General features: G+C 38.5%; 10 protein-coding genes across 24 annotated transcripts in view; 8 read left to right on the top strand and 2 right to left on the bottom strand.

The window, feature by feature from the left end:
- The window catches only part of LOC125242631 (V-type proton ATPase 116 kDa subunit a 1), a 59,375-nt gene extending 51,423 nt beyond the window's left edge, over nt 1-7,952 (bottom strand). For 4 of the 10 annotated variants that reach the window (XR_007178893.1, XR_007178894.1, XR_007178891.1 and 1 more), the window contains exons 1-2: nt 7,696-7,951; nt 1,075-1,254 (exon numbers count right to left, since the gene is read on the bottom strand). Coding sequence is in view for 4 of the 10 variants with exons in the window: in XM_048151454.1 (XP_048007411.1) it covers nt 1,075-1,254; nt 7,696-7,812 (297 nt within the window). In the remaining 6 variants the exon portion in view is untranslated. Of the gene's footprint in view, nt 1-911; nt 1,042-1,074; nt 1,255-7,695 lie in introns of those variants that run through there. The other 6 variants (XM_048151455.1, XM_048151456.1, XR_007178890.1 and 3 more) reach the window with 5 other exon arrangements.
- Nucleotides 7,953-14,875: 6,923 nt separating this feature from the next.
- On the top strand, nt 14,876-38,313 carry LOC125242704 (transmembrane protein 161B). Of its 2 annotated transcripts, XM_048151602.1 has the most exons (10): nt 14,876-14,999; nt 15,075-15,437; nt 15,762-15,841; nt 16,504-16,719; nt 18,216-18,332; nt 19,239-19,379; nt 23,861-24,035; nt 26,115-26,336; nt 27,137-27,263; nt 38,246-38,313. In XM_048151602.1, the coding sequence occupies exons 1-9, from the start codon at nt 14,997-14,999 to the stop codon at nt 27,254-27,256; spliced, it is 1,437 nt and encodes a 478-aa protein (XP_048007559.1). In that variant the 5' UTR covers nt 14,876-14,996; the 3' UTR covers nt 27,257-27,263; nt 38,246-38,313. The 2 variants fall into 2 exon arrangements, with proteins under 2 accessions (XP_048007559.1, XP_048007558.1); XM_048151601.1 differs by lacking the exon at nt 38,246-38,313 and having other exon boundaries at nt 27,137-27,556.
- Nucleotides 35,811-44,280, top strand: LOC125242773. The gene is made up of 7 exons (XM_048151708.1): nt 35,811-36,288; nt 38,282-38,543; nt 39,180-39,276; nt 39,581-39,688; nt 40,365-40,472; nt 40,748-40,807; nt 44,239-44,280. Exons 1-7 carry the CDS (start codon nt 35,811-35,813, stop codon nt 44,278-44,280), a joined length of 1,155 nt encoding a protein of 384 aa, XP_048007665.1.
- Nucleotides 44,281-47,633: 3,353 nt separating this feature from the next.
- Nucleotides 47,634-58,440, top strand: LOC125242706. Its single transcript, XM_048151604.1, has 8 exons — nt 47,634-47,774; nt 48,008-48,104; nt 48,693-48,800; nt 49,384-49,491; nt 54,910-55,017; nt 55,630-55,737; nt 57,058-57,116; nt 58,204-58,440. Exons 1-8 carry the CDS (start codon nt 47,755-47,757, stop codon nt 58,208-58,210), a joined length of 615 nt encoding a protein of 204 aa, XP_048007561.1. The 5' UTR covers nt 47,634-47,754; the 3' UTR covers nt 58,211-58,440.
- LOC125242705 lies at nt 50,665-52,138 on the top strand. The gene is made up of 2 exons (XM_048151603.1): nt 50,665-51,310; nt 51,747-52,138. Exons 1-2 carry the CDS (start codon nt 50,824-50,826, stop codon nt 52,046-52,048), a joined length of 789 nt encoding a protein of 262 aa, XP_048007560.1. The 5' UTR covers nt 50,665-50,823; the 3' UTR covers nt 52,049-52,138.
- Nucleotides 58,441-62,374: 3,934 nt separating the features above from the next.
- Nucleotides 62,375-69,075, bottom strand: LOC125224825 (3-hydroxyisobutyryl-CoA hydrolase, mitochondrial). 2 transcript variants are annotated; one of them, XM_048128301.1, is made up of 5 exons: nt 69,004-69,075; nt 67,550-68,084; nt 66,094-66,368; nt 64,978-65,119; nt 62,375-63,456 (listed from the first exon to the last, which is right to left on the bottom strand). In XM_048128301.1, the coding sequence occupies exons 2-5, from the start codon at nt 68,082-68,084 to the stop codon at nt 63,305-63,307; spliced, it is 1,104 nt and encodes a 367-aa protein (XP_047984258.1). In that variant the 5' UTR covers nt 69,004-69,075; the 3' UTR covers nt 62,375-63,304. The 2 variants fall into 2 exon arrangements, with proteins under 2 accessions (XP_047984258.1, XP_047984257.1); XM_048128300.1 differs by lacking the exon at nt 69,004-69,075 and adding an exon at nt 68,793-68,932.
- A 658-nt stretch (nt 69,076-69,733) lies between these two features.
- On the top strand, nt 69,734-70,726 carry LOC125224781 (peptide deformylase, mitochondrial-like). The gene is made up of 3 exons (XM_048128232.1): nt 69,734-70,181; nt 70,269-70,389; nt 70,515-70,726. The coding sequence occupies exons 1-3, from the start codon at nt 69,846-69,848 to the stop codon at nt 70,706-70,708; spliced, it is 651 nt and encodes a 216-aa protein (XP_047984189.1). The 5' UTR covers nt 69,734-69,845; the 3' UTR covers nt 70,709-70,726.
- Nucleotides 70,727-71,452: 726 nt separating this feature from the next.
- LOC125242519 (neurexin-4) lies at nt 71,453-116,104 on the top strand. Of its 3 annotated transcripts, none has more exons than XM_048151264.1 (27): nt 71,453-71,594; nt 71,821-71,934; nt 74,948-75,144; nt 77,299-77,440; nt 78,519-78,722; nt 79,483-79,649; nt 80,256-80,432; nt 81,250-81,411; nt 81,969-82,188; nt 82,898-83,042; nt 83,810-83,916; nt 84,649-84,774; nt 85,960-86,054; nt 87,544-87,658; nt 92,858-93,037; nt 94,511-94,648; nt 95,102-95,238; nt 95,768-95,919; nt 97,190-97,290; nt 97,398-97,493; nt 97,574-97,714; nt 98,764-98,943; nt 99,146-99,279; nt 100,658-100,865; nt 110,141-110,275; nt 111,293-111,384; nt 112,286-116,104. In XM_048151264.1, exons 1-27 carry the CDS (start codon nt 71,528-71,530, stop codon nt 112,382-112,384), a joined length of 3,831 nt encoding a protein of 1,276 aa, XP_048007221.1. In that variant the 5' UTR covers nt 71,453-71,527; the 3' UTR covers nt 112,385-116,104. The 3 variants fall into 3 exon arrangements, with proteins under 3 accessions (XP_048007221.1, XP_048007220.1, XP_048007222.1); XM_048151263.1 differs by lacking the exon at nt 74,948-75,144 and adding an exon at nt 73,472-73,668; XM_048151265.1 differs by lacking the exons at nt 71,453-71,594; nt 71,821-71,934 and adding an exon at nt 73,539-73,668.
- Nucleotides 71,818-73,336, top strand: LOC125242521 (L-aminoadipate-semialdehyde dehydrogenase-phosphopantetheinyl transferase). Its single transcript, XM_048151269.1, has 2 exons — nt 71,818-71,934; nt 72,330-73,336. Exons 1-2 carry the CDS (start codon nt 71,920-71,922, stop codon nt 73,242-73,244), a joined length of 930 nt encoding a protein of 309 aa, XP_048007226.1. The 5' UTR covers nt 71,818-71,919; the 3' UTR covers nt 73,245-73,336.
- On the top strand, nt 103,880-109,346 carry LOC125242520. Of its 2 annotated transcripts, none has more exons than XM_048151266.1 (2): nt 103,880-108,138; nt 108,724-109,346. In XM_048151266.1, the coding sequence occupies exons 1-2, from the start codon at nt 104,685-104,687 to the stop codon at nt 109,083-109,085; spliced, it is 3,816 nt and encodes a 1,271-aa protein (XP_048007223.1). In that variant the 5' UTR covers nt 103,880-104,684; the 3' UTR covers nt 109,086-109,346. The 2 variants fall into 2 exon arrangements, with proteins under 2 accessions (XP_048007223.1, XP_048007225.1); XM_048151268.1 differs by having other exon boundaries at nt 103,880-108,274; nt 109,025-109,346.
- Nucleotides 116,105-144,179: the final 28,075 nt, after the last annotated feature.

Raw genomic sequence — 144,179 nt, 5'->3', positions numbered from 1 at the left:
ACTGAGACTAGTTGAAATAGCATGACACATTACACACAATACGATGGAAAAACACTTTGCACTACATCAGGACATGAAGAATTCGAAGCATTTTTAATAATAAAACTATCGTGAGACACTGACATATTAAACATGTAAAATCGGGTAACTCACGTAAAATTGTCGAAGGTCGCTCGACATGAGTCTGCGTCGGGATACCATCGGCATCGCGAGTGCTCAATGAAAATGCTCCTCGTTACGGAGCGAAACATGTCGAGCGACCTTCGACAATTTTACGTGAGTTACCCGATTTTACATGTTTAATTCGAAGCATCTGTACTACAAATACAATTTTCTCAAACATGCAATGAAATATTGTCTTTACGTTCCTTAAAATGGGCTGGGAAGTATCGCTTTTTGGGCGCAACAACTCGAGAGGACTGTAAAGGGATTTCATATTATTTTTTAGGCCTAGGCCTGCAAAGTAACTTTTTTTTTTAATTTCGACAACATTTTTTATTTCATTGTATGTTTGAGAAAAGCACTATACATGCCTCGGCGTGAAAACGGATTCCCGGCCTCGTATCCCTATCCCTATCCTCGTATACCCACTTGGCCGGAAATCCTCATTTTCCCGGCCTCTGATGTAATGTACTATTTCTTACCTATTATCAAATCTCATTCTCGAGGTTCAGAGCTTACACTTTATTTTGTTAGGTCAGTAAGTAACAACCCTTAAAGTATGCTTATATTAACCCGCTATAGTAACCCGTAATGCTTGTCTGGTACACTTGCCTCATACCTGGGTTGTGGAACCTCCGGGTTCCCTTTATCTTCAGGATTAGGATCAAATCACATCGGATTTCCTTCTCGAAGTAGCGGAGTTTTCGCTCCATCTCTTCACCTCTCCTCTAGTCTAGTAGTAATCTTACCTCAAGGTCGATCATCTCTCTGGGCTGTGGTGCCTCTGGGCACTCTCCTGGTATCTCCAGCATGGGGATCCCGTCTCGACAGATCTCGTTCTCAAGGTAGCGCTGTTTTCGCTCCATCTCTTCACATTTCCTCTAGTCTAGTAGTATCTAGTAGTAGTCTTACCTCCAGGTCGATCATCTCTCTGGGTTGTGGTGCCTCTGGGCACTCTCCAGGTATCTCCAGCATGGGAATCCCGTCTCGACGGATCTCCTTCTCGAGGTATCGGAGTTTTCGCTCCATCTCGTCGCAACGACGGACCTCGTTGACGAACTTGCGTTGGAAGGCATTGACGTCCGGGTTTAACTGGGGGAGAAATGAAGAAGATAAGTATTGGACTTGGAACAGTGATATATATCTTCATTACATACATATAGCTAAACGAGAACTGTCAGTACAAAATATTAAAAAACGGTAGGGAATTTGTAAGTACAGCGAAATTAAGTTTACCTATAATATTTCCCAAGTTTCTAAATTTTCTTTTCATTTTTTTTTTTCTCCTGTTACTACGAATTGGAGTCAAAAAAGCGAGTTACGATTTGCCACGCAAAGATAATACCGCATTATATAATAGTCGTCTAAAGAGACACGTACTTCGCAAGCCAAGTACCTACTTACTTATATAAAATGAATCATTACAATATACAATAATTCAATACTTCGTATTATACGAGATGTCACTTCGTTGTACGATCTAATTGGCCATTAAATAAATAAGTGGCCGTAAGCTTTATTACACCGACATAGAGATCAGTAATGGTCATCTCAATGTGTTTGTATTATACATGTCGGAAATGTGATGTGGGCGGTGAAGTGATTGAACTGAACACTATTGAAGGTCACTTAACTTGAATACAGGCAGTAATAGCGTTTGAATCAATATCAATTACTTTTAAGTGGGATTAAGAATGGACAATAGTTGCACTGAAAATATAATAGAAGGAAATTCTCAGGAACGTTACGAATTTCACGTGGTATGATAATATATGAATACGATGGCATTGATGACAATGATGACATAGATCGATGAAGTATAAATGGGTCAAATCTAACCATATACCAAGATAGACCCAAGAATTCTCGTAAATTCCACGTAGGTACGGGCATTTTCAGAATTTGGGATCCAAAATTAGCGTAAGTCGTTAACAAAAATTAACTCGCGGTCAGTTTTGTGACGACAATTAAGCATAAAATCTGTCTAAAAATTAACTTTTCTTTTTTTTCGCGTTCTGAATGTAGAATACTTTATACTTTCTTTGATATTTTATGCTTAACTATCGTCACAAAACTGACAGCGAATTTTTAACCCCCGAAGCAAAAACGACGGGCTGTTATAAGTTTGACGTGTCTGTCTGTGTGTGTGTGTGTGTCTGTGGCATCGTAGCTCCCGAACGGATGAACCGATTTGATTTAGTTTTTTTTTGTCTGAAAGCTGAGTTAGTCGGAAGTGTTCTTAGCCATGTTTCATAAAAATCGGTCTCCTATGTCGCGGTCGGGGGTGTTTTCAAAATTGTAATTTTGTGGTTAGGTTATTGTTAACGAGACACGCTAATTTTGGGTCCCAAATTCTTAAAATGCCCGTCGTACTAAGAAAATATCGTGCATTTAAGGGTTAAACAAATATTAGTAAGTATGCCAAAATAAAGATGATATCGAGACACTTGAGATTTCTCGGCATGACCCACTTTTCATTAGAATTTATTAGGAATTTAGATCCGTGTTGATAAGAGATCTCTAATCTTAAGTGCAATCTCAGGACACTTCAGCATCTTGTGAATTCTATGATATCACACCTACGTTTGTTAGTATCTCCCCATGTTCTTATAACAATGAGTTGACAACAAAACAAACGGACAAAATCATTTCTGAGAACAGCTGGTCCCGTAGCCGAATGGCATTTCTACGTCGCGAAACGAAAACGAAACGCCGCGAAAGGTAGTCTGGCTTTGTCGCGCTAATACGCAAGAGCGATAGAGATAGATATCTATGAGCGTTTCGTGAGCGTTTGGCCATTCGGCTACGCACCCTGAGCACAGAAATGCTGAAAGACCATGAAGGGGAGGTTTTCCTGCAACAACCCGTGGAATAACTTCATGCTTCTGGTTGGACAGGAAAATTTTCTGTTTTCTATTAATCTATTATTAATTATTAGTCTTTATAGTATTTGCAAAGAATCGCAAAATTCTAGAGAGTTAGTCCTGAACCTACTCCAGAGACCGTGGTAGGTACATAATTTCATAGATTTTCGAGTAACATGTTAATTTTGAGTTTATTTAATACAAACTAGTCGTTAAAAATTTTGTCCCCTCCCCTTCCCCAATAGGGGATTCCCACCGCCCCCACAGATTCATGTGCAAATAGTAATGGTTACTTTTTAGCCTTGGCCGTGACAACTGAAACAGGTCGCGTATATTAGACAATGAGTTGAACTAGTCAGCGTTACCGCCTAACGCCTATTACCATAACTGGTTTGTCAGTCTGATTTCTCGCTTCTAAATTGATAGGTTGGATTCAATTCTATAAGCGGTAATATAATAACTTTTCTCAAAAACGGACGGCTAAGTCGATGATTTGAACCACAAGTAGGTACCACAACATCTATTTCCCAGCTAATCATCACCCCATCATCATCATGCTGTTTTTAGGTCCTCCATTCCTAGGCTATATTCTCAAATACCCATCTACTATTCTTCTTCTTTAGTCCTGTTACCCTCTGCTGCGGGCGTAGCACACTAGTTCGTTAACTTTACCGTATCAGTGCGTCCCTGTCGCACTTACAAATAGTGCGAAAAGGACGGCCAGACGTTATATCGTTTATCACGCGACCATGGTTGCCTGCCTGGGGTGTAGGGCTCGAATCATATGCGCCATTCACTACATAGGAGAATGGTTGTCTTGGGTAGCTTGGGTAACCTGCTCCCACTCAATCCCTAAGTGTCCCTAACACCCTGTGCCCTTACTCCACAGAACGACACCATGTCATTTCCTTTATAAACCCATAGGTACTAATAATATAAAATGGGAAAGTGTCTGTATCTGTTTGTTAGTCCGTCTTTCACGGCACAACGAGCGACAAATTTGACGTGATTTTTTTAAATCGAAATAGTTTCTTTCTAACCCCCCACTTCCCTAAAAGGGGGGATGGAAGTTCGCATGGAGCATTCCGCAATTTTCGAATTTAATGCGAGCTAAGCCTATTGGAAGACCATACACATTTGCAGTAAGGTATACAATACAATATACATCAACTGACAAATGATGAATGACTGACTATTAGCATGTAAGTGTGAAGATTGCCTGTTAAACGCCGACATTAACAGTTTAAAGTTATGCTTTATTTACATTATAAGTATTGGTTATCGTTAAATTTTATTGGCAAACAAATTATTTTTATGACATATTGTTTTAAGAATTTAAACACACCATAGTAGATGTAAAACATAGTAAAGCTATATGATTTAATATACCTGATGCTATTTATCTTTTCTTTGCAATGAAAACTCCAATTATAATAAGAATACTGAACTAATTAAAAAATAAAATTCATGAGTTATAAGAGACTGCAAATCATCTTTGCTTTAGCTTGTGCAACATTTGTTTGCGCTTTATACATATATTTATTTTTGATTTTATTAATGGCTACAGTTCACAGAGCCAGCATCAAAGTGCTGATTGTACCATAACCAGTATAATTATTACATAGTTGCTTGAGCCCTTTGCAGTATTAAATATAACAGGCAGTAAAAGATAGGTTGCATTAAATTATTTTATGTTAATAATATTAAAAATACATCTGTCTGTCATGTGACAGGCATTCTTTTTTTTCTTCTTTTTAGGGTTTATGTAAGGCTTCTTAGCGCCTTATATATCACTGCAACCATTCCTGATCTATTGTGATTGCCACCTACTACAACTCTCGATCAAGTCCAACAAATCGTCACTACTTTGAAAAAATCTCGTATCTCACGCTGCTTCTCAAAGTTAAAACGCAGTAAGTCTATATGCATTCCATACATACTTACTACAATTTTCTTTTCATTGACAGACGAAGATACAAGTTTTTTTAAAAGTAGTGACGAAATTCGAAGGCATACAGCAGGCAGTCTAGTGTGGATCCACAGGATATTGAGCAATGTAAATCAGTTTTTCTATTAAATAAACTATTGCAATCTAAAGAAGGACAGTTGGACATTAAGAATTCCGTAGTTACTATTCTGGTCCCCAAGACAATTGTGAGAACCAAAATAAAGTACATAATTGTATCATTACATAACAATGAATATTTGTATAGTATGTTGGCAACAAGTCACATGCCTGTATGTTATCTGATATTGATTAAGCATATCATTAATTCCTTGATAAAGACGGATAAGACTTTAATAAAGATCAATCAATTATGGCTTTGCTGATTATTGATAAGGCTAGGGTAGGGCTTGGAATCCATACTAACAGAATAGTAATATTTGAAATTGCTAACAAAATCAAACTGAAAAGGGTGCCCAAGCAAAATTCAAATCATCTTCACCTCTGTATAGCACAGTGGTGGGCAAAGTACGGCCCGCAAAAGTTATTATCCGGCCCGCAAAAGTTATTATCCGGCCCGCAAAAGTTATTATCCGGCCCGCGTCCTTTAAAATAGAACTGTAGTAAAAATGAATTTTTGGTGTAAATCTGGCCCGCTTCTAAAATTCCTTCAGATTTTGGCCAGCAAGTCAAAAGTTTGCGGACCACTGGGCTAGCACATGATAGATGCGAGTTTATACGGTCTCTTTAAAGCAAGAGTGAATAGACTACTACTGAATCGGTGAGCTCCATTTTAGACTCTGTCTTCACTTTTCACCAGGTGCAACTAAGGTCAATCACCAATCAGGATCAGATAATAAAAAATGTCACAGCGAGACAGACTATCCTTGTCATTAATTGCATGCACAATTGTAGATGAGATGGATATGGAGGGTGAACAACTGAACATGAACAGTCTAGTATGTAAAAAAAAACTAATGGTACAGATAAAGTTGCTGGTAAAACCTAGTATCACATGTACTATCAATTGCAAAAATGCATGGCAAATTTATCAATAAATTAATTCATAAATTCTCCATACACTTTTCAGCTAGCACTTTTGTAGATAGTACATAGTATAACACTTTAAGTTCTCGCGCTTTGTACACATATTTAAAGCCAAGCCTTCCGCGACCACGGCCAGTGCAACCTGGCCGAAACGTTGGGAAAAAAGGTAAAAATAATGTTAATTAATCGCGTTCGACCTGTATGTGACTTTAAATATGTAGTACATAGTAGTTTATGTCCTACTCATCCATACTAATATTATACATTGGGAAAGTGTGTGTGCCTGTCTGTCCTTCATGGCAAAACAGAGCAACGGATTACCATATATTTTAAGTGGAGGTAGTTGAAGGGATGGAGAGTGACATAGGCTACTTTTTGTCTCTTTCTAACGTGAGGCGAAGCCGTGGGCAAAAGCTAGTAAGTTATAAGAAATACAAAGCGTATATTGTTCAGAGCATGATAGACTTTTTGGTAGAATAGGAGAATGGTAGACTATAGAAATTAATAGAAAATGTCAATCTTAGTAAGATAATAGTAAGTTAAGTAATGCACATAAAGATTAGATTGACAATGTACAATTTGTCAACTAGAATAGCAGACATTGTTAAATATATCTCTTTACATTCTGACACCAGTGTTATTCAAATGAGATGTAGTGAATATGGTTGAAAATGTAAGCTTGAGCATGTATTCTACTGAATATTGAAATTGTTCTTTAGTTTTGTGAGATTTTTTGGAGCTGAATTAATATTGCAGTATTTAAATTGGATTTTTGCTGATTTAAAGGTCAAATGCAATTAAAAATCACATGGGAATAGGGCTAATATTTGAAAGGGCTGAATTTCATTAAAATATGTCTAATTTTTCTATCACAGCTTGTATTGATATCCTTGTATATTATAAATAGATGGACAACATAATATATCTTTGAAGTGTTGTATATATGTACCTATTCCCATCTGACATTCATTATTCGAGTTAGGTATCACTTTAAATCCCTTTCTTACTAATTGTGATTAAAATAGTTTTAATATTAGTTATTCATTGGCAATAGACAGTTCAGTTAGTATATATATTATAGTCCTCCTCACCGATTTCAGTGACGGCAACCTCAGCAACTATGGATTACGCCTGTTATGAGCTCTAATATATTATGTATTCAGATTAAAACTTCCTTTTAAGGATTCATAATGGAAAAATCTTCACAATGATAACCATGTTTGGTATAGCCATACCATATTTTATGGCTTGCCTAAAGGGAAGTGGCTAGTACCCTTTCCATACATATTATGAATATGTGGTATTCTTCTTGACAATGTAAATTACCAATTCATTTATTGTGAATGTTTAATATATCCGAGTAGATTTTATAAATTAGATAACGTGGATCTAACTATTAATTTTTCCCTTTATGCATTCTTCTTTGCTTAAATACTCATTGCATAATGTGTTTTTCTACCCACATACATAATAAAAGTGGTATAGTACTATTTATCTACCGTATAAAATACGCATAGCGTATCCGTATCTAGAAAATACTACCAATGAGGGCATAATCGCAAACGAAAGTAGGTCAAAAGATTAGCCCTTTACACGACAACCTGTAAACCAACCGCAAAAGGGGCGTACAGTCACTCAGAAGTCTCTGAACACGGATGACAAAGATCAGACACTCACATCGCGAAATTGCACAAGTCCCAGTTCTCCCAACTCCGACACGCAGGCATACGCAGCTTCACTCTGCAGGAAGAGCTGACATAATGTCATCTCCTCACTCCTGAACAACGACCCCATATTGCACGTTTGTCACCACACACTAAACTAAATAACTACACACGGCTCCGTCGCATCAGTCGCGACTGACTTTGGCGACGAAATAAACGGAAACGAAATCAATCGATGAATCTCCAGCGCGGCACGTCATCCATGCGCGATGCGACAGCTGTTTTGGAGTGCCAGCTCAAAATAAAAAAGTCCACTATATTCACTGGGGGCCCATTTTTAGTGAATACAAAATAGAAAAAAAATTAGACACACTTTCTTCTTAGTAGTCTATGGACACATAATAGTAACATTTTACAATTACTAAATTATGAGAGAGAAGAAAATAAGGCACTTAAACAAGATTTTGGGAAGTCGACGACCGGTCTGGCTCAATCGGTAGCGACGACCCTGCCTGCTAAGCCGCGGTCCTGGGTTCGAATCCCGGTAAGGGCATTTATTTGTGTGATGAGCACAGATATTTATTCCTGAGTCATGGATGTTTTCTATGTATATAAGAATGTATTTATCTATTTAAGTATGTATATCGTCGCTTAGCATTAGCACCCATAGTACAAGCTTTGCTTAGTTTAGGGCTAAGTTGATCTGTGTAAGGTGTCCCCAATATATTTGTTTTTTTATATTTATAAGTAGCTTTAGTAGTTTCATGTGTTCTGCCTACCCCTTTATGGGATACAGGCGTGATTGTATGTATGTATGTATATTTATAAGTAAAGATCGTTATCAGCATGCTGTATTGGTGGCAAAATAAACAAATACACAAGTGTTTGAAACATTATAATATACTTAACATACATACATACAATCACGTGTTTGAAACATTATAATATACTTAAATAATGTACAAACTATGAAATATATACATATTTATAATTACTTATACTAAACTTATCCAAATTACGTTGAAAAAATAACTAAAATTTGTTCTACAGATTTGGCGGTCAGTCGTTCATGTCGATTAAAAAAAAAATTTTTAAATAACTAAATGACCTTTCTACGTTGACAGAAGTTACAAGAAGGTAACACGCAATTTTTGTTGACGCCCTTCAGCATATCCACTAGTGAATATTTATGTAAGTATTTGTTTTTTTGCCAACCATACCATTTGCCATGAAAAGTGCAACCTTGACAACGATCTTTATTTACAAGATGCCGTAGTTTCAATATGTCAAATGTTCTCATGAAAGATTTAAAATAATTACTTTAATAGTCCCTACTTCCTCGAAATACTACCCAACTTATGGGAAAAATTATTAACTGGCTACATTAAATTTTTTATCTCTTTTTTGACTGCCTTTTATACAATTTAAATCTTATTCAATTCTGTATAGATTTTTGCATATTTTTTGGAAGTTTTCTCAAACTCGGAAAGGTTATGTTTTTTAGCATAGTGATGTGATGTGTTTTATCGACCTTGCAATAATAACCTATCAATATTCATACCTTAAAAACGCCATCAATAATTATTGTTCTTTGTTATGATTGTTAGAGTAATTATTTATTAATGCCTTATTTTGATTTATCTTACTGTCATTTATGATGAAAGTATTAAAGAATATCAATTGACTAATAGTAGTCACTGGGTTTCCGCCGTGTTGGAATGTTATAAAAATGGCGGACAAGCAGTGACGGTGGCCAGTTCGAGTACAGACGAGTAGTAGTGAAGAAGTCTTGAATTATTTATTGTAAATTGGTTGTGAATATGTTTGTTATAAGTGAATAAAGTAAATGTGATGGTACAACTAATAGTTTTCATCATCAACCTGGTAATATCCTCAACAGTTCAGAAGTGGAATGAAACAAGAATCGATAAGATTTTTGCCACGCCGCACAAGTGTAAGGTTTTTTTTTGTTTAGTCAAAATAATATAACGGATTTATTTAACGAAACGTGCTTTTAAATTGCTTTGGTAAGTGAGACATGTATTATATTTATTTCTTAAAATTAAACTTCATGTTCTGAAACTGGTTTGATAATCTACCCTCATGGCAGTATAAATTGATGAGCTCTCATTATTGTTTTATTTAAAAGATGACTTACTTTTGTACCTAAAAATCTTTTTACAAAAGGTGTGTAACATTACATTGCCCATTAGTTGTTGAAACACATAAATCTGGTAACTATATGACTAGTATATTCTGGATACACAATAAGCGCCGTCATATGATACGTCATTCAGTTTGTGACAGTAAAATTTCATAAATTAATTGGCATAAGGAAATCGTGGAATTATGAGTAAAGTAAATTTGTATCTTATCAATAGAAATAAAGTTCTGATTAAACGACTGCTTTATTTAACGATGCCTCGAGTTGTTAAACACAAGCCATTTTATGTTGTTTCCGAAAAGTGGTGTAATTTATTCCAACGAGGCAATTGTCCTGCTGTTGTATTCTATTATTATAATATAATTATACATATTCGAGCTTATCAAGTTATACAGATCAGATAAACAATTAAACATTCATACTGAATGAAATACGCTGTGTAAAATATGTTATCATAAAGTACTTCAATAATTTAATCCCTCGTGTCCGGTAACACAAGATTGGTAAAAATTATGTATACTTATGAAAAGTTGATCTCAATTCAAACTGAGAATTATAATGCAGTTCTTAATTTTGATATTTAATGCTTTAAGTACGATTTTGAACAAAAACGATTCCTGTTCATTTGCAAATACATATTTAATAGTGATTTTAACATGTTATATTAACCGTTAAAATTGAAATTGTGCAATTGTGGGTAGTTTAATTCTGTTAAATACTGAATTTAAATAAACTACTTTGATAATAAGGTTGCCAACCCCTGGTATGAATAATGGAGAGTATGTTGTATCTCTAATCATCTTCAGATATTTTATGATAACTCGTTATAAAAATGTTTAGCGTTTTAAAGTTTTAAAAAGTCAACGAATTGAAATGTGTTGTTTTTCAACGTTTTATTTCACGAATTGGACTGATTGATCTCATTTTGATTGTTGACGGTATGCTACCACATTTATGAATACTATTTTATAATGGCCAGTGATGGCAGAATTATTTAATCAAAGTAACGTATAAAATAAAATGCTTCGCATTTTACCATGGTGATCATGGGTGATAATTCGATGGGAAATCGAAAAATTACATCTATGGTGTGAATAAATATCATTAAGACATGTTTCAGACTATTAACTAGTAATATCTGTTTGCTTCTCAAGAATAACGATTCAATCTTGATATGCTTATATAATATATTAAGGTGCATGTGACATGACATGGGTGATGGTCACATGTAGTCATATGTAGAGTCATATGTAGAGTCGCGAATAAAGATACGTCGGATATCGTATTTGGTTTTTCATACGACACGGTATATATATAAAAAAAAAAGAGATTATGTATATAATGTCTGATGGATGTCGCTATTCTTGACCTGTAACCTAAATAGTATATGTACAAAGAGTTTTTCTATTTCGGCATACTATTGCATCAATCTTAGCTAGCACCTAAAATAATAATAATAATAACAGGATAAAAATAATAATAGTCCTATAGTATATTGATAGTCGGATAGTCCGACGGTTCCTCTCTCTGCAGCCCTAACCACCGGCAGCTTGGGCCCTGCCCCGCTGCTGGCGGCACCCTAGGTTAGGTTTTTTATAATGTGTTTATATGTTTTATATTGTTTTGTAAGTGTTTTATTTTATTTTACTTTTATACTCATATTGTAAAAAACCTAATCTAAGAAAAGAAATAAATAAAGGAAATAATAATAATAATGAAGACCTACACCGTAGTCGTGTACTTGCGATTAGTCTTAAATGGTTGCGTAATATAATATGTTTACGTTACAAATGGTAAATATTAACTAGGCGCGATATTTTATTGACAGGTCATTTGAGTATTCAAAGATTCTGAAAATGTGTATGATATATACATCTGAAAAATCTTGAATATAATTACTCAGTATAGAGTAGATATATTAATAGGCGATGACAATAATTTAATTAATCATAACGACTGTCGATACATTATGACTTATTGAATTGATTACCGAACCATAATCGTTTTACCATAATTTCGAAGACAGTCGAAATTATGTTCCTAAAGAAAGTGTTGCAAGTTTCAGATCAAGAACCCAGGGGCGTCCAGGTGAAAGGGCCAGGGTCTGGTATTCGTTTACCACCCAGGAGTGCCCAGGTGAGAGGGTCGGGGTGTAGATTCACTTCCGACCCAGGAGTGACCAGGTGAGAGGGTCAGGGTAAAGATACCTCTGTTTCGATCGTCCACCGTGGGTCCTCATACACTGGCATGGTATGCGACCTTGCGTCTGGCGGCGCAATGTCCGGCGTCCGTGATGAGCAGCATCGGCAGCACTATCCAGGCTGACAGAGCTTGGGTGGCCCATGATGCTGTTGCAGCGGACGGGTACATCATGTTGCCGAAGCCCGTGGCGGCACGGGAATTTCATTCAATCGTGTGATGAGGTGGTGATGTCATAAAACCGTGTAAATATGTTCTTTTTGCTTGTTTCGCGAGTGAAGTGTGAAGTGAAGTGTTGCATTGTTTACTTAAATATGTTTATAACTTGTGAAATTAATTTAATTATCATAATTTAATTAGATGTAATGAATTCAATTGGATGTAATGAATTTAATTAGGTGTAATTAATTTAATTAATTTAATTGTATCGAAGTTAATGTTATTCATATATTTATTTTTCACGGGCCTATATTTCTTGATAAGATTTATGGAAATATTTAAAAATCCATTTTATAGCAAATCGTAATTATGTGGTAAAGGTATCGGTATGAAGTGAAGTGATGTTTTGTATTTCTATTGTTTAAGAATTATTTCAAATGCATATTATACTACACTTTTATAATCTTTTTCTTGTATAAACTGATATTGTCTTTCTTTTGAATTATTTCACATTAAGTTTTGGCGAAGGGTCTCGCCTCGAACAGGATGGCCGAGCTGTTAGAGTAATTATTTATTAATGCCTTATTTTGATTTATCTTACTGTCATTTATGATGAAAGTATTAAAGAATATCAATTGACTAATAGTAGTCACTGGGTTTCCGCCGTGTTGGAATGTTATAAAAATGGCGGACAAGCAGTGACGGTGGCCAGTTCGAGTACAGACGAGTAGTAGTGAAGAAGTCTTGAATTATTTATTGTAAATTGGTTGTGAATATGTTTGTTATAAGTGAATAAAGTAAATGTGATGGTACAACTAATAGTTTTCATCATCAACCTGGTAATATCCTCAACATGATTCTCTTGTTATTTAGCTATTTTACAAATTCAACTTTATATATTTCTTAGATTTCAGAAGAAGAAGACCGAAACACGAAGTTCAAGGTGCGATGCTCGCGGTTCCTTTACTCCCAAGACTCCACCAAAAAGAAGGCCAAGAAGCTGAAATGGAGCAGGCCCCCAGATGTCTCCCCAGGTGTCTACCTTTGACAATTGTACATAATCGTATTATATTAGATCAAATATCTCGGCGGTCGTCTGGCCGATTTTTAATTTAATTGTGTTTATTCCTGATAGATAGTTGATGATCCTGCTAAATTCTTATTTGTGATGTGTTCAAGTTCCTTGTGTGATTATGGCTTGTGTGATTAAGGACTGTAATTCATGTATATGGAGAAAAGAAAACTCCCAAGAACCTGCTGTGTTTCATTAGTGAATTTCGGTCAGTTATTGATACTATTATTTGTAGGATCTAAACAAAGCATAAAATACGACCTTTTCATAGTTTATATAATAACTACTACCATGTTAAATTCTGTTCTGAAGTTTCTCCAAACTGTTTTTAGGTTATGTTTTTGTACTAGTGATGTGTCATTTTTATCGACGTCCCGACATTAACTCTATTGACATTCTTGCATTGAAAAGGACATAAAAATTATTAATGATGATCAGATATCACAGACTGGGTAAATGGTAATGTAACATTTCTATTTTTTAGTTTTCCAGAAATTCTCAAACATTATTAAAAAGAAACTAAAAATAGGTGAAACTATTGAAATAATAAATTTTGGTACCTACACTGCCGTTTTGTTTTATTTTATATTTGATAGAGAAAATATTATTGAGGTAAGTATAAGTAGATTCTTGAGTGGTGGACTAGAAATTAATAGAGGGATGCTACACGAATTAAATTACTTAGGTATTTGCGTAAGGAGAAGAGAAGAATGTATTTATTTGTTTTATACTCGTATCTCCCATCTTCTATTTTTTACAAACTATTTAGGCCGATATTATACTATCATAGAAATATAGTCATAGACAACATGCCGTCCTTTTCACGTTACAGAAAAAGGGAGGCATACAGACCTATGATCAGAGATATAGGTATGATAATGTAATATTAAGACTTGGTAAGAGAAGAGAAGTGACCGTTTATGTAGGTAAGTACATAAACAAACCATTTATTTGCAATCAGTAGGTACGGTTAGCCAAGAAGGCAAGAATGTATGAATATATGACTTTCATAGCCAAAAAGCCACATAATAATCCAAATGAAATGTTTATATCAATATTGTACGTTTTCGTTACTTTTATATATATAACGTTTATATTATTTTTAAGGTGAGAACGTAAGTAAGTTCATATTTTATCGATAATTGAATCGACAAAGTAACATCCCTAGCTAACACAAAACCAGGGACCACCTACCAAAAAGAGAAATAACTCTATATCCATCCTTTTTCAATACATTATCTAAGTCATAAGGAAGTCAAGGATTTATCTTTTATCTTGTTTCTTTTTCTATCTCTTTCGCACAATTGAACCGATTCAGTTTGTGAAGACAGTTTCTAATGAAAATTATTTTTAATTTGTAATAATATTATATCTTTTGAAATTGAAAACCCATAAGAATAAATATAATCATTAAAATAATTCGTTGTTACATAAATTTATATCCAGCTATATTCGTAAACATTTTATTTTGCTCTTACCCGACTGATTTGAATAGTGTATCAACATCAAATATCATTTGTAGCTACCTCCCTTCAATGCACTTGAAATTGTATCTCGCTTGCTTTTTCTCTACCTATAGCTGTCACTTCTACTGTGTTCCATGAAATGCTCGGGTTATACTTGTGTGGGTGTAGAATATTGAGGTTATAGTGAATTGAATTAAAAATAATTTATAGAATTTTGACTATATAAATAACTGCTCAATGAAAAGCCGCCCAAAATGGTTAGTACATAAGTAAAACCATGTCAATCTCCACTGTTTAGTTCATGGTATAACAAAAGTTTTATTTATTTTTAGGCTCTGCTCGGCGCTCAACTGGTTATAACTCTGATAATGGTCTCAGTGATTCAGAAACTGGGGAATTATTCGTTCGCGAGGTGGCTATTATGTTCGACAGGGTTGATCCGGTACTTGTATCCTGATAATAATGAGTTGAAGGCTTTGGCTGGGGTGCCTAAGGATAAGCCCAAGGGGAAAAAAGGTGGGAAACATGAACAGAATGGGAAGGCCGAGACGTTCCATGTTCCTCGGAGCCTCGAGATACAGCTTGAGACAGCGCCGGTGACGGCTCTGGACGTGATACACCTGAGATATTACACAGAGTATCAGTGGATAGTAGATTTTTCACTGTACACCAGTATTGTGTACATTTTGTCAGAGGTAAAAATTCTTTTATTAAACTTTGAGAATAGTTTCTAGATAACAGTTAATATTTGTATTCTGAAAATTTTAAAAATATTAAAAGCTTACAAAAGCTGGCACAAGTATTTAAATCTATAGACATTTATTTCCAAGAAGCTATATAGAAATTTAGTAATCACACTAAAAATAAAAGATACTTTTTATAAATAATTTGTTAAATTAATTCTTTTCCCAAAGCACCCTTCATAAAATAAGCACCCTTAATTCTTTTCCCAGCAAAGTTCTTTGATTAATTATAAATATTTTTGCATCTCAAATCTAATTTTGACATTTCAATTTCAGATCTACACTTCAATATTTCCGCTGAAAGACGAGTTCAACCTGAGCATGGTGTGGTGCTTGCTGGTCGTGCTCTTTTCATTGTATCCTTTACTATTTTTAGTTAGAAATCATACGAAAGTAAATCATACTAAAAAAACATACGAAATTCCTTCCAAAATCTGCTTAACTTATAAAATGTACCTTCTTCAGTCGTTTCCTCAATGCTGAGGATCTTGACATCATGTCATTCTGTTGAAGACTAGGTGGCTCCATAAGCGTCTGTTCCTCGCCAAGAGCATTGGCCTCGTGCAGTTTTAATTGTGAGGGTGCAGTAATTTGCACCATCTAGTAGGGGGAGGAGCCTGAGGTCTCGTGCCTTCAACTTTGCTCTGTAATAATTCTCCCCAGGCTAATTGAAATGTACCTCGGAAACAATATCCATGGTTGTAGATGTAGAAGGACCAATGTTCGCTCCCGCAGTTACTTGGTTTATACTGCAAGCCTTTCTCCATAGACGTTTTGTCTTGTTGCCTTTGGCATAGGTCTCTGTCATACTTCCATAATATCGCAAAATGATTTAATGTTTTATGATTTTCAAATAGATCTTGTAGTCATTTGGACATCATAAAATGGTCTCTTTTTATGCAATAGGAGGCAAACAAGCAGATTATCAAATTAATTTCAGCCAGTCTTTGATACTGTTATATGAACCAAGTAACGAATTAAAAAAAAAATCTTAAAGACGACTTTAACTCAATCTCAGTAAAATCCTTCTCACGCTGACTAAACAGTACTTCACCAGCGAAGAGTCCATTGGGGAACGGTCCACATGCATCGTAGCATTCTGTGTGTTCCTCCTGATCGCTATGATGGTGCTGATAGTGGATGAGAGCAACCTGGAGGTCGGGGTGGACCTGGCTTATGACAGCTTCTATGAGAATGCTCATAAGTTTCTGGAGAACCAGGGACTTTCTTCTGTGTGAGTACTATTTTATTTTAAGAATAAATTATTTAACATACAGTTGCTGGTGAATTTATTATATGACTGAACTTCATTGACTGTTTAAGGAGTGCAAATAGTGCAATAATCTTACGGTAGATGTCGCTAGATAGTTTCTAAGGCGCATATCGTGAAAATATGAGGAGAACCAGGGGCTTTCTTCTGTGTGAGTTTAATTCTTAACCCTTTTCTTTTACCATTAGTCAAAACTTCATCAACAGGGCTAGCACGTGTGGTGTGATCTCTGATCTAAGTAGCGGCGAGATACTCCAGTCATGTGCTAGCCCTGCAGTAAACAGCTGTGTGAGTGTAATTTGTATATCTTCCAATCTGATGGAGTACAATTAACGGACAAGTGTGCACACATTTATAATAGGTATTTTACTCAGCGAAAACGTCTCAGAAAATGTACGCACGATCTACCAATTTGAATCCTAGGCGACTCTAGAACCCTGTCTTATTCACACAGTGTTCTATTTGACTCAGAAATCACATTGACGTTTACTGTGCAAAGGTTCTACAGTGGCCTAGAAATCAAATTGTTTGACTGTACTTTTTGGTCCTAGTACGAAACCGTCTAAGAGCCCTGCGTGCGTAGCCGAATGCACAAACGCTCACGAAACGAAACGCTCGTAGATATCTATCTCTATCGCTCTTGTGTATTGGGACGACAGAGCCAGACTAACCTTTCGCGGCGTTTCGTTTGCGTTTGGCGTCGAAGAAACGTCACTGGGTTACGGGGCCTGTTCACTTTTTCATATAATTAATATCATTAGCGAGGTGGATACTGGATAAATTTTCAAACCGTTATCACATACTGCTGCAAAACCTTTAAATTTCGTTTTCGCTCGAAAAACCGCTATTTTAAACCGATTTTTAGGGGAACGCTTTCATAAAGGTTTCGTTCGATTAACCGGTTTAGAAGAAAATAAACCGGTTTATTCCGCAAGATGATTAGGTAATACTGTTCTAACTTTCTAACTCTGAACGTAGGTTTACGCGGCGCCGGTGCGTCTCGCCGCTCGTCGAATAAACCGGTTTATTTCGGTTAAAATAAAGTTCTCATAACGTTCGCGTTCTTTAGAAAGTTTGGATTAAAATCGAAATAAACAGGTTCCGAGCCTTGATTATTAGTCGTAATTTTCTCACTTTCAAGTACCTAAGTAGATTATTAGTATTATTACATTTATTACATACATACATACAATCTCGCCTGTATCCCATAAAGGGGTAAGCAGAGCACATGAAACTACTAAAGCTTCAGTGCCACTCTTGGCAAATAAGGGGTTGAAAGAAAACGAAACTGTGACATTGCAGTGACATGACAGGTTGCCAGCCTCTCGCCTACGCCACAATTTAACCCATATCCCATAGTCGCCTTCTACGACACCCACACAGGAAGAAAAGGGGTGGTGAAATTCTTAACTCGTCACCACACAGGCAGTAGATTATTAGAAATCCTATTTTTGTTTCAGAGGGCCAGCATCGAAGTTAATCTTGAAGTTTGCGTTCGCCATCTGGGCGGCCATCATCGGGACGCTGTTCACCTTCCCGGGACTCCGAGTCGCCAGGATGCATTGGGACTCGTTAAGGTAAGCACTTTAATAGTAGATTATACACTATGCAGTCACCATCACACTTGGCCGATGACTGCGGTGTACAGTGTGCTGCAGAAGTGCATAGCAATATAATAATAAATTCATTCATAATTTCTCCATGAAATAGTTCGCTGCATGCACTGATTATAGTTCGCTGGACGATATCGGCCTGTGAATTAGAAGCAAAGACATATACCGGGTGCCAGGTAATTAATGGACAACCTTTTAACCACCAAGAGGGCACCTTATACTGGTCCAGAAAATAGACATTAAGGTTTAGTAAAAGTCGCCTGGTTTTCGAGATTTTCACACTTTTTAAAATTTTTGGTAGTATTAAATGGACCTATAGACGCCTGCAACTCAAAGAGTGTCACATGTGCGTTGCCACTCCATTAGAAACTTGTACATGAATTCTCTTTTGCTGTGTTAAGTACACAGCAAACAGGAGTGTACAAGTTCCAAGGAGGGTTCGGGACGCCGACAACTCAAAGGACAATAGACGGAACAAAGTCCTCCCGTCATCAGCATACCCTGCATACCGCACCCTCGTTGAGCTCTGGCATTCTTATAGTTCGCTGCATGCACTGATTATAGTTATACCTATTATATCGAATCGGATAATGTATAACCTAACCACAAAATTAAAATTTTGAAAAAAACCTCGAACGCGACATAATAGACCGATTTTCATGAAACATGGCTAAGAACACTCCCGACTAACTCCGCTTTCCGACAAAAAAACTAAATCTAAATCTAAATGCCACAGACAGACACACACATAGACAGACAGACAGACACGTCAAACTTGTAACACCCCGTCGGTAGTTAAAAACGGACTAAGTGTAGTAAATTTTCTATGTGTTTTAATTATGACTCTGTATCATGTTTGTTTCTTTCTAGATACTACGGCGATAATAAGCTGAAGAGCGCTCTCCTGAACGTGAACTTCGCGATGCCGTTCGTGCTGGCCCTGCTGTGGGTGCGGCCCGTCACCAGGCACTACCTCACTGTGCGCGTGTTCAGCGGCATGGAGAAACCTCTGTGAGTAGTTGAGTACCATTATACTTTTATAACTGTAAATCATTTCTCTCTAGATACTACGGACAATAGGAAACTTGACTGTAGTTAAAATAAAATATTTTATAACATGCACGAAATAAAGCATCAGATAATTTTAAGAAAAACATGGACAGAAGTTATTTTTAGATCCAATATTGCCCCTGGAGCGCCCGCACCCCTAAATTACATACGATTTATAGACACCGTGTGTCTATAGGACGCTCCACGGGTGTCAGGTAGAAATATATAAAGTAACTCAGTTGACCGTGACGTCACTCAATTCGATTTCATGTAAATTCCATATTAGCAAGTCGTTCAAATTCGTTTTGACAGTTATTAAAAAGTAGCTGATTTGACTAGGAGGCAAGTAGCCTATGGCGATCAAATATTATGAAAGAGGCGTGCCTACGTACACCGTCTAAGCGAACGCATACCGTGCTTGTATGAGTAAGATGGGCTTTTTTTTTTTTCATAGTTGTCCACCCCACTTTTTTGTAACATGGGTATTTTTTACGCGATTCATACTTAGAATCAGGTAGTCTTTCTTGACAGGCGGTAACTGTGAGGTAACCGAGAGCCGGGCGACACTTTCAGCGGGAAGCGGGATTGGCCATACTGTACGATAGTATATTGATTTAAACTAACACGATCTTCACTCATATTATTAAATTAAAACGGGACTTAATCGCGTAAAACTTACGTTTTATATTTAACCCGACGTTTCGGACATGACATTACGTCCGTGGTCACGGGTAGACTGGCTGGGAGTTGTATCAACATCTTCTAGCTGTACGAGTTTTTCGAACTACCCGCACTTGATTGTCATCAGTCACTTTTACGCTAGGGTTGCCACTCTGCCTTCATACAACACTCACGACATCCGATGGTATGGGACGGGAAGTTTTCTCACGTTTACACTTGCTAATCACTGGATTCCACGAAGATGAAATCCTTTGCCCTTCATTTTGATTGAAATTACGATGTTTCCTGATTTCAATCGCTTCACGTACTTTCCTGCTATAGTAAAGACGTTCAGTTGAAAGGACTTTGGGATTATGCAGTTCAATCCAGTGGTTCGGTCCTGACTCTAGCAAATGCTCGGCAACCGCAGACTTATTTATTTGTCGTTTTTTGACCGCCGCGATATGTTCTTTGACCCTTTCCGCTATGGTGCGTTTGGTTTCTCCAATATAAGAACTACCACAGCTACAGTCAATCTTATAAACGCCTGGCGTCTGATATGGAATAACATCCTTTGCTGACCTTAGTTGCCCCGCCACCCTCGACAACGGCATGTACACAGTCTGTATCGAATACTTCTTTAGTATGGTACCAACCTTGTCTGTCACTCCCTTGACATAGGGCATAAATGCCGGTCGTCTTGCAACATTCGGATGCTTCTTCGCAGGCTTTCGTCTCGGTTGCCGACAATCCACCCTGTACCCATTCTTCCTAAGAACCTCCTGAATGTGTGACATCTCACTCTCTAAAAATTCAGGGTCGTAAGTTTTACGCGATTAAGTTCCGTTTTAATTTAATAATATGTACGATAGTACTCTATAGACTATACTACGGCGATAATAAAACTGAAGTTTCCTCCTGAACGTGAACTTCGCGATGCCGTTCGTGCTGGCCCTGCTGTGGGTGCGGCCCGTCACCAGGCACTACCTTACTGTGCGCGTGTTTAGCGGCATGGAGAAACCTTTGTGAGCACTATTTATACTTTTCAATTAGTTAGCAGCACCATAGCATCATAGTGTTGTGTTCCTGTCGGTGAGTAAGGCTGCCAGAGCTCAACGAGGGTGCGGTGTGCTGATGACAGTAGGACTTACGGAACTAACTTGTTCCGTCTGTTGTCCTTTGAGTCGTCGGCAACCCGAACCCTCCTTAGACCTTGTACACTCCTTTTTGCTGTGTACTTAACACAGCAAAAGGGAATGTACAAGTTTCTAATCGGGTGGCAACGCGCATGTGACACTGTTTGAGTTGCAGGCGTCCATAGGTTACGGTGACCGCTTTACATCAGCGGCCGTACGCTTGGTTGCCACCGACGTAGTATAAAAAAAACCGTTTATACTTTTCGGTTAGTTACGATAAAGACGATACGATACAGGTCAATTCTCCATACAAACGCTCTCGACTATTTCCTCCCTGGTTTTTGGAGATAGAGCAATGATTTTATCAACACAGATTATCATAATTTTTTTTCTATTTTTATTTTAAAAGACCTCAAAAAAAGGTGTGATACTCAAGATCGGTAACAATTAGCCAAAGAATCTAAACGGTCCGACACAGATTATTTCGTTGTTTTCAGATTCTCAAATTTCGTTCCGTTTAAATAAGTTTTTAAGGAGGAAACAGTCGAGAGCGGAACCTGGATTTAAAAGATTTTTTCGCAATATCTTTTAACTGAGTTGTTCTTAATGGACATTTTTTTTTCGATAAATCTAGTTAATAACACTAGTATATTTAACTGAAATTCCCAAATTGAAAGGGGGACTCCTTTCCTTTTTACCCAAAGAATATAATACTCACTAGGAGAAGAACGCCAACTCCATACAAAAAAAAAACCGGCCAAGAGCGTGTCGGGCCACGCTCAGTGTAGGGTTCCATAGTTTTCCGTATTTTTCTCAAAAACTACTGAACCTATCAAGTTCAAAATAATTTTCCTAGAAAGTCTTTATAAAGTTCTACTTTTGTGATTTTTTTCATGTTTTTAAACATATGGTTCAAAAGTTAGAGGGGGGGGGGGGGGACGCACTTTTATTTCCTGTAGGAGCGATTATTTCCGAAAATATTGATACTATCAAATGACCATCTTAGTTAACCCTTATTCATTTTTAAATACCTATCCAACAATATATCACACGTTGGGGTTGGAATGAAAAAAAATATCAGCCCCCACTTTACATGTAGGGGGGGTACCCTAATAAAACATTTTTTTCCATTTTTTATTTTTGCACTTTGTTGGCGTGATTGATATACATATTGGTACCAAATTTCAGCTTTCAGCAAATTTTAACGGTTACTGAGATTATCCGCGGACGGACGGACGGACAGACAGACATGGCGAAACTATAAGGGTTCCTAGTTGACTACGGAACCCTAAAAATGCCCCCTTCCAATCACACACGTTTATACTAGTGGCAGTCTCAATCAAAGTCCAACCGACATTAATGGAACTAAAATTGACAACCGGTTTAGCGCATGCGCGGGTCGGGGGGGCTGTCATGGACCCCCCCCTCTGGGAAGCCTAGGTTGGCCATACACCACGTGACCCCTCCCTGGACACGAAGCTGGATCCGAACCTGGTTCCGCCACTAATTCTATCGATAAACATAATTTGTGGGTTACTTTAGTTTTTGCTGTAATGAAATAAAAGGCATTTTTTTTTGTCACAATACACACAGAATACACAAAAGAAATAAGTTACAAAAAAGAATTAGAATACATAATAAGCAAATTGGAAAACAGGAAATTACACAGATTTTTACCATAGCGTACTATGATACTGTGCGCGTCGCAACAAGACAAAAGGGTTACGGCTCAGTATTACGCTACGCCCTGAGGCAGCAGCACTGATATTCTGCCGGAACCGGATCAGATCACGATAACACATAATTGATTGAATAAGAAATATTGTAAAGAGATGAAATTATATACCTAAAATATCTATAAATAATTTATGTTTACATATTTTATTATTCATAAATACATGTTTTAGACATACACCGAAGCACCGGACGTTATAAATTGCCTCTTTATTTAAAGAGTATTAAGCAAAATATTTCACTAATAAACTTTTCGCAACACTACACGTTTCACACGAAAGCTTAACTACATATCCCATGGATCTTCAAATTGCTAATTTACTATTTACTTCACAGTTACAGTTCTAGCTAGATTAGCATGACACTTTTCCTCAGCGAAGCGAACCTTCAACAACCATTGACACATTGTATTGTGTAATGATGTGGAATTTACTGATTTACTGGTAAACTCCTATTATAATTTTCACATGAAAAGAAATACACAGCGATAATAATAATTTTCAATGAATTTTCATATACCTCCAACACCTCTGGTGTTTCGGGTGTCCATGGGCGGCGGTGATCGCTTACCATCAGGCGACCTGTCTGCTCGTTTGCCTCCTATCCCATAAAAAAAAAAATATCGACATTGACAAATATCAATCAAAATATCAGTGGCCAGAAAGCTAGAAATAGACCGATTACTACATGCGCATTACAAGGGGTCTTATCTTATTAAGAGAGTTAACAGGCCTTGATTTTACCATTTTCGCCGTTTATGAAGTAAAACGCCTTTACGGCAGATGCCCCCAGTTCCGCTTGGACTCAGGTGGCACCTGGTAGAGCACTGAAATAAAATCCAGATCTCAATTAGGCAATAATTTATCCACTTGAAAATTTATTCTAAGCATCAACTTTGAACTTCCTTTGCAGAATGTCCGGGGCCGCGTTCGACACCCTCCGCCTAGCCCTAGTGGCAGGGACAGTGGTCCTGCGCCTGTGTCTGATGCCGAGACAACTGCAGGCCTACCTCGACATGGCTCAGAGAAGATTGGATGCACAGAGGAAAGAAGCTGGCAGGATCACTAATGTGGACCTGCAGAAAAAGGTATAACATACATACATACAATCACGCCTGTGTCTGATGCCGAGACACCTGCAGGCCTACCTCGACATGGCTCAGAGAAGATTGGACGCACAGAGGAGGAGCTGGCAGGATCACTAATTTGGACCTGCAGAAAAAGGTATATATTCACCATCGATATACCTAACAATAGTTATATTTAACCAATCGGGTGGACAACTGGAAAATTTCGGGACACAACTGGATGAGAGCTAAGGACCAGGTGGACAAGTGGCGTATTAGAAGAGTTCTTTCGTTATATGTTCATGTCACAGTATAATAAAGAGTACTATCGCACAGAATGGCCACTCCCTCTCCCCGCTGAAAGTGCCGCCCACCTCCTCTCGGCTACCTCACAGTTACCGCCTGTCAAAAACGCAAACAGTCGACCTGTCATATTTCACTCATACAAGCACAGTACGCGTTCACCTAACAGCAATTCCCGTCAACTTTGTATAAAAATTAAGGGAAAAGTTAAATTTGTTTTTATTAATTCCTATTTTGTTACCAAGATTTTGTTGATTAATTGAGATTTTATTAAGTTTTATTTCGTCATTAAGGTTCTCTAGTATCTATATTTTCTTAATTATAACAATTATCCTGTATATATCTTACGAAAGTCGAATTATATTACTAAATGTTGGTAACAAAATAGGATCAATTAAAATTTGCTGACGTGGCATTGTACAAAGTTGACGGGAATTGCTGCTATACGAGCTTAAACTGTGTGCTGGGAACGCGCTACTTTCATATATTTGATCGCCAGTGTCCGAGGTGTGTTCATGTTCTGAAGTGGGCGATAAAGAGCTGAATTGATCATGATGATGAACTAACTGCAACTTCACACATACACATACACACATACAATCACGCCTGTATCCCATAAAGGGGTAGGCAGAGCACATGAACTACTTAAGTTTCAGTGCCACTCTTGGCAAAAAGGGGTTGAAAGAAAACGAAAATTGTGACATTGCAGTGACAGGTTGCCAGCCTCTCGCCTACGCCACAATTTAACCCGTATCCCACAGTCGACTTCTACGACACCCACGGGAAGAAAGGGGGTGGTGAAACAACACTGCAACTTCACTGATGTAGAATATCGAGATAAAATTAAACTTTTTTTTAGTTAAACCCCTGAAAAACATTCAAGAATGGATATCTTGAAAAGTTTAAGAGAGTTAGAGAGTTTAGGGTCCCATACCATCGGATGTCGTGAGTGTTGTATGTAGGCAGAGTGGCAACCCTAGCGTAAAAGTGACTAATGACCATCAAGTGCGGGTAGTTCGAAAAACTCGTACAGCTAGAAGATGTTGGTACAACTCCCAGCCAGTCTACCCGTGACCACGGACGTAATGTCATGTCCGAAACGTCGGGTTAAATATAAACGTAAGTTTTACGCGATTAAGTCCCGTTTTAATTTAATAATATAAGTTTAAGAACGATCGAGTTCACAAACATCTTTACAAGATGTCATGCCAAAAATATGTTTACACGTCTCTATAACAAATGACAATAAGGTCGTGAATACATATATTTGGAATGTTGATTTGTAAAGGTGTTTGTGAACTCCACTGTACACGATATCGGAAATGGGACGTTTAACAGTCATCATCCTCCTTGCGTTATCCACTTGGTACACGAATCGGAAATGCCACGGCTCATTATCCCGGCCAGCTCTGGGGTCCGCTCTGACAACTAAATTCCAAGATTTGGCGTAGGCACTAGTTTTACGAAAGCGACTGAAGGGACTTTTAACAGGGACTACCTCTACATTCCTAATGACGTTTGTTCGAAAATCACTTGGCCTAACTCATTTGGCCGAATTATGAAATGCCTAACGCTCTTTTGGCCTAACGATCATTTGGCATAATTTAAATTTTGCCCCAAAAATTACATTACCCAGAACCGATTCGCTGTTAGAAAGGTAGGTTTAGGTTAGGTTAGAACCGCTTTAGGAATCTAGATATACATCCCTTTTAACAGTATGTCTCTAGTATTATATGCTCTGCGTTATTTTCACTATCCTTCGTTTCGTGGTCAAGACATGTTTTTTTTTCGTTACAGGTGGCCTCAGTATTCTATTACCTCTGCGTGGTAGCTCTCCAATACATCTGCCCCATCATAATGTGCCTATACTTCGCGCTCATGTACAAAACTCTAGGCGGGTACGGCTGGGCCGACCTGTTCTATGAGAGAGAAGAAATGTGCAGTCTAGAAGACAAGAAGGTGGTTCCAGAAGACCTGGATTTAGAGCAGTATCAGATGGCCTGGGAGAATCTTAAGATGGTAAGTTTAAAAATCCAGTTTGTTGCAAACCGTTGATAGGAGCCCCTCATCGCGGGGGTTCGTCAATCGAGGTAATGATTTTTCACTATGTACGCGTTTTAGGAAATATTACGATTTGCCACCGCCTCTTATATGTATATAAGGATCAAAGATAAATTATCATGGTTATGCATATCCATCTGTCCCTACGGAATGGGCCTATACTTCGCGCTTATGTAAGTAGAAGTATAAAACGATAAGGAGGCAGCCCACCTGTTGTGCAGTTCAGAAGACAAGGTGGTTCCAGAAGATATGAATTCATGAGTCCATCGGTCGTCTGTCATTCTAGCGACGAGAATCTTAAAATGGTAAGTATTACAATGGTCCGTATGCCGCAAACCCTCAATAGAAGCTCCGCATAGCGGGGCTTCGTCCACTAGGAGTTCTATCGAATATTATGTCGTCGGCCGATTGGAAAATATACCTAATTTTAAAGTTATTGGGAAATGTTTTGACGGTAGTCACTGTGCAATAGACACTAGTATGAATGTAGGTTTTTAAGATTGATTCAGATCCAAATCGCAAATTTCGTAGCTGGCCTTGTAGCTATTATACTGCACGTATATGTAGTAGGTAGTAGGTGGCGTTTTTTGCTGCTTATCAACGCTACCTCTGTACTGAAACCCCATTTGGTTTGATATTGAATGAAGAAGCGGTCTCAAATACAGGTATATTACATGAACAGTCCTTTATTTTCAAATGATATTTCTCTGCCATTCCGATATATATAATGCTAACTGTACCTATTTCTTTCTCCACAGGTATTCACTCAAGAAGTGTACCGCGGTGTGTTCGGGTTCGCCACCTGGTGGTCGCTGTTCGCCTGGTTCGCGACCACATCGCTCGGCCTCGCCTATCAGACTTACTTCCGCATCTCGTGATACCCTGGTACCACCACAGCTACTATTAGTGACAGACGTACAGATCGATTCACGAAAGGAATGGACAAAACTTTGCTGAGCCACCATTTTATTAGTTAATCTGTGATACTGTACTAGGGAATGCAATAACCGACCAAATTTCATAACCGGTTACGGTTATGCTCGAAAAATAACGGGAGGAGGAGTGTGCTCAAGAGCTACACGAGCTTATTCCACCGTCCCCATTCTACCATCGGACTCTTAGACGCACGGCCAGTCTCCATCCTTACTTGGTAGATATTCCACGAATCCGCACGAAGCGCTTTGCTTCTTCTTTTCTTATGCGCACTGTCAAGGAGTGGAATTCCTTGCCGGCGGCTATATTTCCGAGCTCATATAACCCGGCAACCTTCAAATCAAGAGTGAACAGGCATCTTCTGGGCGAGTTCATTCCATCGTAGGCCACGTCTTTGCCTTTGGCTAGTCTGTGGCCAAGAGTAAGCCCATTTATAATTAAAAAAAAAAAAAACTGATAACCGGTTATAATATGTTACGGTCATTTTCGACAAAAAGTGGCAAATTTTTAATCAAATAATCGAAAAAATACCAAAATAAAGGTAAAAAGAACCGGCCAAAAGCGTGTCGGGCCACGCTCAGTGTAGGGTTCCGTAGTTTTCCGTATTTTTCTCAAAAACTTCTGAACTTATCAAGTTCAAAACAATTTTCCTAGAAAGTCTTTATAAAGTTCTACTTTTGTGATTTTTTTCATATTTTTTAACCTTATGGTTCAAAAGTTAGAGGGGGGGGGGGGGGGACGCACTTTTTTTCCTTTAGGAGCGATTATTTCCGAAAATATTAATATTATCAAAAAACGATCTTAGTAAACCCTTATTCATTTTTAAATATCTATCCAACGATATATCACACGTTGGGGTTGGAGTGAAAAAAAATATCAGCCCCCACTTTACATGTAGGGGGGGTACCCTAATAAAACATTTTTTCCATTTTTTATTTTTGCACTTTGTTGGCGTGATTGATATACATATTGGTACCAAATTTCAGCTTTCTAGTGCTAACAGTTACTGAGACGGTTAACGTTTTAACAGTTAACGGACGGACGGACGGACGGACGGACGGACGGACGGACAGACAGACATGGCGAAACTATAAGGGTTCCTAGTTGACTACGGAACCCTAAAAATAGGGAATGCAAGTATAAATATGCGTTTTTTAATAATAACTGCAAATTATTATATACGATATTCAATCAAAATCGTTCACAAATAATTATAATTTCGATACTAAAGTACATGAATGACAAAAATAATAGTCACAGCTATAAAAGGCAGTATTTTGAAGTCACTAAAAATCCAGTTAATCGAATTTTGGTCATTAAATAATAAACGATAGTAACTGTAACAGGTTATTCGTGTTTCTTAATAATCGGTATTGAAAATTTGTCAAATAACCGGTTATAACTGATTATTTCGGTTACGGTTATAACCGGTTTGCATTCTCTACACTGGACATTTTTAATTCACTCATTTGTTCCATTCGTGCGAGCAATTCACAGCTGCAGTTGTGAATTTACCTGTACGCTTCTGAATATTGTTGTATAGGTTTAAGGTCCAAAATAAAGTGATTTGCTGAAATATTAAAAAAAAACCGCATCTCGTGATACCCTGGTACCGACGGATTACGTTACAGTAGGCCTAGCACATGATGGCCGCGGGAGTATGTCGCCGCGAGATAGATGACACGTCTTTGTCTAATTGTATTAATGACATAAGGACAGGTAGTCTATCTCGCGGCGACATACTCTCGCGGCCATCATGTGCTAGGCCTGCAGTAGGGTTTCAAGCTTGTTTTATAGGTTTAAGATCATAAGTTACTGATTTTGTCGATACCCGAAGTGTCGATAGATTAATTTGCCAAATAAATAGAAAAAATCTGATATATTTTTGTGTAAAAATCAGTTCAATTCCTGAGGACTGAGCCGCCGAAATGAGATCTGAAAATACACTTTTCCCCTCACTTGCTTGGAAACACGTGTTTTATCCTTTAATACCAGCGGGTAAAAACGCTTTTTATCCACTAGTGGATAAAGTATTTTGACCTTGAATATAGTCAAATTTTGTGCTTTAAAATTAATAAAAGTGGGTGAATCTAGTGATGAAGATGATTTACCACCTGTGGAACTACTGGAAGCAGTGATAAACGCGTTTCTTGCGTTGTACTTTCCTCGCTATAGTGAGGGGAAAAGTTTTGTGTTACACACGGGTGCAAATGTATTTTTCCCCTCACTAGCTCGGAAACACGTGTTTTGTCCTTTAATACCAGCGGGTAAAAACGCATTTTATCCACTAGTGGGTAAAGTAATTTGATCTTGAATAAAGTCAAATTAACTGCTTTAAAATTGATAAAAGTAGGTGAATCTAGTAATAAAGATGATTTACCACCCGTGGAACTACTGGAAGCAGTGATAAACGCATTTTTTGCGTTGTAGTTTCCTCGCTATAGTGAGGGGAAAAGTTTTGTGTTACACTCAAATGTATTTTACTTCTCGTGTGTTAAAAAACTCGTTCAGGATTCTATTCTCGAACCACTCGCTTCGCTCGTGGTTCAACTATAGAATCCTTTCACTTGCTCGTTTTTCAATTCCACACTCGGCGTTAAAATACAACTTTGCCCCCTTGTATAACAAATAACTATTACTTCTCGTGTGTTGAAAAACTCACAAGTTCAGGATTCTATTCTCGAACCACTCGCTTCGCTCGTGGTTCAACTATAGAATCCTTTCTTTCGCTCGTTTTTCAATTTCACACTCTGCGTTAAAATACAACTTTGCACCCTTGTATAACAAATAACTATTAATCAACTGTTTCTCCTCGACTCTTTCGGATAGTCAGGTATCCGCGGACGGTCTGCAGCATATTTCTTTTCAGTGTACGGTCAAGTGGTTAAAAACTGTATTCTTTGACTTATGAAAACATGTAGTTTTTTTTTTTTTTTTTTAGTATGGATAGGTAGACGTTTGACCACGATCACACCTGATGGTAAGTGATGATGCGGTCTACGGTGGAGCACGCTTACCTATGAGATAAAATGCTTAGTTTAAATGCTAATCGGAGTGTTTATGATTATTTTCCCCTCACTAGCTCGGAAACACGTGTTTTGTCCTTTAATACCAGCGGGTAAAAACGCATTTTATCCACTAGTGGGTAAAGTATTTGACCTTGAATAAAGTCAAATTAACTGCTTTAAAATTGATAAAAGTAGGTGAATCTAGTAATAAAGATGATTTACCACCTGTGGAACTACTGGAAGCAGTGATAAACGCATTTTTTGCGTCATAGTTTCCTCGCTATAGTGAGGGGAAAAGTTTTGTGTTACACTCGGGTGCAAATTGTATTTTACTTCTCGTGTGTTAAAAAACTCGCAAGTTCAGGATTCTATTCTCGAACCACTCGCTTCGCTCGTGGTTCAACTATAGATTCCTTTCACTTGCTCGTTTTTCAATTCCACACTCGGCGTTAAAATACAACTTTGCCCCCTTGTATAACAAATAACTATAAAAATCACAAATTTAAACCCGTTGATCTTATGAAAGAAGAAATGCTTTTATTTTCTGCGTGAGATTGCCGAAATTTGAATTGTGTTGTGGTCTATCAGTGCTTGTCTGGATTGAAAGTATGAGAACTATAAAAGCTCTAAGTACTAATTTTAATTTTTTACATACATATCTTTTACCTATAGGTATATAGTTTTCTTGTTTTGTTTGGCTAAAAAACTTTGGCTGTTGGGTTGATATTTTATATTATGTATTGTGTTTAGTAACTTCGGATTGTTTCCAAAGTTACCAAAGATCTAAATGGAAAATCTATCGATTTTTCTCACTTTATATGGCTTTCTAAATTTGCCAGTTCTTTTTTTATACTACGTCGGTGGCAAACAAGCATACGGTCCGCCTGATGGAAAGCGGTCACTGTAACAAGTTGGGGAGGGTTCGGGTTGCCGACGACTCAAATGACAATAGACGGAACAAATTAGTTCCGTAGGTCCTTCCGTCACTAGCACACCGCAAAAAAAAAAATCAAAAATCAAAATAATTTATTCAGCTAATAGGCCACAGGGGCACTTTTACACGTCACATGTACATATTTAGAAAATATTTAAAATTGAATTGAAATTACAATTGATACTATTATATACTAATTCTAAGTGCACCCTCGTTGAGCTCTGGCAGCCTTACTCACCGGCAGGAACACACGTGAAAGTTACTTTAATTTGCCAAGTAATATCTGAGTACTATAACTAATATTGTCATTGGTTACCGCGATAGTTACTCATGAAATGAAACTATGAAAACACACGTTCATTATACGCGTTATCGTTTATTCATAGTTTAGTATATAGTAACCGTTTAAAAATTTTCTTGTAGTTTAAGTTGTAGTTTCAAGACTGTGTTTGTATATTTCTCCACCGGTATATGTATAATTGAAATCGATTATATTGCCGATGTAGCCAATTTTGCATTTGATTGTAAATTTAGAAAATTGTGTCAAAAATTTATTTATTAATGCTTCTAGTCTAGTCATATTGTCCAGTATGTATTATATTTTCTTCGTAAGAAAATCTAAATTTTATGCACAATCATTTTACTACTTTTGTCTTTAGTGTAGATAATGTATATAGATATGTTGACTATATTTCTGTATTATTAAATTAAAACGGGACTTAATCGCGTAAAACTTACGTTTTATATTTAACCCGACGTTTCGGACATGACATTACGTCAACCCTAGCGTAAAAGTGACTGATGACAATCAAGTGCGGGTAGTTCGAAAAACTCGTACAGCTAGAAGATGTTGATACAACTCCCAGCCAGTCTACCCGTGACCACGGACGTAATGTCATGTCCGAAACGTCGGGTTAAATATAAAACGTAAGTTTTACGCGATTAAGTCCCGTTTTAATTTAATAATGTAATTGAAGATCGTGTTAGTTTAAATCAATATATATTTCTGTAGGCAATGTCGATCGCTCATTTTTAGGGTTCCGTAGTCAACTAGGAACCCTTATAGTTTCGCCATGTCTGTCTGTCCGTCCGTCCGTCCGTCCGTCCGTCCGTCCGTCCGTCCGTCCGTCCGTCCGTCCGCGGATAATCTCAGTAACCGTAAGCACTAGAAAGCTGAAATTTGGTACCAATATGTATATCAATCACGCCAACAAAGTGCAAAAATAAAAAATAGAAAAAAATGTTTTATTAGGGTACCCCCCCTACATGTAAAGTGGGGGCTGATATTTTTTTTCATTCCAACCCCAACGTGTGATATATTGTTGGATAGGTATTTAAAAATGAATAAGGGTTTACTAAGATCGTTTTTTGATAGTATTAATATTTTCGGAAATAATCGCTCCTAAAGGAGAAAAAAGTGCGTCCCCCCCCCCTCTAACTTTTGAACCATATGTTTAAAAAATATGAAAAAAATCACAAAAGTAGAACTATATAAAGACTTTCTAGGAAAATTGTTTTGAACTTGATAGGTTCAGTAGTTTTTGAGAAAAATACGGAAAACTACGGAACCCTACACTGAGCGTGGCCCGACACGCTCTTGGCCGGTTTTTATTAAATTATTATTGCTACAGATAAAAATAACTACGCTACGACGAACTACGATTCGTTATGGAGTATGGACGATTGGCATCTTGTCTATACATACCTACAGCCGAAATGAAAAAGTGGCAGCATCGTATTGTCGTCCCGTTTTCTCACACATATTGATTTGAATTTGGGATGACAGTACAATGTTGCCACTTTTTAATTTCTACTCTTTTTGATCATAATACAGACGGTCAAACAAATCTTGACACTTGACAAAAATGTAGTTAACCACCCAAATGTCTTCATAAAACGCCTGCCTTCCTAAACCTTGCCGTTAGCAGAATCATCGACGAGCCATAACACTTTAAAAAATATTGAAAATTTCGCGCCATTTTTAATGCAAAGATTTGGTTGACCGTCTATAGTTGCCTGCATTGCAAACGGGACTTCATCGCGTATTATTATGTTTTTAACATTGACCTCCGACGTTTCAAGGACGACATTGTCCCTGCGGTCTCGGAGCAGACTGGCTTAAGTTGATATCTTCTCTCTTCTAGCTGTACAAGTTTTTCGAAGTACAAAACGTTCAAGTGGGTAGTCAGCACCAAGTGTGGGTAGTTTGAAAAACTCGTACAGAAGATAGATGTCAACTTAAGCCAGTCTGATCCGAGACCACTGGGACAATGCCGTCCTTGAAACGTCGGAGGTCAGTTTTAAGAACATAATAATACGCGATTAAGTCCCGTTTGCTATTTTAAATATGTGTAAAAATCGTGTAAGTTTAAATCGGTGTATAGTTGCCTGGCCCCGTAGCCGAATGGCATTTCTCCGACGCGAAACTAAAACGAAACGCCGCGAAAGGTAGTCTGGCTCTGTTGCGCCAATACGCAAGAGCGATAGAGATAGATATCTACTAGCGTTTCGTTTCGTGAGCGTTTGTGCCATTCGGCTACGCACCCTGATCTACTAGCATGACTATATGGCGTTGATGTCGCGCGCAACAACGCAAGTTGTGTTAGCTGTTCAGTTATTAGTTCTAACATGACACGTATCTTGTAGATGTAAGCATTTGTATTTATTAATTTATATTGGACTGTTTTGAATAAATATCTGAGTTTTTATTACATATTTTACCTTTGTCTATTTACCCTTTCGATTATTAAATGGTATGATTGAATGGATAGTGATTAGATAAATGATTATTAAATATTTACAACATTAGGCCGACAACACACACTTAAAATTCATGATCTGAAGAAATCATAAACTTATAAAAATCAGTTTAGTGTTATAAAAAATCAGATCGAGTGCACGGAGTTCCATATACATAATTTCGCAACTATCCACACACACTCTTATTTTTTAAGATTATGATTTTTGAAACTGTGTGTGGTCTCCCTTATTACTGTTATTAGCCATACTGTGGTGTTAGTTACATATAAGCAATTAAGCAGAGACTACATCTTTATCCTAATGTTTTTAGGGTTCCGTAGTCAACTAGGAACCCTTATACTTTCGCCATGTCTGTCTGTCTGTCCGTCCGTCCGTCCGTCCGTCCGCGGATAATCTCAGTGACCGTTAGCACTAGAAAGCTGAAATTTGGTACCAATGTGTAAATCAATCACGCCGACAAAGTGCAAAAATAAAAAGTGGAAAAAAATATTTTATTAGGGTACCCCCCCTACACGCAAAGTGGGGAGTGTTTTTTTTTTTTCATTTTAACCCTAACGTGTGATATATTGTTGGATAGGTATTTAAAAATGAATATGGGTTTACTAAAACCATTTTTTGATAATGCTCATATTTTCGGAAATAATCGCTCCTAAAGTAAAAAAAAATGTGTCCCCCCCCTCTAACTTTTGAACCATAAGTTTAAAAATTATGAAAAAAATCACAAAAGTAGAACTTTATAAACATTTTCTAGGAAAATTGTTTTGAACTTGATAGGTTCAGTAGTTTTTGAGAAAAATACGGAAAACTACGGAACCCTACACTGAGCGTGGCCCGACACGCTCTTGGCCGGTTTTTTTATCACAGCAACACTTAACAGTTCTGTCAACATTTTTGCCACGTGCAAAACGATTTACATAAACGATGGCGCCCCTATTATTATCCTCCTTTTTCCCAGGCGTTAAATAAATAAATTAACGTTCTTACCGATATTTGAACCCAAGACCATCGGCTTCACAGGCTTTCACTCTAATGGCCAGACAATACATACCAAAACCACACCTCGGACACTAGCGATCAAATATATGAAAGAGGCGCGTTCCCAAACACACAGTCTAAGCTCGTGTAGGTGAACGCGTATCGTGCTTGTATGAGTGAGATATGACAGGTCAACTGATCGCGTTTTTGACGGGCGGTAACTGTGAGGTAACCTAGAGCGGGTGGGGGGCACTTTCAGTGGGGAACGGGAGTGGCCATACTGTACGATAGTACTCTTTATTATATTGTGCCAAAGCACAGATTTCCGTGAATCTATAGGAATAATAGGAATCCTAGTGTACGAAATTCACATTTAAGTAATAAGGCCCATTTACACGGCGCACGAACTCATATAAGGTACAGCGGGGCGATTACGACTGGGGGGGCAATTTTCAACTACTCGATTTTTTTTCCATGTTTTACATTTTTGCATTATTATTCCACTGGTATGGCATTCGTGTTCTGTGGATACATATATTATGTAGAACTCAAGTTAATAGTGAAAAAGTTCGATCAGTTGAAAATTGCCTTCCAGAAAATCGTATGCTAGGACTCTCACCATGTAGATGGATTCTAATAAATTCCAACTGCGTAAAATAGGCCACGCTTTTCATTATGCCATCAATTTTAATCGCTATTACTTATACGGAAGTGATTTGTATAAATTAAATGCATAATTGCCTGTTGTATGGCGTGGTTTAGTCAAATCATTGTAACTAACGTCGTATACCAGCAAAAACGCAACGTATGTCTACGGAAACCATGAGGCTTACAAGGAACCGAACACTTGATCTTTTCCACAAAATCTGTAAAATTATCTATCTCAGCTGCGCTACCAATTTCTGGTTTGAAGACATGAAATATCCCGCAAAGTTCATGAGAATCTACGACGCCATATCTTTTATCTTAGAAATGATTGTAGCATCGTTCATCATTTCTAGTTGGGGTGCTTTTTTCACTCAACCAAATTTGACGGAAAAGCAGAGCGCTGATAGGTCTTTATTTGCGCTGTCACATGCAACTCTCTACGCTGTTTACAGCAGCACGGTTTATTACAAAGAGAAGGTTCGAGAACTGGTGAAGACGCTAGCTCTGAGTTTGAAGGCAGTGTGTGATGATGAGGAGATTGAGACGATGATGATTAGAACGACGTTTGGGTATCTCATGGCGTTGGTTTTCATGTGTTCGTCCACTTTGTTTTCTTATGGGGTTGAAAATGGAATCCAAGCCCTTACAACAAGTAAGTACCTATTCAACTTAGGAGCAATTCCCGTTAAGTTTGTACATTTGGATCACGTCTCCGATTTTGATAAAAATTGGTAGGCTGATAGAGTCCATGATGCTGAGCAAGATCCACTAGGTTTCCCAAAATGTCCTAGGTTGATTGTATGAAACTTGCCTTTTTTTAAAGAAATCTGGTAACAAAAAAGTTACCGAAAATATAAAGAAATCTGGTAACAAAAACTTTATTGCGAAGGTTTCATACAAACTACATAGGACATTTTGGGAAACCTACAGTGGGTCTTGCTCAGCATCATGGACTCTATCAGCCTACCAATTTTTATCAAAATCGGAGACGTGATCCAAATGTACAAACTTAACGGGAATTGCTCTTAGATTGTGTCAGATGCCAAAGAATGAAAGCCTGGCCAGAAATATACACCGTGTTTCACTTAACACTAAAAACCTGAAAACTGTTTGTTCAGAATCGAGAGTAGAATCGATTGACCTATATCTTGATGGGGGTAATATTTTTTGTTTTAATTTGTATTATTAGTTATTGTTTACGTGCCCATTCTACAAATTTGTAATACAACATTGTGCATATCATATTGTTAGAGGTTGTATACCTTTTTCAGTATTTAAGGGTATTAATACTGGCTGGTTACTTGGACGATTATTTTTTCCGCTACGAGATAGACGTTGTGCGTCAGTTTAATTTTAAAGTTTATCATAAGTCATAACAAATTGACTCGTACCTAATTACAACCTTGTCATTTTGAATTTTAGGTTTAAATTTGCTTACTGAGTCACCTGTCCAATTTGAAGTTTACTGTGACACAGGTTAAAGTGCTTTACATTGACATAGCTGTCTATTGGTAAACCTTATGTCGTTGCAGTAACGTACACAATTAAACAGTTTGAAGGTTTATGATGGTAGCTAGCAATTATTTTATTGAGTGTAGAGTTAAAAGCCGAGTAGAGCTGCACAGAAAATTTAAAACTCAATTTAAAAAAATATTAATCATCAGATTAAAAAATGAACATTCTAGATACGTTTAAAAAAATAAAAATCAGTTGGGGTGTAAACACCGTATAACTATTGTCAAGAGGGCGCTGTTATTCTGATGTATGGGGTGACAGTTCAGTATAGTATGAAGAAAATAGTTCTAATGAAATTCCGCAAGATGGCGCGTGACATATATTTCTGGTCAGGCTTTACGTAGCTACGAAACAAGCGTGCTATCGCTGATATGTCGCAGCGGCTCACTTATGTGCGTGAGTTGAAAGTTCGTAGGTAATCCTATCGAATTTGAAACGTGCTCCTTTTTAGGGTTCCGTAGTCAACTAGGAACCCTTATAGTCTCGCCATGTCCGTCCGTCCGTCCGCGGATAATCTCAGTGACCGTTACCACTAAAAAGCTGAAATTTGGTACCTACCAATATATATATGAATCACGCCGACAAAGTGGCAAAATAAAAAGTGGAAAAAAATGATTTGTTAGGCTACATGAAAAGTAGGGACAGATTTTTTTTCATTCCAACCCCAACGTGTGATATATTGTTGGATAGATATTTAAAAATGAATAAGGGTTTACTTTAATCGTTTTTTGATAATATTAATATTTTCGGAAATAATCGCTCCTAAAGAAAAAAAAGTGTGTATGTATAAAAAATATGAAAAAAATCACAAAAGTAGAACTTTATAAAGACTTTCTAGGAAAATGATTTTGAACATGATAGGTTTAGTATAGTTTTTGGGAAAAATACGGAACCCTACACTGAGCGTGGCCCGACACGCACTTGGCCGGTTTTTTTATACTACGTCGGTGGCAAACAAGCATACGGCCCGCCTGATGTAAAGCGGTCACCGTAACCTATGGACGCCTGCAACTCAAACAGTGTCACATGCGCGTTTCCACCCTATTAGAAAGTGACAAGATTTGGTTGACCGCCTACTTACATTAATGTTCCAGATGTGACCTTCACAACCGTCATCCCGGTATGGCCAGACGTCGAAAACCGAACACAGATCGCTGGAGCCACTCGCATAATATTCTACATAGTCTGGTGGATTTTCGCGATCAGAGTCGTTTCCGTCTACCTCATCATCCTCACTAGTACTATCGCAATCGCACACAACTTTAAAAACCTGTGCAAATACTTTGAAGACCTGAACACCATTTTTGAGGTTAGCGGCAGTCAGGAAGAGAAGGAGAGGAGATATGAAGATGGATTTAAAGTCGGGATTCAAATGCATTCTCTTACGTTATGGTGAGACAATAAGTAATACAGTTCTAGCATCTCTTATGACCGATGTACTCTTCACTGGCGTCAAATATAAAGTCATCGCGATTAAATAGATTAGACAGAATTAAAAGCATCAAAATATTTCAAGGTCAGGAAATTTTTCGGGGTTATTAGCAACTGGTTTAAAACGCAAAATGTCCACAACATTTTTTCCGATTATCTTAACTTTAAAGCGCTCCTATTTTGTGTTGTTTGGTCTTCGGCCATTTGAAGATACCTAACGAAGCTAAACCTATCTATACCTGAACGTTTTGCGTTTTAGACCTGTTGCGACTATACGACTTTTTCTTTGTAAGGTACAGCGGGGCAAATCTCGACTGCGGGGCATTTGTAACTAATCCATTTTTTCCATTATTACACTATGATGTTGAGTTCTACATCTATCCACTGAACACGCCTACCATAAAATAGTTTTATTTTAATTTCTTTAATTACCTAGCTACAATCATGTCATTGGAAAACTTACAAATAATAACAAGATCAATTCAGTCACTTTGTTTGGAAGTTTAGCACACAATTTCTATTAGATTCCAGTTAAATGTCTGTACCTTACTTATATGACTTTTATTTCAATGTTATAATAGCATTGCTTGTCTGTAGGTGCATTCAGCAGACGCAGCAGGTAGGCGGAGTGGCGTTCAGCGCGCAGTTGATCATGAATGTTTGGGTACTGATAATGCTCATGATTCAGATGATGGTTAGTATTTTCTTACGAGGGAAACAATTTTTTTGTTATAAATTAAAATTAGCATTATAAATTAAAATTTTTGCAAAAAAAATATCATAAGTGTCACAGGTCCGCGTCGTACAGCTGCGTTCGTGACCAACAAAATGGTCCCGACGGAAGACCAGCGCTGACCCTCGGGTTAGCATTTTATGCTAAGTCGGGACCATTTCGTGGTAACTTATATGTTTAATTTATTTTATTTGTTGTTCCTGTTTTCTTACTTGTGTATTTTGTAGTTATCACGAATAAATAATTGATTTGATTGATTGATAAGTTCACAGAGCGGACTCTGATGGCAGTGATGCCGATAGCCTTCATGGCTGCGGCGGTTCTGGTGGGCACTGCTGTGTTTGTCTGGAATGCTGGCAACGTCACTATTGAGGTAAGACATAGATCCAGTCCTATGAGGGCTCTGGCATACATAGTGGCTTGCACACCTGGCATGCCAGCCACTTACAAATTACTTGAATGCAATTTGTCAGTCATTTTGTACGCGGCTGGCATGCCAGTGTTGTGCAGGCTACCAAATATAGGTATTTGTCAAAAGTAAGCAGCTTAGTTACTAGTGTTACTACTACATAATATTTAAGGTTTCCCTTGTAACGTACAGTATGATTAACATCAATAAACGATTCGGGTTTTATATCTATCTTGCTCGCACTTATGCGATCCCGATAAGAGCCAAATCCGAAGGTTAAAAGCCGAATCGTTAACGCACTGTATGTAATGTAATTTTTCTCAAACATGCAATGAAATATTGTCTTTACGTTCCTTAAAATGGGCTGGGAAGTATCGCTTTTTTTGCGCAACAACTCGAGAGGACTGTAAAGGGATTTCATATTATTTTTTAGGCCTAGGCCTGCAAAGTAACTTTTTTTTATAAAATATTGTCCTTTAGAGCATTTTTTTTTATTTCATTGTATGTTTGAGAAAAGCACTATACATGCCTCGGCGTGAAAACGGATTCCCGGCCTCGTATCCCTATCCCACCCTATATACCCACTTGGCCGGAAATCCTCATTTTCCCGGCCTCTGATGTAATGTACTATTATTTTAAGGCATCGCGTCTGCCAACCGCCATGTTTCACTCGGGTTGGCACAACTGCACGAGAAAGTCCTCGGTGCGGATCCGGAAAGTGGTCACCATTGCCATCGCACAAGCTCAGGTACCTACCTACTGTGTAACAAGGCCTGAGTGGCCGCTAGGAGCGGAGCGTTCGGATTTCTGTCTGTGTGTCTGTCTGTGTGTGTGTCTGTCTGTGGCATCGTAGCTCCCGAACGGATGAACCGATTTAGATTTAGTTTTTTTTTGTCTGAAAGCTGAGTTAGTCGGGAGTGTTCTTAGCCAATTAGCCATGTTTCATGAAAATCGATCCACTTTGTCGGAGTTTTTTTCAAAATTTTAATACCAAAACCATTGATTTGATAATTTTACTTGCAGAAACGAGTTTTGATAAAAGGACTTGGGTTCATCGAGCTGTCATATGAATCATACGTAAAGGTAAATTTAATATTGTTTTAATTACAGATATGTAAGTATAGTTGCTTACCTCTCTACTGTCTAGCTAAGTACTACCACACCTCGGACAACGGCAATCAAATACATGAAAGAAGCGCGTTCCAACACACACAGTCTTAAGCTCGTGTAGATGTACGCGTACCATATTTGTATGAGGGAGATATGACAGCAGGGTTAGCACATGATGGCCGCGAGAGTATGTCGCCGCGAGATAGACTACCCATCCTTATGTCATTAATACAGGTAGAAGAAGACGTGTGATCTATCTCGCAGCGACATATACCTTTTACTCGCGGCAATCATGTGCTAAGCCTACTGTTCGACTGATCGCGTTGACAGATGAGAACTGTGAGGTAACCGAGAGCGGGGGGCGGCACTTAGAGTGGGGAGCGGGAGTGGCCATTAGGCTTGTGTCGTTCACGAACTATGAACTGTTAGGAATAAAATCCCATCAATGACCGAAATGAACTGAATCTTTTTGTGCTTTGAGAATCGGTCTTTGCTCATTTAGTTCAGTATAGGATCGGCGAGCGCGAGCGGTTTCGATCAAGAACGAGTGTATGACTGCGCCGATCGAGAGCGAGAGCTACTTAGCAGAGCAACACAAAAACATCAAGGTTTCATATTAAACTTCGGTTACTTATTTACAACCTTTCGACCCGGAATGTTACTATCTGTGGACTATTCGTATCATTTTGACACTATTCGGTCCCATTCGTTCTGATCTTTCCGACCGCAGTGGTCGCTGGTCTGGCTGAACTAAATGAGCAAAAGACCTAAAAGAGCGAACTAGTTCGTGGGAGCGATTGAACGAGATCGGAGCGCTCCGATCAACGAACGAAACGGCACAAGCCTAGTGGCCATAGTGTACGATAGTACTCTTTATTATACTGTGTTTTTGGTACGTAATCTTTTTAAGGTTATGGCCTACAACCAATTTTTTTTTCCCTCACTAGCTCGGAAACACGTGTTTTGTCCTTTAATACCAGCAGGTAAAAACGCATTTTATCCACTAGTGGGTAAAGTAATTTGACTTTGAATAAAGTCAAATTAACTGCTTTAAAATTGATAAAAGTAGGTGAATCTAGTAATTAAGATAATTTACCACCTGTGGAACTACTGGAAGCAGTGTTAAATGCATTTTCACCACACCAACTAGTAAAGGCTTAGGTACTTTGCTATTCGAAAACAGATAGCAAAATTGCATTTTATCGACAAGAGTGCAAAGTGATTTCATATATATTTTACCTTGATGTCTTATGTTGACTGGTAGAATTAACCACCAGGACCGAACCACTGGATTGAACTGCATAATCCCAAAGTCCTTTCAACTGAACGTCTTTACTATAGCAGGAAAGTACGTGAAGCGATTGAAATCAGGAAACATCGTAATTTCAATCAAAATGAAGGGCAAGGGATTTCATCTTCGTGGAATCCAGTGATTAGCAAGTGTAAACGTGAAAAAACTTCCCGTCTCATACCATCGGATGTCGTGAGTGTTGTATGTAGGCAGAGTGGCAACTCTAGCGTAAAAGTGACTGATGACAATCAAGTGCGGGTAGTTCGAAAAACTCGTACAGCTAGAAGATGTTGATACAACTCCCAGCCAGTCTACCCGTGACCACGGACGTAATGTCATGTCCGAAACGTCGGGTTAAATATAAAACGTAAGTTTTACGCGATTAAGTCCCGTTTTAATTTAATAATATGAGTGAAGATCGTGTTAGTTTAAATCAATATATGGTAGAATTAACCCATAAATGATGTTTTTGAATCATAAATATTGAACAGATTCACGGTGGGCTGGTGGATGGCTCGAAAAGAGGACATTCGCACTTTTTTCAGAAAATCATTTTTTGAAAAATGCTATCCGATAGAGAATTATATAGGGAACAATAAATGTGGTATACCTACATTTTTTCGAAATAAGGCATATTGACAGCAGAAAAAATAAAGTCTGTTTTTTTGTATGGGACCCAAAAATAGGTATCTTGTTTCTCAGAAACTATTAGAGGTCCCGTCTTCTACCTCTCAAGACCTCTTGTGTAGAGTAGGAAACGAAAGAGATTTTTTATACATTGTTTATCTACTTTCGTGTATTCCACAATATTTTTCGATAGTTTCAGATTTCAAAAGAAACGATAAACATAAAAAGCAGATTTTTGTATACAGGTTATGCTGTATTTTTAAATAATTAGTCATTATACGAGTCAAAATTTATTTTAATTTTTTTTTTTTTTATCCACACGTTTCAGATTTTTTTGCGTTTATGACTTTTTTTGGGATTCCACAATATTTTTAAGTTTGCGATAGTTTAATTTAATAAAAGGTAGATCAAGGTATAATAATAATAAAAAGTTACAGATGCGACCTTTTTTGTCATTTTTTTTTTTGGAAAGAGTTGATTTTGGTTCAAATTTGTTGTTAGTTATTTACAACTCAATCATTTTATGGAAGATGAAATAGTAAGTATTATTTTATCTTGAAACAATTATTGTTCGCAAAAACAAAATGAATCATAAAATGTTAATAATATTTTACAATTTTTATTTTATTTTTTATTTTTTAGTTGTATGAAAAATGTAAAAAATATACTTAGGATTTTTTTCTAACTTAATAAACGTTACATCCATTATGTGTTGTTATCATTTTAACTTTTAACTATCGAAATATAATGTAAAAACCCAAAAAAAGTCATAAACGAAAAAATCGAAAATGTGTCGACTTTTGACTGGACTAAAAAAAAAACAGCACCTGTATAAAAAATCTGCTTATCGTTTCCTACTCTATACAAGTAGATAAACAATGTCTTGAGAGGTAGAAGGCGGGACCTCTAATAGTTTCTGAGAAACAAGATACCTATTTTTGGGTCCCATACAAAAAAAAAACAGACTTTATTTTTTTCTGCTGTCAATATGCCTTATTTCGAAAAAATGTATACCACATTTATTGTTCCCTATATAATTCTCTATCGGATAGCATTTTTCAAAAAATGATTTTTTGAAAAAAGTGCGAATGTCCACTTTTCGAGCCATCCAGCCCACCGTGAGATTGGTGGATTGGATTTCATTTAGTTTGACGTTTTATAGTCATTATTCTGTTCGTGTTGGTGTGGTGAAAAATTTTGTGTTTTACAAGGGGGCTTAGGGTGCAAAGTTGTTGTTTAACCGCACGTGCCAATATTACTATATATCATTATATATCAAGGCACGAAGGTTAAATAACTATTTTTGCGTTGTAGTTACCTCACTATAGTGAGGGGAAAAATTTTGCGCTTCGCTCGTGGTTCAACAATAGAATCCTTTCACTTGCTCGTTTTTCAATTCCACACTCGGCGTTAAAATACAACTTTGCCCCCTTGTATAACAAATAACTATTATTTATTGTTCAGATTTTTTAAAATTTCGTTTCAGATTGTCAAGACATCATACTCTCTATTTTCCGTAATATACTGAAGGACAAAGGTTATGAGCCCGTGGGTTCAAACGTACGTCGTGACGTATGTGGGGCAAGATAGGCAGGATTCGTATACCGGAATTATAGGCTACTTTGCTCCTAGTCAAATCAGCTTCTTTTTAAGAACTGTCAAAACGATTTTGAACGACTTGCTAGTATGGAATTAATATGAAATCGAATTGAGTAATGTCACGGTCAACTGATTTACTTTATATTATTTCTATCTGATTTATAAAATATAAATTGTAGTTAAAAATAACTTCTGGCCCTGCTTTTCTTATAATTATCTGATGCTTTATTTCGTGCATGGTATAAAATATTTTATTTTAAGTAAAGTTAAGTTGCCTATTCTTACAACACGATTAAGGGCTTTCATGTGCAAACATGTCCAAAAAAAGAATGATAGAAGTGGTCGACTGTTCCAAAACGGTCAATATGTATTTTTATACTCGCAATTTTTGGTTCTTTTTTGAAAGCACTTGTATTCAGTAATTTCTAATAATAATCGAACCAGAAAAGTAATCTGTACGTTTAGTTTAAGTATAAGCATATAAGAAAACACATATTTAATGAACACACATCACCGTGCCCAGAACGTGAACTATACAGGAAACTTTACTGATTCATACTTATTTTAGTTTGGATTGCAATAAATGATTTATTTTATTAAATTTAGTTCGTCTATTTCCTTGATGTTGTACCCAAAACGTAAACCAACTAAATAAATTCGTTAACATTTTTGGTAGCGGTTTCGAAAACAAACGCCTTAAATTTCATAATAATTGATTTAATATTTTTTAACGATAGCGTTTTATAATTTTTATATTTTTGTGTAAAATGCTACTTTACCCTTATTGCATTTTCACATATCTGATCCGATATCGGATGTGGGATCGATATCCCATACATTACAGGCGCCATCTTGGATTTTTTCCATTGAAATCCTTCCGACATCCGATATCGGATTGGATAATGTGAAAACGGATTTAGGTACTTAATAGATCTGTTGGGGTCACATCGTTCATATATTGGACCACATTGTACCTATTGCCTTTATGCTGGTTCATCTATTGGGGTGCACTTTGTTCAAGTACTGTACTGGGAAATTGGTAAATTTTAAATATAATCGTTTTTATAATCTTAATTGTAATACGACGCTCGAGTATAGCTTATTCTAAACTCAATATAAAAAAAATTGTTATATAAATTATGTCATGTAGAAAAATAATGTCGAAGTTAGTAAAGTCGTTTCACTGTTCATCTTTTGGCGATTTCACCCTTTATTGCGAGTCGTATTTATTTTAAGTCTTTGTACTTAAAATGAATATGTGCATGCATGTAGGATTTAAGTAGGTATATTATTTATTATTAGTAAATAAATAATAATAATAGGTACACTACACATACTATTACGACAAGTGCCAATTAAGGTCGTATTATAGAAAAAATGTGTAGGTTGCCTATAATATATATAACTATTTATTTGTATGTCTTTCCCATCACGGAACAATGGTATTCCGGACCTTTGGGAGGCGTGCGCGGGGCCGAAGCCAACACGTAGAGGCCCTTTCGACACTTTAATGAAATGTAAGGGGTACACCGAGCGGATGTTGCCCTTGCCCGTATCATGGGACACACGCAGGGCAACACCCGCCAGGGTGTAAGGACTATTTGTGAGTTAATGGAATCTAAAATGAACTGGTCTATTTTGATGAAAGTGATGGACTAAATACTGGGCTATGGATAAAAAACCGGACGCCTGCCTAATAAAACGGTATCCAATTTTATTTCCGGCAGACGGTGACTCGTCCCCACAAGATGGGCCCCCACAAAAAGCGACATCCAAGATGGCTCAAGGGCAACACCGGTGTGAGAACTCAAGGGTGTCGATATACCTATACCTATATACCTATTATTATTACCATAAGTGATGAAGAATATTCACTAACCCTATAATAACTCAATTATCAAGGTGTAAGATTTTCCACACATTAAAACGGTTTCGCTTCACGATTTTGAATTATTAAATACGGTTGGCACTTATTTAATTACCTTTCACACTCCAAGATTTTCGCAAAATGGTTTATTTGCACTAAGACTTTTTAGCCGCTAAGATGGCACGAATCAAAAATTCTAATATCATGATACCCATAAAAAATCACCAAGAAAATCGCACGTTCGGCCTTTTCCACACCATCTGCAAAATCATATACTTGAGCTGTGGTACCAACTTCTGGTTCCAAGACCTGAATTATCCGGCAAAGCGCATGAGAATCTACAATGCCATATCACGGGGCCTTGAAGGCACTGTAGCTGTATTTATTGTGTCCGACTGGGGCGCATTTTGGACTCAGAAAAATTTATCGGAAAAGCAGACTAATGATAGATTATTATTCGGCTTTTCTCATGTCGTTGTCTATTCGGTTTATCTCAGCGTTGTTTATTATAAGCGAGAAACTAGGAAGTTGGTTATGATACTAGCTGTGAAGTTGAAGGAGGTTTGTAACGATGGGGCAATCGAGAAGATGATGCTTAGAACAACGTTTCGGTATCTATCAGCACTGGTTTTTGTGTGCAGTTCAACGTTGTTTTCTTTCGGGATTGGGAGTGGGGTTCAGGCGCTTACTACAAGTGAGTACATTTTGTTTAGAACATATTAATGATGCATATTTCTATTAAACATCTACAATCGGGTAACTCACGTAAAATTGTCGAAGGTCGCTCGACATGTTTCGCTCCGTAACGAGGAGCATTTTCATTGAGCACGCGCGATATATGCAGATGGTATCCCGACGCAGACAAAATTTACGGGAAAATTTATTTATTTATTTAATCTTTATTGTACACAAAGAAAGAAAAACTTATAGTACAAAAGGCGGACTTAATGCCAGACAGCATTCTCTACCAGTCAACCTTTAGGCAAAGCAGAGATATTGTGGGCGGTAATATACCTAAAACTTTACTTAGTTACTTACCTACATAAGAAGTTACATAATAAATATACATAAACCAAATAGTAAAAATAATAAATTTTACGTGAGTTACCCTATTGTACATGTTTAATATGTCAGCGTCTCACGGTAGTTTTTTTATTCAAAATGCATATTTCTTATTCGTCCGATTTTCGAGTACAGCTGAAAACAGTGAGTACAGTGAGTACTTATTAAAAAATAAAATTGACTTTCACATTTCCAGACGCGACTTTCACCACCGTAATCCCTGTTTGGCCAGACGTAGAAGACCGCAGTCTTATCGCCGGAGCCGCTCGTATAGTCCACTACATCGTCTGGTGGATCTTCGTGGTCCGCGTCATCTCAGTCTATTTCATAATTCTTACTAGCACCATTGGTATTGCTCACCAGTTTAAGAATCTGTGCAAATATTTTGAAGATCTGGAGAATATTTTTGAAGGCAGCGGAAGTCAGGAGGAGAAGGAGCGGAGATATGAAAATGCTTTTAAAGTTGGGATTAAGATGCATTCTATGACATTGTGGTGAGTATGGCATATTTATTAAGTACCATACGTTCATGTATTGCAAATTGGAATGCCACAGATTTAACGTTTTTAGGTTTTCCATTCTGTAGTTAGTTAAACCAAAAATTTTCAGAGACCTCTGTTATATTCCTTTGGAATTCAAATCTTCATTTTGACTTATATCAAAATCGCATTAGTTTTGGCAAAGTTCGGCGTCTCGGCGACTAGATGATAAAGAATATGTCATACAGGTGCACACGGCAAACGCAAGTAGCAGGTGGCGTGGCGTTCAGCGGGCAAGTCATCATCAATGTCAGCGTACTTGTTCTACTCATGATCCAGATGATGGTTCGTTTGCTCTTACTTTGCAGATATAAGAAAATGTAGGTATACTAAGTATTATTAGTATACCTACATTTTCTTATATCTGATATAAGAAAATGTAGGTATACTAATAAGTACTTGTCTCGTTATTTTTATTTTCCCCTCACTAGCTCGGAAACACGTGTTTTGTCCTTTAATAGCAGCGGGTAAAAACGCATTTTATCCACTAGTGAGTAAAGTGATTTGACCTTTAAAGTCAAATTAACTGCTTTAAAATTGATAAAAGTAGGTGAATCTAGTAATAGAGATGATTTACCACCTGTGGAACTTACTGGAAGCAGTGATAAACGCATTTTTTGCGTTGTAGTTTCCTCGCTATAGTGAGGGCCCGGGAAAAGTTTTGTGTTACACTCGGGTGCAAATTTATTTTAATTCTCGTGTGTTGAAAAACTCGCAAGTTCAGGATTCTATTCTCGAACCACTCGCTTCGCTCGTGGTTCAACTAAAGAATCCTTTCACTTGCTCGTTTTTCAATTCCACACTCGGCGTTAAAATATAACTTGCCCCCTTGTATGTATAACAAATAACTATTACCTATTCTCTCTGCTGTAGTTTACAGAGCGGACGCTGTTCGCAGTGATGCCGATCGTATTCATGGCGTTGTCGGTCCTGGTCGGCACTGGCGTCTTCTTGTGGAACGCTGGAGATGTCACCATTGAGGTATGATGCAACCCGAACCCTCCTTAGAACTTGTACACTCCTTTTTGCTGTGTACTTAACACAGCAAAAGGGAATGTACAACTTTTTAATGGGGTGGCAACGCGCATGTGACACTGTTTGAGTTGCAGGCGTCCATAGGTTACGGTGACCGCTTTACATCAGGCGGGCCGTATGCTTGTTTGCCACCGACGTAGTATATAAAAAAAAATGATGATGCGACAAGAAATAGAAATAAATAATTAGGTATTGGATATATTTACACTAGGTATTTGACGAACGATGACAACCAGAAAAGAGAAACAGGTGCATAATTTACACTGCAGTGCATTTGGTATTTTGCCCTCTTAGGAACCCTAAGAAATGAAGTCCTAAAGTAAATGTTCTTAGTCTCTTAGCCATAGGACAATTAGGACAAAATTATGTAAATAGTTTATTAGCGTTTTTAAGATGATCGTAAAATAATAAATTAGTAAATAGATACAATAAAATTTAACAATAATGATCGATAAGAGCTGGTAAAGTATTGCCTAGGTATTGAAGTAATGTAAATTCAGAAAATAACATTTTGTTGATATTATCACAGGCGTCTCGCCTGCCAGCAGCCATGTTCCATTCGGGCTGGCACAACTGCACGAAACAGTCATCGGTGCGCGTGCGCAAACTAGTCACCATCGCCATTGCGCAAGCACAGGTAACTAAAAACATGGCTAAGAACACTCCAGACTAATTCAGCTTTCAAACAAAAAAAACAATCTGAATCGGTTCATCCGTTCGGGAGCTACGATTGATGCCATAGACAGACACAAACACTGACAGACCGACAGACACACAGACATACACACATTTACAAGTTTAACATGTTCAACTTGCATAACATATTTTTACTAATAAATAAATAAATGCCATTTATTAACATACATAAATATGATAAATAAACATGTTTATACATTAGCTCATTTCAGTGATATAATAGCAAATTTTTAAATCTGCTTACTTATTTTGATTTCAGAAACGAGTTTTGATAAAAGGGCTTGGATTCATCGAATTATCATATGAATCTTACGTTACGGTAATAACAAGCATTTTTTTCCAGTCTAGTTTTTTGCCAAAACATTTCACACGTAATTGTTGTTTTTTTTTTTTTTTCAGATTGTAAAGTCATCTTACTCTCTGTTTTCAGTAATATATTAGAAATTGTCTTAAAACGCAACCGTTCAACTACTGGGGTCGTTCAAATTCTGGCACTAGTAACAACTTAAAATAATGCACAATATGAACTATCTACAAATTCAATTATTTTATGTTAATTTAATACGTTTTAAAAGTAGCATATTATCTGTAACGGGACTAATGAAATAATAAATATGTACGTAGGCACTAATGGAAAACGTTTTTTTTTAACGGATATCATAAATAACTAGGTGAATATTAGGTACAGTCACCGGTATAAGTAAATGACGATTTCTGTACCTTGTGACATTAACATCTTGTTTGAAATGTCATACGAGGTTGTCAATTTATTAAAAAGCGACAAGGCACAGCAATAATCACTTGTTTTTGTCGGTGACTGTAGGTACCTACAAAAAATATTCGCTTAAGGGAAAGGGCTGAATTTGGCATTCCAACCAAGTTCTGAGTCTTATACTTATTACGTTTTTTCCTAAAACGTACCTGCTTTTATAAAGTGGCAATCAGCTTTCGCAATTATACACAATTTGCCTCTTCCACCCGGTTAAGTAACGTTTACTTTGCGTCGTCAATTAGTCCCCTTAATAATGACCAGTCACCGATGACGGGTATCATCATTAGGTACACTTGCGATCGTGGAACCTACCACCTGACAGCAATTATTAGTTATTACAGTTATTATGACTATTATGTCATCATAACCCTTGCCGCTGAAATCTCACTAATTCTAATTCAATTGAGCAATTAAAGCAATAATCCCTAGAATTAAAACGAACGTTTAATTATCACGCAAATACCAACCAAACCGGCAATTTACGACTTACCGTCAGAAGAAATGGATTTCCGAAGTTATAAAAGAAATAAAACTACACAGTTTTTCCACAAGCTGGATAAAGTTATCTTTATTTGCAGCAGCATGAACTTCTGGGTAGACGATAACGGTATAGCAGAGACAGTCGTGAAAACGTATAAAAATGTATCGAAAGTAGTAAATGTAGCGCTCATTCTCTTCATGGCAGCGGAGTTTGGGTCATTCTTCACTCAAAACAATTTGACGGAGAAGCAGAAATCTGACCGCGTTCTTATGACGTTTTCGCACATGGTCCTCTACTCTTTCACACTCACTCTGAGCTACCATAAGAAGACTGTGACAGAAATATTGTTTGCGTTAGGGGTTTATTTGAAGAAGGATTTCAACGATGAGGCGACGGAGAGACTGATGCTGAAACGCACCAGAATCTATACTTTTGCGCTTGTGATGCTGTGCTTTAACGCGCTTGTATTTTACGGTGTAGAAGGATTAGCTCAGGTATTATTCTCAGGTAAGGAAATACACAACTAGGTATTTATTTATTTCCCAGCATGAAAGTGACTTTTAGTTCAAAATATTTATTACAAGAATAATGGAGAAAGTCCCAGAAAAGACGACGAAGAAGAAGTTGTAGTTATGATGCTTATTTACTTATTGAGTTTTGATTGCTGTATCCATGAGGCCACCGTATCGTAAAATCTTCATGGGATGGGTAGATCATTAAAGAATAAGTATATGTAAGTACCTATCATTAATGATATAAAGCCATCTCAAATTATTAAATTAAATTTTGTACGCAATAGTCGGCATCGCACTAACTAATACGAAAGTGAAAGAGTTGCGTATCGTTCGCAGCGACTGGATATCTTGTTAGGCCACGACATTCATAGGGTTTTTTCCCCATTGTGTTGGGAGTTTAGAGTGACTCACACAGGTTAATGCTGCAGGTGGAAACTTCGTAACAATGATCACAATCTGGCCCGAGGTCCACGACCGCTCACTCCTCGCCGGCGTCGGCCGCGTCATCATCTACATCACCTGGTGGCTCTGGATGCTGCGCGTCACCATGGCCTACCTCCTAGTCCTGACTGTAACCATCTCGCTCAGCCATCAGTACACCAACCTGCAGGTGTACTTCAGGAGTATAGCCGGGATATTTGAGGAGACGATCAGTCAGAGGGAGAAAGAGGAAAAATTTGAGAGGGCTCTGAAGCTTGGGATTAAGTTGCATTCTACAACCATTTGGTAAGGACTCGAAAAATATACTTTGCATAGGTATCTATCTATCTATAGCAGCCAATAGCAGCCTTTAAAGCGTCCGTTTTACGACACAGCCTTGCTCTCCATTCCTGCACGCCAGTCGGTCCATTGCCATCTGTATTCAGTTCACGCCAGCCTGTTGGCGGATTTCAAACGTTTCAAATTATTCCGATCACAAAAAGTCCCGTCACAAAACTCCATGTTTGCCTCGTCATCATGATTTTCAAAATGTCCCACGGTCTATCTCCTGGTCCTGACAGTGACCATCTCGCTCAGCCATCAACCTGCAGGTGTACTTCAGGAGTATAGCCGGGATATTTGAGGAGAGGATCAGTCAGGGGAGAAAAGGTGAAGTTTGAGAGGGCCTTGAAGCTTGGGATTAGGTTGCATTCTACAACCATTTGGTAAGGACTCGAAAAATATACTTTGCAGGTATCTATCTATCTGTAGCAGCCTTTAAAGCGCCTGTTTTAGGACACAGATCTGCTCTCCATTCCTGCACGCCAGTCGGTCCATTGCCATCTGTATCCAGTTCACGCCCGCCTGTTGGCGGATTTCAAACGTTTCAAATTATTCCGATCACAAAAAGTCCCGTCACAAAACCCCATGTTTGCCTCGTCATCATGCAACCTGCAGGTGTCATTCAGGAGTATAGCCGGAGTATTTGAGGAGAGGATCAGTCAGGGGGAGAAAAGGTGAAGTTTGAGAGGGCCTTGAAGCTTGGGATTAAGTTGCATTCTACCACTATTTGGTAAGTCGAAAAATATACTTACGAAAAAGGTACTTAGTTTAAACCCGCTTCTGATATTTTTTTTATAAAGTGTCTAGATAAATAAAGATGCATATTGATCAACCTACTCGTACCTATATCTCTGTCATATTAGTAAAACGTCCCAAACTGTTCCCTGTCCCAAACTGTTTTTCAAAATGGTACATTTCGAAAAACAATCCGCATTTTCTATGTTCAGTGAAATGTTACCCGGGCCGTATCAAAGTCGCATCATTCTCCACACACTCGCACATTCATCATCCTCCTTGCGTTATCCCGGAATTTGACACGGCTCATTGCCCGGAGTCCGCTTTGACAACTAATTTTTAGTTTTTACGAAAGAGACTGCCATCTGACCTTGCAACCCGAAGGGTAAACTAGACCTTATTGGAATTAGTCCGGTTTCCTCACGTTTTCCTTCACCGAAAAACGATATCGAATCGAAGTCGCATCATAACATAACATGCAAAATTTTGAACGAATTTTGAAATCGAAATCAGTCGTCTAATTGTATTGTATTTGCAGGTGCGCACAGCAAGTGCAGCGAACTTGCGGATACGTATTCAGCGGACACATCATCGTCAATATCGGGGTGCTTGTGCTCCTCATGTCACAGTTTAAGGTAGGAACCATACTCTGTCCTCATTATCATTCGCCTGCCCTTATCTCATTCATTTGGGGTCGGCGCAGCATGTCTTCCGCTTCCATACCTCCCTATCATCCGTCATCTCATCAGTCACTTGCTTTCGCTTCATCTCTCACACAATCCATCCACCTTTTCCTCGGTTTTCCTCTCCCGTTACTTCCTTCCACACTCATTCGCAATGCCTTTCTCGTCACATGACTTTCATCCCTTCGCATCACATGCCCATACCATAGTCTGTCCTCAACAACTTCACAAAAGTCAACAAATAAGTTGTAGGTACATAAGTGCATACAAACAAATTGTAATCACGCATCACGCCTGTATCCCATGAAGGGGTAGGCAGAGCACATGAACTACTATGTTTCAGTGCTACTCTTGACAAGAAGGGGTTGAAAGAAATCTAAATTGTGACATTGCAGTGACAGGTTGCCAGCCTCGCGCCTCGCCTACGCCACAAATTAACCGATATCCCACAGTCGACTTCTACGACACCCACGGGAAGAAAGGAATAATTTGATTTGATTTGGAATAATTTGTACTTTCAAATTGCTCTAAAATTTTTAATGGACTCTATTATCAAGTAAAATAAAGGTGACAGCTGGTAACTACAGCTACCAAAAGCAACTGAGTGGTCTGAGTGCCTAAATATACGGATGTACGGTCACGGACTTTAATTTTGATTGTTGATCCACTTGTTTTTATATTTACTGGATACAATAGATTAACTATGAAATAACAAATTTATTGTGGCCTCTATGGCTCAACAATTAAAGTCCTCGAGTGTACTCCCGTTAAGATGTCGTAACTGGCGACATATTTTGAGTCGTATGGAGACCCGTCATCAGGCATGAGTGTTCGCGGCGGCTAGACTCCGCGCCGCTCGCCCTCGGCCCGTTGCGTGCGCGCTTAACGTCTATAATGTGTACATTGTCGGTTAGTTACAGCATTTGTACATTTACCGCCTTATTCATAAACGTTCACTAAAGTTATCAAGCTGATAAACTTTGTTTGTCCCTTTCTATCGCACCAATACTTCAGACAAGGACAAACGAACTTCATCGGCTTGATAACTTTAATGAACGTTTATGAATAAGGGGGTTAATCTTCTTATTTAGTCGTTTATTGTTTTCATTTTCATTTTAAAACGACGGGGTGTTATAAGTTTGACGTATCTTTCTGTCTGTGTGTGTGGCATCGTAGCATTCGTAGCTCCCAAACGGGTGAACCGATTTAGATTTAGTTTTTTTTGTTTGAAAGCTGAATTAGTGGGAAGTTGGTGGGAAGTGAACGAAAATCGGTCTACTATGTTGCGATCGGGGTTTTTTTCAAAATTTTGATTCTGTGGTTAGGTTATATCAAAATTTAATCTTGGATAAAATGGCGGGCCTTGGGGAGGTTACAAAAAAGGGAGAAATGATAATTAAACATATTTCAGAATACCGACCGAACTCTAACCCACCTGCTGGCTACAGCGGCTACATTTGTCAGCATGATGTTCAGCACTGGAGTCATCATGTGGAATGCTGGAGACATTACGGTTGAGGTAACTACATGCCTTGCCTGGTTGTAGGTTAGGAGCCATACCGGGAAAATGGCCATTTGCCGCACGAAGACATTGTTCCGTGACACTCCTAGGTCTATAGGTTTACAACTACCTAGTAAAAATGGACTAAGTATCTGTACAAAGAGGATTGAGTATTATAGAGAGTTACTGTCAAAGTAGAATGTGTAAGGTAATCACAGTGCCATAGACTGCCATCAGGCTTAAAATTTTTAAACCTCAGTTTTGACAATTTGGCCCATATTCTTAGCTTGATATGTGTTAGAATGCCAAACATTAATATTAGTGCCATCTAGCCGAGCGTCCCCCAAGGTGTAACGTCATCTAGGCCACCGTACCTTTTTTTTTTATTAATTGCATACTGTATTTTAAACAAATTCTCTTGGTTAATAAAATATTTTTAATTTTTTTTTCTGTATGGTTTTGAGGTACGTTTTTTTTTCTTAGACTTTATCTGTCTTTACGGATTTACATACTTATGTCTTTGGTATATCGTACAAGCTTTGGTTAGTTTGGGGCTAAGGTTGATCTGTGTATGGTGTCCAATATTTATATTATTTATTTATTTATAAAATGACAAGTTTTTGTTCACAGGCAGGAAATTTACCGACGGCGATATTTCTGTCAGGATGGCAGAATTGCACGAATATGTCTTCATACCGAATTCGAAGACTGGTGTTGATTGCTATAGCCCAAAGTCAGGTAGCATTTTGATTTTTCTTTATTTTTATTTTTTTATTTATTCATGGGATAACAAACAACTGTACAAGGGGTATTACAACAACTGTTACAGTAGGTATTTTAGTCTCAGTTATATTATTTAGGTACTAGCTTTTGCCCGCGGCTTCGCTCGCGGTAAATTCAAAGATTGTGTAATGCTCCATACAAACTTTCACCCCTATATTTTACGGAAGTGGGGGCTTAGAAAGAGACAAAAAGAAGTAGTCTATGTCACTCCGTCCCTTCAATTATCTCCAGTCAATTCGTCGCTCCGTTTCACACACAAACTTTCCCATTTATGATATTACTTAGTATGGATAGCAAATACAATATACACCGTGTTTCACTTAACACTAAAAACCTGAAAACCGTTTGTTCAGAATCGAGAGTAGAATTAATTGAGCTATATCTTGATGAGGGTAATATTAAAAAATAATGTATTATATATATTGTATTATTAGTTATTTTTTACATGCCCATTCTACAAATTCTTAATACAACATTGTGCATATCGCATTGCTAGAGGTTGTATACCTTTTTCAGTATTTAGGGGTATTAATAATGGCTGGTTACTTGGAGGATTCTTTTTTTCCGCTACGAGTTTGACGTTGTTTGTCAGTTTAATTTTAATGTTTCTTATGTCATAACAAATTGAACTTGTACCTAATTTCAACCTTGTCATTTTAAATGTTGGGTCTAAATTTGCTAACTGCGATTACCTGTCCAATTTGAAGTTTACTGTGACAAAGTTCTTTACAGTGACATAGCTGTCTATTGGTAAACCTTATGTCGTTGCAGTGACGTACACAAATAAATAGTTTTAAGGTTTATGATGGTAGGTAGCAATTTAGAGTGTAGAGTTAAAAGTCGAGTAGAGCTGTATAAAAATTAAAAATTCAAAAAATAAATAAACATCAGATCAAAAAATTAATACTCTAGATACGTACGTTTAAAAAATAAAAATCAGTTGGGGTGTCTGAGGGTTTTGAGTGATACAGGAAACACGGTGTAGAGCATGAATACCTAATAGTATGTATGTATTAGCAAGGTGCACGACTGGTGCTGCCCCCATTTTGTAGGCTTTTCTTATGGAGTCAAATTAGGTCCAACGGTCGCTGGCCAAGCTACACGAACTTGGGATCCGAGTAAGTTGAAGTCCCGGGTTCGATTCCCGGCCCGACCGCCGGTGGACTTGTGGTTGGTCACCTTTTTTTTTTGAGTGCGAGCTTTTCTTTAGATATTTATTTCAGTTTTATATAATGACGCTAGTTTTTTTATTGGATAAATAAATCGTTGTTTTAGAAACCCGTCATCATCAAGTGCTGTGGATTCATGGACTCTCTTATCAATCGTATTTATCGGTAAGTTTTATATCTAAAATTGTGAGTTTTCCATAAGAATGTTTGTACAGTCAGCAGCAGAAGTTGCGTAGCGGGCAAGGTGTTCACAATGATCCTAACACGCTCTTGTCTTAAAAATAAGATCGTGTCAAGTTCATTTTCATCAACACCTTGCCCGCTACGCAACTTCTGCTGCTGACTGTACCCCAATATACCTTATATCAAGGACGATATATACCGAGATTGACAAAACCCATACAAAAAAGTGTACCCCTGAAATGTATAGGCCTTTTAGGAATAAAACTAGATGGCGCTGTTTTGCAGCCTGGAATTGACAAAAATCATATTTTCCCCAGATATGTTTGCATGTTTTAAATTTTTTATGAGAACAAATGACATATTTATTTATTTTAATATCATGATATCACGTTATTAACACATTTTGAAAAAATAAATTTGTAGGCATCATCAGTGTAGTTATGATGGTATTTAATAGGTGGCGCTAAAAAAATGAGGTACGATTCTTAGTATGAGGATTGTCAATCCTATACAATAAATTAGAGATGGGCCGAATATGGACTTTGCCGAATACGAATATTCGGCCGAACATTCGGTTCAGCTCTTACCGAACCGAACATTCGGCCGAATATTCGGTTACACCATATTTTTTAAGGGGATCGATTAAAACTATTAAATGATTGATAATCGTTACATAAGTTACTTAATACTACAACTATGTTTTTATGATTTAGTGGATAACTAAAATTTAGTTAAAACAACTCTGATTTTTAATTAATTAATTAAGGTGTTTTTAACTTTATTAAAAACAATTATAAATTTATATTTCGACGCATAGGCTTCTCTTTTTTTAGCAGTTCCTTAAAAAACTACTGTAATAGGAGCTTATTATCCAATGGAATACGTAAGATCTTCATTAATTATTTACTTTGTTTATTCGGTAAATATTCGGCAATGCAACCGAATAATTCGGCCAAATACGAACAATTAAAAACTTGCAGAATATGCCGAATACCGAATATTTACCGAATATTCGGCCCATCTCTACAATAAATTGTCATGGCTTATGTTTTATTTTTCCTATTTTCAGATTGTGAAAACTTCGTACTCTATATTCTCCGTTTTATATTAGTAAATTAAACTAAATTGGCTCAGATGTAATAGGCGTAATAGCACCTCTGGTCTAGAAGGAGTCCATATGCTACGGAGACGGCTTACATCAAGCGGGTCATATGTTTATAACAAATAAAATTTTAAAATTTCCTTCAATCAGTTCAAATAGGTATTTATATTTAGTAATGTAATGTACAATACTCTTTATTGCACACCTCACATAGTTTACAAGTAATGCACAAGAAACAAAATAGTATTTTATGCAACAGGCGTTTAAAGGAGGTCAAAAAAGACGAGTGGCGTGGGTAACAATTTGAGGCGAAGCCGAAAATTGTTATTGAGACGACACGAGTATTTTTTGACCCAGTTAAACACCGTTGCATACAATACTTTTTCTACGACCATGCACTTAGTTTTTAATAGTTTTCTTGAATAACTTTCGTGAAATTCACACCGCTTCCTGTATTTTGACGCAAAGGTTTGCACTGTCAGCTCAGCTGCCCAAAGCCTTTCTGCGCACTCGCGCAGTGTCGTTATAAGGCGTTGCCATGGTTACAGAGCCAAACAATGCGTTTTCAGTTTTTTCGATACTGCGCGCATGCGCGGAAAGCCGGCGGACACTGGCTTTGGGGAATAGACCTTTATGTAGGGTTTTAAAGATCTATGCACGACCGTGTAAATGACGTATAACAGTTCGGGAGTAGAAAAACAAATTAAACAGAGGTAACAACAGGGGCCCATTTCTCGAAAGTTATTAGTCTAATAATATTAGTGTGTTGTCATGGCAACCCATACGATTTGACGGTACGTGGACTAATAATATTAGTCTAATATCGTTCGAGAAATGGGCCCCAGACGGTCTTTATCACTTAAGAGCGATCTCTTCCAGACAACCTTTGGGTACTGGAGTTAATATAATCAGAATATATGGTAGGTGGCTATGGATGGTAATAAAAATATAGATGTTTTAGTGATTTATTTCACAATAATAACACATATTTATATAAACGCGAATACAAAACTTTACAAGAAAACTAAGTACCTATAGGATACTACAAAACTCTAAAATAAATGCTTTTTAGTCTGCAATGACAGTTTGGAATATATATTGGAATTATGTTAATAATCAACACGTGTGGCTTTCCATTAGAAAATGGTCCGCAGGTTTCCTTCATACGCATAGCCGCTATCAACAATATCGGAGCAGCTATAGCTCGCACAGCCTCTATATATTGTCAAGACTAGAGATGGGCCGAATATGGACTTTGCCGAATACGAATATTCGGCCGAACATTCGGTTCAGATTAGAGATGGGCCGAATATTCGGTAAATATTCGGCATATTCGGCAAGATTTTAATTTTTCGTATTCGGCCGAATTATTCGGTTGCATTGCCGAATATTTACCGAATAAACAAAGTAAATAACTAATGAAGATCTTACGTATTCCAGTGCATAATAAGCTCCTTTTTTAGTAGCTTTTTAAGGAACTGCTAAAAAAAGAGAAACATATGCGTCAAAATATAAATACAATTGTTTAAAAAAAAGTAAAAAACCGTAGTTCAAGAGTTGAGAAGAAAGAGTTGTTTTAACTAAGTTTTAGTTATCCACTAAATCATAAAAACATAGTTGTAGTAACGATTATCAATCATTTAATAGTTTTCATGAATTCCCTTAAAAAATATGGCGTAACGTAACCGAATATTCGGCCGAATGTTCGGTTTGGTAAGAGCTGAACCGAATGTTCGGCCGAATATTCGTATTCGGAAAAGACCATATTCGGCCCATCTCTAGTTCAGATCTTACCGAACCGAACATTCGCCATTTATTTTTAAAAGTGATGTAGAGTTTAAACTTTTAAACGAATGGTAATGAAATTACATAATTTTACTTGTGTTACTACGGCGCCTACTGTTCTTATCAATAGATGGATACTTAAAATTTGGTTTTTTCTTGACTTACATTTTTGTTATAAAATATAAATTGTTATTGATATTTGTAAGCAAGCATATACTCTATTTTATCTAAGCATAAGCTCTATTTTTGTAGTTCCTTGGAATGCTGAAATACGATGGCATTATCCGATGAATTACGAAACAACTTACGTTATTAACACTTTGTTTATTCGGTAAATATTCGGCAATGTAACCGAACCATTCGGCCGAATACCATCCTATGTAAAATGAACATGGTTGCAATAAAGAATGATATGATATGAAAAGAATACGAACATTGACAAAGTTACCGAATTTGCCGAATGCCGAATGTTTACCGAATATTCGGCCCATCTCTAGTCAAGACGTTAGTGCGTTTTCAAATTATCCGATCAGATATCGGATATAGGACCGATATCCTAGGGCACACCTCGGACACTGGCGATCAAATATACATATGAAAGAGGCGCGTTCCTAGCACACAGTCTAAGCTCGTGTAGGTGAACGCGTACTATGCTTGTACGAGTGAAATATGACAGGCCGACTGTTCGCGTTTTTGACAGGCGGGAACTGTGAGGTAACCGAGAGCGGGTGGACGGCACTTTCAGCGGGGAGCGGGAGTGGCCATACTGTACGATAGTACTCTTTATATTATACTGTGCCTAGGGCCTTATCACACATGCGATTGCCGGCGATGAGAAAGCGAAACGTACGCGCAGCGAGATCGCCGCGAGTGCGCAGCGTGTTCGCCGCGAGTGCGTAGCGAGTTCGCCGCGTCTAGAGTTGAGATGTCATAGTCAGAAAACTTAATTTCTATCCACATTAGTTGAAGTCGATATTTGTAGTACTTTATTATCTACGAATGTGGGCAGATGGACAAGCAATAATAATGGCACCGTCGGAAGATTCAAGCACAGTGACGCACTCGCGGCGAACTCGCCCGCAAATCGCAAGCCGTCTTTGACGACCACAACCGATATCGGATCGGATAATGTGAAAACGCACTAAGAGCGTTATCCGATATCGAATGTCGGAAGTATTTTAAAGGCAAAAATCAAATATGGCGGCTTAATAGTAGTAGTATTAGTACTAGTAGTAATAGTAATCACTTTATGGCACAGAACAAATTACAAGTACAGTGAACAATTATAATGGTTATGTACAAAGGCGAGCTTATCCCTTTAAGGGATCTCTTCCAACTCTTAAATGTATGGGATATCAGTCCTACATCGATATCGGATTGGATAATGTGAAAACGCTCTTAGAGTGCATGTTCCGATATTTGTGAGAACTTTGGCAGCTCCGATATTTCTAATGTACCTGTGACTGTACCCTTTTCTAATCGAAAGACACAATTATTTCTATAGGTTTTTTCTTAAAACTAATAAGTGGCACTTGATTTCTACATGATTGCTTCTTATTGCACTAAATTTACATTTTAGTCGTTGTGCATAAATTCATGGAACCCTGTTTTGTAGTTTAAATTCAAATTAAGTAGGCATTATTAACTATAAGGGCGGTTCCGCGTTACGTCCGACCGATCCGAACGGCTACTTCGGACCATATTTTCACCAGTGACCGACCGAAGTTCGGTTTCGGCTTCGGCTAAAAAACGGCCGAATCTTTCGGCCGGGCCGAAACTTACAAAATTGTACTTTAGGGTCGCGTTGGGATCACTTTTCCAGGATTTGAAGTTTCTGATAAGGTGATATTGGAGTTCAAAAAGGTGATATTGGAGTTCAAAAAATAACAAATGACAAATAGTCAACTCAAAAAAAATACTTAAATAATACAGAGTGGGGCCTGTAACAAAGGCGAAGAAATGAACTCTAGGCTATTCTCCTTATACTGATCAACATTTGTTCGGCGACTTTTAAAAATAACTTGTATTTTGATTTTTATCACCCTTAAAAGTTTTTTCTAAGAAGTAATGTATTGCGAATTCTGTTAAGTCTAAAGTGTGACAGACAACGTCAATGACAACAATAATGGCGTACATTGAAGCTAATATTTATTTTGTATGAAAAATTAAATATTTAAAGACTTCATAATTTTTAAAAGTCACTGAACAAATGTTGATCAGTATAAGGAGAATAGCCTACAGTTCAATTCTTCGCCTTTGTTACAGGCCCCACTCTGTATACAATACATACAATAAATGGTTTATTAATTTTTTGGCGATTTCAACATATCTTCTTTTTTTCGAAACTAGCCAAGGCCGAACCTTCGTCAGTTTCGCCAGAAAACATGTTTCGGTCGGACACTAATTTTCACGCGTTCGGGTCGAACGTAGTTCGAAACTCGTCATTTTTAACTGTATTCATTCATACAAAAAAATAAATTTTTCGAAATGTTCCTGTTAAAATTTGTTTTATTTTATTTGACTAGACCAAAACAAATGTTATGGAGAAAATTATTTTGTACCGGAATAATCAGTTGTATAGTCATACTAAGCTAGGTTACCAGCGATTTTGACAACTCCGGTGCAAATGTTATTGTAAACATCAAGGTTACAGGAAAATGAACCGTTTAAATCATGACCAGAAATATATGACTATGGTAGTCATTGACTACCATGTAACTGAACTGTTATCCCATACATCAGAATAATAGCGCCCATCTGACTAATCATATATTTTTGGTCAGGCCCCGTAGCCGAATGACATTTCCGCGATGCGAAACGAAATCGAAACCGCAGAAAGGTAGTCTGGCTCTGTCGCGTCAATACGCAACATCGATAGAGATAGATAGCTACGAAAGAGATATTATTGTGAGCGTTTGTGCATCCGGCTTAACCTTTCTTATGCAAGACTCAAAATCGTTGCAAATTAGTGTAACAAATCGTTGAATCTTAGCTAGGTATGAATTTGGTTGTATGGGATTTGAAATTATAAAGATTACGTAAGTAATGCTATCTGTTATCTTTTACATTTCTCCTTACTTTATACCGAATGAACCAAACTCTGAGAGGTGATGTACTAATTTACATTACGATACAAGTGCGGAAAAGAGACAATTCGAAACGAGTGACGATAAATTAAAACACGAACGACAGGAGTGTTTTAAATCGACACGAATTACGATTCCCCTTTTCGCGAGTGTATCGCACCTCCCAGGGTTTGCAAGAGGTATTGCATACCAGGTAGTTAGAGTTTAGACTCAAAGTCGAAGAACTTGAGTTCCCTATCTTCTGGAAGCTTCTTGAAAAACTCTTCCACATAGTCGTCGGTCACTTCCGCGAGGGTGGCCGGTTTCCATTTAGGACTGTTGTCTTTGTCAATTAGGAGGGCGCGGACACCTGGGAAAAATAAAATAGTATATTATTGTCGATGAAGGAAAACATACGTATTTATACGTGAGTGACCAGCACGGGTAGCATGGTCGCGCGATAGACGATAAAACATCAGGCCGTCCCTATCGCACTATAGTAAGTGCGATAGGGACGGCCAGATGTTTTATCATTTATATGTCAGGTTTTATATGTTTAATATTCCAGTGTCTTGCGTTAGTTTTGTATTGTCTAAGAAGGAAAACCGGATACATGTGATCTGCGAAGAAATTCAAATGTGAAGTTCCCGATCCGCATTTGGCTAGCGTAGGGACTATAAGCCCGATCCTTTTCAAAGATAGGAGGTCTGTGCCCAGCAGTGGGACGTATAACTATGGCTGAAATATCATTATAGGTACCACTGTCGAGACTATGCAAGCTACTCAGTACTTCCATCTTGGCGCCTCAGATACCCAACCTATTCAAGACAGTATCCTATTAGCCAGATCCACACAGAGCGAGGCACGTCACGCTACTACACGTCAATGTGCTCTATAAAGTTGTAAGTTTTGTAAGTTTCTCGGTCAAACAAAATGCGCGCATGTCTACAAGGTACGTATGGGCATTTTCAGAATTTGGGACCACCCCAATTAGCGTAAGTTGTTAACAAAAATTAACTCGCTGTCAGTTTTGTGACAACAATTAAGCATAAAATCTGTCTAAAAAATTTAGTTTTATTACATTCTGATCTGAATGTAGATTACCTATAGCTTAAAGTTTATTGACAAGAACATTTTTATTGAAATTTCATGCTTAATTATCGTCACAAAACTGAAAGCGAGTTAATTTTTGTTAACGACTGACGCTATTTAGGGGGGATCAAAGTTCTGCAAATGCCCGTTATTAGACGCGTGAGGCTACTTCTCGGTGTGGACTAGGGTTGCAAATAGAAAAAAAAACAAATGTTTTTTTTCAGAATTATGAAAAAACATGCAAAAAAACCAAGTACCATGTTTTTTTTTTATGTTTTTTTTTTCTGATGAACAAATAATTAGAATTTCTCGTAAATAATAACGTAGATAAACATGTATGCAAACGTTTATTGGGGAATCTTCGATGTGGCGTGGAGCGCGGAGAGGCGGTGGTGTTGCCAACAGTTGTACTATTATATATTCTGTGCCAACAGTAAATAGCGACAACAGAACTACTAACAATATTAGTTTTATAAAATCAGAAATTAAAGTTATTAAATTAAATTCGTTTAATAGCTACATAACTCAAAGTCTAACAAACCGTATAAAATATTTACCTAACTGTTTCGCAAAATTTTGAGATTTCGTCCTTTAGAAAAAAAACATACTCCAGAAAAAAAAACTGTTTTGTTAACGGTTTTTTTTATCATGTTTTTTTTTCAGAAAAAAAAAAAAACCGTTTTTTTTGCAACCCTAGTATGGATACTAGGGTTGCAAAAAAAAAACGGTTTTTCTGAAGAAAAAAAAACATGAATTCTAAGGTCCACCCTGCTATTGAAATAAGGATGAAAGTCTATACCTTCAGGAAAGTCGTGGCTCTCGGTGCTGCGGCAGGCCACTCGGTACTCCATCTTGAGGCACTGCCCCAGGTGTAGCTGCGCCCCGCGCTGCAGCGCACGCAGGGTGATCTTGAGCGAGCCGGGGCACACGGAGTGAAGCGTCTGTGAAAAATAGGAGCCATCAATTTAAAAAATGCTCTAGTGGACTACAAAACAATACAAATACTCTTTATTACACATTTCTATACAGGAAAGTGGAAACAACATAGTATGTATAAATAACAACTTAATAAGAGGTAAAACAAGAGGCGGTCTTATCGCTAAAGAGCGATCTCTTCCAAACAACTTAGGTAGTGGAGAATAATAAATTATCTAGATGTTTAAACTTTCTGAACAAAACCGTCAAGGTCCTGAATTTAAGCAAACCAATGTAAATATTACCACAGAATATATAATAGTACAAGTACAGAAGGCTCACTCCTTTGATGTTCACAAAATGCCGCCATTCTAAATTCTTACCTACATTAACAAACGGACCGCACGCGAGTAGCCAACATTGAATTTTATTGCGCCGCGCGAAGGTCGTCGCCAATGAATGGGCCGCTAACATGTACTTGTAGCGCGGCGATAGAATCGCGGAGTGAGCCGCCCCTTAGGTTCCATTGACGGCATAGTGCATATGCATCATGCCGTTGAAGGCACGATTAGATAGATATGACCCCTTTAGTTTATATATTCTTGACATTCAAAAAGCTCAACAAATATACTTATTCTTGGAACAAATTAAATTATTCTCATTTGAAAATATTTTAATTTGTATTTTTTAAGTAACACTACTATTATACTATAAACATTAAATAAATGTCATATACAAAGAAAATAGAACACTTGGAGGCCTTGGTCACGTTTTCTTTGCATTTATTTAATGGTTAAAATATACTTATTGTTTGATATTCTCAAGCAAAAGAACATTATTGTTTACAACGTCAATTTCCATCCATCAGGCAAGCGATAATTTTACATGTGTCTACCGATACCAGAGAAAAAACCATGCTTAGTCATTTTTGACGTGTATGACAATTCACTGGACAGAAATTGAAGCAAGTGGCAGTAACCAGATTATAAAGCTAAATTACCTTCAATGTTTTATTAGACCAGTCATTATTAACTTTTTGCAGCCTCTCAATAATCTCCTCGACGCTGCCAGCAGCGAAGCAATAATTAATATGCTTAATATTCTCCGCTAGAGAGAACTCCTCAGCCGGCTCATGGAACTTGGTCAGCAGCGCTTGTATCTCATTCTCGTTGGAGCAGCGGGAGAGAAGAGTCTCTAGCTCGTAGAGACGGGAGGATGGGACGAAGTGGGTGGCTATGCCGGCTTTGACAATGTCTTTGCCTTTTAATCTGTCACCTGGAAATATAATGATGTTATGTTATGTGTTTAGAACACTAAGATTACTATTAAATAAATAAATATTATAGGACATTCTTACACAGACTGACTGAGTCCCACCGTAAGCTCAAGAAGGCTTGTGTTGCAGGTACTCAGACAACAATATATATGATATACAAATACTTATATACGTAGAAAACATCCATGACTCAGGAACAAATATCTGTGCTCATCACACAAATAAATGCCCTTACCGGGATTCGAGCCCGGGACCGCGGAGCAGGCAGGGTCAATACGCGCTAGGGCCAGGTCGGTCGTTAAACTATTAATCTTTATAGTTTCCATATTAGGTGCGACTAACGGCGCTCTAGTGTGCGAGCGAGACATCAGTATGTGCTGACTACTACTACTAGATTGATTGGAATCACTATGATTATTGGTTAAAAAATTAGTTTTATAATTTTAGCCGAAAATTTATAACTTTGTAATATGAAGTTTCTTTGTTATTGTAGATACTTAAATAGCAATATCTGGGCAACCGAGCTTCGCTCGGTTCTGTTTCGTATCCTTGGCATGTGTCGCCATCTAGTTCAAAAATGAATAGTACCTACATCGAGCGAAAGAATTCTCAGCCTTAACAATACAACTACTCCACACGAGATGGCGCGCATTTCGCCACAAAAACTCAAATAGTGTATTATTCTATTCGTTTTAGCCTTGACCTGTGTCGCCATCTAGTGTTTGCAATAAATAGTACTTACATCAACCGAAAGAATTCTGTCTTAACAGTACAACTACTGCACACGAGATGGCGCGCGAAGAAAAACGCATGAAAACTCGAAAATTCGCGTTTTCCGGGACCTAAGGATAAGTTAGACCGATTTTTCACCCCCAAAAACCCCCACATAACAAATTTCTGCGAAATCGTTAGAGCGGTTTCCGAGATCGTCAGTGTAAATAAATATATATATAAATAAATAAATAAATAAATATACAAGAATTGCTCGTTTAAAAGTATAAGATTATACCATTGAAAAATAATTGATGGAAAGAATACTGCATGCACAAAAAAAAAAACCTAATGTTGTATTAACATATTTTACATCTCTTATCAGTAAAGCACTGCCTAGTGCTTCCCTAAACGTTTCTTGTTCTTTTGTTAAAATGTTTTATTTATTTATTCAAGACAAGGTTCTCACCTGTTAATCCTAAATACAATCCTAAATTGACCTGCAACCTCGGCAAGAAATATGATCCACCGACATCTGGGAACAATCCAATCTTTGTCTCCGGCATAGCTATGAGAGTCTTCTCTGTTGCTACCCTGTACCGTCCATGCACTGACAAACCTAAACCACCTCCCATGGTGATTCCATTGATTATCGCTATGTAAGGAATCTTATACTTTCCAATAAGATAGTTTACATTATATTCTGTATGGAAGAAGATCGGTCCTTCTACCTTATCTATAGCCGCTTTAACATCTCCGCCTGCACAGAAAGCTTTGTCCCCCGCTCCTTTCACTATGACACAGGTTTTAGTGTTTTCCCATTCTTGAAGCTGCGGTAATAGTTTTGTTACCATAGACGTGTTAAGAGAATTTAGGGCTTTGGGACGATTTAGTGTGATAATGCCTGCATTGTTTAGGGTTTCAAATAGGACATCTGATTCTTGAGTTGACATCATGCGCTTGAGGGCTAGAGCATTCGATAGTTTGAGCCGTAACTTGAACATCTGGAACAGAAGAAAAATATTTCTTTGTTTTGCATTTCTACTATTTTGTACTATGGTGTAACTGCTTTAACTAAGAAGTCTCCTTTTCTGATACCAACTTTCCTGTAGGTCTTACAAAATGAACAAGGCTTCAAAGAAGTAAGATTTCAACATTCTTATAACATTCTAGCAGGAAAATAAAGAAATAATAGAGTATTGGTGTATGCTTAAACTGAACCATAAGATTTGTAAGTCACAAGAAGAATATACAAGGCTTAATATAAACAATAGCTATGTTGCATTTTGATTTCTTGTGTGTTTACTAGCAAGACTTTTAATTTTGCTACTTTCACAAAAACCAAACGAAGATGCATTGTAAGATCTGAATATGTCTGTTCCGTCTGAATAGGTTGAGGTAGGTCTGAGTCTGATCTGACAACGCGGGGACGACATCGTCTTCAAAACGTTTCTGTGATATTGAATTTTAATTATTCGAATATTCTGAATAGGTCGTTTATTACAGTGCAGACAATCTGCAAACATTTGCATCTGATAATGAGATATGCTTATATTTATAGGTTGTGAAAACACGCCCAAAAATAAAAACAAATATGGTTAAAAATCTAAGTAACTAACATCAAGTTCTTTTTAATTTCTTTGCCATACAAGGTATGTGTAAAACAAGCAGCTATTATTCAATAATACGTAAGTAATTACATAAGAACTTGCCTTGAACCCCGCGAAAGATGTTATCAATAAGTTAACACAAATTCAAAACTTATCGGTAAGGCGAGGCTGACTAGTACTAGTATTAAAGTTCAACACACAATTCACCATACAACTATATATTTACATAAGCGAGCTAAACGTCCCGATGTCGGCGAAGTGGTTTTAGATAAGCATTAATTATGAATACTTAACAAAATGCTGTAATATTGACCTTTGAATGTTATTTTGTGGCACAGTAGATTCGGCAAATCGGCATGGAAATGACGTTTAATTACATTACGTTCCAGATTTCATGCCAAAATCTAAAGTAGGTGTCATTATGGATTATGAGGACGAGTGAAACGGAATGTTAACGCAGTGTTGTCACATCTACCTATTTATAGGTAGATCTACCTATTTTGCCTCCCGTCTACCTGTCTACCTATTTCGGTCCTAAATCTACCTATTTTCTAAAATATTACTATTGTAGAAAATTCTCCATGCGTGTTACGAAATTAAGTTTTACCTGTCTTATAATTACAGCATTTTACTTAAATCGGAACGTGTTTAGTGAATAATCTGTGGCTGTCAGCTTGAAAGTCTTGATGTTTGACAGTTTTGACACTGACAGCTTGGTAGTGACAGTGACAGTGTCATTTGACAATGACATGACACTGACACTTCTGACACCCTGACAGTGGCAGCTCTCGGAGACGCTAGCTTGTGTTTAAAATATTTTAACAAAAACATGTATAAACACCATAAAGAACTCACCAAGTAAACCAATAAATATATTTTTAATAGTTTAGAAGCATTTTTAATCATTAAAACTGGACTTACCTTAGATGGTATTAAAACAGGTAGATCTACCTATTTTTCGTTTCTAATTCTACCAGTTTCTACCTATTTTTTCACCCTGGTCTACCATTTTGTTCAAATTGTATGTGACAACACTGTGTTAACGTCAACTATTGACAGTTCTCGTTGCGAATTTGAGGTTATGTTATTAACCTGTATATTTATTTTGAAAAAACTTTAATAAATCAACATTATTTACTGTGACTGAGCTGAACAATGACTGTGACTAGAAAGGTGCTCAACTGGTACGCTAGGCTGTCTCCGAGCCGCGGCCATGTCACTCCTCCTTATAGTCACGTCGTACAAATTGGGGATCCCAGGTTACGTAAAGTTTCTGAGCCGGTGCCACCTGAATCAATCAAAACTGAGCAAATCCAGAATATAATTAAGAAGCTAGAAGTAGTAATTAACAGATACGGCAGTCTGGGGATGTCAGCGCCTCAAATCGGAGTGAATAAGAGGATATTTGCCATGCAGTTAACAGCACTAGAAATTAAGACTACGAGTCCAGATATTGTCAAATCCCGTGGTATGACCGTTGTACCATACACTGTGAGTAAGTAAACAATGTGAGCCAGCTAGGATTTATCAATAAAATAAAAGTATCCATGAAGTTTAATATAAAATCTCTGTTTATAGGTTTTCATCAATCCCTCATTGAAAATAGTTGACTATCGCAAAATCTCCTATGCTGAGGGTTGTGAAAGTGTTAGAGGATTCTCCGCAGAAGTTCCTAGATACAAAGAGGTCGAAATTTCAGGTAAACATTACATGTTTGGAGTGGCCTTGCTGAGGACTTTGGTCTATCATATTTTGCGAGTATACTCCTACTTTTTAACTGATATTGAAATGTAAAATAATATCTAAAATTATTTAAAATTTTAGGTCTTGGTCCAGAAGGTGAGCCAAAAACAGAAAAGTTTAAAGACTGGGCGGCCAGAATAGCACAGCACGAGTTGGACCACCTAGATGGCAAACTGTACACGGACATCATGGACAGGAAGACACTCTGCTGCTCATGCTGGGAGGAAGTTAACCTGTCGCAGGGAAAACTAGCGATACCATTTACACCAGAATAAAGTTATGCAAATCATTGTTGAAGATCTTTTATTTCAAGTCCCTGTCCTCCTGGCTATACAGCATCTTCTGGGCGACCTCACTCCATCATAGGCCAGGTCTTTGCCTTCAACTACTCTGTGGCCAAGAGTAAGCCCGTTTATATATAAGGTTAAGTTATGTATTTCAAACATTAATTTTTAATTTATAAATTTTATAATACACTCATTTGAAATAAGTTCATAGACTGAGACTAGATGGCAGTACTGACTGGCGTGATTGACAGTTGACAGTAGTTGTCAGATACTTGTCGTTCCAATATCAGATCCTTGATAGCAAAGCGTTAACAGTTTACAGAAATTTGTTTCAATATTGTATGTGTGTATCTCAAATTAAAATTTTGAATATAAAACCTCATAAGTTTTTGCCCAATCGTTTTTCATATTTTTTCAAAATACATAATTTTCTTTGATTATTTCAATATGCTTCCTGTATCGATATTTAAGTTTTTGAACGGTCTTGTATTGTCTGTGTTTTCAATGGCCGATTGGAACGTGTAGCATTTTTATATCTGTACAGCTATTGGCCGAATATTTTATGTCAGAAAATTATGCCGTGATTGACCAATTACAAAAGTAATTTACTTAAAGAGATTAACCAACGCGTGTCTGTCTGCATATAAAACCAACTTAAATCAAGGGTGTTGTCCATCCGGCTTGATTTGATGATCATGACAACGGTAGCGTAATGATCAAACAACTTTATCCACTTTTCTGACTAATAGTTAGCACGAAAATAGTCGATATTTGTTCCAATTACGAATTTAATCCCAGTATGAAATTATGATGAGTAATTTTGTATATTATTTCGTTGTGTTGCTTTGCTATAGCATTACGAAGTCGGAAGCAGGTATGTTTACACGCCCAACGGATTTTTACTCATTATGTTTCTTTTCCAGTAATTATTCTCGCCCTAGCCTCTTAAGTGAAGTTTATTTAATCAATATTTACAATGATTTGTATTTAAAAGTAAAGAAACCAGTTAGAATATGCATTCTTATTAGCGGTATTTTATGAATAAATTATTACATTTAATGATATATTTTTGGTAAACAATATAATTTTTCCTGTTTCAGAATATGCTAGATATTACTTTGATTATGAATGTAATGAGCCATTGCTAGCTAATGCCAAACTCACCGCCACATCAAGCTTGAGAGAGAGGGGACCTGACAATGCTAAATTATATGGTAAGTCCATGCAATGTAACTATAGTAAAGAACTTAATTTGAATACAATCGTATTTTAGATTACATTAATTTGGTTCCTTCAATTATTTTATACCTATGTTCATAGTTATTTTTGTAATTTAGTTGTTTACTAAAGTATAAAAACTCAGAACCCAAACAGTTTTATTTTTTCCCAAAAATAGACTGAATGCAGCTTTAAGTGTGTTTGTTAGTCAGTCTTTATTTTGGCTAAAACTTTTGTAGCATGTGTTGTAACCTCATTTTTGTGTGGCTAAAAATAGATGTTTATTTTATTGGCTGAAAAAATGTCTTAGTAAAAAAGTTAAAAAAAAAGAAAAAGAAAAAGTGAATTTGGGAGGAAAAAATATGGAAGTAATAGGATTCTTCATCTGCAGGTCCACAAATTAACTAAAAACAATTTAAGGACCACATTGAATTTTGCACAGAGACATTACATTACTTACAAGCCAAAGATGGCAGACTATAATGTAAGATGGGCATTTAATATAATAACTTGGAAACCTACTTATGAAGAAATATTATCAGCTTCAAGTTACATACAACTGGAAGAGAAAGAGAGGTTAGACAGATTTGTGTATCAAGATGATGTAAAATCGTCACTTATTGGACGGCTGATGATGCGAAAATTCATCCACATATCAACTGGCATTCCTTATAACGAACTTACATTTGCTAGGGATGAGCGTGGAAAGCCATACTTAGTTGGGGCAGGAGATGTTCCTATTAACTTCAATGTTTCTCATCAAGGAGACTATTCCGTCCTAGCTGGACATAAGGAAAGAAATATCGGGATAGATGTAATGAAGGTAGAGCCTCCAGTAAACAAGAATGTTCCGGAATTCTTTAGACTCATGACAAAACAGTTTTCTGCTCATGAGTGGAGGACTATTAAAGGCTATCGGACAGAGAAGGAACAGTTGAAATGTTTCTACCGTCACTGGTGTTTGAAAGAAGCTTACGTTAAGAACATCGGTGTGGGATTGACAATAGCTCTGAACAAAATCACATTTGTGATCAACACCTTTGACATGTCAGTTGGAGATATTGTGACGGACACACAGTTGTATGTTAATGATGTTCTGAAACGTGATTGGAAGATTGAAGAGACACTTTTAGATGAGAAACATGGTGTGGCCGTTGCTATACAGGTTCCTAAAGACTATGTCACAGAACCTGTGTCTTACTCATACTTGAATTTTGAAGAATTGGTTAAAGAAGCGCAACCATTAAATCCTCCGGATCAAACTTTTGCAAATAGTTTTCTAAAGAAATCAATGAAACCTTTTTAGATTTAAGTTTATCTATTTAGCTTAGAGTGTGCTTTCTGTAGTGTTTTATTTTATTGTTATGAGGTGTTAGGGTTTAATAAAATCAAAACATATTCATTGCAATTTAATTTAACATAACATCCCAAAAACACTAACAATCATAATCAGCAACTCGTTCAAAATTCGAATGCTAAAAGTTCCAAATTCGAATGCAAAAAAAAAAAAAACGCTTGCATATCATTGTAAAGGTCTCAACGCATGGACGGCTTCGGAAAATGATTTCGACCAGCAACTGGTGATCAATCTGGGGACCGTGAAGAACATAACGCGAGTGGCGACGCAGGGCAGGCAGCACTCCAGGGAATATGTGCAGGAGTACCACATCAGCTATGGGACCAACGGGCTGGACTATGTGCGGTATAAAGCCGCGGGGGGCGAAGTTAAGGTAATTATGGGATGGGATACTAACGGCTACATTCTTACTAACAAATACACATTCTAAATCGAATTTTTGAGGATTCTGTCAGAGCTCATAATATTCGTCGTTTTACTAATTTTTTTAATTTTTACTCATGTATATACGAACGTGTCATGCTATTTCAATCAGTCTCAGTATAAGATATACTGACATTGACTGAATTAACATGACAAATACGAACGTTTCCGAAGGAAACCCTTTTCGCACTACATTGGTCATTCATCACTACTACTACTACTATCAGACTATCATTTTTTCGGTCAATTGAGAAGGTCACAATAAGTCAAACCATACAAACACATATATCTATCAGTAATGTAAATATTTCGTCAAACAAGCTTTAACTTCCGACTTTGTTTGGCTAAAAGGTAAAAAAAATCCCTTGGGTTTGAAATCGGGAAGAAGGATCTTAACCATATTTTGAAAAAATTATATTCTTTATGAGTCAGACAAATTTTTGATATAAAAGTTATTTCAATCTGTTGGGTAATTTTGGATTGATGTACTTACCCCAAACGCAACAGGAAACGGATATGCGTTACTAGTACTATTCTTCGTAGTTTTGGTTTTGCATGACGGTATTTGGCTTGCATGGTTGTTTTCTGCACTTCCTTATTTTTATTTACTCCCTTTTGTATTGGTTTTGGGTTCTAACTCCTCTAAATAAGTTTAATCTATTTTATTATGGTATTTGGTGAACTGTAAATTAGTCTTTAATATGGCCCGAAATCTGTAAAGGGATCGAAACCACTTACGTATTATTATTATTATTATTTTTTGGCTATAAAATGTTATTAGATGAGTTTTTAAAACGTTAGATATAATTTAATAATAAGAGTATTAAGGGCACTCGTACAGTAAGTGATTTCGTTGCCCAACATTTAAAATACTCGTATTAAGCTCAGTTAACAACAGGAGTAGCAAAACGATGTGTTTAATTTGTTTTTCAAGTCATAACTGCCATAACTCATGACAGTCATAACGAAACACCGACATAACAAATCTGTGAAGTCTATTCTTCCTCCAAGATTCAAAATTAAATTCCTCGAATTTTCCATGGATCATGCGACTTTCTTGTAAGATATCTTGTATGTTTTTGAAATTTTATTCTAGAGTTTAAAATTTAAAACTAATTTTCTTTCTTTCGAGATTGTGTACATCAGCATTTTGTTTAACTCCTGCTGCTAACTATTTAAAATATATATTTCCACTGAGTTTTGGCTAACACTAACCGACTAACATGAAGGCACCAGCGCGTGGACACCAACAGAGAGCTCCTACTACCAACGCTTGACCATCAACCTACGCTCAAGGAAGGAGCTTCGCGCCATCGCCACCAGGGGGCGCTTCGCTACTGACGAATATGTCTCCGAGTACACGTTACAGTACTCGGACGATGGAGAGGGATGGAGAATGGTTAACTCTGCTGACGCGTATTCACAGGTAATCCATACTATAATATCGTCACTAGTTTTAAAAAAACCTTGTATCTTCGTCTGTCAATAAAAAGAAAATTTTAGTAAGTATGTATGGAATGCATATAGACTTACTGCGTTTTAACTTTGAGGAACAGCGTGAGATACGAGATTTTTTAAAAGTAGTGACGATATTATAAATGGGAAAGCGTGTGTGTCTGTTTGTTTGTCTTTCACGGCAAAACGGAGCGATGAATTGACGTGATTTTTTTAAGTGGCGATAGTTGAAGGAATGGAGAGTGACATAGGCTACTTTTTGTCTCTTTCTAACGCGAGCGATGCCGCGGGCAAAAGCTAGTTTTTTTATAAAATTGCAAGATGTTGCGTGATTTTGGCGATAGGGCGTTTCGTAGGTTAAGCGCCATCTAGTGCACAAACAGCAAGTTCATACTACCAACGCTTGGTCATCAAATTTATCAATGTAGAAACTTCAATCCATCGATAGGGTGGTTGCTCTAATTGCCATTATCCTCCTTGCGTTATTCTGGCATTCGTCACGGCCCGTAAGAGCCTGGGGTCCGCTTTGACAACTAATCCCAAGATTTGGCGTAAATACTAGTTTTACGGAAGCGACTGCCATCGTGCCATCTAACCTTCCAACCCGAAGGATAACTAGGCCTTGTTGAGATTAGTCCGGTTTCCTCACGATGTTTTCATTCACCAGTTGATCTTATTATTCTTATTGCCATAGTTCTATAAGGTACAGCGGGGCAAATCGCGACTTGGGGGTAAATGTAACTGGTCCATTTTTTCCATGTTTTGCAATGTTTGCATTATTAAATAGAGTGTCCACCGGTTGTATATGGTAGGCGTGTTCAGCGGATACATGTAGAACTTAACATCATAGTGTAATAATGGAAAAAATGGATTAGTTACAATTGCCCCCTAGTCGAGATTTGCCCCGCTGTACCTTATTCTGGAGAACAAGGCTGGTTGTTGCTGTTGAGATAACCATTGTCATAGGTAAAACAATTATCATTGTATTTAAACATGCCAAGAAAGTGGACATTTTTGGAGTACTTTTAAAGCGTGACCAGAAATATATGACTACGCGCTTCATACTACACCGTGTTTTTTTGTTTTCCGTTAAATTCGAGACGTCGTTAGGTTCATTATTAGGAACCACCCTGCATATCACTTTTAGTTAAATTCACAAAAAAAAATTTTTCATAGTTTTCATACATAATAAATGAATTTATTAGTGTGAGAGACCCTTAAGAATTACATTCAAGTTAGTGTCAAGTGATTGACGGCACATGTCAAAACAAATAACATTAGGAATTGGTAAAGGATGTGACACACGTGTTCAGCAATTATCTTTATTTTTTTAATAACTCGATAACCGCAAGAGTTAAGGCGCTAGTTTCTTAGAGAAATTAATCGTATTTCATGTAATGAATCTTCCCTTAAAGTTAACGGAATTCAATAAAAACAGGGTGTATACTGAACTGGCCCCTGAACCCCATACATCATAATAACAGCGCCCTCTTGGCAATAGTCATATATTTCTGGTCGAGCTTTATGTTAATGATTGAGTGGTTGGAGATAAATTCAGAGGTACGTATTTTTTTATTTCTTTGGATTGCAATCTGAACACAACTGGTGGAGGTGCATCTACTGTTTCTAGATCTAAATTTTTAATACTAACCAAAATGTTCTATTCTCTTCCTCAATGACTGTACTGTAGTTTTTGATATAAATTAGTTAGTAATTATTTACTGTGCACCACATAATAAAAACATGCACCTACTTACTCACAGATAATAACCAGAGGTACATCGGATGGTACAGTCCAGTTAATAAATATGTGTACATTTTTTCACCTTATTGCAACGAATTAAGGTGAACAAATGTACACATATTTATGAACTCGACTGTATATCTCTAAACAACGAGTAGATACCTGAATTTAATGATTAAATTGAAAACACATTATTTTAAAACATGTACGACTCATAATCATGACGACCGGTCGGGCGTAGTCGGTAATGACCATGGCTGCTAAGCCGCAGTCCTGGGTTCGAATCCTGGTAAGGGCATTTATTTGTGTGATGCCATAAAATCGTGACTCATTTTACTCTTGCCGCTGATTGACCTTTATCTAATTGTATGACTTTTGTAGACTTTCGACGGCAACCATGACGGCAACACAGTCAAGAAGAACGAATTCGAAGTGCCCATCATAGCGCAGTTCATTCGCATCAACCCCATGCGATGGAGGGACAAGATCTCTATGAGAGTCGAGCTGTACGGCTGCGATTACGGTACGTATACTTACGTTATAACACAGTATATAATAGTACAGGTACAGAAAGCTCACTGCTTTGATGTACACAAAATGCCGCCTTTCGTAACTCTTACCTACATTAACAAACGGAACGCATGCGAGTGCGAGCAGCCGACATTGAGTACTATTGGAGTAGTACGGAGGTCGTCAGTCGTCACCACTGAATGGGCCGAGAGTGCGCGGCTGCCGACATGTACTTGTAGCTTGGCGAAAGAATCGCGGAGTGAGCCGCCGCTAGTAATAAGGTTGCCTTGAATAATGATAATCTAACCACAAAATTAAAATTTTGATAAAACTCCCGATCGCGACATAGTAGACCGATTTTCATGAAACAAGACTAAGAGCACTCCCTACTAATTCAGCTTTCAAACAAAAAAAAAAACGGAATCTAAATCGGTTCATCCATTCGAGAGCTACGATGCCACAGACAGACACACACACAAACAGACACACAGACACGTCAAACTTCGTCGTTTATGCGTCGGGGGTTAAAAATGAATGACAATTTTAATCCAGTCATTTAGATTAATTCTATATGAATATAACCATGTCTATCAACCTCTGCGTAGCCCCACAACGGAAGGCCATATCTGAGATTTGACACTACGTATCCATGATAGCGACTTTTATCTGTCTGTGGTACAGTAATATCAACATCATTGGCCACGCCATCTTAGCAGATGATTGTTGCAGTGATTTTATTGCGTGGTGCCGGTACATCGTCTTTGGTGGCTTAGTTTAGTAGTCCGATGGCCTACAGTAACACAAGCCTACAGTAATTTCAAGTCTTTTATTACATACATACATACATACATACAATCACGCCTGTATCCCATAAAGGGGTAGACAGAACACATGCAACTACTAAAGCTTCAGTGCCACTATTGGCAAATAAGGGGTTGAAAGGAAACGAAACTGTGAAAGTCTTTTATTATGTGAAAATAATATTAAATCTATAAAATATTACGAAATGTCATATCCTTACTTAGGTCTTTCTTTATGTTATGGTTCAATATCGTATTAAAACCATTTTGCATTGTTTTTTTTTTCTTCAGAGGCAAACACGATGTCCTTCAACGGCTCATCTCTGATCAACATGGACTTGCTCCGCGACCCGATATCCGCTTCCCGGGAGACCATTCGCTTCCGGTTCAAGACCAGTACTGCTTCCGGTGCCCTGCTGTACTCCAGAGGGACTCAGGGGGACTACATAGCGTTGCAATTGAGGGATAATAGGCTGGTCTATAATATTGACCTAGGTAAGACCACCATGCATGCATGCATGATGTTAATTATATTTAAGATGTAATGTTTTGAAAAGAAGTGGCCTGCCGAGTTTCTTGCCGGTCGCATAGTGGATACCCCCCTCCTACCTGAGGGGGGACTGAAATCTTCTCGAGGCTGAGGCGTAGGGTTAGAGCCGGCGTAGCTTTATTTGACGTTCATATGCGCAGTGTAATATGCCTACTTGAAAAATAGATATTTCATTTTTTTTTCAAAACATTCGTGTGACTTAGAAATAGTAGTATTAAGATTAGATATCATGCCGCGCACAAAATTGAAAATTATCTAATTTTGAAGACTCACTAGAGTTTCTTTTGTGTCGAAAAGAAATAAAGACTATTCGCGATAGACCATTTGAAAAAGCTGAATTGTATCCTAAATAAATTAGCCAGCGGTTCCTTTTGTGTAAGAATTGCCTCTGAAAACAGTTACATTTCTTTTGTAATAAGAGAACACTCTTTGTTACAAAAGAAATGTAACAAAAATCTAACACTTTATATGAATAAGGTGGTTATAAGGTAGAAGATTTATAGTTAAAGTAAGTTTTTGCTTTGCTTAACACGATTTGCTTAACCTTTTGAACATCACACGGGTCAACGACGCTACACCTAAACCTTGTCGGAATGCACAAAGGTTGACACTAGGCTGTAGCCGCGTGCGTCAGTTGACGTCTTTGGCGGTCAAAGGGTTAACCCTTTTTAAAAAAAAAATGGTAACCCTCCACTCTCTCCTCAGGTTCCGGCACAGCAACCTCCCTATCCGTCGGCAGTCTCCTAGACGACAATATGTGGCACGACGTGCTTATTTCTCGCACGAGGCGTGACGTCATCTTTTCCGTCGATCGAGTAGTCGTTGCCGGACGAGTCAAGGGCGAGTTCTCCAGGCTCAATCTTAATAGACAGGTAAGACTTTTATAGTAGCTCATCATCTCGTTGCAAATTGCCGCGCCGTGGGGTCCGCAGGATAATTTTGGCGTAGGCACTAGTTTCATTTGACCTTCAGTTTAGGTCATTGTAGAATTAGTCCGCTTCTTTTCGAAAAGCGACTCAAATAATCAAGACATTTCGCAGTTATTCTAAAGTATTAGTATGAAACCCGCGACCTCCAGATTGAAAGTCGCATATTAGTTTACCAGCGCTTCAGTATTTACTGACCATCAGCATGGAAATCTTAAAGTACACTAAAGAACATGACGTGCTTATCTCGCGTATCGCATATCTTCTCAGTCGATTGAGTTGTCGTTGCTGGACGAGTCAAGGGTGAGTACCCAGAATATTTGTTAGGCTCCAGACTCATTTTGCCTTAATAACATAAGGTATATTTTGTCTTTATAAATCAAATTTTTTTTGTTTCTTTTACTTTTTCTTGTATGTAGGTTTTTTAACTTTAGGCATTGTACTCCAGACTACAAACGCTGTAAAAAGTTCAAAACGTTGAGTTGTATGTATAAATTCATTATACGCGATATAATCCGTTTTCATAGTTTTATAACGTTTCTTTTGTTACAGCTATACATCGGCGGTGTACCCAACTTCCAAGAAGGCCTAGTAGTGAACCAGAACTTCACCGGCTGCATAGAGAACCTATACTTGAACGCGACCAATGTCATCTACGAGCTGAAACAAGGATATGAGACTGGCGAGTCGTTCAAGTACCAGAAAGTGAACACGCTCTATGATTGTCCAGTAAGTAAAGAATTAGAAATATACAAAGAATTAACAAAACTTTGCGGCTTTTATGGAGTTAGTTATTTTTGATTTATACTTAATTCAGCTTTCATTTTTGGCTTTAGATTCTGGCCGTAAGCGCGTAAGGCTTTCCCCAAACCTATATAGCCGACCAAAAATCGTTCGTAAGTATGAAGACGCCTACGTGTCTTCGTCGCTGAACGCACGCGTACGCATGATCACGCTAACCAGCGACTTTTGGTCGGCGAAAGCCGATTCCTCGTCGATATATTTACTAAAACGACATGACTTGATATTTGGGCCAAATGGGCCATTGTTTTCAAAGTTGTCCACCCCACTTTTTTTTTGGATTTGGAATCTTTTATGTGTTTTCCACTTAAAATCGCGAGCTCTTTCAATCCTAATAGGAGAAAAAAGTGTCTCAAGGTTTTCTTCCCATTCCGTTACCATTTTTTCATACATTTTGTATGGCGGTAACGAAATGGAAGGTTCGAAAAAATTTATGGAAATCTTGGGACATTTTTTTTCTCCTATCAGGATCGAAAGAGCTCTCGATTCTGAGTATGAATCACGTAATAAATACCCATGTTACAAAAAAAGTGGGGTGAACAAATTTGAAAAAAAAGACCCATTTCTATTACATTGTAACTGGTTATCACATCACATTCACAGGTTTCTGTGTATTTAATAACCACATAAAAAGCTTCCGCATCTGTCAACATCATAGCGTTATCATATTAAATACAAATTTTGGTATTAACTTGCAAGAAAGCGATTGAACTAGCTGTTTTAAAACGTCCATTTTTGCTTGCAGGAACCGGAAATAGTCCCCATAACGTTCCTAAAGGAAGGCTCGTACGCGAAACTGCGCGGATATTCAGGAGGCCAGCAACTAAACATATCGTTCGACTTCCGCACCTATGAGACACATGGCCTGCTCATATACCACAAGTTCAAATCCGAGGGATATGTTAAGGTAAAGTTTATTATTAAGTATTTAAGAAAACACGGGTTTATAACGGTCAAAAGTATAGAGATAGAGAGTTCAGGTCTCCCCCAACTCAAGGGGGACATGTTCCACTTTTAAATTTATTCAAAGCATGGTGAAAAGAATACTTAATTTCCACATTCTTCCACATTCCTTACCGTCCTCCCTCTAGATATGTACCGCCAAATATATCAATATTACAGTTTACAAGAAACCTTATTTGTAATTCAAGAAGAAGAAACTAAATAGGGTAGAAAGATTTTTATCATTGCAGAAATGTCTGCGAGCGATATTACATATTTTAAATTATAGGAAAAATTTAAAAATTCACACCGCCCCAGTTGGGAGCATGGCTGGCTCTGGCAAAACCAGAGGTCGCAGGTTCGAGTCCTGCCGAGGTGTGAATTTTTCCATTTTTCCTATAATTTAAAAATATGTAGGGTAGAAACACTTCTCATTTTTGTAAAAAAAAAAACACTCATTGGAATTGTTTTACATAAATTGGTAAAGCAGGGATAAAATTAAACCTAGCATTTTAATTTTAGGTCTACCTTGATGAAGGAAAAGTGAAAGTAGAACTTTTCACCGAATTCTCTCCCAAAGTGAGACTCGACAACTACCCCGACGAGATGTTCAACGATGGCCGCTGGCATGCTCTCATGTTGACCATGGCTACGGACAGCCTGACTTTAGCTGTGGACTATAGACCGGTCAAGACTACCAAGAAGTTGAGGTTCTTTACTGGAAGCTCATACTATATCGCTGGTAAGTATACACTTTACCAATCAAGTACTATATGGATAACTCTTGATACTATGAGACAACTACCTGAGATGTTTAATGGTGGAAGGTGGCATGCTCTCATGTTGACCATGGCTACAGATAGCCTGACTTTAGTTGTGGACTATAGACCGGTCAAAACTACCAAGAAGTTAAGGTTCTTTACTGGAAGCTCATACTATATTGCTGGTAAGTATACACTACCAGTCAAGTACTATTACAACTGTAGGGTATTAGTTTTGTACGTTACTAAATTATCGGGTAGTGACCCCACCTGCTAAGCCCAAAAACACACGCCTTCTTGAGCTTACCGTCATACCTTGGGACTTGGTGAATCTGTGAGAGAATCCATACTAATATTATAAATGGGAAAGTGTGTGTGTCTGTTTGTTTATCCGTCCTTCACGGCAAAACGGAGCGACGAATTGTCGTGATTTTTTAAGTGGAGATAGTTGAAGAGAGTGACATAGGCTACTCTTTGTCTCTTTCTAACGCGAGCGAAGCCGCGGACAAAAGCTAGTTATCCTATAAACAACCTATAATATTGATTAAAAGACTAAGACTAAGATAAATTGCAATCCTCTAAGACTTTTGTGGATTTAGATACATTATTCTTTATAAATTAAGCAGTTTGGGGATTTGATTGAGTGTCATCTATAACTTATTTATTTCTAATTAAAATGTTCTTCATTAGGTGGTAAAGGCCCTCCGCGCGGGTTCGTAGGCTGCATGCGCCGCATAGCAGTGGACGGGAACTACCAGCGACCCACCGACTGGAAGAAAGAAGACTATTGCTGCCCGAATGACGTGGTTTTCGACGCCTGTCAGATGATTGACAGGTCGGTAATCATTTTATGTCACTCCCATTTTTTTTTTCTGGCTTTTGTTACATTAGCCAACGACAAGTGAAAGAGTTAAAGTTAGGGAAACTAGGAATTAGGAAATACGGATATTACGGTAATTTGGAAATTTATTTCCATGAATTAAAATATGAACAATAGGCTAGTTTCCTACTAGTCAAATCAGCTTCTTTTTAAGAACTGTCAAAACGATTTGCTAATATGGAATTACTATGAAATACTGAGGAGTGACGTCACAGTCAATACATTTACTTTATATCTTTCTCTTTGACTTATTAAATATAAATTATGCTTAAACATAACTACTGTCTATATTTTTCTTCTAATTATGTGGTGCTTTATTTCATGCACTGCATAAAATATTTTATTTTAAGTATAGGAAACTAGCCTATTCTCAAAGAGTTTCACACATGTCATCACATCTGCAATATTGATAAAAATTGGTAGGCCTACATGATGCTAAGCAAGAACCACCAGTTTCCCAAAATGTCCCAGGAAACTTTCCTTTTTGGTTATCAAAACTAGAAATCTGGTTAAAAAGTAATGCAGTATCTGCATTATATTGTATTCTATATTATATCATTGGTTTGTCTTTGCAAGTTGCTGTTTTATTTTAGCATATCTGAAGAACGGGTCTTTAATTTATGATCTGTGATCATATAAAAGTGCCGGCCTTTTCTCTGCCATATTGGACACATTTTGAGCGGGCAAACCTGTATGAAATGTATAACCTTTTCCCGATACAGATGTAACCCGAACCCTTGCGAGCACGGCGGAGAATGCACGCAGACTGCCGACGAGTTCAACTGTAACTGCCAGGGCACGGGCTACGCTGGCGCCGTCTGCCATTCATGTAGGTCAATAACATATCGTCACTACTTTTGAAAAAAACTTGTATCTTCGTCTGTCAATGAAAAAAAATGTAGTAAGTATGTATGGAATGCGTATAGACTTACTGCGTTTTAACTTTGAGGAACAGCGTGAGATACGAGATTTTTTAAAAGTAGTGATGATATTACCCTCTTCTTGATAAACTGTTATTAATGTTGATAGTGGAAGGAAAAAAAGAGGCGGCCTCAGTTGGCCGCGCTGGACCGCGAAGAATGGACATCCCTTCTGAGAGCCCTATGGCCTTGATGAGGGAAAACAGGATATCATCATCATCATCATCATCAATGTTAATACTAGGGAATTCAATAACCGACCAATTTCATAACCAGTCATGATTTCGGTTTTGTCCGAAAAATAACCGATAACCGATACCCGACCCGATAGGTTATTTTCGACGCAAATGATATGTGGGTGAATCAACGTTTTCTTGTCTGTTATTGCCATGGTTACGGTCCCCTCAGTCACGCTGGTTTTATGCAAAATTATGCTACTGAAAGAAACTATGAAAATTAATAAATTATCACTATTTGTAATCAAATAATGATGTTTGGCTTGGTATAATCAAATGTCCAAACAATTCGTGTGAAACTGTGAAATAATACACCTCTTTGTACTCCTTCCGTGTTACGAAGGCTATTCAAATCAATGTAAATAAATAATAAAATTGTATACAATAGACATATTCCTCTTACAGCGGTGCACCCGCTGTCCTGCCAAGCCTACAAGAACGTGCAAGCAGTGGCTCGCTCCGCCGCCATCAGTATAGACGTGGACGGATCCGGCCCCTTAGCTGCCTTCCCAGTCACGTGCCAGTTTTATTGTAAGTAATACTCAGTAAATGGCGCTGCCGCTCTAAATCTACTTGGTGTCGTCCGGTGAAGCAAGAGTTTAGGGTTTTAGGAATGGGTTGTGAGGAAGTTACACAAACTAAGGCACGAGTCAATGTAGTAGACAGGAGTCAATGACTAGATCTAGCAGAGGGTAGTATAAGAGCAAATCTCGAAAAGTTTGTACTTTTGGATCATGTCTCCGATTTTGATAAAAATTGGTAGGCTGATAGAGTCCATGGTGCTGAGCAAGATCCGCTCACAATCAAGACCGAAAATGTATAGAAATCTGGTAACAAAAAAGGAAGGTTTCATACAAACTACCTAGGGCATTTTGGGAAACCTAGTGGATCTTTCTCAGCATCATGGACTCTATCAACCTACCAATTTTTATCAAAATCGGAGACGTGATCCAAATGTACAAATTTGTCGAGAATAGCCATAATAGGATTGAAATAAAAGAAGAATAAGAGATGGCGCTGTACAGTGCGCGACGGTTTCTACAACGCGCTGACGATATTTTTACGGCAATCGCATTTGTCCGCTAGTGCGGTCTGGCTTTTATCCGTAATTATATACAGGTGTATTTTGATAGCGGATCAGAGAGGGCAGCTACCAGATCCCGTTAGGCTTGTGCCGTTTCGTTCGTTGATCGGAGCGCTCCGATCTCGTTCAGTCGCTCCCACGAACTAGTTCGCTCTTTCAGGTCTTTTGCTCATTTAGTTCAGTCAGACCAGCGACCACTGCGGTCGGAAAGATCAGAACGAATGGGACCGAATAGTGTCTAAATGATACGAATAGTCCACAGATAGTAACATTCCGGGTCGAAAATATCAAGGTTTATATTAAACTTCAGCTACTTACAACCGTAGGTAACTGAAGTTTAATATAAACCTTGATATTTTTGTGTTGCTCTGCTAAGTAGCTCTCGGTCGGCGCAGTCACACACTCGTTCTGGATCCAAACCGCTCGCGCTCGCCGATTCTATAGTGAACTAAATGAGAAAGATTCTCAGAGCACGGAAAGATTCAGTTAATACCGGTCATTAATGGGATTTTATTCCTAACAGTTCATAGTTCGTGAAAGACACAAGCCTAGATCCCGTGTTGCTACGCGAAAACTGTCTTATGAGACTTTTGAAACGTATGCGAAGCGTGAAACTATGAAATTATTTGCAGCTGACGGACGCGTGCTGACAACGGTGCAACACTCGTCGTCCATTTCCCAGAGCACCGTCGTGGACGGCTACCAGGAGCCCGGGAGCTTCAAACAGGTACTTTTGATAAATTTATTTATTTATTTCAAAAATAGCATGACAGTATTAAATACTAAATCACTGGTTCAAACAACAAGCTAAAATCGGCAAGTACAAAACATTAAAAAACAACCTATACATGATAAACTACGTTTGAAAGACGTACATCCATCCTCTTGCAGAATTCATAATAATTCATCTTAGTGTACAGCACTCCATCTGCCAGCAATTAAATCGCACTCAGGTGCTGATGCTCGATAAATTAGTTTTCTCAAACTTGCAATGAAATGTTGTCGTGACGTACTTCAAATTATGTCGGGAACTACTATGTATATAGTATGTTTTCGGTGCGCTGAGTTAGGATGATATGTAAAGGAACTTCATAGTATATTTCACACCTAAGCCTGTAAAGCACCCTTAATTTTTAATCATTAATCAGAAAAAATATATTAGACTAATGCACCTGAATGTCACCATTAGAAGGTTACCTCAAACTAATTAAAAAAAAAGTTTGACGCGGAATTAGAAAAGTTTTCTTTTTGCCCGGTTTTTAACCCCCGAAGCAAAAACGACAGGGTGTTATAAGTTTGACGTGTCTGTCTGTCTGTATGTCTGTTTGTCTGTCTGTCTGTGCGTGTGTCTGTCTGTGGCATCGTAGCTCCCGAACGGATGAGCCGATTTAAAATTAGTCTTTTTTGTCTGAAAGCTGAGATTAGTCGGGAGTGTTCTTAGCCATCCATAACTAATATTATAAATGGGAAAGTGTGTGTCTGTTTGTTTGTCCTTCTTTCACGACAAAACGGACCGACGAATTGACGTGATTTTTTAGGTGGAAATAGTTGAAGGGATCGAGAGTGACATAGGCTACTTTTTGTCTCTTTCTAACGCGAGCGAAGCCGCGGGCAAAAGCTAGTGTTTCATAAAAATCGGTCTACTAGGTCGCGGTCGGGGGTTTTTCAAAATTTTAATTTTGTGGTTAGGTTCAATCAATCAATCAATCAAAATATTTATTCGTAATAAACTACACATTATGCATAAAATGGCTAAGAACTACAAAAGTATAAGGGATGGACAAGTTTATCACGAAATGGTCCCGTCTCAGCATAATGCCGACCCGGAGGACAGCGCTGATCTTCCGACGAGACCATTTGCGAGACACGAACGCAGCCGCGCGGTACGGCCCTACCGCAAGTTGAACGCGTCCTTACTGAAGGCGCCATTTTGTCTATTGTCTATTCTAGAGGTATAAATTGACATTTGCACAGACTAATAAGTTTGCATTACTTACAGGTTGTATCAAAACTATCAAGAGCTATGATTTTTCATTTCATTGCAAGTTTGAGGCTTACAGGTTTCCTTATTGCTTTACCTACACAGCCTGTAACTCTTCTTTCCCGGCATCTGATGTAATGTGTTCAAATTCACTGTGTTTCGAACACCCAAGTACCGTTGCAGGAATAATTGCCTTTCTTCTCTGGGTTCACAATATATTATTATTCTATTACAGGACATAACTTACGACGCGTCGCGCGCTCAGTTGGAGGCGTTACTGAACAGATCGAGTTCTTGCTCGCAACGACTCGAGTATATGTGCCGACACTCGCGACTTCTCAACTCGCCAAGTAAGCATTTCATTTTTAATAGTCATATATACGAGTATTACTTTAATCACGATATTTTACTCAGTTACTTGGCTTATGCCAGTAATGCATGTTATCTTATAAGTTAGTCTCTATGTCTAAACAAATTGAAACTTGAAACTCATCATCATTCTCCTTGCGTTATCCCGGCATTTGCCTCGGCTCATGGGAGCCTGGGGTCCGCTTTGACAACTAATCCCAAGATTTGGCGTAGGCACTAGTTTTTGTGAAAGCGACTGCCATCTGACCTTTCAACCCAAAAGGGTAAACTAGACCTTATTGGAATTATTCCGGTTTCCTCACGATGTTTTCCTTCACCGAAAAGCGACTGGTAAATATCAAATGACATTAGTTTAGTTTAGTTTATTTATTCATGAACAATTTGACATCGTGTTTGAATGTGTATGTCTAATATATACAGTAAAATAATACAAACAAAAACATATTATACAATAAAAACCCCCAATAAAAATGTCTGCTATTATACTTATTAAATAAAACAATGATAAAAATAATGATTAAAAAAAAAAAAAAAAAATTAAAATTAATGAAAGAACATAATAACTAATAATAATAATACGCACTACATGTCAGCAAAAATAAATAATAATAATACCTACTTAGAACTAAAAATCATTAATGTCATAGCAGCATTTTTCTAATAAATACAATTTTAACTTATCTCTAAAGGTTACAGAGCATCTTATAACTTTAAACTCTATAGGCATCCTGTTAAATAATTTAACCGCTTGTACTTTGGCACTATGCTCTACAACCTCTAGCCGCGGTGCTACTTTTGGTGTTAAGTTCTTAGTCCTAGAGGCTTCCCGCAACACCATTTCTGAATCACTTTCAAAACGATTGCGATGCTTGATGACATCAGTCAACAGGACAAGAATGTAGAGGCTGGGTACTGTAAGTATTTGTAGACTCATGAAGTGTTCTCTACAACTCTCCCATGGAGGAATTCTAGCTATAGCACGTATAGCATCTTTTTGGGCAACGAAAGCTCGGTTTATATTGTATTTATAGCTGTTGCCCCACAGTTTTATGCTATAGCGGAGTTTTGACTCTACAAGGGCAAAATAAACCATTTTGAGTTGCTCAACGGTCAATTCATCCCTGAGGCTGCGAATGGCATAACAAGCAGAACTAATTGACTTTTCTAAATTATTTAATTCATCCTTCCAGTTTAACAGTGAATCTAGGTGAATACCCAACATTTTTGCGCTATCTACAGGTCTAATGATGTCGCCATTAATATGTACACATAGGGATTCATTATTTCTTGCTGTTGTTTTAAATAACATAGCGTAAGTCTTTGAGCTATTTAAAATCAAACTATTTGCACGAAGCCATGCCTGACATACTTCTAGTGCTAAATTGACCTTATTATTTAGACCAGTAAGAGTTGGGCTTGACAAGACTGCGCTCGTATCGTCTGCAAATGTCACTAGCTTTATATCTGGAATTGCCCTACAAATATAAGAAATAAAGTCGTTAAAATATAAAACAAAAAATATGGGTCCTAACACAGATCCTTGAGGAACCCCTCGTGTTATGTTAACACATTTTGACCTATAGGTGACCTCAATAGCACTTTCATTAACCTCTGTAACTTCTACAAACTGTTTTCGGTTCCGCAAATACGACCTACATAAGTTTAATACCTTTCCCCTGATACCATAGAATTCTAGTTTATGCAATAAGATGTCATGATCAATAGTGTCAAAAGCGGATTTTAAATCAAGAAAGATACCAGCCACCCTTAACTTTTCATTTAAATTATTAGTAATGTCTTCTATAATTGTGTCTATTGCCTCGGAGGTACCGATACCTTTTTGGTAGGCGAATTGTCTTATATTAATAATATTATTATTGAAAAGGTGAGTGTTGAGTCTTTTCTTAATTACCTTTTCAAAAATTTTTGACAAGGTGGGTAATAAGGAAATGGGTCTATAATTCTTTGGATCAGTCCGTGAACCCTTTTTATGTAAAGGAACAATTTTTGCAATTTTCAGCTGGTCGGGAAAGATACCCTGATCTATACAATTATTATAAAAACATGAGAGTGGTTGAGCTAATTGTTCAATATTATCTTTGATAATAGTTATGGGTATGTCGTCATAACCACTAGATTTTTTATTTTTCATAGCTTTGACAATTGATTTTATCTCAAATGATGAAGTTAGCCTAAAAACCATACTATTTTGTACTCTTTCGGAATTCGATTCCAGTAAGGAATAAGCTATTGCAGGGTCACCCTTTATTTGAAAATTTGCGGAATCGAAATTGCTGGAAAAAATTTCAGCTATTTCTGCACCATTATGTACTAATGATTGATCAGTTTTGAGTACCAGTTTGCTATTACTAACTACCTTGTTCTTATTTGTACGCTTGTTTACCACTTCCCAGATACTTTTAGCAGAGTTATTTGCCTGCGCAATTTGGTTTTGTACCGTTAACATCCTAGCCTTCTTAAGAACTTTTTTGAATATTTTTATATACGCTTTGCGATAGTTAATTAAACTTTGATCGTTGTGAGCAGTATCTATGGATAACAGCACACGTTTCATTTTGCTCGCTACCTTGATTCCTTTGGTTATCCACTTAACACGGTTAGTTCTTTGTAAAATAATTTTTTTCTTTACCTTTTTAAAGCTATTTTGAAACAGAGTATTAAATGTTTTAAGGAAACTATTAATGCCTAAAACACACAAGTTTTCTCTATTTATACAATCTTTGAATACTTCGTGATTCCTTTTACTGAAAACTCTGCGGTTCACAAAAATAGCTTTCTCCTTCCGTTTTTCATGCTGATTATAATTATTCACTATAAAGCCGGTTTCTATACCCGCATGCCCATCTGACAGACCATTATGATCTACTAAAGTCCACAACACGCATTCTTCAGGTAAATTCGTCAAAATATTGTCTATGCACGATTCAGATTCATTGCGCTTAAACGTCGCTTTGTTGTGAACAAGATATCTAAAGTTATAAGATCTCAAAAGTTTAACAAACATACTTTTCTTCTTATCATCGTTTAACATGTTAACATTAAAATCACCACAGATTATACACTTTTTGTCAAGAAAATATTGTAGTAGCAATTCTAACTTTTCCATAAAAATATCAAATTTTTTGTCATTTTGGTAACAGCAACATATACATACATTAGTGTCCAAATCCCTAACCGCACAAATTTCAAAACACTCTACTCTAGCCATCTTTTTACATTCCAATAAGGTTTCAGTCTTCCTACCCTTTTCAGCTAGTATTAATGTACCACCCCTTTTTTTACTGGTTCTGGAAAACATACAGACCTTTTCGTAATTATTAAAAACAACACAATCCGCTGAATTATCATTTAAAAAATGTTCACAAAGACATACAAAATGTGGTTTATTTTCCATACTATCTAAATACAACTCTACCAAATCTTGTTTTGATTTTATGCCACATACGTTTTGTAAAAATACATTTAAAGAGGTTGTTTGTTGTGCTGATAAATGACTAGTGGGATAAGAATTTATTCCTTCAATTTCGCACATTGTAATGGCATATTAGCCACTTTCAGTGTTTAGCAGTAACACTATGGTTTACTGCGACATAAATGCATATTGCTTGTATCAGCGATAAACCTATATGTATAAATAGGCATGTTTCTATTAAAATAAAGGTATTCATTCAGACTGATAACATTACTCTTTTACTCGGCTACTCTCCAGCCTTCCAGATTCATCTTCTAATATTACAACATAAATTCCGATAAACTCATTGGTGCGAGCCGGGGTTCGAACCCGCGACCTCCGGAACGAAAGTCGCACGTACTTGCCGCTAGGCCACCAGCGCTCATAATCTAGTTATATGCATAATCATTTCTGCGGGCGTAGCACACCAGTTGGATAAAGTTTATCGCATCGGGGCCTATCGCACTTACAAATAGTGCGAAAAGGACGGCCTGACGTTATATCGTTTATTTAAACTTTCACGATTATTAAACATAATTATTTTTAAAAACCGGGACATTTGTTAGAGTCAGGGCCAAACCACTGGATCGAACTACATGACCCTAAAGTCCTTTCCACGGAACGCCATTTCTACAGTAGAAAAGTGCGTGAAGCCATTGAAATCAAAAAACATCGCAATTTCAATCGGGACGAAGGTTTTAGGATCTCATCCACATGGAATCCTGTCGTTAATAAGTGTAAGCCGAAAATAATATCGACAGTCGTTAAATCGAATATCGTCAGTGTTGTATGTCGACAGAGTAACATCCCTAGTGCGCAAACAGTTCAGGTTGATAATCAAAACCAAGTGCGGGTAGTTCGAAAAACTCGCGCGGCTGTCAGAAGGTGTTGATGTCATTTCAAGCCAGTCTTCTCCGAGACCACGGGGACAACGCCGTCCTTGAATGGTTTCTAAATTGCAAAACGTGTACAGATGTACTGCGAAAATATTTGCCTTCGTATTGTTACGGAAACGTACGAACGTGTCATGCTATTTCAGTCAGTGTCAGTACAAGAAGTGCCTTAAGGCATTAAGTTCTTTTTTTTGTGCAATAAAGTTTAAATAAATAAATAATACAAGATGTACTGACATTGACTGAACTAGCATGACAAATACGAACGTTTCGAAGGAAACCCTTTTCGCACTATATCTGTATTTTATAGCAGATTCAAACTGCATTTGTAAATGTTACCTTAATACACCGCAGTGTGGCGTCCATATCTAGATATGTTTATACAAAATCCAACGTATTAAATAGCAGTGGCGGCTGGTGAAAATTTCTGCTAGGCGACACTGAGCAAAAAGAAACCCGAACCGATACCGAAACATTAGGTACTTTACTAGTAAATCGATTTTAGGCAAGCCGGTGGGAATCGGCTTGTATAGACCAGCCGCTGCTGCTAAATAGTGATGTTTTGGCGATAGATTTTAAGGCGACTCACTTTTTGGAAAAGTGCAATGTAATTTGTACCCTCAATTTTTAAAGTATAAATCGCGTCGATACGTATGTAGGCGACGAAACGTACGTACTATGCCTGGAATAGGTCTAAGCGAGACCATGTGTGGGTAGTTCGAAAAATTCGCGCGGCTAGAAAGCATCGCTCTCAAATTGGTAGCTATGTTTTGTAAAAAAACCTGCAATGTACTATGTTTTGTTCTGTGTTATAGGCGAGGAGTCTTCCTTCCACCCGTTCGCGTGGTGGGTGTCGCGCTCCGGGCAGCGCATGGACTACTGGGCCGGCGCGCAGCCCGGCTCGCGCATGTGCGCGTGCGGCGTGCTGGGCGCCTGCCTCGACCCCACCAAGTGGTGCAACTGTGACGCCGAGTACTCGCAGCTGAAGGCTCAAGGTGAGCCGTACTTGCTTCATTTGTCTCTTTCTATCACACCTATACGTCGGAAAGGGACAATAGTACATTGTGCAACAAGGAAAGGAAGTTTTTTTTAATTTTATTTATTTATTATAAAAGACGCACCAACAGTACATAAACAATTCAAACAATATAATGTGACAATAGAGGACACCCATAATATTTATGCACCAATAACAGGCGTGCAGCAACACTCAAACAGTTCGAGGCTTTTACACTACTACCTAGTTAAAATATATTACAAACTATAATTATCTCATACCTAATAATTACAATTTAGCAAGTGACTTACATGCAATAAAAAATAAGAAGTTGAATATTGCTAACGAGAGTAAGTTAAATCGCGACGGCTTGCCTATATTCGTACTCCCCGAGTTACACGCAATGTTTTTCATCACACTCGCAATGTAGAAAATATGTAAATAGATGTAAAAAAGTTAAGTATGGTACAAGAAATTTCATTATTCCCTTGGGAGAACGTTTTTTCTATGACTCACGCTCCGCCTGCGTGCAATAGCACATTTAAAGTGAATTGTGATGAAAACGAAATTTATCTGCTTGATAATTTTAGTGTTTGTTAAAGTTAGTTTGACGACCGGTCTGGCGCAGTCGGTAGTGACCCTGCCTGCTGCGCCGCGGTCCCGGGTTCGGATCCCGGTAAGGGCATTTATTTGTGTGATGAGCACAGATATTTGTTCCTGAGTTATGGATGTTTTCTATGTATATATGTATTTGTATATTATATATATCGTTGTCTGAGTACCCACAGCACAAGCCTTCTTGAGCTTACCGTGGGCCTCAGTCAATCTGTGTAAGAATGTCCTATAACATTTATTTATTTTATAACATTTAGTGTACGTTTATGAATAAGGGGGTTTAGTATTTAAATATTTCATGTCTAATAAAACTAGGCTAAAGGCTACGCTCGCGTTAAATTAGACAATTGCAGTATGCTCCATACAAACTTCCACCCCCCGTTTTAGGAAAGTGGGGTGTTAGAAAGAGACAAAAATGGCCTATGTCACTCTTCAACTATCTCCACTTAATCTTAAAATCACGTCAATTTGTCGCTCCGTTTTGCTCTTTTATAATATCGTCACTACTTTGAAAAAATCTCGTATCTCACGCTGCTCCTCAAAGTTAAAACGGAGTAAGTCTATATGCATTCCATACATACTTACTACAATTTTCTTTTCATTGACAGACGAAGATACAAGTTTTTTTTAAAGTAGTGATGATATTAGTATGGAAGCAGATTTCATGCTTTAAATCATTCTCTGCCAGTCAATCCTACCTTAGGAAATAAACTAATTCTTAGTTTGTTTGACTCTGATTGACTAGAACAAAATTAGTGAGTAAAATTATCTATAACAGTAAATATAAAATAGTCACACAATAAAACTCTTCATTTTATCCATATTTCCTTGAAAAGTTATAGCAATATTGTTTCAGAATTCCAAACTGACGGCGGGGATATAACCGAAAAGGAGTACTTACCAGTAAAAGCTCTACATTTTGGAGACACCGGCAGCCATCTCGACGAAAAAGAGGGACGCTACACGCTCGGCCCGCTGCTGTGCGAGGGAGACGGTAATATTATTGTCATTCATTTCTACTGCAAAGTTGCATGGCGAACTAATCAATGAAATTTCGCAACTCACTGTACAAAAGGCATTAATTTAAAGTGTTAGATCACCGATTAGTAGCACAAATGCTGGGGAAATTCCAGAGGAGCAAGTCCGAGGCTCATCTGCGCCTGCAACCGTTCACTTTCTATTTTTCTTTATATATATTTGGTAGTGTTAATTGCTGCATCGTGTTGTAGTAGTTGGGCCCACACAGAGCGAGGCAAATGCGAGGCAAAGTGCTCACGCGGCAAACGCCCAAGGTAGGTTGCTCGGCCGAACAAAACGTCCTCATTGCCTCGGACGAGGCACGCCTATATAGCACGATTGCCGCGCTTGGAAATTGCCTCCGCTGTGTGGACCCAGCTAATTATTTATTTCATCTATTTAAGTTTATATAAAAACATTTTATCCACAGATCTATTCGGCAACGCAGTGACGTTCCGTATAGCGGATGCGTACATCGCCCTGCCTACCTTTGATCTCGGCCATAGTGGCGACATTTACTTCGAGTTCCGAACTACTAAAGAGAACGCCGTACTGTTACACTCTAAGGTAATTGTGTCCTTGATCTCCATCTTTACGTGTAAGATGGTTTTTTCGTTTTACTTCAGTGACATTCGATGTTACATTGCTCTGTCCTTCGATCTCACATAATTATGTTACCATTCAGTTACTATAACGCCGTACTGTTATACTAAAAATATATGCACGTGTGTCGGTTTTTTTGTAAAAACTGCGATAGGATGTATAATTCAACGACATTGCTAGAAAGCGGCGGCCATAATTGACGGGATAAATACAAGTCGCTAATGGAAAGAGAGTGTAAAAGAGAAAGAAAGAACCTGCCCTGAACTTTGTCTAAAGAAAAGAATTTAAACAGGCGAGCGCGTATGAGGAATGTTATGAAAGTGAAAGAGGTATGTCAAGATCGTAGCGTAGTGGTAATCCGTGGCCTTTGCCAACCTCTCTGGGAAACATATGAGACTATTTGTGAGTCAAGAGTAAGAGAAGAAAAATCCCCTGAATGGACAAAGGCATTAACAAAGTTAACAGCAAAATCTAATATTTAAATGTATTTCAGGGCCCTCAAGATTACATCAAGCTGTCAATTATCGGAGGAGATCAACTTCAGTTCCAGTTCCAAGTGGGAGACACACCGTTGGGCGTTATGGTGGAGACTAGCAACCGCCTAGCTGATAATAAGTGGCACTCGGTTGCCATTGAACGGAATAGGTAAGTTTTTCTACTAATATGTTGTAACTATAGACGGTCACCCAAATCTTGGCACTACAAAAGGCGCGTAATTCAAATTTTCTATGGAAATTAAACCTTTGCCTCTACATTTTCAATCAATTCTTAAGTATTATGGGTCGTCGATGATTTCGCCAATGTGAAGGTTTAGCTAGGCACTCGTTTTATGAATAATATTTGGGCGACCGAGCTTCGCTTGGTTCTATTTTATTTTTCTTTAGATAAAAAAAAACTCTTATAAATAAAAAAAAAAACTTTCTTTTGGCTGGGATTCCAAACCCTGACACCTGCGATGTGTTTGCGAATAAATGATTTTATATTTTGTATTTTGAAAGTAAAACGCATGAAAACTCGAAAATTCACGTTTTTCGGGATGTAAGGCTAAGCTAGATCGATTTTTCACCCCCGAAAACCCCCACATAACAAATTTCAGCGAAATCGTTAGAGCGGTTTCCGAGATCGTCGGTATATAATTATATGTATAAATAAATAAATAAAGAAATATACTAGAATTGCTCGTTTAAAGGTACAATCTGGGCAACCGAGCTTCGCTCGGTTCTGTTTCGTATCCTTGACATGTGTCGCCATCTAGTTCAAAAATGAATAGTACCTACATCGAGCGAAAGAATTCTCAGCCTTAACAACACAACTACTCCACACGAGATGGCGCGCATTTCGCCACAAAAACTCAAATAGTGTATTTTCTATTCGTTTTAGCCTTGACCTGTGTCGCCATCTAGTGTTTGCAATAAATAGTACTTACATCGACCGAAAGAATTCTGTCTTAACAGTACAACTACTGCACACGAGATGGCGCGCGAAGAAAAACGCATGAAAACTCGAAAATTCGCGTTTTCCGGGACCTAAGGATAAGTTAGACCGATTTTTCACCCCCAAAAACCCCCACATAACAAATTTCTGCGAAATCGTTAGAGCGGTTTCCGAGATCGTCAGTGTAAATAAATATATATATAAATAAATAAATAAATAAATAAATAAATATACAAGAATTGCTCATTTAAAAGTATAAGATATAAGATAATTGGTCGCGGAGACCTACATTTGAAATTGCAGCCTTTTTTAGTGCCAAAATTTCGTTGACCGTCTATAATTAGATAATCGCCATCTTTATATTCAGAATGTGTATAAAACTTCGGTACAGGCCTAATAATGTACATCTGCTGTTTTTGACAGTTTTTTGTGCCAAATAAAGATCTTAAATTAGGTTTAAAATATTTCGTTTTGTGAACAGGAAAGAGGCCAGAGTGGTAGTGGACGGAGCTCTGAAGAATGAAATCCGCACAGCCAAGGAACCCGTGCGTGCTCTCCAGCTGTCTTCTCCTCTTATCATAGGTATACTCTTATGCTCGTGTATTTTTTAATGTTACTGAATTGAAATTAGTCACAATTAAAATGTCATTGTGAACGTATTAATATTTTTCCATTTTGTTATTAAATAGGAGCCGCTATTGATCGCAAGGACGGATTCGTCGGATGCATCAGAGCATTGCTTCTGAACGGACGACCAGTCGACTTACTGTCGTATGCTAGACGAGGTAAGTACCACTAAAAGTAGCCTATAGTCGGTACATCACTAAGTATTAGTACCGCCATGAATGATTATGATTGTGTACAGGTCTGTACGGCGTGGCGGCGGGCTGTGTGGGCAAGTGCGAGTCGTCACCCTGCCTCAACAACGGCACCTGTCTCGAAGGATATGATTCTTACTCCTGCGACTGTCGCTGGACCGCCTTCAAGGGACCCATCTGTGCTGACGGTAAGTGCTCAATAGGCTAGTGTCTAGTGTCTAGGCTTTCTTCCGTAACTGCCTTCAGTTTCTAAAGTAGCAGCATTGTGTACTCAAACACGTGAACAGTCGACCTGTCATATTTCAGTCATACAAGCATAGTACGTGTTCACCTACACGAACTTAGACTGTGTGCTAGGAACGCGCCTTTTTCATATATTTGATCACCAGTGTCCGAGGTGTGGCATCATACAGATGTAGTGATAAAATAATTTCTTTTTTATTTTGACGGAAGCTTACGAATATGTCATGCTATTTACGGTCAGTCTCAGTACAGTACATGTGTGAACAAACATGACAAATACGAACGTTTCCGTAAAAATACGACGGAAAAGCTTTTCGCACTACTTCTGTAAAGCACTATTACTAGATGCTAAAGGATTCTTGTCTCATGCGGAGCGTTACTGTCTCGAGTGTGTAACAAACACGTATACATGCGTATAAGCTCGTTAACATCAAATTTAAGTAAATTCGACGTGCGTCTGTCCAAATCTATCGACGCCGCGCCGAATCGGCTCTAACGGACCAAAAGTCGCGTTAGTATGAAGACGCTTACGCGTAGTCGTCGTTGAACGCAAGCGTACGCTTGTTCATACTAACGAGCGATTAGCTAGATTAGATTTGGTCGGCGAAAGCCAATCCTACGTCGATAGGTTTGGGAAACTCTACCTATACTCCTAAGTCCAAAAGCTTGGCCTCGCACTAAAGCAGGCTGCGATTAGCCTTTGGCTTCGCTTTTAAACATACTATTTAGGGTACATATTCTTTACCAAGCTAAATTCTTTGAAATACTGAAGCCTGTTCACTAGATGTCCCACGCAAACCATTGCGGCTACTTCCCTGGCAGGCAAGCATGGTCCCGCGATAAATGCCGTCCCTTTCGCACTATTTGTAAGTGCGATAGGGACGGCCTGATGTTTTATCGTTTGTCGCGCGACAATGATATCGATGCTGATATAATTCACCTGGATACAAAATTTGAAAATAACTAATTAAATATATGTCCTTGTTTATCCCAGAAATCGGTGTCAACCTTCGCGCCAACTCGATGGTGAAGTACGATTTCTTCGGCTCCTGGCGATCAACCATCGCAGAGAGCATCCGCGTGGGGTTCACCACCACCAACCCCAAGGGATTCGTGCTCGGCTTCTCTTCCAACATCTCTTCGGAGTACCTCACCCTCATGTTGACTAACTCTGGTACGTATAGTTACAGAATAATAAATACTATCGTACAGTGTGGGCACTTCCCGCTGAAAGTGCCGCCCACCCGCTCTCGGTTACCTCACAGTTACCGCCTGTCAAGAACGCGACAAGTCGACCTGTCTTATCTCACTCACTGTATGGTGCTAGGTATGCAACATATATATTTATTTTATGAATTATTTTATTTTTTTCTCAGGTCACTTACGGGTGGTATTCGACTTCGGGTTCGAACGGCAAGAGATCATCTTCCAAGGCAAGCATTTCGCGTTAGGCCAGTACCACGACGTCCGGTTATCTAGAAAAAACAGTGGCGCCACCATGGTTCTACAGGTAAATATATCCTTCCTTTGAAAACTCTAGTAAATAAGTAGTCATTTTAGATCTAACAATCCCATGTAACAATCGAAGTATGCAAGCTTAAATTAATCGAAGATGAGATGGATTCCTTGATGATGTGATGGACACTAGACATTTTGACGCTTTAGTTATCATAGTTATTCATTTGATATTTGCCAGTGGCTTTTCGGTAAAGGATCGTGAGGAAACCGGACTAATTCCAATAAGGCCTAGTTACCCTTTGGGTTGGAATTGGAAGGTCAGATGGCAGTCGCTTTCGTAAAACTAGCGCCTAGGCCAAATCTTGGATGAGTTGTCAAAGCTGACCCCAGGCTCCCGTGAGTCGCGCCGAATGCCGGGATAACGCAAGGATGATGATGATTAGAGATGGGCCGAATATTCGGTAAATATTCGGTATTCGGCATATTCGGCAAGTTTTTCAATATATTGATTTAGACTAACACGATTTGCACTCATAATTTTAGAACAAAACGGGACTTAATCGCGTAAACACTTACATTTATATTAGGCCCGACGTTTCGAACATCACATTATGTTCGTGGTCACGGGTAGACTGGCGAGGAATTGCATCAACATCTTCTAGCCGCGCGAGTTTCTCGAACTACCCGCACTTGTTCTTGATTATTCACTTTTGCGCTAGGGTTGTCACTTTGCCTACACACAACACTCACGACATCAGCCGGTGTGTCCCTCGGTGTTTTTTCACGCTTACATTTGCTAATCACTGGATTCCACGAAGAAGAAATTCCCTGTCCCTCATTTTAGTTGATTTTGGTCCGTTTTGTTCTAAAATTATAAGTTTTTCAATGTTCGTATTCGGCCGAATTATTCGGTTGCATTGCCGAATATTTACCGAATAAACAAAGTAAATAACTAATGAAGATTTTACGTATTCCATGGGATACGAAGCTCCTATTTTAGTAGCTTTCTAAGGAACTACTAACAAGAGCATATATTACCTATGCGTCAAATAATAAATACAATCGTTTTGTAAAAAAGTTAAAAAAACCGTAGTTTGAGAATTGAAAAGAGTTCAGAGTTGTTTTAACTAAGTTTTAGTTATTCACTAAATCATAAGAACATAGTTGTAGTAACATAATTTAAGTATTGACCATTATCAATCATTTACTAGTTTCAATCTTAACATCCGCCTTAAAAATATGGCGTAACCGAATATTCGGCCGAATGTTCGGTTCGGTAAGAGCTGAACCGAATATTCGTATTCGGCAAAGTCCATATTCGGCCCATCTCTAATGATGATGATGAACTATCGATGTCCGTGTGAAGTTATGTGACAGCGAAAACTTGTGTTTACTAAAAGTTCAAAACATTATTCTTATTTTCTTTACAGGTGGATAATTACGAAGTCCAAGAATACAACTTCAACATAAAGGCTTCCGCCGATGCGCAATTCAACAACATCCAGTACATGTACATAGGGCGGAACGAGTCCATGCACGAGGGCTTCGTAGGCTGCGTCAGCCGCGTAGAGTTCGACGACATATACCCGCTGAAGCTCATGTTCCAACAGGATCCTCCGCCTAATGTTAGGAGTTTAGGTAAGTCTAGAATTATGCTGGTTTTGTTTATGGTAATTGGCTTGAAGGAGAAAAGCTGGCTAAGAATCACTTTATAAAGTTCACGATAAAATTACAACATAAACAAGCAGATATCCTGGCCACGGCACCAAATTGTAACGCTCTCGACTCAAACAAATCTATTCCAAAACCTTTTTATTTCATTACATACAATCATCGAGCAATAGATTCGAACTCGAAACTTCGTTCGTCAACATAAAAGCCTCGGCAGACGCGCAGTTCAACATCCAGTACATGTACAGTCAACCAATTCGACTCCTAGGCCACTATAGAACCTTTTCAATATGTAAGTGTCAAAGTGAATAAAGCATGCTGTCAATGCGACAGGGTTCTAGAGTGGTCTAGCATTAAATTTGGTTGATGGTACATAGCCGGGCGGAACGAGTCTATGCACGAGGGCTTCGTAGGCTGCGTCAGCCGCGTAGAGTTCGACGATAGCTCATGTTCTAGCAGGATCCTCCGCCTAATGTTAGGAGTTTAGGTAAGTCTGGCAGGCAATCATGGTCGCGCGATATTAAGCATATTAAGCATGGTGACGCGATCAATGATAAAACATCAGGCCATCCCTATCGCACTAGGTATTTGTAAGTGCGATAGAGAAGACCTCATGTTTTGTCATTTATCGCGCTACCATGCTTAATATGCTTAAAATACGCCTGGAGTAACGTGGTTCTACGTCGAATCTTATTTACTTATTTTATTTTGAATCTATTTAAAAGCTCAGTAAGAAACTCATCATTTTTCCGAAACAGAAAAACACAAGCACCAGATATCCTGGTCATGGCACCAAATTGTAACCTTACCTTTCAATTCATTACATACAATTATCTAGCAATTGTTTCGAACTCAAAGCTTCGGTTTTTAATGTATTTTAACCTTTTCGTTCACACGTAATGTGAAAATTAAAACATGTCGTTTCATTCACGTATTGCGAAGAACATTTAGAGTAATAAGGTAGTCAAAAATTCGTCCAATATAAATTAACATAAAAATTAACATAATTAAAATTGCAAACGGGACTTAGCCTGTCAAGACCAGCCCCCTCCTCCTCCTCAAGGAGCCAGCTTAAAAATTTAAATGACACCTTAGTTAATTTTGGCATAATTCAAAATAGAGTGAATTCTATTTTGACGTATGGTTCTCGAAAGGTTAATCGCGAAAGGAGACCACGGGGACCATACCGTCCTTGAAACGTTTTAAAACGCACATACGTGATTAATTCCAGTTTGCAATTTTAATTATGTTTAAAAATCGTGAAAGTTTAAATCAATGTTTCTATAAAAATTATTTCTGTAGGACCTTAATAACTGTACACATACTAGTATTTTCCAACATATTACGTCAAAAGTCAACGGTAGCGCGCACCGAATTAAACGTATTTCCTGTAAACACATAAGTCAGCGGCCCAACGTTCATATCTGGAGGCGACGGCAGGAGAATAATATTTTCAGTACACAAGTGTTTTAAAATTAGAACGCACGTACGATTGTAAGCGTTTAACATACGTGAGTGTTTATTTTTGTTGTGTCCTTAAATTTTTTTAATATATATGGATATAGTATTTTATATTTAAATAGTACTTATAATATCTACCTCCCAGTGTTGAAATGTCCTACATTTTACCTTCGCAGGTAAAGTTTGCGTAACTAGGTGAACTATTTTTGCGCGACCCATTTTTGAGCACTAAAAGAACTGAAGTGTTTAGTCGCTAGTTCAATGGGTCGCTATAATCACTATCAATTTCAGTTCCACTAGTATCAGTATTAGATACTGTCTGATACATACATACATACACTCAGTTTCCCAGAGGGGTAGACAGAGATCACCGATTTCTATTCTCCTGACAAATCACTTTCGCTTTACGCACTTTCGTAATGTTCCTCATACATGCTTGTCGGTTTCAAGTATTGACCTGACGTTTTTACAATACATGTTGATGGATGGAGAGGGAGGGGTAAACCCAAACAACGATGGATGGATTGTGTGAAAGAGGACATGAGAAAGAAAGATGTGACTGTTGAGATGACGAGAGATAGGGGAGAATGGAAGAGGAAGACATGTTGTTCCGACCCCACATAACGTGGTTTAAGGGTAGGGGAGAATGGAAGAGGAAGACATGTTGTACCGACCCCACATAACGTGGTTTAAGGGTAGGAGGAAGAGGGTACTTCCCCGGTTTGGTCGAGAGAAGTTCGCTTAGGTTTTCCACTTTCAACTGACCCTTCTACCCTTTTATTTACTTCCTGATAATTAAAAAGTCATCCATACTAATATTATTGTTAAGGATTGTAGCTTTAAAAATATATTAAAAATAATTTCGCCTGGCAACATTATGCAAAAAAGTAAAAAAAAATATATAACCGTCGATTCTTCCTCTTTTTCCCGTGTCGTCTCGAGGAGCATGTCGCGCTAACCTTTTCGAAATTAAAGTAAAATATAATATACTCGTGAAAAATCGTGTGTGAGTTTGTGGAAGGCTGATCGATTGAAGAAGCACGTCGCCTGTTCCATTTTCGGTGTCTGAGCTGGTTAAGGTAACTCGGATTCAAGGTAAGTCTGGACGAGCCGAGATTCGAGGAGCCTGGCCAGCCACCGCCGACTGCTGCATCGTCGCCTACAGCCGAACAAGGTGAGTGCTTCCCACAATTGACCCAGCCTATCTTAAATTCCCTAATTTCTTGTCGTGTCGTTCGTGTCGTTAAGCTATAAAATTAATCGAATACAGTCCACATATATAATTTAAAGATATCGAAGTAAAATAATCCCCTACATTTTTTGTTCCCTCGACCGGATAATTGTAAAGTGACCGTGGTTAATTTTCGATTTAAAACCCTTTCATTATTAGTTAAATTGTTCGTTGTGAAATCATAAAAACATTGGAGGGTAAGATTAGAAACACTTGGCTTGGGCGTTTTTCCATTAGTTAAGAAAGTGCGTGTTCATACTGTGCATAGACTAAAATTTGTTTCGAGTTTCAATTTAGTGAATTTCTGAACGCAACCATAACTGTCATCGCTGTTGTGTCAAAGTGAAAAGTAAACATAACCTCAATTGATTCCTTACATAAATTAAATTTATATTAAATAGTTTACTAGAGTAACATGGCAACGGAAAGTTTTGATAAAAACCGTGTAGGGCGGGATTACGCCTTTGTGCGGATGGAGTTTATTCATAGCAGTTGCGACTTAAAAGGTTATTGTTTGAGTGACGTGATCAGGCTGGAAGAGGAATTTCACGCCTTTCAAGTTGATTTGTTGACGGCGACTGCAGCTGGTGACCGTAAAAGCGAGCTGGAAATATCGGCGCAGTTCGAAAAAATGGTAAAATCTATAAAAATACGTTTATCGGAAACAGGACCCACCGTGTTAAAGACCAATGAAAATACGACTTCAAGTGCTAAATTGCCTAAAATAACTATAGTTCCCTTTGACTCTAAAATTGAAAATTGGGTATCGTTTATTCAGATTTTCGACTCACTAGTTCATAGGAAAAGTATACCTGCAGTTGAAAAGCTTCACTATTTGTTATCAAGTGTGACCGGGTATGCCTTCGATTTGATAAAAAATTACCCATTGTGTGACGAAAATTACATGATCGCGTACAACACACTTAAGGAGCATTTTGATAAAAAAAAGAATAATTGCTAGTCTGTTTTATGAAAAAATATTAAACTGTGAGGTGGCAAGATCTAAAAGTCCTTCTGAATTAGTGAGAATTTGTCGAACTTTTAAAGAAAATATTGAAATTTTGTCAAAGTATAAATTACCCGACAGGAATTTTATGCTATTCCATTCATTGTGGTCTAAATTGGACGCTAGTACAAAAGAAGCCTTTGAGCTTCAACTTCATTCAACCACGGAAATTCCTAGTTATGAAGAATTAATGTTGTTTATCGAAAAGCGGAGCCAAGCATTAGAGAACAGTATTGGTAAGTCGTTAACAGTTAGTAGTAAACCGGTGTCGAGCAAGCCAGTGCTTAATAAAGTTAAATCTTCATTTCTTGTTCCTCCAGTAAATAATGTGAGTGATTGTGTTATGTGCTCCGCACCAGGGCACACATTTGAGCATTGTCCAAAATTTTTGGAATTGCGGCCAATGGATAGGTTTGCCCAAGTTAAGGAAAAGAAACTTTGTATAATGTGTTGTAGGCCATCCCATTCAGTTAAGAATTGCAAGTCCTCGGTGTCTTGTGGCGTTTGTAAACATAGACACCATACATTATTGCACTTTGATAAGGAGTTGGAACCGTCCACTCGGCAAACTCAAGTGACATTGACTGTCCATAATGCAAATGCACCAAGCCTGTTCTCGACGGCTATTGTAATGATAAAAAATAAATATAACCATTTAGTACCAATTCGTATGCTATTGGATAATGCTTCCGCATGTAATTTTGTTACATTAGAGTGCGCTCGAAAACTAGGAATACCAATTAAAGTTAATTCACCATCGGTGAACGGTGTCGGTCTAGCGTCAACGGACACTTTTGGAATTGTCGATTGTGAGATAGTCCCGGCAAATGGGGACTCATCTTGCATATTTTCGTTTGAAGCGTATGTGCTTCCTAAGATCTGCCCTGATATGCCACTGGAGCCACTTAATGTGTCGTCCTGGATGCATCTAAAGGATTTAGATCTCGCTGATCCATATTTTCATAAGTCTGGACCAATAGACATGTTGGTTAGTGTCAACCTTTTTGCTGCGGCATTACAGTCTGGTGTTGTCAAGGGCAACCCAGATGAGCCCATAGCCGTCCGCACGGTGTTTGGCTGGTTGGTGATGGGTGAGTGCCCTAGAGACATTAACACTTCTCGTTCTCGTTGTTCTAAGGGGTCCGGAGGTGATACGGAGAGGTGTTTTCTCGTGTCGAGTCTTTCATTAGACAACAGCATCAAACGCTTCTGGGAGTTGGAAGGCTTTGATCTGCCTAAAAATATCGTTTTGTCGAAATCGGAATTGTCGTGTGAAAACCAAATGGAAAATTCATATTGTCGCAGTCCCGAGGGAAGGATGGTAGTACCATTAACTTATGTCGACCCTCAGGACAAACCAAGGTTTTCAAATTCTCGTGAGATAGCTCTCAAGCGTCTCTTAAATTTAGAGAGGAAATTTAAATTAAATCCTCAATTTCGGACAGCTTATGTCAATTTCATGGACGACTACTTAAGTTGTGGTCACATGGAAGAGGTTGGTCCTCCAGTGGCGTCTGAGGGTCAGTTCTATTACATACCCCACCATGGAATTTTGCGGCCAGACTCCGTCACTACGCCTCTGCGTTGCGTTTTTGACGCTAGCGCCCGAGACTCTTCGGGGCAGTCTTTGAATAGTGCGCTGCTGCCAGGCCCAAAATTGCAAAATAATATATTTGATTTGCTGGTTCGTTTTCGATGGCATGCAGTAGTGTTTACCGGGGACATCAAGCAGATGTACCGGCAGTTTCTTGTCGCTTTACAGGACTGCGACTATCAACGCATTTTATGGCGTCCATCATCTGATGAGCCTGTGAAAGATTATCGTTTGCTCACAGTGACCTATGGCGTGTCCTGTGCTCCCTATCAGGCGCTTTGGTGTATATCCAAGCTAGCAAAGGAGTTTTCGTCTCGCTCTCCCCAAGGTGCTGCAGTATTGGCTAGGGATGCATATGTCGATGACATTGTCTCAGGTGCAGACTCTGTTGAGGATGCGTTAGTGCTACGCCAACAGTTGGTGGAAATATTATCGTCTGCGCAACTTCATTTGCGCAAATGGACATCAAATAACCCCGAGTTTCTAAAAGGTTTACCTGGTTCAGAACTATATTCGGAACAACTTCACAACTTTGAAAACGTTCATGATCTGTCGCTAAAAATTCTCGGCCTGTCATGGCTTCCCAAGGAAGATACCTTCACATTCAAGACCTCCTTGAATGATTGTCGTTGTACAAAGCGATCGATCCTTTCGGATATCGCCCGTATTTTTGACCCTCTGGGCCTATTGTCGCCTGTCGTATTTTTCGCAAAATATTTAATTCAACTCCTATGGGTTTCTGGTGTCGATTGGGACAACGAGGTTCCTACTGACATCGCCCAAGAGTGGCGTAAATTTAAGTCACAATTGGTGAAGATGAATTCGTTATTCATTCCCCGTAGAATGGTTGAATCTTTCGTATCGTTGCAGCTTCACGGGTACTGTGACGCCTCGGAGAAGGGGTACTGTGCTGTCATTTATTGTCGTGTCGTTCAAAATGACGGAACTATTGTCGTGCGCCTTTGTTGCGCTAAAACCAAGGTGGCTCCACTTCGTAAATGTTCCATTCCGAGGTGCGAACTGCTAGCTGCTGTTTTATTGTCGGATTTAGTCGTCTCGTTTACAGACGCTTTAAAGGATGTTCATACTTTCGATGACATCTATGCTTGGTCAGACTCGACTGTTGCGCTGACTTGGATTCGTTCGTGTTCATCCAAGTGGAAAACCTTTGTAGCCAATAGGGTTGCGCACATACAAGAGAATATTTCTCCTGAAAAGTGGCACCATGTTTCTGGTTTGGATAATCCTGCGGACTGCGGCTCCCGCGGCTTGTTACCTGCTGACTTAATCGAGCATACGCTATGGTGGGCGGGGCCTACCTGGCTTTCCAAACCTCAAGAATCTTGGCCACAATCTGAGATCTTTCCAGATCAAGCCGCTTCGAACGAGCAAAAGATTTATAGTTTGCTCACGGCGTCTAATATGTCTATAATCGATGACATATTAAATCGATTTTCGTCCCTACAACGCATATTGCGCATTTTTGCCTATTGTTTTCGGTTCATGCATAATTTGCAAATGTCATCTTCGAAATATACAGATTTGAATCTGTCACCAGAAGAAATTTCTAAGGTTCTTCTTTTTCTAGTAAAGCATGTTCAGGAGCAAGCCTTTGCTTCGGAATTGCGTTGTTTATCGAAAGATAAAGCCACTCACTCCCTATCGAAACCCATGCGGAAATTGGCGCCGTTTCTGGACGACCGTGAATTGCTAAGGGTGGGCGGTCGCCTTTCTAAAGGAGACCTGTCGTTCGATGTGAAGCATCCACTACTATTGCCTCGCGATCATAGGTTGACCACGCTGATCATAGAGGATTATCATCACCGTTTTATGCACCCTGGATTGCAAACATTGCAAAACTTATTAGCCCAAGAATTCTGGGTTCTATCGGCAAAAAGGGCTATAAACTCTGTTGTTTCATCCTGCATGAAATGTTTTCGGGCTCGTCCTAAAGCGGCATCCGCTCCAATAATGGGAAATTTACCCGCGTTTCGGATTAATCAAATCAAACCATTTTCGTCAGCGGCAGTAGATTACGCAGGTCCTTTTGATACTAGTTTGGCCCGGGGCCGCGGTTTACGCACATTTAAATCATACATTTGCGTTTTCGTATGCACTGCTACCAAGGCAGTACACCTTGAGCTTGCCTCCGAGCTCACGACAGAGGCTTATCTTGCAGCTCTGCGCCGTTTTATTTCCCGCAGGGGCCGGTGTTCCAGGCTGATCTCAGACCAGGGCCGAAACTTTGTTGGCGCATCTAACATGCTTCAAGACTTCATGGCTAAAGCTTCACGTGCCGAACAAATAAAATTTGTTTTCAACCCACCTGGCAGTCCACATTTCTCTGGGTTAGCTGAAGCCAGTGTAAAGTCAGTAAAGACTCACCTCTCTCGAGTAGTAGGATCACAACGCCTCACATTCGAAGAGTTTTACACAATATTGACTCAAATCGAGGCAATGTTGAACTCGAGGCCATTGTCGCCCATTAGCTCCGATCCCAACGATCTGTCGGTTTTGACCCCCGGACATTTCCTTACTTTGGAACCGCTCACCATATTACCTGAAAGCAATATGGTTGATGCAAAATTAGGTCCACTTCAGAGATGGAAATTGCTCCAAAAGATCCATCAAGATTTCTGGCGCAAGTGGCACGTCGAATACCTGCACACCTTGCAGCAACGCCACAAGTGGTTCGATGACCAGAAAAACATCATCGTCGGGACGCTCGTGCTCATTGTCAATGAGCACTGTAGCCCCATGAAGTGGAAGATTGGCCGGGTGGTACAACTCCATCCAGGGAGCGATGGGATCTGTCGAGTAGTCACGGTCCGCACAGAATCGGGCGAACTTAAACGCCCAGTAGTTAAACTGTGTCCACTGCCTCTACAAAATTAAATTATCTAATAATTCACTATCGTATCGTATCATTGTAAGCACTAACTTTATCGTAGATTTAGATTAAATTTCATATTTAAACGTATGTAAACTTAAACTAGGGAATTAACCCAAGCCATATTGTTCCTTTTTTTCTTATCCTTAGCATACAGTACTTGTGGAAAATACGTTGCATTTTGGCGGGCGGAAAATGTTAAGGATTGTAGCTTTAAAAATATATTAAAAATAATTTCGCCTGGCAACATTATGCAAAAAAGTAAAAAAAAATATATAACCGTCGATTCTTCCTCTTTTTCCCGTGTCGTCTCGAGGAGCATGTCGCGCTAACCTTTTCGAAATTAAAGTAAAATATAATATACTCGTGAAAAATCGTGTGTGAGTTTGTGGAAGGCTGATCGATTGAAGAAGCACGTCGCCTGTTCCATTTTCGGTGTCTGAGCTGGTTAAGGTAACTCGGATTCAAGGTAAGTCTGGACGAGCCGAGATTCGAGGAGCCTGGCCAGCCACCGCCGACTGCTGCATCGTCGCCTACAGCCGAACAAGGTGAGTGCTTCCCACAATTGACCCAGCCTATCTTAAATTCCCTAATTTCTTGTCGTGTCGTTCGTGTCGTTAAGCTATAAAATTAATCGAATACAGTCCACATATATAATTTAAAGATATCGAAGTAAAATAATCCCCTACAATTATAAATGGGAAAGTGTTTATCTGTTGGCTTGTCCGTCTTTCACGGTAAAACGGAGCGACGAATTGTGTCGCTTAACTTCAAACCTGGGTAAATCCATTCTGCTTGAATATATAAAAAAATATGATAATGATCTGAAAGATAATCAACCTTATAGCAGAATGGATTTACCCAGTTTTGAAGTTAAGCGACACAATTGACGTTTTAGGTGGAGATAGTTGAAGGGATGGAAAGTGACATAGGCTACTTTTTGTCTCTTTGTGATGCGAGCGAAGCCGCGGGTAAAAGCTAGTTCATAATAAATAAAACGCTTTAAAACCATAAACGAGGTTGGCGAAGATAAAGGTTAATAAAATATGTTTTTGTGCAGGTGGGGTTCTTAACGAAGATTTCTGCGGCGTGGAGCCTGTCACCCACCCCCCAGAGCCTATCGAGACTAGGCCGCCTCCGCCGAGGGACCCTGCCGACACAGACATGCATACCACTGACGAAGCCATTCTTGGAAGTATGTTAATCAACTTCTATTCTAAATCTAATTTGGATACAAGAAACAACAAGTACCTTTTCTCAAACATGCAATGAAATATTGTCTTTACGTTCCTTAAAATGGGCTGGGAAGTATCGCTTTTTGGGCGCAACAGCTCGAGAGGACTGTAAAGGGATTTCATATTATTTTTTAGGCCTAGGCCTGCAAAGTAACTTTTTTTTATAAAATATTGTCCTTTAGAGCATTTTTTTTTATTTCATTGTATGTTTGAGAAAAGCACTATACATGCCTCGGTGTGAAAACCGATTCCCGGCCTCGTATCCCTATTCGGTATATACCCACTTGGCCGGAAATCCTCATTTTCCCGGCCTCTGATGTAATTTACTATTATGCCATCAACATGCTTGGTGTGCAAAATCAATATTATTTTGTAAATTCAACTGTTATGATATTTATATTATAAAATATCTGGGCAACCGAGCTTCGCTCGGTTCTGTTTCGTATCCTTGACATGTGTCGCCATCTAGTTCAAAAATGAATAGTACCTACATCGAGCGAAAGAATTCTCAGCCTTAACAACACAACTACTCCACACGAGATGGCGCGCATTTCGCCACAAAAACTCAAATAGTGTATTTTTCTATTCGTTTTAGCCTTGACCTGTGTCGCCATCTAGTGTTTGCAATAAATAGTACTTACATCGACCGAAAGAATTCTGTCTTAACAGTACAACTACTGCACACGAGATGGCGCGCGAAGAAAAACGCATGAAAACTCGAAAAATCGCGTTTTCCGGGACCTAAGGATAAGTTAGACCGATTTTTCACCCCCAAAAACCCCCACATAACAAATTTCTGCGAAATCGTTAGAGCGGTTTCCGAGATCGTCAGTGTAAATAAATATATATATAAATAAATAAATAAATAAATAAATATACAAGAATTGCTCGTTTAAAAGTATAAGATACAAAACTTGAAGAGATTATTATTAGTACTGGAGGTTATATTTTAATAACTTTTCTGTATTTTTTTCCAGCGGTGCTAGCTTTTATATTCCTAATGCTTATCATCGTTGCGGTCGTGTTGGTCCGAGCACTGTCGCGGCATAAGGGAGAATATCTCACGCAGGTACGTCACTTATCAATACCATAATAAGCTAGTTCCCTATACTTAAAATAAAATATTTTATGCAGTGCATGAAATAAAGCACCATATGGACCAAAAAAATATGGACAGTAGTTATTTTTAAACATATTTCCATTTAATAAGTCAAAGAGAAAGATCGTAATTCGTAACTCCTCGGTAATTTCTTATTAGCAAATCGTTTTGACAGTTCTTAAAAAGAAGGTGATTTGATTAGTAGGAAACTAGCCTATAGTCAATATTCTTATTTGTATAAAATTTTGGGTTTTATAGATAGCTCGTGTGTTGTCATTTGATGATTATTACCTGGGCGACCGCGCTTAGCTTCTTTTTTATTATATATTATTGTATAGAAGAAAAAAGCACGAAAACACTAAAATTTTCGTTTTCCGAGACCTAAGGCTAAGTTGGATCGATTTTTCATCCCCGAAAACCCCCATAACAAATTTCAGCGAACGCGTTAGAGTCGCGCCGGTATAAACATATACATAATTGCTAGTTTAAAGGGATCAAGATTTGCAACGAGGCGTCGATCGAGTCGGGGTACTTTTTCGTGAAGTCTCGTTCGAGCCCGGGTTTGTTACGCAAAAACGACAGGGTGTTTATAAGTTTGACGTGTCTGTTTGTCTGTATGTCTATCTGTCTGTCTGTTTGTTTGTCTGTCTGTCTGTCTATCTGTGGCATCGTAGCGCCCGAACCGATTTTAGTTTTTTTTTGTCTGAAAGCTGAGTTAGTCGGGAGTGTTCTTAGCCATGTTTCACGAAAATCAGTTTACTATCTCGCGGTCGGGGGTTTTTTCAAAATATAAATTTTTTGGTTAGGTTATCTTATGTATAAAGGCAGTTTGATATGAGTATCGTATATGAAAGCCGTGTTCCGCGCGCAGGAGGAGCGCGGCGCCGACGGCGCGGCGGACCCGGACCAGGCCGCGCTGCACGCCGCCACGGGGCCCAAGGTCACCAAGCGCAGAGAGTTCTTCATCTAGCCTGCCCTGCACATCTAACACAACACGCCGCAGGACTACATCACTTAACTAGTACCTGTCTTCATATAGACACTACGAGATAAGGAATACTCTAAGGATTACCGTTACCGGACTACACTCCATACCTGTTACATATAATGTTAAAACTTAGACTATGAGTCATGATACAATGACAGTCCATCTAGATACAACTAGGGGTACGCATCGAACCGTTCGTTACCTAATTTAGCATTTTAATATAGGAATTTCCATAGATTCCTGAACTGTAAATGATGTGACTAGCCCTAAATGTGTCATAGCTCACGCTTCGTCGCTTACCATAACCTTATTATACTGTCGTGCAACTTTCCATAATTTGAGCGACCGGTACCTATAAACAAATGCAAGTATTGCATTCCTACAAAAATTACGATAATAAATCACATGAATTGCTCATCTCTCTCTATCCTACTTTCTGGTATCAAATAGTAAATAAATAACATTGCATTCAGTATCATCATATAGTGAATTGCAAATTCTGAATGCAATTCAGTATCCATTCTCCATCCACTAAAACTATAATACGTACTAAATACTTATCATTATTTAGATCACAACTGACATTGTTTAGACTTCGTCGAAGAAAAACCCATGTAGGTAATATTTCCAGATTAAAGTCAGTCTTCCTTTAGGAATCAAAAGTATTATTGTACTTTCAATTACCATTATTTACATACATATTACCTTACGATTATTTGAAAGGCCTACTATATGTAAGCCTCACGCGTATCATCTGAATATATGTATGTATAAATCTCAATTATTTTTAACTATGTATTTTACGAATATGTGCTATAATGGCAGCCTATTTAAGTGATCTTGCACTGCTGACTATACACCAAAAATGCGCTAACAACGTCTATTAAGTATATACACACATCACAAAAACGTATTTTCATATAAACTTCGCTTATCGAAGGAAAACAGTCTTAATATATCAATATGTAACTTTATATTAAGTAACAAAACTATCATAAACTTAAAATCTGAAATATGTACCATCTATAATGGTAACTGTCATTTTTGAACCTCATTGTAAAGATATTAAGGTTCACGTATGGTCAGACAGTTTTTAACTTTTTAGTACTGTAATGTCAATCGCACTTAAAGACAACTTAGTCGCGTCTAACCTCACTGCCTTGTAGTACAAACTTGTCTCTCTTCTATCATAGACTAAGTATGTAAGTCGTCTTACGGCGGTCCAGGATCTTTGGCCAATGTGTATCACATTTTGTTTCAAAACTACTCTTTTTACAACATCCGCATGGGTAATTAAATTGAAAGTTAAAATCTGAAAGTTTACTACTACAAGTGGAAAACTTCCTTTAGATCTGCCCCTTTAGCACAACTTGCCTTGTCGCGCGCGAGTCCATACATCAAGCACGACTTCAAGTATGGGCTCGCGCGCGACAAGGCAAGTTGTGCTAAAGGGTCCTATTTCTCGAAGCTTTAAGTTAGGTACAAATTTACAAGTGGTTCAAATGTCTAATATGACAAGTTGGAAAGAGGCTTCACTTGTAACTTTCAGTTTTGAGAAATAGGCCCCTGAACACATTGGTCGGTCATGAGACCTATTTTATTTGTACTCTATCATGTATGTAATAGTCCTAGTTGTCTATGGCCTGCTCATAACATTCTAAACTTTCTCTCCCGTCGTGCCATTTGGCTTTTATATCATTTTATACTTTATAGTGAACATTAAAATATCAACATACCATGGGAAAAGCGTCTTTAAATGCCTATATTAAAGGGGCTTCTAAACGGGAAATATTTTTACTGCAATATGTGGCCGGCAGCTATTGGTAACAATGTCTTTCTCTAATATGCCAGTATGAAAGGAGATATCAATAGTTGCCGGCCACATATTTCAGTGAGAATACGTAGTGAAAGTAAAACTTAGGGGCAAAAAGTTACATATTGCCTAGAACGTCTAGTTCAAGCATTTCTGTAGGCCTAGCACATAACTGCCGTGGGAGTATGTCGCCGCGAGATAAATGACACGGCTTCTTCTAATTGTATTAATGACATAAGCACGGGTAGTCTATCACGCGGCGACATACTCTCGCGGCAATCATATGCTAACCCTGCTGATGTTATAAAAGTGCCAGTGAAATGCTCCGAAGTCGAGTGCGCGATATAATTTTGTGAAGTCCATAAAATAATACTAATAATCTCGCTTGTGCTAAATCTGAGCCTACATTTTTAGCAAAGGTAAACAAGACTAGGTTTTATTGGCAACAGCATGTTAATGCGTTTATGATTCTCACTTAATTTTATATAAAGATTTTAAATTGTGACAAAAATACAAATTAGTGTAAGTTTTAGTTTATAAGTTGTCAGGTATCTCTTTATGAATATATTATTTTGGTAGAATTTGTATTTAGTTGTAGTTTTTTGTTTTCCGTCCAAAATGAATTTACGTTGAGTGATGTATTTTACTTACTATGAACTTAGGCACTGGTACCATTAAAAGGGCGTAGACGCCATGATAGCGCGAGCGAGTTAAGGTACAGCAGGGCAAATCTCGACTGGGGGGCAAATGTAACTGGTCCATGTTTTCCATGTTTTACAATGTTTGCATTATTAAATAGTGTCCACCGGTTATATTGGTAGGAGTGTTCAGTGGATACATGTAGAACTCAACATTATAGTGTAATAATGGAAAAAAGTGATTAGTTACGATTGTCCCCCAGTCGAGATTTGCCTCGCTGTACCTACCTTATATTATAGTCCGTCGCCGAGCGATAGAACTATAAATATAAATCGCTCTCTCTCTCTCTCTTCTTTTATTTACACAGGAGCGACTATCTTTTGTTCTTTTCTATCGCCGACAGCTCATAACTCCTCGCTTCTGTTGGGACCAGTGCCTTAATTGTGTGTTTTTATAATTTTAGTGATATTATATACATTTTTAGGTGTTTATTTTCAGACTTATAGATTTTACAAAAAAAACTGTTTGCTTTTGAAACTGCAAAAGTACGAGCCATTACAATTATCTTGTAAGCGTATGTACCTTGAAGATATTTTCTACGTAATATAAAGCGAAGTTTTGTATCATGTATCATAAAATTCATACTTTTTGTATATCGTAGTTATATAATTGAGTTTGAGGAGGCACTTCTATACGTATCAAAATCCATAGTTTTTAAAGTAGTTCACGACATAGTCTGACAAAAAAAGTAGAAAAATTTGTAACAAGGTAGATCCTTTCAAATGAATGTACCTAGTAAAAAAACGAAAAGACACTACGGTGTTGCCACTTTTAAAGTTTTTGCCAGGTTGTATTTAGAAATGTGACAGATTGTCATTATTACACACAATAAGGGCTCTTTTTGTACCTTAAAATCTCAGATACCTAATTGAAGTACTAAGGTTGAGAAATAGTCATCCAAAAGTTCTCAACAACTTAAGCGGTGAAGGATTCCCCAAACCTATCTACTTGGAAACGGCTAAGAATCGCTCTACAGTTTCAAGAGACGCGTCTTCGTCGCTGAACCGTCACTGATTTTTGGTTAACGAAATACGATTCCGCGTCGATAGATTTGGGGAGACCCTAAGTGTGGAAGTGCCTCTTTGACTCGGCAGGTGTCGTGCCTTCGCCACAGGCGCCTAGAGTAACACGTCACGTAGACTTGTAGAGTTTTTATTTTAATACTTCACAATAAATTCTCCACGAATTAATATATTGTTTTATTTAAAGTACATACAGTACATACATATTCATATTCATATTCATTTATTCATAAAATTAACAATTTTACATGTCAAAGTTAAAGTTAAATTATCATAATTAATTGATTATTAATTATCATTATATCTCCTTTGTAGTTTATAATTGGAATAACTTATCCGAGCAATACCGAAATCACGAATTAAAATTTGCCTTGAAGTTAACACTGTTTGACCAAATATTTGAAACTACTAGTACTTATAAGCGTATTTGAATTTTAGTCAGTCAATATTTTCCATTTAAGAAATGTCAGCATTTTTGACACTTTGGAACCTGGTTCGCTTTGACAACTAATCCCAAGATTTGGCGTTAGACAGTTTAGACACTAGTTTTACGAAAGCGACTGCCATCTGACCTTCCAATCCGAAGGGTAACTAGGCCTTATTCCCTCACGTTTTTCTTCACCGAAAAGCGACTGGGAAATATCGAATCGCACAGAAGTTCCGAAAAACTCATTGGTGCGAGCTGGGGCTCGAACCCGCAACCTTCGGATTGAAAGGATTCGATCCGTAATATCGTATCAGAAACAGACCTCATAGCTGAAATTCGAATAAGCCTGTTACATTTTGTGCACGATTTCTGGATTGCCCCCAGTAAAACTAGCTAAAACCATTTAAAATTATCCAGCAAGTCAGTCCTACTGGTCATAAAAACTTACAGTGCTCGTAAAACATGTGTTGTCTATGAGAAATGTATCACACACTAACCTTGGCCCGAGCGATACTTGACGTCAGGTGGGCCGCTTAACCCGTATGCGAATCGCTGACGGCAGCCCTAGAGGTGAGAGCTTCGATACACTAGGGGTGGGACACGACTATCGATATATTATGGAATGTATCACACACTAACCTTGGCCCGAGCGATACTTGACGTCAGGTGCGCCGCTTAACCCGTATGCGAATCGCTGACGGCAGCCCTAGAGGTGAGAGCTTCGATACACTAGGGGTGGGACACGACTATCGATATATTATGGAATGTATCGCACACTAGCCTTGGCCCGAGCGATACTTGACGTCAGGTGCGTCGCTTAGCCCGTATGCGAATCGCTGACGGCAGCCCTAGAGGTGAGAGCTTCGATACACTACGGGTGTGACACGACTATCGATATATTATGGAATGTATCGCACACTAGCCTTGGCCCGAGCGATACTTGACGTCAGGTGCGTCGCTTAGCCCGTATGCGAATCGCTGACGGCAGCCCTAGAGGTGAGAGCTTCGATACACTAGGGGTGGGACACGACTATCGATATATTATGGAATGTATCACACACTAACCTTGGCCCGAGCGATACTTGACGTCAGGTGCGTCGCTTAGCCCGTATGCGAATCGCTGACGGCAGCCCTAGAGGTGAGAGCTTCGATACACTAGGGGTGGGACACGACTATCGATATATTATGGAATGTATCACACACTAACCTTGGCCCGAGCGATACTTGACGTCAGGTGCGCCGCTTAACCCGAGGTGAGAGCTTCGATACACTAGGGATTGAGACTAACCATTGTCGATAAGTTATAAAAATGTATCGCACACGCTAAACGACAGGGGGAATTTGCCTCCAGGACCACCAAGTTGAATTCCTAAAATGTTGAAATCCCGAAATGTTGACTTTCCCAGAATGTTGATTTTTTTCAGTTTCGCAAAATGTTGAATTCTTATAACGTTAAAATATTAAAAAGTTGAATTCTCAAAATGTATACTTTCAACATTTCGGGATTTCAACATTTTAGGAAGTCAAGTTTATATTCCTGGAATCTTTTTTTAACATGGGTACTTTTTTTGGTCCTAATAGGAGAAAAAATTGTCCCAAGATTTCCAGACATTTTTGGGATTGTCCATCCCATTACCGATATAGCTATGAAAAAATGGTAAACGGAATGGAAAACAAATCTTGGGACAGTTCCTTTCTCCTATCAGGCTATCAGGATTAAAAGAGTCCGCGATTCTTTGAAGAAATCACATAAAAATTACCAAATAAACCAAATACCGTTTAACACTAAAGACCTACTTAATCTTTCTGGTATAGCCCATTGGTTGACTGGTAGAGAATGTCTCAAAGCATTAAGTTCGCCACATATACTTCTGTATTGTGCAATAAAGTTTAAATAAATAAATAAAAAAGTTAAAATATGCCCTGAAACTATATAGCATGTAACAAAAGTCAATAAAATAATAAAAAAAAATAAAAAAATCATTTATTTCAGAAGACAGGTTCCATAATATGGTTAGTAGCTCTAAAACTTAATAACTATGTTAGACTAATTTAGTACAAATAGGGTTCATTGAGATAATTTCGACATACAGAAATGCTCGGGTAATTTCGAAAGGGGAATCTTGATATGATGGAAATAATGGTGATTTTTATGTGACTTTCGAAATTAGACGACGTTCGAAATTACCCCAATGCACCCTACTTCAACAGCCGACAAGGTCAATTACCCTGATTGCTATTTAAGCGGAAAAAATCGAAACTCATTTTTTTCGAACTACGAAATTTTTTCATTTGTATCGCACTTAAGGGTCTTTAGTAACCCTATCAGCTGTTAAAGTATAACTCGGGACCTTTGCTACACCCTGTAGGTACCTACCGCAAATTCAATCTTATGGAAATTCAACATTAGGGTTCATCATACCGCAAAATCAACTTTCTGCAAATTCAACATTTTAGGATTCAACAAGCTGCAAATTCAACTTTATGCAATTTGGACATAAAAAGAACTCAACAGAATGAAAATTCAACATTTTAGTAACATTCAACATCCTGCAAATTCAACTTTTTGCAAATCCAACATATTAGGAATTCAACTTGGTGGTCCTGGAGGGGAATTTGCACCACGTCCGTAGGAATAACACACCAATGCATGTGACCTCTGGATGGTGTTATTATTCGTCGTGTGTGTGTGTCGTCATGGTGTAAAACCGTCTTCTGATCTCACGATTTTAATTAGGTACATGCCATTACTATTTTTTGACTATACATATACCATTTTTCACATCGATTCGATAGTTCGATACAATCTACTTTCATCGACATTGACATCTTTGTGCCAACACTTGGGAGTCCTATCGTAACGTTTGATTGAAGATTACTTATCTTCATTAGGTAATAAATTCTTTATTTACATGAACATATTTACATAATTATATAAGAAACTAAGACTAAACTTAAAAGCTAGCTAATGTCTAAAATAGGCCCTTGAGGCATTGTACCAAGGACACTGGCGACATTTCCTCGCTTATCTTCATTAGGTTAACTGGAAGAGGTCCCTATCAGGGATAAGTTCGCCTTTGTACTTCCTCCTTCTTTCTTTTACATTTGTTGTATTGTATGTTTTTTCTGGTAGGACAATAAAGTAAAGAGTTTACTTAATTACCTACTTGCTTAAAATTACGACAATAGGCTACTTGACCCTTTTTCAAAGTATGTCTTATATTATTAATTACTGTCTAATTAAACGAAAAAAAAAATAGTACCATATTTTATTACGACTTAAAAACCCGCAAAAAAATTATTTAAAGTTTACTTTTACGTGATCAGGCAAAAACAACATCAGCCATATTAATCTATAGAATATCTATGACATGACGTCAGTATAATTAGAAAAAATATTTCACATTGTCACACCCGTCAAGAACTATGAATTTTAATACAAGTAGGTAATGCTTCTATGGAGATCAGATTACTACCTCTAATTTCCATAGTTGATCTGAATTATGTGAAGTCACTTCATTGGCCAACACCGTTTTCGGAGTCCATAATTTAAAAAAAACATACACACATCTTTAATTAAAAATACGCAGTCATCACGCACTTTTAATGCCCGCAAGCTATAAATATTGATTTCTTAAGTCAAATACTACAGAAAACAATAACTTGATGTGCTAAATTCGATACGAGTCTAGTAGAGCCTATAAGCTATTAGGTAAGTTTTCGTTCTTAGCTGGAATTAAGTAAAAGTAAGGGGTTAATCTAAAGATACCGAGGAGTGTAGGGATAACTCTAATTGAAAAGAAGTAAAACAACCGACCAATTTAAAATAGCGACGAAAAATTTACTCTATGCTGCAGTTTTCATTCGATTTCATTTTTATCGATATCGATAGCCATGTCCCGACACAGGCCGTAGAGTGCCGTTTGACCTAAAACTGCGGCATCGGCCATCGAGCACGCGCGGTTAGTGGATCAGGTGCCTAATGGCTGTCGAGAGTGTAATAGGTAGTCTCCTTTATGTAGTGCAGTGGAATTTTGTAGGCGATCATTTCGGTGTGCTGAAAATAGTTACCCCCTTAGACCTGATTTAGACGGCGTGCGAACTCGCATGCGATTTTACAATAGTTACATTGCGGGCTGTTGAGGTTACATACAATTTTGCACAGCCATCAAATACCGCAATGTAATAAAACTCCTATGCAAGTTCTCGTATCGTCTAAATGGGCCCTTATTCATAAAATTGCACTAAGGTTATCAAGCCGATAAAGTTCGTTTGTCCCTTTCTATCACACCAATACGTCGGAAAGGGACAAACGAACTTTATCGGCTTGATAACTTTAGTGTACTTTTATGAATAAGGGTGTTAGTAAGTAATTTTTTAGGTAGGATTGCCATAAGATGTACTTATTTATGCGGAAGGAAGTCTAAAAAAATCTCACGTCATCGTCTCTCCGAAGAAGGGATGGAGGAGTAAAAAAACCTTGTAGTTTCAATCAACGCTTTTGACCGACTCACATCTGTCCGCAGATCTTAAACTTCGATGTAAAATTACACCATTCAATACTTAATGAATTTTTCAGTACAGATGGTGTTTTTTTTACGCACTAGTGCGAGAAGTGGTTCATTATATGCCAGGTCGAAACTTCGGAGGCTCATCTGTACTGAAAAACGTCGTACGATACACGTGCGAAAAGGAAATTCGTAACTCGTGTCAATTTAAAACACTCCCTTCGGTCGTGTTTTAATTTATCGCCACTCGTTTCGGACTTCCTGTTTTTCGCACTTGTATTGAAATGTACTACTGCAATATATTACACAAATCTATCTAGATAAGTTTTAATGAATAACCAAAAAGAAACCGAAAGTTAAATAAAGCGCACAATAAATTAATTTGGTACATGTCGAATAGATCTCTCTCATCTTGACGGTTTCCCGGTTGCATCCTCAGCGCGGGCGCTTCGGAGCCCGGGGTCCGCTTTCCGGCTTTTTCTCCTCCACTTCGCACGGTCTTCTGCATCCCTTTTAGTGAGACCATTAACACGCATATCAACCCCAACGACATCAAGCCAACATTTCTTGGGTGCTCCCCTTCGTCCGGGGCCAGGCGGAGGTGCCATGGCAAGACATTTGTTCCCTATGTAACTTGCCGGTTTACGTAAGACATGGCCGTACCATCGTAGGCGGCTTTCTTGGAGCTTGTCTGCTATGTCACGGACATGAAGACTGCCGCGAATGCGGGAGTTTCTCACGCGGTCTCTCCGCGAAACTCCACACATCCAACGGAGCATGTTCATCTCCGTGACGCGCAGCAACTGCTTGTGCCGCTCAAGCACAGGCCACGCTTCGCTTCCATATAGGAGGACAGGTCTAATGATGGATTTATAGACCTGTCCCTTCAGTTTAACCGGCATTTTTGGGTCGCAAATGACACCAGTCACCTCACGCCACTTTGCCCACGCAGCCGTTATGCGAGTCTTGATGTCGTTGTCGATGTCCCCGGACGCATGAAGTACGGATCCCAGGTACTTAAATTGGTCAGTACAGTCGACAACTTTATCGCCTATGCGTACTGGCGCGGGGTCCTTAATATTGCAGGCCATGTACTCCGTCTTCGCCACATTTAGTTTGAGACCGCCGTTCTCAAGCGACTCCTTCCACGTAGTCGCACGTCGCACCAGTCTCCCTCTGTCCGCATCTGCCAGTGCGATATCGTCAGCATACATGAGAAGCCACGGGGTTGTTCATGTGTATTTCTGATGCTGTTTGAAACTTCATCTAATATCGCACTGAACAAGAAGGGACTGAGAACCGAGCCTTGGTGGACTCCGACTGAGATAGGGAAGGGCTTGGTGTCACCAACAGCAGTTCTAACCATTGATTCGGAATCACGGTACATGTCACGGATCATGCCAACATAGATCTCGGGAACCCCTTTGGCCCTCATTGCCCACCAGATCATCTCTCGGGGAACACAGTCGAAGGCCTTCTCCATATCCAGAAAGAGGAAATGGAGAGGCGTTTTCTTTCTTCTGTATTTCTCCATGACGATCCTTAGGGCAAAAATAGGGTCCATGGTCCCTAGTCCTGGTCGGAATCCATATTGGCACTCCGAGACAGAACACTCCTGTCGGATCCGGGAGTCCACAATCCGCTCAAGGAGCTTCATAGTGTGGGACATCACCTTTATACCGCGGTAATTGCAACACTCTTGCACAGATCCCTTTCCCTTGAAGACTGGTGTAATAATACTCAGTCTCCACTGGTCGGGGATTTCACTGGTGAAAAGTGCGCGGTTAAAAAGGTCAGTTAAAGTGCCCACACCACGAGGGCCCATCGCCTTCCAGGCTTCGATGGGGACTCCGTCGGCTCCGACAGCTTTCCGATTCTGCATGCGGCGAAGAGCTGAGTGGACTTCTTCCGGCGTTATGGGTGGCACTAGTCCCTGATTTGGAGGGAGGTCTGGCGGCTGAACCTCTTTGTGCTGCTGGTTCAGCAGCTTGTGGAAATATGAGCGCCATCTCTCCTTTACTGCGAGTTCCTCGCACAATAGGTTGCCATTTGGGTCTTTAACACAGCGACACTTGGTGATATCTTGTGCCGCTTTAGCCCTAGAACGTGCCAGCTTATAGATAAGCTTTTGCCCCTCAGACGTTTCTAACTTGTCGTACAATGGTTGTACGTAGTCATGTCTGGCCCTGGCTACAGCTTTCTTAGCGGCTCGTTTGGCAGCCTTATACGCGTCGCGGTCTTCAGGAGATTTGGAGGCTTGCCACGTTTTAAAGAGGTCTTTTTTCCGCCGTATCTCCCCCTGGACTGTATCGTTCCACCACCAAGTCTCCTTGTCACATTTGTGTCCACTCTTAGACATGCCAAGTACATGTCGAATAGATGCTTCCGTATAAAAATAAAATAAACCGCACACCTTCGCTATTACATTGAAGCCCTCTCATCTTCCCATTCCTTTGCAGAGGCAATCGTTCCATCGGTTCACTACCCCTGACTTACACAACACGGCCATCAAAAATCAAACATTATGAACAACCTTTTAAGGTTTCGGTTCGAAAACCAACAGCGGTAGTTACGATTTTGCTAAAATTATTTCAATTACTTTAGATAAAAGGTCCTAAGCGCCGCATATTTCAAACCTTTTTACTCCGTTTTATAACGCGCGGTAGTATTGTCCATCGGTGCGCAACCTTTCCCTTTTAAAACTGGATGACACTCAAGAGAGCTGTGCAGGTGCAGGCGTCGTAAACAGGCAATCAGGTTTACTACCCCTGAACGCGGAACAGAGTATTTAAATGTTTATTAACTGTTGTTTTGATACGGTGGTTACTTTGAAAATCGCGATTTAAGTTTTTTTTTTAAATTACTGTTTACATTATGAAAGTTGCGGAAAATTCTAGAAATTCCCATAAATTAGAGGAACATTTTGGAAATAAGTACCTAGTTCATTTAAAAAAGTTCCCGTCAAATCAAATCATCAGTCATCACACTTGTAAAAATATGAAGGTAAAAAAAATGGGGTCCAATACATTCCAAGACTCTTGACTTTCCGAACAGACTCTAGAACTACCAAACTATGATCGACGTCGCTTGGGCCAACCTGTTCACAGTTTGTCTGCTGTCGTTTTTAGTCGTCATGTTATCCTAATTTTACTATAATTTGCCAAAACACAGTACTTAGTACCTACCTATTTAGTTCCATCGATCGCGCCAATAACGATGAATGCACTCAACAAACACCAATCACCAAACCCCTTTGCAACCCCCTGTGTAATAATAAAGCTACCTACGCTTATAATGAACAGTAATGTAATTATAGTGACACTTGATTGCTGATCACAGGGCTACAATAGACCGAGAGCTCAGCCCATGAAAATCCCGCAAAGTAGGTATTAACAGATGTTTATCAAAAACTGTACTTCAAGTAGCTGTTAAGTCTCTAAAAATTTTACGCTAAACATCTATTCATGGGAACTTTAAAACGAATTCATTGCTACATTATTTTTTAAAATTCACCTATTTTCAACTTTCTAAACCGATTTTTTTTGTAACGATTCATTCGTGTGTCACACGTAAAAAAAAAACAATAAGTATTATAATGCCGCATGTGTTCTTCACACATATTATGTAAGGTCACAACTTAACACCTCTGTCGACTGGACAGGATGCATACATGGATTACTCTAGGCCCCGTAGTCGAATGGCATTTCTGCGACGCGAAATGCCACCGAAACGCCGCAGAAATGTAGTCTGGCTCTGTCGCGCCAATACGCAAGAGCGATAGAGATAGATAGCTACGAAAGAGATATTATCGTGAGCATTTCGTGAGCGTTTGTGCATTCGGCTACGCACACTGAAAGCGAATCTCTCTCCCATCACGGAACAACAATGTTCCGAAGATTTAGGAGGCATGCGCGGAGCCGAAGACAAAGCGTAGAGACCCCTTTGTCACAAAGTGAATCTTATTGTTACAAGTTTTTTTTTCAGAGCTAGCTCTTAGTCTAAACAATTTTGTGACACCTTGTCATTTCGCATTATTTGCTTGTATTATGCTTTTGATAAGTTAAATTTGAGTCCCTTCATGGATTTAATGAAGGATGACCTTTGGTTGGGGTGTGGTTGGGGTTAAACAAGCTTTCGGAACCTAATCGTTAATTTGATATTGACTTATGGTTTAATAACAGAGTTCTCTCTTCTAATTATCAATTGTTTTCTTTTCAATATTATACTGTATCTCTCAGTCTCTCAGTCCTAAAATGTATTTTTTCGTTGGAGATGATAATATTTAAAGGAGTGTTCATTGTAAGATTGGTTTATGTCTATAACGTCGAATTTATGAACGAACTAAAGTAATCATAATCCTCCTTGCGTTATTCCGGCATTCGCCAAGGCTCATGAGAGCCTAGGGGCCGCTTTGACAACGAATCCCAAGGAATGGCATAAACACTAGTTTTACGAAAGCGACTGCCATGTGACCTTCCTACCGAAGGGTATCTAACTTGGTCAGTTTTTAGGACCTGGGGGGCTACCATGAAGTGCTAAAGCCGTTCAGTTTAGGTTGAGAGAGAGGGACGGAGCTATGGAACTGCTATAGCTTCGTCCCTTTCTCTCAACCTAAACTGAACGGCTTTAGCACTTCATGGTAACCCCCCTGATAAACGAACTAAACAGTAAATTTAATCGCTACCATAGAGGAATAAGTATCGGAAGAGTTGTAACTCCGTACATCAGTAAATAAGATAAGATAAAGATAATTTATTCCAAAAATTGGATACCGTTTTATTAGGCAGGCGTCCGGTTTTTTATCCATCGCCCAGTATTTAGTCCATCACTTTCATCAAAATAGACCAGTTCATTTTAGATTCCATTAACTCTCAAATAGTCCTTACACCCTGGCGGGTGTTGCCTCTGCGTGTGTCCCATGATACGGGCAAGGGCAACATCCGCTCGGTGTACCCCTTACATTTCATTAAAGTGTCGAAAGGGCCTCTACGCGTTGGCTTCGGCCCCGCGCACGCCTCCCAAAGGTCCGGAATACCATTGTTCCGTGATGGGAAAGACATTTATTCCATAGAAAAATGTCTAAAATTAAAACAATCACAATTCTCCTAAATAATGCTTAAAAACTATAAATATAGGTACAAACATGGTTTTAATGCGGGTTATTTGTATAGTAGGCATAGTTAAGTGAAATCTAGCGACAATCACGCGTCAAATAGCGTGAATTATCAGTACCACTACTCGATACTAGGTGGCAACTGTGTCTCGTCTGCCAAAAAATTAATATTAGAACAGTTTACAACTTATATTACAAGCAGAAGGAATTTAAAACAGAATACTGATTAATGTTTCTGTTAACTCTTCTATTGTTTCTGTTAACATGTTTCATGTGCTGTTGGTTTTCCAATAAATAAATAATAAATAATAATAAATACTATTGTAATATTAGCTAAAAATTGGTGAGCATTAGACTTTTCATCTGACATCTATTGACAAGTAGCAGTACTGATAATTAACGCTAGTTGACGCGTGATTGTCGCTAGATGTCACTTAACAATGCCTATACAAATAACTCAATTATATACTGATGTATAAAAAAACATAAAAAAGAACTTAAACTACTAAACTTAATTTAACACAGAATAAATATATGTACAAAAAAAATACAAATAGAAAACAGGAGCAAGCTCGGCGCCGGATGGTAGGGTGCCCAGAAGGCTGGAAGGCTGGCTGGATCGCGATGCTTATTCGCTGCGCAAGAAATTAACCAGCCCTCAGAACCAAACAGAGTGTGCTCCGGGTCCCCAGGGTCCAAGGGTCTCCACCCCAAACGGCTCAAACTACATGGAACATGATGTATGGAGTGCCAACTCTTCCATTACTGATTCCTCTACGTCGCTACCCAACTTCCTCGCAATTACGAACTCCAATCCGCTTTAACTCTTAAGCGTCCAAATGAGTCCAGAATTAAAACTCGTCCACCTGTCTACCCTGAGCCGATTATCCCCGCCCTCCCCAAAATTTCCACGCAAATACTTACAACTTCCAAACCTCTGTACTCGAAGCGTCAACATGGCGTGTAAATTTTATTTTTAAAGGGTTAAGGTAGTATTTCAATATGCAAAGTGAAAGAGATAGGAGGTTGTGTGAGTTGTGAGTTGATTTTGTTTTGTTCGGCTTCCTGAATTTTGGCAATTTGTAGCGAGGACGCGCTGGAAATTAGTTGATAGAATTAAGTTGGCAGAGGTAGGTTTTATGGAGATGCAATAGACGTGGAAATTGTGACGAAAATTATGTTTTGGATTTGATCTAATATTTAAAAAAAAGGCTTGCCAGTGGTTGCGACGGGGACCATAGAATAATACCTATTAAGTAAGTATTGTTCGCTACGAGCCTAAACGACTAGCATACAGCCTATTAAAACTTATTTAAAGATTTGAGATATATATCGTTGTCTGAGTACCTACAACATAACCCTTCTGACTTTACACAGTCAATCTGTATAAGAATGTCCTATAATATTTATTAATTATATTTATCTTTGTCTTTAATCATTTATCAATCACCTCAAACACATAAATCCACATTAAATCACCGGCAAATCTAAAACAGGGCTTAATTCTAAAACAAAGTGTCTAATTGAAGGTAATCAATCTAACGCGTGTAATCCCGATCGATCTCCATCAACGTCTAATCTAATAACTCTACATTAAACCATTTAAACAACCTGTTGTTATTGTCATTGCTTTACGAATCATCGCCTCATTTTTTTTCCGAACTCTTTGTCATACTTTAATAAAATTTTGTTAGATAGGTACCACCACCACCGGCACCAAATAATACAAGAACATATTTGTAGTGGCATTCCCTACAGGTGAATAAGGTTACCAGAGCTCAGTGAGGGCCGAAAAACTGGCTAGCCGTTGGGTGACTTTAGCAACATTTCGGACATATGAAATTATCATCCTCCTTGCGTTATCCCGGCATTATCCAGGGTTCATGGGAGCCTGGGGTCCGCTTTGACAACTAATCCCAATATTTGGCGTAGGCTTTAGTTTTACGAAAGCGACTGCCATCTGACCTTCCAACCCGAAGGGTAACTAGGCCATAATGGAATTAGTCCGGTTTCCTAACCATGTTTTCCTTCACCGAAAATCCTTTATAAAATATGAATATCCAACATAATTATAACGGGTTTTTGCTTGAATTGCAATAAACTCCTATCGATCAGAAATTTGATGGGCACCTTTGCACCCGGTACAGCTCGCGGAAGTCTTTTTGATTAGTTTATATATTTTAATTTTGTTTTATTTAAAAAAACTTTAGTTTTAATTTGTATATTTTATTTGTTTAAGATTTTACATACTAGTCTTAACTTTTTATTGATTGAATAAATTTCTATTTACATTCCAATAGAAATCCTTTTAAATCTTAGACCAACTTGATCTGACCGAGCAACCCTTGAGTTACAGATATGAGTACAGTACAAACGGGCCGAAATAAATATGCGATTAGTTTTGGCACAAAGTTTCGCTAAACAACATTAAACAAAAATATCGCGTAGCGCTTGAATTTACACCCCATACATTTATAACCTAGGCTTACCTATAAGTGGCCTAGCGGTAAGAGCGTGCGACCTTCGGAGGTCGCGGGTTCGAACCCCGGCTCGTTCCAATGAGTTTTTCCACTCGGTTTTCTTCGGTGAAGGAAAACATCGTGAGGAAACCGGACTAAATCCAATAAAGCCTAGTTTACCCTTCGGGTTGGAAGGTCAGATGGCAATCGCTTTCGTAAAACTAGTGCCTACGCCAAATCTTGAGATTAGTTGTCAAAGCGGACCCCAGGCTCCTATGAGCCGTGGCAAATGCCGGGATAACGCAAGGAGGATGATGGATGACATTATAACCCGGGCTTATAAGATCACAAATGCATAGCAAAGCGATCCTCAAAGAGTCAGCCCCCTGCGTTTTAAGTTTGTAGTCTCTATAACAATAGTTATTTGTTATACAAGGGGGCAAAGTTGTATTTTAACGCCGAGTGTGAAATTGAAAAACGAGCAAGTGAAAGGATTCTATAGTTGAACCACGAGCGAAACGAGTGGTTCGAAAATAGAATCCTGAACTTGCGAGTTTTTTGACACACGAGAAGTAAAATACATTTGCACCCGAGTGTAACACAAAACTTTTCCCCTCACTACAGCGAGGAAACTACAACGCAAAAAATGCGTTTTTCACTGCTTCCAGTAGTTTCACAGGTGGTAAATCATCTTTATTATTAGATTCACCTACTTTTATCAATTTTAAAGCAGTTAATTTGACTTTATTCAAGGTCAAATTACTTTACCCACTAGTGGATAAAATGCGTTTTTACCCGCTGGTATTAAAGGACAAAACTCGTGTTTCCGAGCTAGTGAGGGGAAAACGTTTATAATCGCTAACTATGCATGCTTATGTCTCAGAGTTCACGATCACCTGTATCGGTCCAGCAAGAGCCTAGCAAATGGAATAACACTCAGACCTGAGCCTATAATAATAAATCTAATCTAACCCGCTCAATATTGCACCTCTTCACACCAATCAAGGAAATTACAACCTTTACCCTTTCAAATAAGGTCTCCACATATACATATTTAGTTATGTAATAACGGCCGAAATACAATTTAACGAATACAGTTAGGATTCGTAATTTTAAACCTTAAATTTTAAGCTATAAGGCGTCTATAAGTGGTTGTCTTAGTTTGTAATGGACCTCAAAATGCAACATTTTTGGATTGAAACGTCGTGAAGTATATGAGTTTAAAGGGCGCTTAAGACGTTTTAGAGTTGATAAGAGATGGATTAAACACGGCAGATAGTAGATATTAATCCGTCAGATCGTGATTACATTCAGAGGCACGGAGCTAGGTAATATATTCTCTAAGGTGTCGGGTAGGGCGGGGATAGGTCGCAGTAATTAATCGATATCGATAAACAAAACTATCTTACAAACAATAGATACTAAAGAAATTATTGACCCATCGCGTAGATCTCCATTTTGGAAAAAGTCTTCTTTATTTCTATATTTCATACAGGGATTATTTTTCGACCAATTTCCTAATGTACAAATAAAATATGTATAGACATATTTTGTTCATGGACATCTTTATGAACGATTGATACTATTCCAGTTTAACAATGACGACCTACGCAAGAAAGAAAAGTTGGAGAGAAGAAGACATTGTTGAGTACTATTAAAAACAAGACACCATACAAAGGACACAAATAAAATCTAGCTTCTCTCACTTCCGCAGATAATCGACAATCGAATACAAATTATAACAGGATATCCCCCACTGTTTTTGTCGAAAACTACGGAGCGAATTTCTTGCTCTACTAATCTAGGTACATACAATCTACAATATATTTATATAATTATATAAGAAACTAAGACTAAACTTAAAAGCTAGCTAATGTCTAAAATAGGCCATTGAGGCATTGTACCAAGGATACTGGCGGCATTTCCTCGCTGTATCGCAATGCTGATATATTTATCTACAATATTTTTAAAACTATCGATAAGAACTAGTAACATCACTACCAGTGGCCGTCGATAAAGCGCGCGTGCCTCGGCAAGCGACGCGCGTCTTACCGCGCACCTCCGATATCGATAACTTAGGTGTTGTTCTAACGTGGTGACCGGTTTCAAATCTTGGGGGAAATGGTTTGAGCGTAGTAAGTTTCATAATTTATCTTTCATAAGCTTCTAAATGTAGAAAGAAACAGGGAAAACACCAATCAAAGTATATTTCAAGTTGGCTTGGTAGAAAAACATGTTTTCTCAAATATGGTATGAAATATTGATGTTATGTGCCTTATAATTGGCAGCGAAGTATGAGTTATGAAGAGAAGTTGCAGGTGCGGCTAGGACGATTGATAGATAATGGAATTTCATACAAACCTTGCAGGCCAAGGCCGGCAAAGTCCTCTTTTTAGGGTTCCGTAGTCAACTAGGAACCCTTATAGTTTCGCCATGTCTGTCTGTCCGTCCGTCCGTCCGTCCGTCCGTCCGTCCGTCCGTCCGTCCGTCCGTCCGTCCGTCCGCGGATAATCTCAATAACCGTAAGCACTAGAAAGCTGAAATTTGGTACCAATATGTATATCAATCACGCCAACAAAGTGCAAAAATAAAAAATTGAAAAAAATGTTTTATTAGGGTACCCCCCTACATGTAAAGTGGGGGCTGATATTTTTTTTCATTCCAACCCCAACGTGTGATATATTGTTGGATAGGTATTTAAAAATGAATAAGGGTTTACTAAGATCGTTTTTTGATAATATTAATATTTTCGGAAATAATCGCTCGTAAAGGAAAAAAAGTGCGTCCCCCCTCTAACTTTTGAACCATATGTTTAAAAAATATGAAAAAAATCACAAAAGTAGAACTTTATAAAGACTTTCTAGGAAAATTGTTTTGAACTTGATAGGTTCAGTAGTTTTTGAGAAAAATACGGAAAACTACGGAACCCTACACTGAGCGTGGCCCGACACGCTCTTGGCCGGTTTTTAATTTCCAAACACAGATAATTGTGACATAACATCCAGGTATTTAGCCAATTAAAAAAAAAACTATAAGGGGCTTTATAGACGTGCCGACTGCAACTGGTACGGGCCCTAGACAATATTTGATTTTGGGTGCGTTTTCATACAAAAAAAATTTTTTTTTGTTTTTTTTTTATTTTTTTTTTAACTTTTTGTTTTTTTATAAGCGTATACCGGGTATCAAAGGGAACGAAAATTCGATTATTTTTGCGCTACGACGCACCGTTTAGGAGATACAGCCATCCAAAGTTACTATTTTCAGTAGACTTTATTTATTTCATACCATGTTTGAGAAAAGCACTATATGTACATACCTCGGCGGGAAATGGGGTTGCCCGCCTCAGACCTATCTATATGTCTTCGGCCGGCAACCCCCTTTGTCCCGGCCTCTGTAGTAATGTACTAATTTTAATATTTTAGTATTTGTAGCGGCGTTTAATTGGTGAGGCTACTTACATTTGTCCAGAGGCGCTTGTGGGGCCACGTGGAAACACTTTGGGAAAATCCTCACACTAAAACGATTGTCACATATAAACGGAAGCTTAGGTCACTGGTCGGAATATCACTTAAAATGTCAATTTTCACGTTTGTGTCGCGCCGGTGCACCGATAACTATTTTTAATTCGTAATAACGGGAGCGCAGATCATGGCGCTCGCACGGTCGAAGAGAGAGTTTTTTCTATATATCCACCAGGTGGCGTGGCAGGCGCACCGGAAAGTCGCTTTGGGACTTCTGTAATTGCCAGTTCCAAAAAACTGTGCTACATATACATGGAAAAAAGTATTCTTTCAAAATTGTGTTGCCTTGTATGTATGAAAATGAAATAACTATTTTAACTATATCAAGAAAAGAAATTAAAACTAAAAATCTCTGTTCCTCGACGGAACATGCCGCTCACCTTAAAAGACACGAAGTGACTTTTAAAAGAAATAAAAAAAAAGAAACTATACGAAAGTATACCAAAATATTTTATGAAACTTATATTTAACTTAACATTAAGAGTCGTAACGATTGTATAAGTTTATTCTAAAGGTAAGGGACAGACCTTCACAACAGGTCGTTTGAACAACGTGTTCCCGCTTTTCAATGTTACGACGCGAATAACTTGATCGCTGCCCGGATGGACAGCATGAACGCGCGCGAGTTTCCACTGCAGCGGCGGCAGGTGGTCGTCGCATACCACAACAACAGTACCTTCACGAACGGCGGGACCGCGGTCTTGAAGCCACTTTGTACTTTGTTGCAGTTGATGGAGATATTCACGACTCCATCGACGCCAGAAATGCTGGACAGCTTGCTGTATCCAGCGCCAACGTGTAAGACGATTAGGGTTCTCGTCTATCAGAGAAACGTCCGGTAGGGCCGTTAAGGGCTCACCGATTAAGAAATGGGCCGGCGTAAGAGGTAAAGGATCCGCGGAGTCCGAACTCAGAACGCAGAGCGGACGACTGTTTAATACAGCTTCGATTTGACACGTCAAAGTGTGCATACAATCATATGTTTGCGTTTGTGTACCTATTACGCGATGTAAATGAGTTTTGAAACTCTTAACAGCCGCTTCAAATAATCCACCGAAATGACTAGCATAAGGTGGTTGAAAATGCCAAGTTAATCCTTGTTTTAAAGTTTGTTGATTAAGGGCACTCATGACCGAATCATTACGTAAAAAAGTATATAACTCTTGAAGGTAATTATTACAACCAACAAAGTTACGTCCGCAATCGGTATATATATCCGTACAATATCCTCGACGGGACGTGAAACGTCGCAACGCGGCTAAAAAACCTTCCGTGGAAAGTTCGGAAACTAACTCAAGATGTACAGCTTTAACGCTCATACATACGAAAACTGCAACGTAACATTTTATTATTTTTGCATTACGAACCTTATTAGCGCGTACGTAGAATGGCCCACAAAAGTCACAAGACGTTTTACTAAACACACGTGCGGGGCGTAGCCGAACCGAGGGTAACATTCCTATGCGCGGCTGGCAGCGAGTCGGTCGAGCGCGGAAGCATTTGATACAACGATGTACGCGGAGGCGAACAATATCACGACCAGAGATAATCCAGTATCGCTGTAAGAGCGAGTTTTGCACGCACTGCGAACCGGCATGTAGTTCCTTTATATGCGCATCGTCAATGATAAGATTTGTAAGAGGATGTCTTTTAGGTAAAATCAATTGATGTTTTGATTCAAAAGGTAAAAGTGATTTGTGAATACGTCCGCCGACGCGTAACAAACCATCCCTATCTATAATGGGCGTGAGACGCCGCAAACGAATTGACGGAAGTTTATTTGACGAAATCCTCTTAATGTCGTCTTCGAACACTTTTTGTTGTGTAATCAATATTAGTCGATTTAATGCAAAATTGTACTCTGGTACGGTGACGTACTTTGGGAATGTTTGTTTATGTTTCCTGCATTTATTGTAGAAACGAAATATGACTGCCGTGACGCGAACTAATTTACCTAGCGACGAAAATCGCGTTATAAGAGTGTCGTCGTCCGGGGAAGGAGGCAATGTGGACACACATGCATAACTAAGACTTGCCGAGTCATGTGTATTGCGTTTTTCCTCGTTCGTGTTTACCACCGGTTTTGGTATAGGCCAGGAGTCGCGACTTTGTTGGAGCCATGTAGGACCATGGAACCACAAGTCATTTTGTACGAGCGCGGCGGGGAGCAGACCGCGAGACGCCGGGTCAGCGCTGTTATCAGCTGACGGGACGTGACGCCAACAGCGCGCCGGGACACGGGACAAAATCTCACTAGTGCGGTTCGAGACAAACGTTTTCCATTCGTGCGGGGGTGACTGAAGCCACGCGAGCACGACGGAACTGTCAGACCATGCGTACACTTGATCGGGGTGAATGTGACCACCGTAAAGATGCATAACTCTTTCAATTAATTTTGATAGGATTACACAACCCATCAATTCCATTCTAGGTATAGTAAGGCATACCCGAAGAGGTGCAACGCGACTTTTAGCCATGACTAAATAGGTTTGAACTCGCCCGGTGTTGTCCGTCAGACGTATATAAACACATGCTGCGTATGCAATTTTGCTTGCGTCGGCAAATCCGTGAATTTCGATTGAATCGAAGTCGTCAGTATTGAAAATATGACGAGGAAAAGAAATTTGCGATAGGAGCGGTAGCTCGTTAATAAAACTCGTCCATGAGTTAATAATATCGATAGGGGTTCTGAGTCCCAGGAAATTTTGGCTAACCATAGCAATTGAATTAAATGTTTGGCAAACAATGTCACCGGAGATAATAACCCGAGGGGGTCGTAAATTTTTGCAATTTCGGAAAGAATCGCCCGCTTTGTACAGGCCTGCGAAGAACTTTGAACTTTGAAACTAAATGCGTCAGATCTTGGATTCCATTGAAGTCCAAGGACCTTGACCCCTTTGTCATTTTCCATTTCGGCAAAATGAACATTTTCGCGCCGCTCACCATGAAACTCTGTCGGTCGCGTGGCAGCGAGAATGGCTGGCGAGTTACTTTGCCACTTTCGCAATTCGAACCCGGCCGTGGCACAAATACCTATCAGCTCCTGCTGCAGATTGAGGGCTTCGGCTAAGGTATCTGCGCCGGTCACCACATCGTCGACGAACACGTCATTTAGGAGGACTGGCGAGGCGAGCGGGAAACGCTCGGCTTCGTCATGCGCGAGCTGTTTAATTGTGCGCAAGGCGAGATAAGGGGAACTACTGATACCAAAAGTAACGGTACGCAGCCTATAATCGCGCAGAGGTTCCTCTGGCGACTGGCGCCACAGGATGCGCTGAAAGTCCCTATCACTCTCACGTACAAGAATATTCCGATACATTTGTTTAATATCAGAACAAAATGCAACTTTATGTACTCGAAATTTTAGAAGTACATCTACTATGTCTAAGTGTAACTTAGGCCCTTTTAGCAACGCATCATTGAGCGCGTAGCCACTTGTTGTGCGACAACCAGCATCATAGACAACACGAGTTCGGGTAGTGTCGGAAATCTTCGACACCGAGTGGTGCGGGATGTAATAACTCGCGCCAGCGGGGGGGTTATCGTCCGCGAGCTCCATGTGGTTAAGATCCACATACTCCTGGAGGCACGCGTGATACTCCGCCTTCAGCTGGGGGTTTCGTTCTAGACGGTATTCCAGTTTGTGGAAACGTGCTAGAGCAATTTGCCGAGACTCGCCGAGGGGCGGTGCATCGGGCTTGAATGGCAGAGCAACTATGTATCGCCCTGTCTCATCGCGCGTATGCGTCTTTTGGAAAAAGGATTCGCATAGCTTTTCTTCGGGAGTGTAACTCCGCATCTCTGGAACTGACTCCAGCTCCCAAAACTTCTCGAGATTGTCGTTGTCGAACGACGTAAAACAAGTATGGCGTGGAGTCGAAATGTTAGAAGTAAAGTTGACTTTACCCCTAGTAAATAACCAAATACACTATTGATTGCGGTGGGTGTGCCAGGTTTACCCCTGACTATACCCTCGCGAATGACATCCATGAAAATGTCCTCGCCAAGTATCATGTCAACCGGCTGAGGTTTATGAAATTCAGGGTCGGCTAGAGCGAGCCCTTGCAAATGAGGCCATTCCCCGTACGGTGCTAGTGGTACACTAGGCATTTGACGGGTTAATTTTGACAAAATAGTAGCCTCCAAAGGAATACTTGGACTTTGTTTGCCCTTGGGCGAAATTGAGCACACGAAGGTACCCCTGGGGTTGAGCAGTAAATCACCGACACCTACCAACGGCTCGCTGACATTTCGTCGCGGTAAATTTAATCGTTGCATACACGATTCAGTAATAAGAGCTGCTTGTGAGCCCCCGTCTAACATACAACGAATTGTAGCAATTTTATTACCTTCGTAATAAAGGTCAACCAACGCAGTTGACAGTAACACCGTATGAGGCTCAATACCTAAACCTAGATTATTTTGATTCACGCCGTGAACAGCTGATGGGCTCGGGACAGCGCCCGCGCCGGGCTGCGACTGCTCCGTTAGAGCGAGCGAGACGGCAACTAGTTCCGCGGCTTCATTGTTCGCCGGGAAGGGTCGCGTACGCGTAAGGTCCGAATCTAAATGAATTAAGGTGTGGTGCTTCTTATTGCACTTACGACACTTAAAACTTGATTTACAATTACGTAAGTCATGTCCGGAACATAAACAATTATAACAAATGTTATTTGTTTGAACAAATGTGAATCTATCTTTAGTAGACAAATTTAAAAACTCCAAACATTTGTGAAGGGCATGCGAGCCTTTGCACTTCACGCAAGATCGAACCTTATTCGTATCGACATACGGTCGAGTTTGGTCTGACGTATTCGTAATTAAAACCCGTTTAGGTGTAATTTGATTTGAAATTAAATTATTTTTATTTGTTGTACTTAAGGAATTATTTTTTGTGGACTGTATATGGGAAACTGTAATCATCTGTTCCGCCGTAAGTTCGCGCTCTAAGAATGTTATTAAGGTTTGGACTTTAGGTATTTCACTTGGGTTGGTTAAAGAACGTTCATATTCTTTTCGCGTATTAACGGGAATTTTACGTAATAATAAATTTAACAGAACGAAGTCCCATTCTTTAACCGGAAACTCCAAAACTTCAAGTGCTTTAATATTTTCGTGGTAAACATTAAGCAAATTTCGCATAGCAACAACTGATGAGCGCGCGGAACAAGAATCGATATCGAATAATTTATCTAGATGTTGTGACGCAATAATGCGTTTGTTGTCATAACGGGATTTTAGAACATCGATCGCAATTGAATAATTACTTTCCGTTATGGGAATTGATTTAATTAAATTAAATGGTTCGTTTTTAACCGAAAGTAGTAAATACCTAAACTTTTCCGCGTCAGTGTAGGCATTGTTGTTGTGGACCAACGATTGAAATAAGTCGAAAAAGGCGGGCCAGCCCGTAGGTTCACCGTGAAATTCAGGAAGCGACAATTTAGGCAAGTTTCGACGGTCGTTCATAAACGTGTCGTGTTGGCTAGGCACAGGAATGCGGCTCGCTCGCCGCTTTTCTACATCTACCTCCTTTAGGTTATTTAAATGCGTAACTATCGCGTAATATAAATCGTTGAAATCATTTCGAATCTCAATGTTGGCTTCTTTGTTGAAGCTATTAGACTTAATTAATGCCTTTTCGATCTTAGTTTGAATTTTGGTAAACTTTCGCTGGTGCGCTGTTAAATCGGAAGTTCTTGAACGAAATTGTTCTATATTCGTTGCTGCGAACTGTAATGTTCGTTTTAATTCGTCGAGAATTAGATCTCGCTCGAATAAATCTTGTGTCATACACGATGTGTCGGTTTCGACACCGTCTGTAGGATTCGGTACCATTTTGCCGTGAGCAAAGATGGCGGAAATTACAATGAAAAATTGAACTACAAACGTATGTAATTGGAATGATGGGTACGTAATACCGCAAAATACACGGGCAACACAACGTGAGAAAGAAAAATCCGGATCGAACGGATCAAAAAACTATATGTAGCGGCGTTTAATTGGTGAGGCTACTTACATTTGTCCAGAGGCGCTTGTGGGGCCACGTGGAAACACTTTGGGAAAATCCTCACACTAAAACGATTGTCACATATAAACGGAAGCTTAGGTCACTGGTCGGAATATCACTTAAAATGTCAATTTTCACGTTTGTGTCGCGCCGGTGCACCGATAACTATTTTTAATTCGTAATAACGGGAGCGCAGATCATGGCGCTCGCACGGTCGAAGAGAGAGTTTTTTCTATATATCCACCAGGTGGCGTGGCAGGCGCACCGGAAAGTCGCTTTGGGACTTCTGTAATTGCCAGTTCCAAAAAACTGTGCTACATATACATGGAAAAAAGTATTCTTTCAAAATTGTGTTGCCTTGTATGTATGAAAATGAAATAACTATTTTAACTATATCAAGAAAAGAAATTAAAACTAAAAATCTCTGTTCCTCGACGGAACAGTATTTGATTTCTGTTATGTACTTAAGTTGCAATACCTAAGTATAATATACCTAAGGTATAACGGGACAATTTCGACTGGGGGGCAATTGCAACAGACCTGTTTTTTCCATGTATTATAAAGTTTGTATTATTAATTAGTGTCCACTGGTGATATATTGCACGCGTGTTCAGTGGATACATGTGGAACTAAACTTAATAGTGTAATAATAGAAAAATGGATTAGTTACAATGACCCCCAGTCGAGATTTGCCCCATTGTACCTTACCTAAGTATGCAATTGTGATATGTTTAGGTATAATATACCGGGTGCCCGGTAATTAATGGACAACCTTTTAACCACCAAGAGGGGCACCTTATACTGGTCCAGAAAATCGACTTTAAGGTTTAGTAAAAGTCGCCTGGTTTTCGAGATTTTCACACTTTTTAAAATTTTAATACTACCTAAAAATTTTTTTTAAAACCAGGCGACTTTTACTAAACCTAAAGTCGATTTTCTGGACCAGTATAAGGTGCCCTCTTGGTGGTTAAAAGGTTGTCCATTAAATAATTACTGGGCACCCTGTATGTATTAAATTGTATTATTACTAGGGGCAATTTTAACTAATGAATTTTGATAAAACTAGCTATTATATTTATTTATAAAATTGAGTGCTGCGATTCACACGAAAACTCGATCCATAATGTCGAATTTTGTAAATAGTTCTACTATTATATAAAAAAAACTTACGTAAACTACAATTGTAACAATGAATATTGAGACCTAGTTTCGTTGCTGAAAATGGAGCGAGTAAAAATTTTCATATTAAAATGAGAACGTAACTCAAATTGTATGGCAGCGGTCTGGTGTCTTTGGCTCTTAGAAATTAAATTAATATAATACCCATTAAAAACCTTAACCTCCTACTGAGAGGACCACTAAAACCCCTCAGCGAAACAAGTTTCAAAAAACTTCAAACATTAACATCTTAAAAACTCCAAGGTGCAGACGTTTTTTCACGTCCGTCAAAACAGGAAGTTGCCCAAAGCGCTTCCGGCCGATAACAACATCCGGGGAAGTTCTCAAACTTGGAAACTCCAAAGTTTGGGAACAGGTGGCTTTCGGATAAAAATTTCCACCTCTTGTTGGCAGGCGGAGATCTTTTTATGAGGATAAGTTTGATACAATGCGGGATAATAAGTTCGAGACGGTTTGTGTTCAAGTTAGTTTTCAAGTTTGGAGGATTTAATGTTCTTGAAGTTTGACATGGCATTTAACTGTCTTATTTTCTATCGATTTTAGTATAATTGGTAATTTATTCTAAAATAAACATTACGCATCATTATTGGGCATTTCTCAGGAGGCGCGTTTTTACGTGTCCGAGGCAAAAAACGTCAGAACGGACTGTTCTAAAAATCTGAATTAAATCAGGCATAATCTTTAACCTCTGTTCTATTTGGTACACCTTAACATAATTTATTTATTATTTGTATGATATGAGTAATAAAATATTAAATGCGGAAAATGACCGTCGGTGGGCGTGTCCCGCACTCAGAATTTGCAAAACAAAAAATCATAACTCAAAATGGAGTTGTTGATCGCAGTTGTTATAGATATTCACGTATAAGGTATTAGTTAACCTATCATATTTTATGTATAAAAATAATATGTTAGCTAAACTCACCGAGTAAAGACAAATTTACCATGTGTCCCGGGCTAGTGACTGATTTCGGTGTAATTTTATAAACATGACATTACTCTTACAAATTAGTAGATCAGCCCCTCTAGCACAACTTGCCTTGTCGCGCGCGAGTCCTTACTTGAAGTCGCGCTTGATGTATGGACTCGCGCGCGACAAGGCAAGTTGTGCTAAAGGGTCAGGGACGTAGTAGCACAAATATAGTTAGTTTTAGCTATGTTTTAACCATTAAGTGCAGAGGAGATGCAGTACCGGTTTATAAAGGGGACTTTTTGAAGGTTTCTCAGTCGTTCTCAGGGTTTGGTCCCATGTTTTTTAAGATTCGGTGGATCAATTTACTCCCACAGTTTAGGTCCATTTGTCGTTATGTAAGGTACTAACAAATCCTTGAAAGTATGTTATTATGTCATTATAACATCTCCTCTGTATTATGCATGCTATTGCAGTTATCTCCAAAAAAGCTATAAAATTTGATATCAGTGGAGTTGATTTCCGTGGTTTCGGTGGATTTTTTGACCACCGATATCAAAAAAGTGACCACCGACTTCGATTGCCACGTTGTAAACTGATTAAATGTCCATTATTTTCTAATATTTCATACTTAAATAGTAGGATATACCTTGTAAAAACATAGTATATATGTTTCTAAGCAAATTAAGCCACTATATAGGTACAAAATTCTTTACTAGATAATGACTAGCATATTACCATGTTAAATTTAGTAAAATTGCGCGATTATGAGCTTTTTTACATGACCTGTCATCGAATTAAAATGTAAAATATAATTAAATTGAATAATAAGTTATATATTAAGTTGAAATGTGGAATAATGTATAAAAAATTGAATTCGGTGGGGCAAATTGATTACAGTGCCCATACATAATTTCGGTGATTTTAAAATGTCAGATTTCTTACAAACTATAAGGTTCTAATGGAGGCCTCCACCACCAATATTTTTTATATTTAGGCTAGATTTTAATAAATTGACTGACATGTCAATAAAGTAGTAAATAAAAATCACCACCGAAATCAGGCACCGAACGTCATCCCTGAGAACCGCCCTATTAATGGACATACATAACATAGGTAATCCTACTTATTTTGTCCTTTCCATTGTATGAAATTAAAACTATTATCTGTATACACAAATAATTAGGCTCAGCGTTTTAGAATAAAGTTGACTGGAAACCATTCTGTACCTAGTTTTTTTTTAATACCACGTCGGTGGCAAACAGGTATACGGCCCGCCTGATGGAAAGCGGTCACCGTAACCTATGGACGCCTGCAACTCAAGGGGTGTCACATGCGCTTTGTGTAACAAAAGTAACAAAGAATAACCAAGTGTAACAAAGAATACTATAATCATTATGACCCCATACAAAGCTTCGATAAGTCAAGGTAAAATAAAGACGTAAGTGCGTTTTCACATTATCCGATCCGATATCGGATATAGAACCGATATCCCATACATTTAAGCCGCCAACTTTGATTTTTGCCTTTGAAATCCTTCCGACATTCGATATCGGATCGGATAATGTGAAAACGCACTAAAGTACAGCGTACAAATGTAACTGGTCCATTTTTTCCATGTTTTACAATGTTTGCATTATTAATTAGACTGTTCACCGGTTATTATATGGTAGGGGTGTTCAGTGTAGGTATACATGTCGAACTCAACATCATAGTGTAATAAGAGAAAAAAATGGATTAGTTACAATTGCCCCCCCCCCCCAGTCGAAATTTGCCCCGCTGTACCTTAATTTGTAAACGTTAGATATATTCGACAGTTTCACCTTCAATAAGCTATCATAACGTAATTTCAGCAATTCAAAAACAGCTATATTTTCACAGCAGCCCCCTGAAAGCCGCAGGCTAAGCAATAAAAACTTTACATCTTAGCACTCCATAATTCCACCTACAGCGAGGTAAAAAATTACTTAAAACTTTTATCGGTGCGTCGGCTGAAGGCGGACATTTTTCAACGCCCGAGGACAGGCCTACTGCGAAGACCGAAGTTTTCCAATTGCTGGTATCTTTCTCTGTCACTCTAAGCAATACTTAATTGGAGTGAAAGAGAAAGATTTCCAGAATTTGCTACTTTTGGTATACGTAGTATGCTCGTTGAATACACCGTCGGCGGAGGAGTGATGAATTTTGTTTTTGAGAGGTGGTAGATGTTTTTAAATTGTCTGCACTGTGCCGTAACTATATTGGATATTACTTTTGATTATATTAAAGTGTTATAGTCTTATGTTTATAACATAACGCATATGTAATATAATTAGAAAATATTTACAATTGAACAAGCAAATACGATCTCTTCTACAGGAGTCCGAATCACAAGTTTTTTTTTTTTTTATACTACGTCGGTGGCAAACAAGTATACGGCCCGCCTGATATAACACTCTAAGTTCTCGCGCTTTGTACACATATTTAAAGTCACACACAGGTCGAACGCGATTAATTAACATTATTTTTACCTTTTTTCCCAACGTTGAAACGTTGAAACGTTGTGTGTGACTTTAAATATGTGGCCCGCCTGATGTAAAGCGGTCACCGTAACCTATGGACGCCTGCAACTCAAACAGTGTCACATGCGCGTTGCCACCCCATTAGAAACTTGTACATTGTACAAGTTCAGAACGTTACAGATTTGCAGTGGTTTTGATATGACTTTGACATTCGTCATGTTCTATCGGACTCGGGCTTCAGTTCACATTAAATTTTCAACTTTGAAAACAGATTCAATGTGTTTTCTTTTTTTAACTGGCCATAGTGCTTCGACTCCCTGGAAAATAAATCCCTATTATATAGCCAATTATGTTTCCATTTATGTTTTGCCCGTGTGGTGGCGGGTTAAGAATTTCACCATCCCCTTTCTTCACGTGGGTGTCGTTGAAGTCGACTGTGGAATATGGCTTAAATGGCAAACTGTCACTGCAATGTCACGACAGTTTCGTTTTGGTTTCAACCCCTTATTTGCCAAGAGTGGCCCTGAAACTTGAGTACCACTAGGTGGTGGTGCTTTGTTGTCTCCCCTTTTATGGGATACAGGCGTGATTGTATGTTATGTTTAAATTGATCCAATAATAATAATATACAGCTATACCATTTTGGATGTCGCTTTTTGTGGGGGCCCATCTTGTGGGGACGAGTCACCGTCTGCCGGAAATAAAATTGGATACCGTTTTATTAGGCAGGCGTCCGGTTTCTTATCCATAGCCCAGTATTTAGTCCATCACTTTCATCAAAATAGACCAGTTCATTTTAGATTCCATTAACTCTCAAATAGTCCTTACACCCTAGCGGGTGTTGCCTCTGCGTGTGTCCCATGATACGGGCAAGGGCAACATCCGCTCGGTGTACCCCTTACATTTCATTAAAAGGTCGAAAGGGCCTCTGCGCGTTGGCTTCGGCTCCGCGCACGCCTCCCAAAGGTCCGGAATACCATTGTTACGTGATGGGTAGCCTGTGTAGGTACCTACTTCAAACAATCTAAGAAAATGAACTTTTCCCCAAATTCTATAGGCATTGAGTACCGCCCAATTTACACCTCATAAACAAAATTGCACAGAATTCAAATGAGCCCACCTTCCTCGCTGTCACATCCACACTACTACTGACCAACTTTAGTTTGCACTCCTTTTCACCCTTAAGCTTATAACTATAAAGTTGTTTTTGAATTTTATTAGCTTATTTTATAAATATGTTTTACCAACTTTATTTTACACTCCGCTTAAATTTTACCCTGTTTGAAATAGGTTCGTTTTTTGTATGTTTGTGTGTAAAGTAATTCTGTAAGTGTGCGTTTAATTTTTGCTGGAGAATTAGCGGATGTGTTTGACGTTGGGAAATGGAGGGGGTGGTACCTGGGTTATGGCACCTTTATTTCCTTAAAGTGTTGTTTCGAATGCTGAGGACTTAAGTGTTAATTTTGTAGAAAAAAATACATTTGACTGTATTTTGTTTTTAAAAAATATTGGGGAATATTATTTCATTATTTATTATGAGCCTATTGTGTCCCACTGCTGCTGGGCAAAGGCCTCCCCCTTCTTTCTCCATTCTTCTCGATCTTGAGCTAAAACT

The sequence above is a fragment of the Leguminivora glycinivorella genome, chromosome 3 (genome assembly GCF_023078275.1).
Source record: "Leguminivora glycinivorella isolate SPB_JAAS2020 chromosome 3, LegGlyc_1.1, whole genome shotgun sequence".
NCBI classification, from domain to species: domain Eukaryota; kingdom Metazoa; phylum Arthropoda; class Insecta; order Lepidoptera; family Tortricidae; genus Leguminivora; species Leguminivora glycinivorella.
This window is presented reverse-complemented; position numbering and strand designations above follow the sequence as displayed.

Excerpts from the sequence above, each read along its gene's own strand:
- LOC125242706 (XM_048151604.1), top strand. The coding sequence starts at position 47,755 with ATGCATTCTATGACATTGTG. Across the intron at positions 48,801-49,383 it reads CTGGAGATGTCACCATTGAG|GCGTCTCGCCTGCCAGCAGC; the intron begins GTATGATGCAAC and ends ATATTATCACAG. Across the intron at positions 55,738-57,057 it reads TTGCTATAGCCCAAAGTCAG|AAACCCGTCATCATCAAGTG; the intron begins GTAGCATTTTGA and ends TCGTTGTTTTAG.
- LOC125224825 (XM_048128301.1), bottom strand. The coding sequence starts at position 68,084 with ATGTTCAAGTTACGGCTCAAACTATCGAATGCTCTAGCCCTCAAGCGC. Across the intron at positions 66,369-67,549 it reads ATTGTATTTAGGATTAACAG|GTGACAGATTAAAAGGCAAA; the intron begins GTGAGAACCTTG and ends TTATATTTCCAG. Across the intron at positions 65,120-66,093 it reads GGTCTAATAAAACATTGAAG|ACGCTTCACTCCGTGTGCCC; the intron begins GTAATTTAGCTT and ends TATTTTTCACAG.
- LOC125242705 (XM_048151603.1), top strand. The coding sequence starts at position 50,824 with ATGGATTTCCGAAGTTATAAAAGAAATAAAACTACACAGTTTTTCCAC. Across the intron at positions 51,311-51,746 it reads AGCTCAGGTATTATTCTCAG|GTGGAAACTTCGTAACAATG; the intron begins GTAAGGAAATAC and ends TTAATGCTGCAG.
- LOC125242520 (XM_048151266.1), top strand. The coding sequence starts at position 104,685 with ATGCTATTCCATTCATTGTGGTCTAAATTGGACGCTAGTACAAAAGAA. Across the intron at positions 108,139-108,723 it reads GAAATGTTTTCGGGCTCGTC|TTACTTTGGAACCGCTCACC; the intron begins CTAAAGCGGCAT and ends CCGGACATTTCC.
- LOC125242773 (XM_048151708.1), top strand. The coding sequence starts at position 35,811 with ATGAGGCTTACAAGGAACCGAACACTTGATCTTTTCCACAAAATCTGT. Across the intron at positions 36,289-38,281 it reads AATCCAAGCCCTTACAACAA|ACGTCGAAAACCGAACACAG; the intron begins GTAAGTACCTAT and ends CGGTATGGCCAG. Across the intron at positions 38,544-39,179 it reads ATGCATTCTCTTACGTTATG|GTGCATTCAGCAGACGCAGC; the intron begins GTGAGACAATAA and ends GCTTGTCTGTAG.
- LOC125224781 (XM_048128232.1), top strand. The coding sequence starts at position 69,846 with ATGACTGTGACTAGAAAGGTGCTCAACTGGTACGCTAGGCTGTCTCCG. Across the intron at positions 70,182-70,268 it reads TGACCGTTGTACCATACACT|GTTTTCATCAATCCCTCATT; the intron begins GTGAGTAAGTAA and ends CTCTGTTTATAG. Across the intron at positions 70,390-70,514 it reads CAAAGAGGTCGAAATTTCAG|GTCTTGGTCCAGAAGGTGAG; the intron begins GTAAACATTACA and ends TTAAAATTTTAG.
- LOC125242704 (XM_048151602.1), top strand. Across the intron at positions 15,842-16,503 it reads CTGGTCGTGCTCTTTTCATT|TAAAATCCTTCTCACGCTGA; the intron begins GTATCCTTTACT and ends ACTCAATCTCAG. Across the intron at positions 24,036-26,114 it reads ATGTGGACCTGCAGAAAAAG|GTGGCCTCAGTATTCTATTA; the intron begins GTATAACATACA and ends TTTTCGTTACAG.
- LOC125242519 (XM_048151264.1), top strand. The coding sequence starts at position 71,528 with ATGATGAGTAATTTTGTATATTATTTCGTTGTGTTGCTTTGCTATAGC. Across the intron at positions 71,595-71,820 it reads CATTACGAAGTCGGAAGCAG|AATATGCTAGATATTACTTT; the intron begins GTATGTTTACAC and ends TTCCTGTTTCAG. Across the intron at positions 95,920-97,189 it reads GTTGCCATTGAACGGAATAG|GAAAGAGGCCAGAGTGGTAG; the intron begins GTAAGTTTTTCT and ends TTTTGTGAACAG.